The sequence below is a fragment of the Lingula anatina genome, chromosome 8 (genome assembly GCF_051362555.1).
Source record: "Lingula anatina isolate TDL-2025a chromosome 8, LinAna3.0, whole genome shotgun sequence".
Classification (NCBI taxonomy): Eukaryota; Metazoa; Brachiopoda; class Lingulata; order Lingulida; family Lingulidae; genus Lingula; species Lingula anatina.
The window spans coordinates 9,473,842-9,618,020 of record NC_141774.1 but is presented as its reverse complement, the minus strand read 5'-3'; the positions used below and the strand labels follow the sequence as shown (position 1 = coordinate 9,618,020).

The 144,179-nt window shown below is 38.2% G+C and overlaps 3 protein-coding genes across 10 annotated transcripts; 1 reads left to right on the top strand and 2 right to left on the bottom strand.

Annotated features, from left to right (window-relative positions):
- Positions 1–2,419: 2,419 nt before the first annotated feature.
- On the bottom strand, positions 2,420–27,910 carry LOC106162531 (pentraxin-4-like). The gene is made up of 4 exons (XM_086994302.1): positions 27,226–27,910; positions 4,094–4,166; positions 3,150–3,539; positions 2,420–2,907 (listed from the first exon to the last, which is right to left on the bottom strand). The coding sequence occupies exons 1-4, from the start codon at positions 27,268–27,270 to the stop codon at positions 2,678–2,680; spliced, it is 738 nt and encodes a 245-aa protein (XP_086850428.1). The 5' UTR covers positions 27,271–27,910; the 3' UTR covers positions 2,420–2,677.
- Positions 27,911–33,301: 5,391 nt separating this feature from the next.
- Positions 33,302–92,597, top strand: LOC106160576 (glycine receptor subunit alpha-3). Of its 5 annotated transcripts, none has more exons than XM_087019398.1 (11): positions 33,302–33,418; positions 43,182–43,283; positions 80,752–81,580; positions 86,991–87,055; positions 87,769–87,836; positions 88,428–88,657; positions 89,030–89,112; positions 89,613–89,744; positions 90,091–90,320; positions 90,543–90,713; positions 91,061–92,597. In XM_087019398.1, the coding sequence occupies exons 3-11, from the start codon at positions 81,429–81,431 to the stop codon at positions 91,226–91,228; spliced, it is 1,299 nt and encodes a 432-aa protein (XP_086875524.1). In that variant the 5' UTR covers positions 33,302–33,418; positions 43,182–43,283; positions 80,752–81,428; the 3' UTR covers positions 91,229–92,597. The 5 variants fall into 5 exon arrangements, with proteins under 5 accessions (XP_086875524.1, XP_013392680.1, XP_086875525.1 ...); XM_013537226.2 differs by lacking the exon at positions 33,302–33,418 and adding an exon at positions 42,306–42,438; XM_087019399.1 differs by lacking the exons at positions 33,302–33,418; positions 86,991–87,055 and adding exons at positions 42,306–42,438; positions 85,985–86,043.
- A 3,350-nt stretch (positions 92,598–95,947) lies between these two features.
- LOC106160672 (glycine receptor subunit alpha-2) lies at positions 95,948–141,818 on the bottom strand. Of its 4 annotated transcripts, none has more exons than XM_086994240.1 (10): positions 140,725–141,818; positions 130,187–130,330; positions 112,952–114,359; positions 103,786–103,835; positions 101,932–101,999; positions 99,815–100,050; positions 99,161–99,243; positions 98,522–98,650; positions 97,910–98,349; positions 95,948–97,509 (listed from the first exon to the last, which is right to left on the bottom strand). In XM_086994240.1, the coding sequence occupies exons 3-10, from the start codon at positions 113,041–113,043 to the stop codon at positions 97,303–97,305; spliced, it is 1,305 nt and encodes a 434-aa protein (XP_086850366.1). In that variant the 5' UTR covers positions 113,044–114,359; positions 130,187–130,330; positions 140,725–141,818; the 3' UTR covers positions 95,948–97,302. The 4 variants fall into 4 exon arrangements, with proteins under 4 accessions (XP_086850366.1, XP_086850367.1, XP_013392790.1 ...); XM_086994241.1 differs by lacking the exon at positions 140,725–141,818 and adding an exon at positions 136,095–136,270; XM_013537336.2 differs by lacking the exon at positions 140,725–141,818 and adding an exon at positions 134,700–134,824.
- Between the last annotated feature and the right edge of the window lie 2,361 nt (positions 141,819–144,179).

Here is a 144,179-nt window from a genome sequence, read left to right as displayed (position 1 = left end):
AAACATGTATACAACCGTTTTTTTGACCTTGAGAATTTTGTAATCAGGGATTTTAGAATAAATAGATTATTTGAGGTACTGTAGCCATCCCTGAATCCAGCCTGGTTAGCTATGGGAACATTCTTATCTGCACAGAAAGCTTTCAGTCTGTTCAAGAGAAGGGAATTGTAAAGTTTGCCGACACAACTTGAGATGGAAATACCACGATAATTGTCAACCACACTAGGATCACCTGACTTAAGAAGGGGTACTACATGTATGTAGCTGTGGTTCCAGATCTTAGGGTAGATTCCACTATGAAATACAGCATTGAAAAGTTTATGTAACACTGGGAGGATGATTGTTTTACCTGCTTTTAGCATTTCGTTGCTGATTTTATCTTCCCCAGGTGCTTTATTGTTTATAAGCAAATTAATTTGCTTCATAATATCATCAGGAGTGAATTCATAATCTAGACAGTTTTTGCTGGAGTTTTGTGATTCCAATACCACTAGTTTTTTCTCTATCTCAACTTTAAATCCGTCATTATATTGCTTATTTTCACCTGTCATGTTCAATTTCTCAAAATGGTGATAGAATGTGAGAGGATCTATGTGCTCGGCTGGGTTCGGTATTGTGTTCTTAACATTTAACTCTTGTACTGTCTTCCAAAAAGCCTTAGGATTTTCCGACTCCATAGATTGTAATCTCTCCAGAAGACTAGCCCTATGCTGAGAAGATGCCTTTTTACAAGCCCTTTTATACTTATTGAGTGCCGTAAAGTATTTCCCTGAAACCACTGGGTCATAAGGATGCTTAGAATGAGCCTTTGCTAGAGATTTTACGTGTTTTTTCATATCTGCTAGTGTTTTAGTATACCATGGCTTTGTTTTTTGTCTTGTTTTGTATTTAGTTATGCACCTCAGTGATTTTTCTGCAGCCAATTGCATTAGAGTATTAAACTTGCCTACTAGAGTCTCTGAGTGATTTGTTTGGAGGAGGTCTGATATATGTTTTTGACATTCAGTGCTTAGGAGTGCATCATAAAATTTTTCTTTTGAATCTTTGTCCCACATGTATTTTGAGGGTTTGGGTTTTAGTGAAACAAATATATATACTCGATAGCTTATGTAGTATAAAATGTATTTCCGTAATTTAGCAAATGCGACTGCTCAGCCATGTGAACAGTCCAAAAACTGGTGAAAACAAATTTCCATTCCCTCGGTAGCAGGGTGCTTGTGAAATTTTCATAATGCAGACTGTGGGTGATCCCTATCAGACGCGTTCAACCAAAACCGGTCGGTTTACGGCTTCACAGAACAAATTTGAAAATATAGTTGCTTTGTGCAATTAGTTAAACATATTGACGCAAAGCCATTTTCTAACTATTTAATCAAAGTTTACTTTCTTCATTTACTTAAATGCTATAAAAATCAACTTACGGGAGACCGGGCTAGTTTGATCCCCAGGGTAAGTAAGCCACTCGTCAATTAATGGGAAAAACTACGTGGTAACAAAACAAGTATCACATTATCTTGCAAAGTGATCATATCCAACGAGGCCAAGAAAGTTTCGGCAGTAAAAAAGTTTCTCTAGTGCGGCGTCTCCAAAGAAAATAATTAATTCTGCATTTAAAAGTAACTTTTTTAAATTGCTTAAAAATTCCATTACATAGGTTTGTGATCGAATGAGGTTTGCGTACAGGGCATCAAAATAAAGCTATTGATTCAGATTTCACAGAAATGTCTTATCGTACAATATAGTCCATTTAAGAACCAAAAACGGCTGGAAACCTTTGAGAGCGGGCACTTAGCTCGGGGCAGGTTGAAACCTCATATAGTCCACAACATTTTGCGTGCAGCAGAGCTACATGTATATATAGTTTATTGTTAAAAGTCAAGGTTTTGTGAAATAACTGGCTATTTAAGATTGAAATTCTAATTTACTTTTAAAACAAGTTTATTATTCGTTATCATTCATTAAAAATCTGTTTTATACCTTCTTAAGTTCATTTTAAAATTTAAAAAGTTTTGTTCATCGATATTTGGGCAGTTATATTGTATTCTAACTTAATAGTGAAGGTAACGTCAGCTCTGCATCATTTGAAGTACTTATTTAGCATATACTCTTAAACTGAATTTAATAAAATGAAAATGTGTAAAAAAAAACATGAAATGGGGATGACATGGAATACTAAATGCAATAGTTTCATTATATCAATTTGTAGAAATGATTTAACTTTCACCTGGTTTATTATTTTTTCAATTTTTTTCCTTGCGTAATAGTTAATACATACCGGGGTATATTGGTCCTTGTTATCTTGTATGCGCCAAAAAAAAAAATATATATGTATAAAATAAAAAAGAAAGAAAGAAAGAAAGAAAGAAAGAAAGAAAAAAGGCACCAATGCCAGAAAAGCATATTTATTGTTTGCCTCTACAATACGGTTTAGTACAGCTTGATGCATGTTCAGTTCACGTTTCAGCTTAAGTTGCATGAGAAAGAGAAGCACTTAGTCTTTGGGTTTTCTTGAAAGGTGTATAATCACGTGGCGGCCACATGATATTTGTCCACGTGATACGGAAATGGTTATAGCGTGATTTTTGAAGAGTTCGTCTATATCAAACTTTCCGTAAATTTAGGAGATTCACTTTATTCTGCAATTGTATCTGCCTCAAAAACAAAGTGTATTGAAATATTAACAAGGCGAAGCAGCATATGTCGCGACCATGAAGTTAGTCTTGGTGACAGTATTCCAGGATATAATACTTCCCTCGTTACCATTGGCGCATACGAACAGGCCGGGAATGTCCACAGGCTCCCTGTTCCAGACATTGATGCCGCCGACATATCCAACGAATGACGGATACTTAGGATACCCTTCAGTTACTGCCTCCAAATGGGTGTGTCCAACAACCCAATCACCACCTGAAATTATAAAATGGAAAAATAATTTTCATTTGACTTGTCATTTCACTTTGTTAACCAATGTTTCAATGTTTGCAATGGATTAGTGTTAAGGACGTTAAAGCATAGGCCTTATGATATGTAGTCATGCTCTTGAAAGAACTGAACCACTTACATGAAATCAAAACCAGTTATTGATACTGTATTACACTCATAGCGAAAATTAAGTCTTTATTTTTCAGATGCCATGTCTCTGGCCTTACCTCCAGCTATGTGCGAAACATTCACAGGAAAACTCAGCGTGAGGAAACCATCCCTATAGACATCTATCTTTCTCTTGACACCACTCCACATGACACACAAGAAATGCCAATTTCCGTCCGCTGGTAGAGGCGCCTCGCCACCGTAATACCCGCCCAACACGCTCATCCCATTTAAAATGACAGAGTACCCATGACCATGAGGACTGTAGGAAATCTCAATACTCCGGGGGTGGCGTTTAGAGCCGTAGGAGAGAATGGGGCCGCTTGTGGTACGGATGGTTTTGATCCAGGCACAGGCCGTGAAAGTGTCCAAATCGGGGGTTTTTGTCTCCAATAGTGACCAAGACAACCTGTTAGCTGGTTCTGGGAAGTGTAGAAACCTACGGCCAGCTGCAAGTATAACACATATAATAACTTAAGAAAAGACCCAAAGAAAAGTCACACATACTGGCAGCATTGGAATCAGTCAGCCCGGTATATATATATACGCATATACGCACAACACCATTTACGCGAGTGCGGAATTTTTGGAAAACAAACGCACGCACACCTATTCACTCGAAAGTTCCATGTCACATGCAAGAGGATTATAAACTACCTGTTGAATATTGCCCATACCGTCATGATCATTGCCATTGATATAATACAGACGCCGCTAACTTGGTAAAGTAAGAAATAAACGAAATATTTCAGTCAGCTGTCTGACCAATGCTTGGTACTGATTCATGTCAGATAAATCAATAGTAGTTCAATCAAATACAATAAGTATTGATCTGAAGCATTATCTATGCATTAACCTGACATTAAACAGTAACATTTCGTTTAACTGGACTACCACTGCTTTATTTTTGGGTATAATTAGAATTAATTTTATTTTTTGTCTAAAATAATTCTAAAGATTAAAAAAAAAACAGTGTTTCCCAGCCCATCCCACTCTTCCCTACCTGTTTCTCTGTAGAAACAAAACGTCAAAACCAACGCTACAAGTAGAGTTTGTCCAAACATGGTGGTGGCTCTCTGAAAGGAAAAGAACAGTTGGCATCTCCTTATATGATGTTGGATATTAGATTCTCGATAACATGAGGGATAACCTTTATGTAAATTGAGTTATATCATACATACCATCTTTGTCGTGGTCGTGGTCGTTTAAGTAAAATTCAGTATGACATGCAAAAAAAAAAAAAAAAAAAAAAAACTTAGAGATATTTTTAAACCTGCGCATCCAAACTGGTCTGTAGGTTAGTAGAATTGTTTCAATGATGTGGGGTCGTAGACTGCGAGGTGAGCGCAGGGGACAATTAACCTCACCCCCACCCCATACGACTTTTTTTTTTGAAAAATCATATTCAAATTTTCAAATGTGTTGTTTTCATCCTTTTCTATTGTCTCCTTTCATCAGGGACCACACTATTCCGTTTTTCAACGGCTTTTCCATAAGTAATTTTCTCCGCCCTATTAACTGTAATGTCCATCTGTATCATTGGTGATGTATTTCTTATGCGTCTATGGCTGTGTTAGATATACGTTGATTTTTAGCGTTAAGATGACCTTAGGTATTTCAGTTCTAGGGTCTCATTTCATCTACACTGTAAAAAGTGTTTAGCTTTTAAACACATATAACACGCGTTTAAAACCTTAACGCGTTTAGGAACGCCGATAGCTTTTCTAGAAGAAAAGGAGAAAATGCTAGACATGTTAAGCATTGTTACACGTTAAGCTATGTGTTTAACTTCGCTATGTTTCTATAATAATTAAGTTTATCGCAAAGCTAAACACATTGGCTAAACACTTCCTCTGCTCAGTGCGTGGAGCTGCTAAACGCGTGGAGCAGCTCCTCTGATGCTGAGTGGACTTCCATGCAATAACTTGTTACTATTCTTAAAGTCATAATAACACTTCGTTTTGGCCAAAAATTGGATTTTCCTGGAGTAAACGGCAATTTTCCCGTACTTACCAATGGTCAACGACCCCATTCTTGCATTCAAAGTTAGTCCAGGCACTTGGATGTTTTTACAGTGTACGTTGTAATTGTGTACCTGTGTTTTGTACCAAAAATAAAAAAAATTTCAGGTTATTTTAATGTTTTCTCATGCAAGAATGTTGTCTAACAATGTTGTTATCTGACGTTGATCCAACGTTCAAATCTAACGTTTATCCAACGTCTTATCAACGTTATGGTTCAACGTTGTTTCAACGTTAAAACAACATAATTTGCCCACTGGGATGTTCGGACATTTTACTTAACAAAATTTGATAAAACTCCTTGTAATACCATAAGAAAGAGAGAGAGAGAGAGAGCAACTAAATTTGGTTGAAAAAAGAACAGTTCTAAATGTCAGATGAACTAGAATGAACCCGTGACCATGCAACCCTGATAGATCTAGACTGCGCACGTTAAACACCCTGAGCTTCAGAGATAACTTGAAACAAACCGAACGGCAAGGGCATGCCATAGTGTAGACATTGGTTTTAAGTTATCTCCGAAGCTCAGGGTGACGTTGTATGATATCTTAATCAAAGTGGACGAAATGCACGTCCTCGATTTGTGACTGTATGATGGAACATGTGAATGTACAAACTGCCCCAAACTGTACATTTTGTAGAACTTGTAGGCAATCGACCTGTGAAAGATGATGGTATTAGGAAAAGCATTTCATGAAATATGCAGGTATAACAGTTCCCTCGAAGCAGAATGTGGCGAGTTTGTCAGATCAAAATTAAAACAAAAAATAAGTCACTAAATAGCAGCGGCATATTGAATCATGCTACTGGCTCTTTTGATCACGTGAAACTTTATATTTCAATTATATCACCTAAGCTTTGATTAAAAAATTATAGATTTGACTAATTGTTCTCTTTTTTATTTACAAACTTGACATTTAATATGGAATATTTTAGTTTCGAAGGTATGCCTAGGTAAATAGCGCTCTTTTTTTCAAAGAAATCCGATATCATATAAGATATGTGAATGGAGAAGTGTGTAGAAAGGTGTGTCGCTACTAATTAACTGACTACCATGTTTATTGGACTGCTGAATTGTGTAATATGCAATGATTTAATTGGGTAGTGCTCCTTTGGACTGGTCAAAACATGAGTGTGCCAAAGCATGGTTCTATCAAAAAAGTATCCATATGTCGGCAACTACTGCATAAAATAATTGGAAATTTTGCATGCTTGTGGTCGGTTTTGCAGTGCGTAAAATTGTTGTTGCAATGACGGTTGTTCAAACTCTGAGATGTCAATTGAGCGTGGTTCTAACGATGAGCAGAATGGGCAGTGTTCAAAACAACATGTGTCCACTGATGTTAATGCAGCATCCATTACTACTATTACTTCCCGGGTGTGAGACTAATTTGTGAATGGCCAGTCGATAGAAACATGGGACGCTGCAGTTGCAATTGACTGTGTTTCTTAAAATTATGATTTTAAAATATTTACATTTAAAAATGAACCTGTGGGTGATTGGTTTAGTTTTGCAGTGACGAGTAATCTTTTAACGTTCAATACGATGCATGTATAAAAAAATTGAGGGTCTGTGCAACACAGAGACCGCTCTCTGTCATATGTGCACAGCTAAGAATCACAGTATGACATTATTTACCAGTACAGTGGGGAACTGTTTATATATCACAGGAGACTATTTCGTATGACCCGTTTCATAATTAGGAAACAGGATTTTCTGTGAAGGAGAGTTTAGGTCATAAGTAAGTTTCAGATAAATACGTTTTAAATTCTCGGATTTATTTGTTTCAATACATCCAGCATATATTAAAGTGATTGTGGAAGGCAAGAACGTCCAATAAAAGGTATAGGGTTGTAAATGATCGTTTTTTTTTTTTAAATGGGGAGTCCAACTGGAAACATACTCGGGTTGGATTTTCATTTTCTTGACGGTTTTGGATAAGGTATATCTCGGCCAATTTAGGAAAATTGTAAAGTTTCAAGAAAATTTATTTTTCTTTTAACTTAAAATTACATATAAGTAAAGCATAAATAACGCTTCACAGATTTCTTATACGACTAAAATAAAGTCGATATGTCGTTTGGCCAAAAATAGTTTTACTTTCTTCAAAATTTTGTTTATAAATTGAACTATATTTTCCGTCTCTTCAGTTCGTAAAATTCCCATATATTGGACGGCATTTGGTTGGGTTTTGTGGCAAAAAATGACTCTGATTGCATCTTTAACAGTTTGTCAGCAGTGCTTTAATGGACCTTCACACTTAATGCGATATGTGAGAGTTGCACCGAACGCGATAGCTGAGCCTGGAACTTACTGCATCCTCTTTGTAATCCCATTACAAACTTTACAGGTAACTATAGCTCTTCATTTCTGCACATTTAAAAAAAAGTAATTTTATTGCAATAGTTGCACCGAATGCGATAGTTGAACCTCGCACTTATTGCATCCTTGTAATTTCGTTATAATCTTTACAGGTAACTGTAGCTCTTCATTTTCGCATATTTTAAAAAGTAAATTTATTGCAATAACGTCCCAAAAGCAGATGAATAAAGATAAGGAGAGAAATATGAATGTTTAACAATAAATTGGTGCTTTCAAGATGAAGTATTAATGACATTCTGGAACTTGTGTGGTAAAATTCAACGACATAACGAGTTTATGGATCGAAATTCTGTGCACGGTTGTGTACAGTGACTCGATCACTAGGAAAAAGGGTTAAAATTTGCAGGAAAATTAAAATTTGCCATATCAAGATCAAAAGCTTAGGGTCTGCTTCAAATTATGTAGGTACCTTAAAGCAGATCTCTCAACTCCCCTCTTAAGTTGTACACATTGCCATTTCTCCCACAGAGTACAAAGAGTGGACAATACTAGCATCGTGATAGATTTGTCCAACAGCTGGGCGAGGAAAGATTTGCTTGTTGAACACTGCTTTTATGACAAAATAACTATTATATTGATGCATTTGTTAATTAATTACTTTCGAACCAACCGAACTCTGTGTGCACGTAGTGTTTATGTACTGTTGGGGCGGTATCTTATGCAATATTACACTTAATGCCATTATAGCCAAAGTCTGCGTTTTGTTTTTTTCGTCCAAGTGTGAATAAAGGTGTTTTCAGAGCAACTTTCTATTAACAGGTATAGTAATTATGGAAGCACTTAGATGACACGTACGCCACACAATGTTATGATCCTGTTCCTTTTGTTAAACACCTAAAAACCGTACTTAGACAAGGGATCCATACAGCGGGCACATTATTTTATGCAATAGTTCACATAATTCTCAACATAATCATAGACGCAGCGAAACGATTGGTTGGAATTTTGAGTTTGTTCATTTATCGTATATCGTCCAGGTGTGAGTGAAAGAGTTTCGAGAGACACGTTATTTAATGAAGTACATTATAGTGGTTACTTAGTACACATTTTATTTCAGACTTACGCTGTCGGTTATACCGTACTAGTACATCAGATCCACTAATCTGTGTGATCAGTTACACATAACAGAGACAACTGTAGATAGACCTGCGTTTCTATTGACATCTTTTCCTGAACCCACCAGCACTGCTGTCTGTTGCGGTGTACAGAATAAACTTAATCTTGAGGCTGTATAAGGCAGCATTTGACGATGGCTGAAACCGACTACCTGTACGAGTTTGAATATTATGATTACAGTGGTACGTCAGATGGTAATGGGAGTTGGTTCTATTATTCCGAGCTTTCTCCCGAGCAGAGGTGTTGGCTTAACTTCAAGACATGTTGGTGTACTGTAATACACGTCTTGACGGTTATCGGCCTGATAAGTAACTTTCTCACATTCTTCGTGGTTCTTCGACGTCCGAGTCTAAGGCGGAAGTCAACTTTTGTCTACATTTTGTTTCTTGCCGGTGCGGATCAGTTACGACTCACGCATATAGCTTGCGAATGCATCTTATGGGATACTATTAATAAAATAACGGAACTCTCGTGCAGCGCTGCTTCGGCAGGTAATTTTTTTAGTGACACGTTTCTACTTCTATCAGTTTTTTACGTATTGGCGGTGACTGTAGAGAGACTTATTATAGTTTATAAACCACTGCAAGCAGCTCCTCTGTGCACCCGACGAAAAGCTTTGTTGACATGTATTGCTCTCATTCCGTTGGCTTTATGCTTGAGTTCTCCCAACATTGCAGAGTGTTTTTTATCAGCAGAGGCAGCGCTTAATATTAATGTTGCTTTAAATTATATCGTGGTGTTTGGAACAATATTTGTATCTGTAGCAATAGCTGCTATGACGTTTGCTATTGTATATAAACTTAGACAGATCCATTCTGTGAGACAGCAGTTGTCTGGTCGTCAGCAGCAGCACTCGGGTAGCGGTGGATCGACGAACAATAAGACAAACACTCTGCTATTAACGACATTGACCGCGTTCATCGTGCTCACTTGGCCACTTTCCGGGTTTGATCTCTACTGGACGATATCAATGGCTGCGTACACTGGTATAGGTTATAGCATCCCCGCGGGACATTTGCTTGTTCGGGATGGGCTGTTTCTTCTAAGTTTGTTGAATCACAACATCAACTTTTTTCTCTTCGTTGCATCGGCACAGATCTTTAGGAACGAACTGATAAATGTGTTTAAAAACTGCTATTGTTGTTGTACTGGCGGGTGTTCAAAGTCTAAGATGACAGTTGAGCGTGGTTCTAACGATGGACAGGATGGGCAGTGTTCAAACCAACATGTGTCCACTGATATTAATACAACGTCCATTACTACTATACATGTAACTACCCGGGTGTGAGACTAATTTGTGAATGGCCAGTCGATAGAAACATTGGACGCTGCAGTTGCAATTGACTGTGTTTCTTAAAATTATGATTTTAAAATATTCACATTTGAAAATGAACCTGTGGGTGGTTTGTTTAATTTTGCGCATACGAGTAATCTTAAACGTTTAACACAATACATTTATAAAAACGTTCTAAATTCTCGGATTTATTTGTTTCCATACATTCAGCATGTAGAAAAGTGATTTTGGAAGGCAAGAAAGTCCCATTGAAGGTATAGGCTTGTATATGATTTTTTTTTTTTTTTTTGCATACCGCTGACTCCAACTGGAAACAAACTCGGATTGGACTTTCATTTTCTTTACGATTGTGGATAAGGTATATCTCGGCCAGTATACGAAAATTGTAAAGTTTCAAGAAAAATTATTTTTCTTCTTGCTTCAAAATTGCATATAAGTTGAGCATATAAACCGCTTTGCAGATGTCTTATGCGACTAAAATAAAGTCGAAATGTCATTTTGCGAAAAATAGCTTTACCTTCTTTCGAATACACGTGAATTGGAGTGTGCAATGCAAAGGAGAACCAACCCCATAAAAACGTGGACCAACTCCCCCAACTTGTTTAAGAAGAATGGGACAATATCCCACAAAACAGAATTGTTACCCGTGTTGAAGGCTTGTCGCGCCGTCTTCAGGAGATAATTGCAGTACGCGGTAGACGCAAACGCTGTTATGCACGTGATCTTTAACGAACACACTCTAATGCTAATTGTGTGTGAATTTGGTGACATTTGATGGCGTCTTTTCAATTTTATAGACATTTATTTACATGTGTAGAAGTCACAGTGAAACAATCGATTTGAGGGGGTACCTCATAAATTTTACTAAATGGTTAAAAATGTTGTATAGGAAAAGGTTTGAAGCAAAATGTATATAACATGATTTTTTGTCACGTGTTTGTATATTTATGATCGTTCATACTAAATCACTTTGAAAGTGGGCTATTTTATACTTATAAAAATTTAGTAACAAAAGATATGCATTGGCATGGAAGTACAGGAAGTAGGAAAAGAAGAATTATGTCTCGCTTTCGACCAATCGTGGGGCTCATGAGTTAAATAATACTGAAAGATAATTAAGGTCACAAGTAAGTTTCGTTTTGAATTATTGGATTCTCTCATTTGCATACAATTGGCATATATTAAAAGCGATTGTGGAAAACAAGAACGGAATAAAAAGTATTACCTCGTTTATGTCAATTTTCCTTTACAAACCATTAAGTCAATTCGTAGAAAGAAACTCGGATTCAGTTTTCGTTTTTTAACGGATTTGGACAGGGTATATCTAAACAAATAGAGGAAAATTGATAGAGTTTCAAGGAAAATTATTTTTATTTTTGCTTTAAAATTGCACATATATCGAGCGTAGATTTCCAGTGCAACATTAAAACCACTAAAAAGTCGATATGACGAGTCGTTCACTAAATTGCTCGTTCTGCCTAAAAAAGCTTCTTCGAATCCTTGTTTGTAAACTGAACTTTCTTACATCTCTCCAGTTTGAAAAAGACCTGTAAATCAATCAGGGGTACTTTGAAATGATGTCTTTAGCAATTTTCTGAAGTATATTTTTGAGTTATAAATATATGGTGGTATTTCTTCGGGATTTGTACCAAAAATGGACTTTGAATGCATCTTTAACAGATCACCATGGTCACCAGTGCGATAGTTGACATTCACACACACTTATTGCATCCTCCTAATTCCATTACAATCTTCACAGGTATATTATAACTGTAGCTGTTCATTTCTGCACATTTTAAAAAGAAAATTAATTTGCAATAACGTCCCAAAAACAGATAAATGAAGACAATGAGAGATAATATGAGTGTTTAAGAATAATAAATTTGAGCTTTCAAAATTATGTATCAAACCAATTTTGTTCTTGCGTGGTAAAACTCAACTACAATCCTACCCTATAATATCCGAGGATATAAAACAGTACATAAATTAAAGTATGGAAGGGGTTTCGAAAATAGTATACCAAATTAAAGTACAGGTAATGCTATAGCCAATGACAATACTAGTGGCTATTACGTTGTACGTATTGTAATTTCTCCCACACAGTATATGGAGTGGACAATACTAACATCACGATAGATTTGTCTAACAGCTGGGCGAGGAGAGATATGCTTGTTGAACATGCCTTTGGGACAAAAGAATTATTATATTGACGCATTTGTTAGTTACCATTAAACCAGTCGAACTCTGCGTGCACATAATAAGTATATACAGGTACCGCTTCAATGTCAGCATAATTCAAACCTCAGCACTTTGTTTATCGCCCACGTGTGAATAAAATTATAAACAGCGTTTTTTTTTTATCTTGTAACAAGTAGAGTAATTATGGAAGTAGTTCGTTTCAATTCGATTTATTAAATCTTTGAGCCCTACGGCTCATCAGAATATAATACAGTAACAATATAAAGTTATATCTACTCAACTACCATTACTACAACAACTACTACTGAAACAAATAATAATACTAATAATAATAATAATAATAATTCATCGGACTGACATTAATCTTAGTTCCGATGCACATTTAAGGTATTTTCCTAAGTTGTTTAATTATTAGACATTGATAGTAATTTAATTAATTTAAAGACACTTGGCTTTGTATAATTAAATTTCTTAATATATTTCTGCCTAATCGTACTGTAGTGAGGGCATTAAAGTATAAAGTGAAATTCATCCTCTACATTGTGTAAATTGCATAAATTACAGATTCTTAATTTCTTATTTGTGTCTGTGTGCCGGCCAGTCTCTACTGCTAGATTATGTGACGAAAGCCTATATTTTGCGATAAATTCCTTATTTTCCTGTGAAATTGGCTTATTCAAATAAAATTGCATTGTGAAATTATCAACAAGTTGTTGATACAGAAGCCCTTTACTCGCTGTGAATATTTCTCCTGTCAGTACTTGTCTAAAATGATCTTTCAATCTTTGTTCTATCAAGGACAGTATTACCCTGAGTGTCAGAGCAACGTGAAAGTTAGTTTGTTTAATATTTAATATACCTTGGAGTCACTTTCACTAGCTCTGACGAACAGCGACAACCTGAGGGCGTTCTTCTTCAAAATTTTGCCTGAGGCGCTTCCATATTTGGAAGTCACAAGTCACAGCTGTGTCCGCCTGGAGCCATATTTGGAAGTCATAAGTCTCGTACGTCACAGGTTTGGCCGCCTGGAGCTGCCTTTCCCGCCTTGCGCTGACATAATCTCGTGCAGACGAGACAAGAATCAACCAGTGTCTGACGCGGATTTAGAAGTTTGAATTGAAAATATCTTGCAGACGAAGGTCAGTGCCACAATACAAGCAACATTCTGCTTTAAAAATTGATTTTGGTGTAGCCATTGCGCAGCCCTTATAGTGGTATCGGGTGTAGCTGTCAAACTTGGCACACGGCAAGCACGTGTATTGTGTCTATTATCTCAGGACTAAATGTTCTTTGATAAGCAAAAAATACAAAAACATTGGATATACCTTTTTCTTTTAGAAACATATTATTTATTTCTCACTTTACATATCTTAAATACAGCAAATAAAATTAAATAGAGCAGAATTAAATCTGTTTTACGTTTCATTTTGGTCTGATGACATTCAACTGCAGATTCACTGCGGAGCCGTTCTATTTGATTGACGGGAGCCTAACATGGTCGCTGTGCACTAGAGACTGGTATTGCGACATGAAATCTAGATCGAGCTGGCAATACCGGAATCTAGAACCGAGGGTAGGACAGTATACAAACATCCGCCATGTTTTCATAAAAAGTAAATGACAGACCCATTAATTCAAGGTCATTCCGTACACAATTTATCCACTCAAAATTATTGTCAAGGATATCTTTATGGCACGTTTGTATAAAACAGTTTTTTGAAGAGTGGATTTTCAGCCAATATTTAAAAATTCTTAGTTTTCTACCTAAAATAAGTGGATATCTCCCGGTTTCATAATACACTATTACTAGTGTTTCTTTTAACACCCAGAATTCTTTTTAAAAAATCCGTATTTACCATTCTTATATCCTTTCAATTTGCCTTATTGAATATCCATATTTCTGATGCATAATTTAAAATACTACCAACGTACGTATCAAATACTGCACACCTGGTGGACACATTAAAGTTATGGTTTTTTAACATGCTGCTAATAGCAAATAATGTTTTTTTTACCATGTTCTGCTAATGTTTATGTTTTTGAGTTTGACAAAACTTACCATTAAAATAAAAAAGTAAACCGAGGTAACTAAACTGATTCACCCTTTCCAAGACAACACCGTTATATTTCCATGTCTATAGCCCTTAACTTACCCCCATTTCTAAAGACCATTGTTTTTGTTTTTGCTGTATTTACCGTTAACTTTCACTTTTGTGAGTATAATTGCAGGATATCTAAAAGTATTTGTAGTACTTGAGGAGTTTCCGATAAAAGTACCGTGTCATCAGCATACATAAGTAAGAAAAGATTTACAGTATGTCCCGTATTTCTATACTATCACAATTCTCCGATAAGCAAAAAGTTTCAAAATCATTTTCATACAAAGAGTAAAGTAGCGGGGACATTACCTCTCCTTGTAATAGACCTGTGTGTATTTGGAAATATTCAGATAGCTGACCTTTATACTTAACACAAGCCTTTTTACAATGCGGAGCAATTTACCTTGAACACCGAGTTTATTTAATTGCTTCCATAAACTTGGCCTATCGATGGAATCGAAAGCGGATTTATAATCCACAAACGCACGTACATGTAGTTAGAAAACACGTATACCACAAACAAATACTTAAAAGCGAGGGATATCTATATGAAGAGTAGGGCTGCATATACATACATCTTATGCAATTATTCACTTAATTGTCAACAGAGAAGCAGTTCAAGCGATGGGTTGGAATTTTGCTTTTGTTATCGTTTATCTTCCAGGTGTGAGTGAAAGTGCTTCGAGCGACACTAATTACGGAAGTGCATTATAGAAGTACTTAGTACACACCTTAATTCCGACTAACGCTATCCTTTGCACTATCCATCAGTCCCACTATACAACATTGGTCAAAAAGGTTGTCCCACCCCCATTTCCATGTACTTTTATTTACAAATGATCACATCACAGCTGTGAAGTGTTAGAAATAGTGCCTTTAATTACAGATACCGTGCCTAATATGATTAATGGTTAAAAAATACAAAATAGTGGTGAAAATATACACATTTTATACCATTTAGTAAAATTTATAAGAGGTACCCCTCAAATCCACCGTTTCACTGTGACGTCTACAGATGTAAGGAAATGTCAATTAAATTGAAAATACGCCATCAATTGTCACCAAATTCACACACAATTAGCATTAGGGTGTGTTCATTAAAGGTCACGTGCCTAACAGCGTGTGCGTCTACCGCATACTGCAATTATCTCCTGTAGACGGCGCGAAAAGCCTTCAACACAGGTAACAATTCTGTTTTGTGGGATATTGTCCCATTCTTCTTAAACACGTTGGGGGAGTTGGTCTACGTTTTTATGGGGTTGGGTCTCCTTTGCATTGCACACTCCAATTCACGTCACAGTTGGTTAGTAAGTTTAATATCAGGGCTCAAAGATGGTGGTTTCATCCTTAGACCATTGTGTTTCTTCAACAAACTCTTGCCAGGCGAGAGCCATGAGCAAGTGTGTAGTCATGATGAAGCCTGGAGTTAACCCCAAAGTCAGTTCTTGAAGATGGAGTGAGATATCAGCTTAGAATGCTACGTTCAGTGATCCCACAGGCACCTGAACCTGGCCATCCATCACTGGAAGGAAGTCGGGTTTGATGTAGAATCAAATTATTTCTTGTACCCCATCGATGGTCCAATGAGGGTCCATAGACATGTTAAAAATGTTTCTTGGAAGGGTGTGTGTAGGATAATATCGCCTTAGGTGTTAGATCAGTCCGCATTTAGAGTGCATGCTAAGCCCATGGTATTAATACATTGTTTCTTTTGGAACAAAACGTAACAGGGGCATTTTACTGTAACATTCTCAACAAAAATCTCACTCCATTTGCAAGAGGTGACTTCAGGGATGCTACTGGCTTCATTGTGACAACGCACTTGCTCACAGCTCTCGTCTGGCAAGCGATCTGTTGCAGAAACACAGGGCTCTGAGGAAGGGACTTTGAGCCCTGATAATAATCGTACTGAGCACCTGTGGCATTAATTAGAATGTGCATTGCAGAGGAGAACCAATTCCCAAATAATCTGGACCAATTCCGCCACGCTCTTTAGGAACAATGGGACAATATCCCACATAACAGAATTGTTACCCGTGTTGAAGGCTTGTCGCGCCGTCTACAGGAGAAAACTACAGTACGCGGCAGACGCACACGCTGTTAGGCACGTGACCTTTAACGAGCACAACCTAATGCTAATTGTGTGTGAATTTGGTGACATTTGATGGCGTCTTTTCAATTTATATAATAGACATTTCTTTACATCTGTAGAAGTCACTGTGAAACGGTGGATTTGAGGGGGTACCTCATATAAATTTTACTAAATGGTATAAAATGTGTAGGGGAGAGCGGGGTGGGTTGGAACGCGGGTAAGTTGGAACATTGGCTTTATTTCTTAAATCACAAGACCGATCATGTGCTCCTTCAGCATAAAAATGTCACGTGGCATGGTCATTCATCCGGTAAACTTGTGGAAGTTTCGAAAATGCAGTAAAAGTTTTATGCGAAAAAAACTTATTTTCGCTACTCGAAGTAAGTTTTCATATTTTTGACATTCATCGTGCTGTAAACTAAAGTATAAGGATTATATCACTGAAATTGTGCATAGCGTTTAGGGCCACCTTGATGTTCAAAAGGCTTTTGTTTTTTTTAATCACTTCCCACGTGTTAAAGAAATACAGTGTCATAAGTAGGCCATGACGTCATGGGGGCTGGTCGGAACATTTGACATGGGGCCAGTTGGAACACTGTCAGGGGTGTTCCAACCCACCCCGCACGGTGTTTTTCATTTTTTAAACCTCTCTAAATGTTTTAATTTCAACTTTAAAGAGAGTAGTAACGTAGTAACCCAGTACAACTCCAACTGGAGACGGAATCTAGCTGATAGAACATCTCCAAGATGCCGGAATGTACATGCGTGTAGAAGATACAAGGGGGAGGGGGGGGGGGGGTCATTGCTTGTTAAATGCAGTTCCTAGCTGTTTGGTCGAAAGGGGTCTGCATGCCCACAGTTGCTTTTTGCGATAAATTGCTTTTAGATGTGGAAGGAAATGTTGATTATTACTCTGCTTTTCGCGGCAAAATGAAAATATTCTAGCTGAGAGCCTATGTTATGGATAAACTATACAACACCAATTCTGCCGATGTGGTTTTAAATGTTTTATGTAATGGATTGGGGGTTGCTGTTAATGTTTAGTGAACGACGGTACAAAATCCGCCAGAAAGGACAAACATTCACCTCGTAACTTAGACAAAGATTCAGTTGAAATCTCAGTTGCCCTCACCGGAAGAGGTGCTACAGCACACTAAAGCTCACTTAAGAAAAACCCCAAACAGCTCAAGTCCAGCAATAATTAGACCCTTTCCAAAGGCTCACCGTCGCATTCCAAAGATTAAAAGAAGAAAACAATGCAGTGCAGTACTAACTGACACACCTGAAAATGAGCTACTCGAAAAAGAAAAGGCCAAGCCCAACAAAATTAAAAAGGACAAGCGCAACAAAAATAAAAAACAGTTTAAGATTTCTAGTCAATAGAGAAAATCAAGAAAAGGGAAATTAAAGATGACCAGCGATTCTGAGTCAGAAGAAGAGTGGCCATGTCTGGTTTGTGGGGAGCCGTTCATTAACAGCCGACCAAAAGAGCAATGGGTTAAATGCATTGTTTGTCTAAAGTGGTCACATGAAGACTGTACAAAGGTTGACCAAGTGTAGGGCCTACATATGTCAGAACTGCGATTTTGATTCTGAGTTGTTGAGTTGAAAGAGATACAGTTTTCATTTGTAGGTCTAACATACTGTTGTTAATAGGTTGAGTTATATGAGTTCAATTTCTTTTCTCTTAAACTACACCACTTTTGTTATCATTATGAAATGAAGTGTAACTGGATATGGTTTATACATCGAAAAGACTATTTGAAAGCAAATTGTAAACGTAAAAAATGCTTACAAACTATGGAGATACGAATACAAAGTAACACGTACTTGTTGGGAAATTAATATAGATAAACCTACTCTTAAAATGAATTATACTTTGAATTTATATGCAAGCGTTCCAACTCGCCCTCTTGTTCCAACTCACCCCACTGCCTGTTCCAACTGACCCCGCGGGTGGGGTGAGATGGAACGTTTTAGGAGCCAACTTTGAGCATTTATTACTCTAAAATAAAAAGACCTACTTGATGTTTTATTTCATAGATAAGTGCGGCATATAATTTTCCCCTATCAGATTTTTTATTTTTGTCCCCAAAGCTTTGACTGCTGAGATATCGCAAAAAAGGTGAAAACTGTTCCAACCAACCCCGCTCTCCCCTATATTTTCTTCACTATTTTGTATTTTTAAACCATTTATCATGTTAGACACGGTATCTGTAATAAAAAGCACTATTTTTAACAATTTACAGCTGTAAAGTGATCATTTGTAAATAAAAGTACATGGAAATGGGGATGGGACAACCTTTTTGACCAATGTTGTATACTGGTGATTCCTCACACATTAGAGATAACACTGCTTTTCTTTCGTCATCATTTTTGAACCCGCCAGCCCTGTTAAATGTCGCAGTGTGAATTGTCAACTGAATCTTGAAGCCAAATTAAGGTAGAGTTTGACGATGGCTGAAACCGACTACCAGTACGGTTTTGAATATTATGATTACAGTGGTTCCTCAGATGATAATGGAAGTTGGATTTATTACAGTGGTTCCCAAGAAGATAATGGAAGTTGTTTTAATTGTAGCAGTGGGTCCTCAGATGGTAACGGAAGTTTGTTTTATTTTTCCGAGCTTTCCCCCGAGCAGAGGTGCTGGATTAACTTCCAGGCGTGTTGGTGTACTGCGATACATGTCTTGGCGGCCATCGGTCTGATAAGTAACTTCCTCACATTCTTGGTGGTTCTTCGACGTCCGAACCTAAGGCGGAAGTCAACTTTCGTCTACATATTGTTCCTTGCCGGTGCGGATCAGTTGCGGCTTACGAATATATCGTGCACATGCATCATGTCGGATACTATTTTAAAAACAACAGAATTCTCGTGTGGCGCCGCTTCGGTTGTTACTTTTTTGAATGACACTTTTCTACTTCTATCGGTTTTTTATGTGCTGGCGTTGACTGTAGAGAGACTTATTATAGTTTATAAACCACTGCAAGCAGCGTCTCTGTGTACGAGACGAAAAGCTTTGTTGACTTGTCTTGCTCTCATTCTGTTGGCTTTAGGCTGGAGTTCTCCCAACATTGCAGGGTGTTTTTTATCAGCAGATGCAGCGCTTGACATTGATGTTGCTTTGAATTATATCATGGTATTTGGAACAATATTGGTTTCTGTAGCCATAGCTGCTATGACGTTTGCTATTGTATATAAACTTAGACAGGTCCATTTTGTAAGACAACAGTTGACTGGCCGTCTGCAGCAGCACTTGGGTAGCGGTGGATCGACGAACAATAAAACAAACACTCTGCTACTAACGACATTGAGCGCGTTCATCTTGCTGACTTGGCCACTTTCCGGGTTTGATTTCTACTGGACGATATCAATGGCTGCGTACACTGGTATAGGTTATAGCATCCCCGCGGGACATTTGCTTGTTCGGGATGTGCTGTTTCTTCTAAGTTTGTTGAATCACAACATCAACTTTTTTCTCTTCGTTGCATCGGCACAGATCTTCAGAAACGAACTGATAAATGTGTTTAAACACTACCATTGTTGTTGTACTGGCGGATGTTCAAAGTCTAAGATGTCAGTTGAACGTAGTTCTAACGATGGGCAGTGTTCAAACCAACATGTGTCCACTGATATTAATGCAGCGTCCGTTACTACTATAACTACCCAGGTTTGAGATTAATTTGTGAACGGCCAGTCGATAGCAACATGGGACGCTGCAGTTGTACGTGACTGTGTTTCTTAAAATTCTAATTAAAAAATATTCACTTTTGAAAACGAACCTGTGGGTCATAGGTTTAATTTTGCACATACGAGTATTTTTAAACATTTAATACGACGCATCCGTGTTAAAAAAAACCGAGGGTCTGTGTCCTTATTCTTACCTTTGTGAATCTAACAGAGAGACCGCTGAAAATCAGTTTAATGTAAGTAGGTCACAATTTACCAGTTTAGTGAGAAACTGACCCGCACGAAACGAAGTAGCTACTCCAGCGCAGTAGACTACTGCAATCATACTGCATACATGCTTCAAATCTGCTTCGATGTGGGAGCTAATTAGCATATTTGAAACATGCTTCTATCATGCTGCTAATCTACTGCATTAATGCTCCTCCTCTGTACAACCCTATGTAATTTTTGAAGTAGAATTGCAGTAGGCTATACTGCATTTCTGCTGTAAATATGCTCCACACCACTACTGCGTAAATGCTTCTTTGCTACTTCGATACTACTGCATTTTCGTGCGGGTCCAGGCTCTGTACCACTGGGGACACTTTGGCATGCCCCCCTCCGCAATTAGGAAACACGAATTTCGGCGATTATTTTTATTAGCTATTTTACTATCACTATATGATTCTATATGTATGTGCACTGGAAAAATAGGCCACCACAGTGGATGTACATAAAAGTATACTCTCCATGGGTTTGAACATCCCCAAAATTCTTTTTTTTTGCCATCCACAGCTTCTTATAAAACCTTACATACACTTTAAACATGATTTAACCCCTTAGATATTTGTTCCGGGGCGTACCTGATAATGATATTTTCATTGGATCTTATAGGAAAACGGTCGCTCTTATATTGACTTGCCAGTAATGATGACCTAAAATCAACCTTTAAAAAATATTATCAAAAGTCGAATCCAAGTGCTGACAAAGGTAGATAAATGATGCATGAGTAGGGGACATTCTTTATTTTCCCCGGAAAAGCCATTTTAGCGAGTAAATCTCATGCAGTGGACCTTTAAAGACAGTCAATGTGCGTTAGACCATTGTATAGGAACAGGCTTGCTGCAAAATGTATATGAAATAATTTTTGTCACGTGTTTGTATATCTATGATCATTCAAACTAATTCACTTTGAAACTGGGCTGTTTTTATCTAATGAATAAAAATTTAGTAACAAAAAATACGCATTGGTATTTCGATGTTCAACTGAATTACAGACAGTAGGAAGAAAAGAGCGAATTATCTCTCGCTATCGACCAATTGGGGTTCATGAGATAAAATAATACTGAAAGAGAATTTAGGTAACAAGTAAGTTTCAAATAAATTCGTTTTGAATTATTGGATTCTTTCATTTGCATACATTCGGCATATATTAAAGTGAGTGTGGAAAACAAGAACGTTCCATAAAAGGTATTAGCTCGTTTACGGTCAATTTTACTTTGCAAACCACTTAGTCAATTCGTAGAAAAAAAACTCGGATTCAATTTTCGTTTTTAGACGGTTTGGATGGGGTATATCTTGACAGGATTCTAGGACAATTCCCCCCTGGACAATTCCCCTCCGGACAATTCCCCCCCAGGACAATTCCCCCCCGGACGATTCCCCCCCAAGAAATATATATTTATATACAAATATAGAGAAGAAAGTGTAAAGTTTAAAACATTTCATCCATTTTTTAAATATTTTTAGTGTAATAATACAACTTCATCATGAAAAAAATTTTATAACAAATTCCTTTTTCATTGAGTACAAGTACAGGAAGATTTATTAAATATCTAATCAAAGTATAACTACCTATCCCTCAGGTAAAGGTGGGGTAAACAGATGAACAGGTAAACAGATATTTTATGAATATTTTAGTGTGGTGGGTGGTGGGTAGCAGTCAAGCAATTAAAAGTGACAAATAGTCAAAGGGATACCTGGATAGGTGAGAAAATCTGTTTACCCCACCTCTCCCTAGAGATGCACCTTGATTCAAAGACTCACTCAATCAAGGGGGGGGGGCAATTAGAAGTAATAGTTAATTCATCAAAGGGTTACCTGGATGAGTGAGATCATCTGTTTACCCCTCCTTATCTGGAGATATACTTTGATCAGGTTTTTAATAAAATGTGTACTTCTATCTCCAAAATCGTATGTACTTGAAAATAATTTGTTTTATAAAATTGATATCATCTGTCCTCGAGTTGCTACATCACACTAAGAAATATTCATAAAATGGATGGAAAAATTTGAACTAAGTACTCTTTACTTTATATTTGTATATAAATATATATTCTTCGGGGGGGGGGGATCGTCCGGGGGGAGGGATTGTCCTGGGGGGGGAATTGTCCGGGGGGGAATTGTCCAGGGGGAATAGTCCGGAGGGGAATTGCCCGGGGGGGGGGGGGGATTGTTCTGATACCTTGACAGATATAGGAAAATTGATGAAGTTTCAAGAAAAATTATTTTTATTTTTGCTTTAAAATTGCATATATGTCGAGCTTAGATTTCCAGTGCAACATTAAAACCACTTTCAGAAATTTCTTATACGACTTAAATAAAGCCGATATGTGGAGTCATAAACTAAATTGCTCGTTCTGCCAAAAAATAGCTTTACCTTCTTCGAATCCTTGTTTGTTAACTGAAATTTCTTACATCCCTCCAGTTTGAAAAAGACCTATACATAAATAAGGGGTACGATGTCTTTAGCAATTTTCTGAAGTATATTGTTTGAAAGTATATGGTGGCATTTGCATTTCCTGGATTTGTGGCAAAAATTGACTTTGAACGCATCTTTAACAGATCGTCATGATCACCAGTGCGATAGTTGACTTTCACACACTAATTGTGATAGTTGTATCCTCCTAATTCCATTAGAATTTTCACAGGTTACCGTAGCTCTTCATTTCTGCACATTTTAAAAAGAAAATCAATTTGCAGTAACGTCCCAGAAATAATAGAGTGCTTAAGAATAAATTTGCACTTTTAAAATTAAGTATCAAACGAATTTTGCTCTTGCGTGGTAAAATTCAACTACACTCCTACCCTATAATATCAGAGGTATATATAAATATTACATAAATTAAAGTATGGAAGGGGTTTCGAAAATAGTATACTAAATTAAAGTACAGGTAATGCTTTAGGCAATGAATACTTTGTACGTATTGTCATTTGAATTATGTACTTTGTACGTATTGTCATTTCTCCCACCCAGTATATGGAGTGGACAATACTAGCATCACGATAGATTTGACCAACAGCTGGGCGAAGACAGATATGCTTGTTGAACACAGCTTTGGGACAAAAGAATTATTATATTGACGCATTTGTTAGTTGCCATTAAACCAGTCGAACTCTGCGTGCACATAACATATATATGCACCGCTTCATTGTCAGCATAATTCAAACCTCATCATTTTGTTTATCGTCCAGGTGTGAATAAAATTGTTGACAGCGTTTTTTTTTTATCTTGTAACAAATACAGTAATTATGGAAGTAGTTAGAAGACACGTACCGAAAGACAAATACTTTAAACCGAGGGATCTTTATATGAACAGTAAGGCTGCATACATGAACACTATCTTATGCAATTTTCCACTTAATTGTCAGCAGAGAATCAGTAAAAGCGACAGGTTGGAATTCTGCTTTTGTTAATTTTATCGTATATCGTCCAGGTGTGAGTGAAGTGCTTCGAGAGCCACTAATTACGGTAGTGCATTATAGTAGTACTTAGTACACACCTTAATTTCGACTAACGCTATCCTATATATACTGTCCATCAGTCCAACTAGAAACTGGTGATTCCTCACACATTACAGATAAAATTGCTTTTCTTTCGTCATCATTTCTGAACCAGCCAGCACTGTAAAATGTTGCAGTTTTGAGAATCAAATGAGTCTTGAAGCTAAGACAGCGTTTGACGATGGCTGAAACCGACCACCCGTACGGTTTGTATATTTAATTACAGTGTCCCCCCAGAAGATAATGGAAGTTGGTTTAATTACAGCAGTGGTTTCTCAGATGATAATGGAAGTTTGTTTTATTACAGTGTCCCCCCAGAAGATAATGGAAGTTGGTTTAATCACAGCAGTGGGTTCTCAGATGATAATGGAAGTTTGTCAAAATTTTCCGAGCTTTCCCCCGAGCAGAGGTGCTGGCTAAACTTCCAGGCGTGTTGGTGTACTGCAATACACGTCTTCGCGGCCATCGGTCTGATTAGTAACCTCCTCACATTCTTCGTAATTCTTCGACGTCCGAACCTAAGGCAGAAGTCAACTTTCGTCTACATTTTGTTCCTTGCAGGTGCGGATCAGTTGCGGCTTGCGAATATATCGTTGGAATGCATCATGTCGGATACTATTTTAAAAACAACAGGATTCTCGTGTGGCGCTGCTTCGACAGGTCATTTTTTGAATGACACGTCTTTACTTCTATCAGTTTTTTACGTATTGGCGGTGACTGTAGAGAGACTTGTTATAGTTTATAAACCACTGCAAGCAGCGTCTCTGTGTACGAGACGAAAAGCTTTGTTGACTTGTTTTGCTCTCATTCTGTTGGCTTTAGGCTTGAGTTCTCCCAACATTGCAGAGTGTTTTTTATCAACAGAGGCAGCGCTTGACATTGATGTTGCTTTAAATTATATCATGTTATTTGGAAAAATATTGGTTTCTGTAGCCATTGTTGCTATGACGTTTGCTATTGTATGTAAACTTAGACACATCCATTCTGTAAGACAACAGTTGACTGGCCGTCTGCAGCAGCACTCGGGTAGCGGTGGATCGACGAACAATAAAACAAACACTCTGCTATTAACGACATTGACTGCGTTCATCGTGCTCACTTGGCCGCTTAACGGGTTTGATCTCTACTGGAGGGTAACAATGGCTTCGTACACTGGCATAGGTTATAGCATCCCCGCGGAACATTCGCTTGTTCGAGAAGTCCTTTTTCTTTTTAGCTTGGTGAATCACAATATCAATTTTTTTCTCTTCGTTGCGTCGGCGCAGATCTTCAGAAACGAAATGATGAATGTGTTAAAAAACTGCTATTGTTGTTGTACTGGCGGATGTTCTAAGTCTAAGATGCCAGTTGTGCGTGGCTCTAACGATGGGCAGGATGGGCAGTGTTCAAACCAACATGCGTCCACTGATATTAATGCAGCGTCCATTGCAACTATACATGTAACTACCCGGGTGTGATGCTAATTTGTGAATGGCCATGCAGCCATGGGACGCTGCAGTTGCAATTGACTGTGTTTCTTAAAATTATTATGTTAAAATATTCACATTTGAAAATGAACCTGTGGGTGGTTGGTTTAATTTTGCGCATACGAGTTATCTTAAACTTTTAACACAATACATTTATAAAAACGTTTTAAATTTTCGGATTCTCGGATTTATTTGTTTCCATACCTGTACATTCAGCATGTAGAAAAGTGATTTTGGAAGGCAAGAACGTCCAATTGAAGGTATAGGCTTGTATATGATAGTTTTCTTTTGCAAACCGCTGACTCCAACTGGAAACAAACTCGGATTGGATTTTCATTTACATAACGGGTTTGGATAAGGTATATCTTGGCCAGTATACGAAAATTGTAAAGTTTCAAGAAAAAATATTTTTCTTCTTGCTTTAAAATTGCATATAAGTTGAGCATATAAACCGCTTCGCAGATTTCTTATACGACTAAAATGAAGTCGATATGTCGTTTTGCTAAAAAATAGCTTTACTTTCTTCGACATTCTGTTTATAAACTGAACTATATTTTCCGTCCCTTCACTTCGTAAAAGTCCCATATATTGAACGGCATTTAGTTGAGTTTTGTGGCAAAAAATTGACTCTGATTGGATCTTTAGCAGTTTGTCAGCAGGGCTTTAACCTTCGACCTTCACACTAAATGCGATACTCGCGATTGCGATAGTTAAGCCTCGCACTCATTGCACCTTCCTTCTACTTCCACTACAAACTTCACAGGTAGCTGTAGCTCTTCATTTCTGCACATTTTAAAAAGTAAATTTACTGCAATAACGTCCCAAAAACAGATGAATAAAGATAAGGATAGAAATAAGAATGGTTAAGAATAAATTGGTGCTTTCAAGATTAAGTATGGGATTCTGGAACTTACGTGGAAAAATTCAACGACATAACCACGAATTTATGGATCGAAATTCTGTGCACGATTCTGTAGAGTAACTTGATGACTAGAAAAAAGATTTAACATTTGTAGGAATATTAAAATTTGCTATATCAAGGTCAATCGATTACGGTATGCCTCAAATTATGACGGTTCCCTTAAGCAGAGAACTCAAATCCCCTATTAAGTTGTACACATTGTCATTTCTCACACAGAGTACAAAGAGCGGACAATACTGGTATCACAAAGATTTGTCCGACAGCTGGGCGTGGAGAGATATGCTTGTTGAACAATGCTTTGGAACAAAATAGTATATTGATGTATTTGTTAATTACTTTCGAACCAGCCGAATGCTGTGTGCAAGTCGTATATATGTACTGTGGGGCGGTATCTTATGCAAGATTCTACTTAATGCCATTATAGCCAAAGCCTCGGCGTTTTGTTTATCATCCAGGTGTGAATAAAGAAACATTCTATTAACAGGTATAGTAATTATGGAAGCACTAAGATGACACCAACGCCGGACTATGTAATGATTCTGATGCTTTTGTTAAACACTTAAAACCAAGCTTAGACAAGGATGCATACAGTGGGCACATCATCTTATGCAATATTCCACTTAATCGTCAACATAATCATAGATGCAGCGAAAACGATTGGTTGGAATTTTGCTTTTGTTCATTTGTCGTATATCGTTCATGTGTGAATAAAAGAGTTTGGAGCGACACTATTTAATGAAGTACATTATGGTAGTTATATACTTAGTACACATCTTTTTTTTTCAGATTAACGCTGTCGGTTATACCGAACAACAGACCCACTGATATACTGGTGATCAGCTACATATTACAGAGACAACTGTAGATAGACCTGCGTTTCTTTTGTCATCTTTTCCCCGAACCCACCAGCACTGCTGTCTGTTGTGGTGTAAAGAATAAACTTAATCTTGAAGCTAAGGCAGCATTTGACGATGGCTGATACCGACTACCCATACGAGTTTGAATATTATGATTACAGTGGTTCATCAGATGATAATGGGAGTTGGTTTTATTATTCCGAGCTTTCTCCCGAGCAGAGGTGCTGGCTTACCTTCCAGACGTGTTGGTGTACCGTAGTACACGTCTTGGCGGCCATCGGTCTGATTAGTAACTTCCTCACATTCTTCGTGGTTCTTCGACGTCCAATCCTAAGGCAGAAGTCAACTTTCGTCTACATTTTGTTCCTTGCCGGTGCAGATCAGTTACGGCTTACACATTCATCGTGCGAATGCATCTTGTGGGATACCCTTTTTAAAACGACGGAGTTCTCGTGTGGCGCTGCTACTGCAAGTCATATTTTTAGTGATACGTTTCGACTTCTGTCAGATTTTTACGTATTGGCGGTGACTGTAGAGAGACTTATTATAGTTTATAAACCACTGCAAGCAGCTTCGCTGTGCACCCGACGAAAAGCTTTATTGACTTGTCTTGCTCTCATTCTTTTGGCTTTAGGCTTGAGTTCTCCCAACATTGCAATATGTTTTTTATCAGCAGAGGCAGCGCTTGAAATTAATGTTGCTTTGAATTATATAATGGCATTTGGAAACATATTGGTTTCTGTAGCCATTACTGCTATGACGTTTGCTATTGTGTATAAACTTAGACAGATTCATTCTTTAAGGCAACAGTTGACTGGTCGTCTGCAGCAGCACTCGGATAGACGTGGATCGACGAAAAATAAAACAAACACTCTGCTACTAACGACATTGATCGCGTTCATCGTGCTTACCTGGCCACTTTCCGGATTTGAGCTATATAGGATGATATCAATGGCTTCGTACACTGGGATAGGTTATTACATGTCCGTAGAACATGTCTTTGTTCGGGAATTGCTGTTTCTTCTAAGTTTGGTGAATCACAACATAAATTTTTTTCTCTTCGTTGCATCGGCACAGATCTTCAGGAACGAACTGATAAATGTGTTTAAAAACTGCTATTGTTGTTGTACTGGCAGTAGTTCAAAGTCTAAGATGACAGTTGAGCGTGGTTCTAACGATGGGCAGGATGGGCAGTGTTCAAACCAACATGTGTCCACTGATATTAATGCAGCGTCCATCACTACCATAACTTCCCAGATGTGTGGCAAATTTGAAGTTGGTCAGTCGTTAGTAACTTGAGACGCTAGTTGCATGTGACTGTGCAGTTTCTTAAAATTCGAAAATGAATTTTTAAAATGCACACTTTTAACCTGTGTTGTTGGTTTAATTTTTGTACATACGAGAACGTGTGTCGCATGAGATTGTATGCATATGATTATTCATACTAATTCACTTGAAACTGGGCTGTTTTAACCTATTGAATAAAAAAATTAGGATCGGCATTTTGATGCTCAACGGAAGTACAGGGGGTAGTAAGGGAGGAGCAAGTTCTCTCTCGCTTTCGACCAATCTCGAGGTTAAGAGGGGAAGCAACACTCCCAGAGAATTTTGGTCACAAGTAAGTTTCAAAGAAAAACATTTTGAATTCTTGGCTTTATTTGTTTGCTTACATTCGGCATATATTAAAGTGATTGTGGAAAGCAAGAGCGTTCCATAAAAGGTATTAGCCAGTTTTTGGTCAATTTTTTTCAATTTGTGGAAAGAAACTAGGCCTATCGCGTTTTTTTCTCACCTCACTTCACTTTCATTTTTTTTGAGCTGTTTCAAAATAAACTGTTTAAGTGCTATTTTATTCTCTGTCATTCTCTGGGTTTTGTTGGCGGAGTGACTACCGTTTCCCGCGTCTCCATTGTGGTGCCTGCTAGTATCATCCGGGCCTCAGACGTACTACCATTCATAAGTTACTTGCGAGACTTTACGAGAAAATACACTTTTTACAGCTAAGTACCTGCAGATGGAAGCTGATAAATTTGGTTAACCAAATGAAATATATAGCTCGTTCATAGATTTACATTTTTTCAACGGTTTTAAAGAAAGTTTACTTTAGCCAATATGGGAATATTGTTGTAGTTTCCAGGATGATTAATTTTTTTCTTCTTTAAAATTGCACATAAGGGAAGTGTGGATTTCCAATAACGCATATTAACCATATTTACAAGTTTCTTATACGACTGAAATAAAGTCCAAATCATGAACCAAATTAATGCCTCGTTTTTCAAAAAAAAAAAAATAAATAAATAATAATAATAATAAATAAATAAATAATAATAAAATAAAAAAAGAAAAAAAGAAAAAAAAAAAAAGCTGTACCGTCTTCGATTTTTTTTCGTAAATTGACCTATTTTTCCGTCCCTCCAGTTCGTTTAAGTCCCATATTTAAATGACGCAGTACTGCCCGCGAATTGCATAATCATCCATTACACTACCGTATTGCTGCGCTCACAACTACATATTTATTCAAATGAGACTGCTCAAGTGATTTTATCGACCGAAACAGGAGGTAATATAATTTCAAATATATTTTTGAGCATTTCTCTAAACAGTACTTTTGGAAACTATATGGTGGCATTTGGTACGATTTGTGGCAAAAGATTGACTTTGAATGCATCTTTAACAGTTCGTCATCAGTGCGATTGCTGACCTCCACACACTAAATGTGATAGCTGAGAGTTGCACCGAATGCGATAGTTGAGCCTCGCACTTATTGCATCCTCTTTCTAATTTTGTTACAATCTTTACAGGTAACTGTAGTTGTTCATTTCTGCACATTGAAAAAAGTAAATTTATTTGCAATAACGTACGTCCCAGAAACAGATGAATAGAGATAAAGAGAGAAATAAGAATGTTGAAAAATAAATTGGTGCTTCCAAGATTACGTATCAATTGAATTTTGTTCTTACATGCTATTCTTATTCTACTGGATAATTAAAACATTTACTCAAACGAATTATTTACTTTTTCTCGTAAATTATGTATACAAAAGTGATATTTTATTGTGCGTATAATAAGGGGTAGAATGAATCAAAACAAGAAACAATTGGATAAAGCCACTATTGACTCGCAAATATTCCTGTTCGAAAGCGGCGCGAAAGAAGGTTATAACCGTTACACAACGCGAAAAGCGCCTATTAAGGAAACGTGAGATAAATGTAAACGTGACGTAACACTCAAGGCTGTTTGAATAGCATCTTCGTCAACTACTTTCTAAGTATCAAATTGGTTTCTTTATCCAACCTTCGTGAACCCCAGTGAACCTGGCAATGGAAGATAAAGGAGGAGAGATTGCAGTGTGAATTATTAAACACTTATGGATTGGTGGGCCAATATTTAGACTTTTCTGAGTCAGTGAATACTGATGTCTTCTTAATTTGTTGTCGCTCTGGTGTTGTTGGGGCAGAGTAATAAGTAAGAGAGCCGTTTATTGTTTCTTTGTTTTATTTGGTTTAATTAATTAATTTATTTATGTTCAGAAAATATGTTGCAGTCTTTAAAATTTTATGGCAATTTATGTGTTATTGACCGCCTAATATAAAGAGTGAAGGGAAGTACCGGTGTGTAAAAGCTTATTCTCTCTCTCTATCCCTCTCTCTCTCTCTTTCTCTCTCTCTATCCCTCTCTCTCTCTTTCTCTCTCTCTCTCTCTCTTTCTCTCTCTCTATCCCTCTCTCTCTCTCTCTCTCCCTCTCTCTCTCTCTCTCTCTCTCTATCCCTCTCTCTCTCTCTCTCTCTCTCTCTCTCTCTATCCCTCTCTCTCTTTCTCTCTCTCTCTCTCTCTATCCCTCTCTCTCTTTCTCTCTCTCTCTCTCTCTCTTTCTCTCTCTCTCTCCCTCTCTCTCTCTCTCTCTCTCTCTCTCTCTTTCTCTCTCTCTCTCTCTCTTTCTCTCTCTCTCTCTCCTCTCTCTCTCTTTCTCTCTCTCTCTCTCTCTCTCTCTCTCTCTCTCTCTCTCTCTCTCTCTCTCTCTCTCTCTGTGTGTGTGTGTGTGTATGTGTTTGCATTTGATTGTGTGTATTAATCGCACACAGTAGAATATACAGACTAAACTCGACAAAAATGTTTCGCCTTTCCTTGTCTAAACAATGACTGAGTCATCTTATATGCCAAGGTAGATTAAATTTCATATTTGCAACTTTTAACGATACATCTCTCATACTGGCCCAGAGCATGTTCACATTCTAATTGCACCATTCCAATTCTAAAGAAAACACAACCAACACACACACACACACACACACGAAAAAATTACAATAAAATATTTTAAAATCTTAATATAGAAGTTTAGACCTATGAATCACTCACGTACAGTACGTACATGTACACACACGCACACTCACACACACACACGCACACACTCTCGGTATAAATACGATGTATATAATTCTAGCAGCACATCAAGGATACAAAACTTGCCTTATGGCAAAACGACGTCTCTTGATTGAAATAAAACTTAACGTTAATTATAAATTTTCAAAACGTTCCTCAGTTATCTACGATCGTAGTTAAATAAATCCTGTACAAAAAAATACAAAACAAAAGCAAAATAAAAGAAATAAAGCCAGCATTATATTATATTATATGGATTTAATACGCTTGAAGCACGTGTACACATATGATTTAGATGAAGTCCCAGCGATAGGACATGGATATATGGATACATTTGGGAACTAGAACATGAAGCACAAACCTAAGTGCCACTTCAAATCACTTGTTGGGATACTTTTCTCGAAAGGAACCCACCATTTTGTTTACACACCTTACTTAAATGCGCCAAGATTCAGGCATCGATGTTTCTCACAACTGTAATATTTAACTTGGCATTGTCTCCTGTCGTGGTACGCATTTCTGTTTTTTACCATTCTGTTTGGTAATTTGATTAAAAGTGTCCCGTTTGTTGAGAAGGTTTAGTGTCAGTGAGAGACCCATTAAGGGTCGGCCGCTTTCAGAGTGTTTTTCTTACGCGGAAATTGACAAATATTTGTCCGCTTTAAGTACAATAGAAATTCGATTGAAAGGACCACAGCACGGTCAAAGGAAGGCATTCGAATGAAGGGCGCTTTTCCAGACAGTCGGACAACTTTTCAAGACACCCCCGTTTTAACGACTGATACCTCTAAGTCACGTAAGTTAATTATCTAATTACTTAACAACGTATCTTAAGTTAATGGCTGAAAGCATCGTCTTAAATGACGCGTGTCGACAAATTGATTTCATGGGAGGAAGGGACCTGAATACGTCAAAAGGTCGGAGCCCTGCCCTGTCAACCATATGATTCAAGGTGTCCCTAGTGGGCAGTAGGGACTTAATTATTCAAAATTAGACGCCTGGCAAAGCACAGGACACGTTTGTATTCCTCATATTAAATAAGAAGCTACAACTTTTCATTTGTTAGACGCCTGGCAACTTACTTCTCTCTTTTTTATTTATGATTATTATTTTTTTAAAGCGCTGATCACTGATGGGTTTGGGATAAGTTAGTATGAGGAGGAGGGGTGGGAATTCCCATTCCTTCCTCCTTCTTTCCCCGAGGAGAACATTAAGGAAAGTGCAATTTTGGAGAATTTGCAAGTAAGAATACAAGTAAGGCACATTTCTGCGGACCCTACATTTTTATGTCGACAGAGATTGTCAGTGGCGTTTGCCGGTCTGTGATCATGAGGAGTCTAATTCTTCAGTGCGTCTCAGAATAATTTTAGACTTTCTTGCCACCCTTAAAAGTCTGAGCGTCTCTCAAAACGACTGATAGAACGTCGTCTGATAAATAGCAACGTTCTGCGTTTGTTTGAATATTCTAAATTTAGATTTATTGAGTTTATTGACACTTAGGAAACGGTCTACGCTGCTTGAACACATATTTGACGAGGTATAGTCCACAAATAGCTTCTTCCCCATTAAGACTGGTTAGATAGATATGTTTAGATAAAAAATTGCTGAACCAAAAAAGCACTTCTTGATATTAAAAATAAAGTTCTAATGAGGTTGAAAAAAAAGGAGTCAAAGCGCTCACTATGACGTGAAATGAAAGAGAAAATGTCCTTAGGAGGAGTGACCAATGTAACAAGAGTAAACGTACTGGTCTGAAAAACCAGACCAGCATTTAAACACAAATTTAATATCATTAAAAACGATTAACCTCCATATTAGCCAGGCAAGTGTCCATAACTCCCCAGATTACTGTGTTGATAATAATCACACATCCCCGCTCTATTCACGCATCAACAAATCAATTACCGTGCCTATCGATCTCACAAAGATTCTGATACATACTTAACTACTCTCTCCCCCGAAGGGCGATTATTCCACGGGGCGACAAGTGACTCGAGGGGACAAGCTTCTATAGGCGAGGAGTTTAGAGAGACTTTGTGATTAACGGTAAGCGATATGGTGCAGAAATGAGAAGTTTAGTCTCTCCGTCCGGTAGAGCGAATCTGTAAAATCAAATGGGACAAAATGTCTGATATCCGGGATTGACATTTTATCTTCTATTACTTAGAGTGTGTGTGTGTGCGTGTGTGTGTGTGTGTGTGTGTGTGTGTGTGTGTGTGTGTGTGTGAGAGAGAGAGAGAGAGAGAGAGAGAGAGAGAGAGAGAGAGAGAGAGAGAGAGAGGGAGGAAGTGAGAAATAGAAAAAAAGTGGTATGTGTGCCTTACAGACAGACGAAAAAATTAATCGAAACAAAAATAGAGCAAACGACAAAGCAAAGAGTAGTCATGGCGTGTCCAATACCTGTCCATTAAATAGTTTCTTTCAAACAATGGACCAAAAACTATGAATAACACAAATGGCAATCTGAAGTGGGACTTTTCATTTTTTAAAGCGATTATTTTCATCTTTTTCATATTGCTGTGAGCAAGCCCAGCTGTGAGGAGCTATCGTATTACCCCTCTTTTCCATCCACTGTTTAATCGGAACTGGTTCGTGTAATTTGCATAGCTCCTGCAATTAAAAGGAACGTTTTATATACAACTTGGCTTTGTGTTAATTGCCAGAAGGGCGTGTTAGCTGTTTCTGCAAAATATGGGCGTTTGATTGAAATCGATAAGCTTGCGTTATTGGGTGGTTGTTTAAAACATTGGGGATAGTGGCGTGTGTGTGTGTGTGTGTGCGCGTATGAGCGTGTGTGTGCGTATGTGCGTGCTTGTGAGCGTGTGTGTGTGTGTGTGTGCATGTGAGCATGTGTGTGTGTGTGTGTGTGTGTGCGCGTGTGCGTGAGAGAGAGAGAGAGAGGTTTGGGTGGGAGAGAAATAGGCAAGCTCAAAATTGAGGGAGATAGAAAGACAGAGTGAGAGAGAGAACTTGATACACAAAAAGAGAGAACGCTCGGAGAGAGAGGAGGCAGAGAAGGAGTTAAGAGACAGAGGCAGCAACGTGAAAGATCCATATGTTGATGTGCAAGCTTAGCAGCGAGAGATCACGAAAGGAAAAACAGAAAAAAAACATTAATTTTTCATCTCTTATTTTTATTTTTTCATCTCATATTTTGCAGCTGCGTTTCATTGGATGCCCTTACATTATTAAGCTCTGAAAGACAAAAATGGAACACGAACTCATTTGAGGTGATCTTAAGTCCAAAACAGTTTTTTCTAATAAGACAGGTTGTGTTAAAAAAGAACAGAAGAATTTTAAAAAATTCAATTCCTACAGATGTCAACAAGTACTCTTTTAGTAGTTCAATTCCTAAACAGCATTCCTCCAAGAAGGAGCGGTTAGTATAAAACGTGTAAAAAAATCGAAAAATCTATAAGAAAAACTCAGCCCAGTAACTTTGTAACTTTGTTTTCTTTCAGTCGAAAGAATCCGGTTAATATCATAGGCAATGTTTTTCTACACAACTCATTATAAGTAGATATGTGTGCACTCGAAAACATGGTAGTAGCTCGATAAAAAATCCATCGTTTTTATTCACTTCTATTTAGGCGTGTCTTTCAGTAGAGTTCGCGTCAGTTTTTTTCTTATTTGAGAAATGTAACTGAGTTTTTAATCAATCGCGCGTGCTTAGCCGTTCGATATTTGACCCTCCCCCATTCTTCTTGCGTATAAACTCTCCGGCTCATCTTAAAGTAAATACTCCTCAAGAATCCGTCAAAAACCCTACGACAAAACAGTTTTGAGGTGAACTGTTTTTCTACTTCGATGCATCGCAAACAATCAATATCAATTTCCAACTTTTAGTGACAGCATTTATCGCATTGTGTTATCGTTATTAGAAATACCGTAAATGTGCAACGACGATTAACTTTTTATACTGTCGCCGTCGTGAGAAAACCCCCATGGGCTCAGAGTCGGCCTTGGGGCATTTTGAGCAAAAATCAACAACCTTAGGCAACATTTAACTCAACAATACCAGCTTGGCGTTCACCTGTTATTTAAAAACAGCTTGTATCGCAAAAATGTTTACATCAAAAACATCATATTCTCTTTTGCGATAATTAATAATTAGTGAGAATTCGACCTTGAGTAAAGGGACCAAAGGTTAGAGGAACAGGGAATTGTCTGGAGGTGAGTTTGAAATTATAAATTAATGTTTATGGAAGCTATAATTTCCGAATCGTTAGAGCCGCGAGGGAAAAAAAAGGAAAGAAAAAAAAGAAAAACATTCAGCACCGCCACGTTGTGAGTAACATAGAGAAAATGTCTTTGGCAGTAAATTAATATTTTATTGTCTATATTTTTTTACATTTTAAAAAGAATTGTCTTTTTATTGTCCCCCCTCTTCTTTTTGCTGATTGGTTTCTCATTTATTTACATGGCCGATTTATGTACATTTTGTACGCGTCATATATAATCAACACAAAATTTATGAATACAAAGTATGACAGAAATTACCATTAAGTACATGCAGTAATTAAAATGTCGTTTTTCTGCCTTTTCGTCAATTGGTTTTTTAAGGGCAAGTCTAGTCCATAATTCTCTCCATTCACCTGAGTATTACTTTTGACTTTGAAAATAATATTTGGCTATGTTTCTTAAATCTACCCACATCTGCTTATACACATTCAAAATTCAAATAGACATGAACTAATCGTCGGTAATAGCTAGGTATTGGACCGAAGTTCACCCAGACATTGAAGTCCCTGTCACACGGTTTAAGCCCCTGGCTGTCGTTTAATTTTAGGACCGATTTTTCTCCCGCAACCAACTCCCACAAGTCGCAAGTCGACCCAAGGGCTTAAGACTGGGTTCCCATCCCTAGATCGATCTAATAGGATCGGTCTATCTCCCCGAGGTCCCTCGATAAATTGTTTTCAGCCCAAGCGGCTTAGAAGCCTGGGACGCCCACAAAAGCTGCTAAACGCTAGTTAATTGCTCCCTATCAGCCTCAGAAGGCGTGACAGACATCTAAGCCACATCTAAGATAATTGCAATTAAGGGAGAATCCCCTCGGAGATAGTTGGATCCAAAGTTAGTACGATAATGTGTGGGAATGGTTTTTAATTAATCGCAAATCAAACCTCAAGCGCCTTGTAACTCGAGATAGATCACCATATAAAGCCATGTCCATTTACCGACTCGGGCGTAATGGGGCAGAACAAATCTACGGCTATATCAACACACTTCTTGCCGCCTCGCCAAGCACGAAATTCTCCGCGACTGGGTGTTAATTGAGCGTACGTGATCACTTTCAAGGGTCCCTGCGGCTGTTGGTGTTATTAATACGCAATTACGGATACAAAAGTCAAATGGTTTGATTTTAGTAGCGTACTATGTTATTATTGTCCTGCGGATACGTGCCTAGAAGCCGGTCTCTCTCTCTCTCTCTCTCTCTCTATCAATTGCTGCCAATTGTTAAATTTACCAGTGTAACCGTGCTATTCGTTTCTTTCATTATATTGAATAACAGATGTGAAAGAAAAAAGAAAGGAGAAAAAAAATGCGGAAAAAAAAATCGCTTGAGCAACGAGTTTGCTTTTAAAGCACTATAAACTGTAGTAGGTACTTTAGAGACGGGATTATTTGCACACTCATTATTTGATGTTTTCTGTCTTGTTGTCCAACTGTTTGCGTCACCCCTATTTGATAAGCTACGTAAAGAAACCAGGATATTCTATGGCGGATTGTTTGATATTTTATAAATGGCCACTCCAAGGCTTCTGTGCAAAAAGACAAGAAGGGGAAATAAACGCCAAATGTTTACCCCAAGTTGTTGTTACCCACAAGTAGAAAAGCACTTAAAAGTTTTGGCGGAATTTGAGAACTTGCCCCCCCTCTTCAGAATCCACTTGATGGCGTAATTTCTGTGTTCCGCGAGAAAAGACACGGCATATTACCGGCTTACCCCAAGTTTTTGTTACCCACAAGTAATCTACTTCAAATGGCATGAGAGGCAATAGGTATGTTATCGACGAAACGTATTTTGTATAGAAAACTAGTATATAACGGGCCAAAAGTATTCGACATATCTGCAGCCGACTTACAATAAATGTTTGCTCCTCCTTTGGGTGCTTACATAAGCTACACACCAAGGAGACGCGAGAGTCAAACACCGCCTTAAGAAATACGCGTGATAATCGATAGCCGCCGCTTGTTGTGTAACTTATTAAAACCGTGTTTGGGAAGCAATTTGTCATTAATGTGTGAACTGTAAAGTGTGCCTATGTAAACAGAGCATTTTTCCCTAGGAGGGTTTGCGACAGCGCCTCGGGGGTCGCAGTTTGGATTGCACTATTGTCGGAAAAACTAACTTGTTGCCTTCGCCTGGAGTCGGCTTACTATGCTGCCGCACCGAATGTGGCATACACACAAGGGTTGTTTTTTAAAGTTGTAAATACGTCTGACTGTCGCACATGCCCCCCCACACACACACTAATTAAATTTGATAGCATGCCCAAAGTGTTGGTCAGTGAAAAGTACCCGTAATATCACACCTTTAACGCCCAGGGGATACCTACAGTATATAGAAGTCACTAGTTTATTAATTGTTAGCAAAACTCCTTTATTCGAAGTAAGGTTTCTCTGTTAATAACTCATTAAGGCTTTATATTGGGCACGTTCATTGCTGACGTCATTGGAAAAGCAGATTTGGAAAGGTCACAAGGGGTCAAGTCGCTGTCAAAACACATGCCCCAAGGGGCCTATCCTTTATCGTCGCTTTATCATGAATTTTTTTGTTGGATTTTCACCAAGGCAAGACCCGACCACCCAAAGACGTACATGTATTTAATTAACGAACAGACAAACCTCTGAATATTAGGACACTAACAAAAGAGGCACCCAAGCCTCTACCTTGAAAAAATGTCACGAAGTAAAGAATTCGTCATTTTGTCCATGTCTCTATCAGGACCACAAATTGGTATTTCACTAGATATCCACAGATGTGTGTCTGGCTAATTCATGACATTTTTTTCTTCTGTAAGAATTTTGGCATGGGATCAATTTCATCCCTCAGTTGGCCTCTAGTATTGAGCACCATTTCTCTAATTTTCTATATCAAACATTGAAACTAAGTTCAGTCAAAAGAATAAGGGTTAAGTCAGTTTTCACTTATTTAACAGTCAGGACATGTTTGCCTGAAAGAGCTCATTCCCACTGAAACTATCGGTCTACGTAGATCGATCCAACTCCTCAGGGTCTCTCGCTGAATGCAATCAGTTTAACAGATGAACACGCATCCTACTAGCGTCGAGTTGAATACAGAAAAGCGGTTCACTATACGAGTATGTTGGAATCAAAAGGAAATGTGCCAATCTGTTAAATTGATCGCATTCAGCGAGAGTCCCCTCGGCGTTGGACCGATCTATGTAGACCGATAATTTCAATGGGAATGAGCCCTAGATGTGCCAGTGTGGACACGCTTCATTCATCCAGTATGTGTAAATAGTCGTAAGGCATGTTTGTGTATTCTGCAGGAGAATGTTTGTCGTCACGGAAGGCGTGAGTTTGCTGTGTCAACAGAAGCATTTTTGTGATTGCACTCTCTGATTGCTTTATGTGTCACGTGTCGGCTTCTCTGTCACAATGGTAGCAGGGCATATACGACTGCAAAAAAAAATAAAATAAAATAAATAAAATAAATAAAATTAAATAAAGTAAAATAAAATAAATAAATAAATAAATAAATAACCCATTAAACAAACGTTAGCTTGATGGCCATGTAAGGGGTTTAGAGTGCCAATATGAAATTTACCAAGTTTAAAAATGTTGAATTCTTTTTAGCTGGAATGTATTAGGAATTATAGCAAGAAGCGCGTGTAGATACTGCAGTTTGAGTGGATAGAACGAAGTTGGACATTGGGCAGTATTTAAAGGCATCGAGATAATATAAGTTTTGATTGGATATGCATTTACAGGGCCAAAATCACTTCTTTTCTTTTAATTGTGACGTAATATCAGTGATCAATGTTCACCTTCTTAACAGCCAAATACTTTCCTAAGAATTCACGCAAATAGTCACAAAAACAGCGGCTGTCACGGTTCACGCCATGCCATTGTATTCTCCAAAATCTCTGCTATTCTTCCATTGTCTTAATTACGTAATCAAAATCCGTTTATTTGCAATGACATAATGTCTGAATCGGTAAGTAGCATATGTAACCTAATATGTGCATCTTGGTATTTTTCCGAAATAAATGTCGGATATCTAAATACTTAAATCTGTAAGGAATTGAGGCTGAGGACGGTGGTGGTTGAAAATGTTCATCAATATCTCTTGGTAAATGCTTCTTTACTCAGCATGTAATACCACATGTTAACTGTCTAGGCTACTTCTAATACTTAAATATGTGTACCTAACAAAAAGCACCTATAGGTTAACATACATAAGTAGATTCGTATACGTTTTCAGGTAACGCGATATGCTGCTTTCTTTTATGAATGAAGAGCCGAAAGTCTACTTCTGATTCGCTAAGGACATCGATAATCTCATCCGCGTGTGAAAATTAGCACGCGCTGTTTATTGACTAACCATTGTCGCCGTTTGTTTTGTTTTTCTTAATTAAAGTTAATGCGCACTAGTGGACATTTAAAGCGGGTCATCTACTTGAGTATAGTCGACAGCGTTTCTGATGACAACATTTGGTTTTAAGAGGGTAGCGCTAGGCCACTTTTATTCGAAGACAAATCTACTGTACACAAACAAAAGGAATTAATTATTTGGTACACTTGAATTATTTATCTATTTTATTAGCCTGCAACAGAATGAGTAAATTTATACAAAATACGAATAACGAGAAGGATGACAGGCTCTTTCGTTCAAAGAATCGGTTTTAGCTAAAATTTCGTAGCAACAAGAAAGACACTTATTCACCCCACCTGTACTACTTTAGGAAAAATATGAACTTTTCTTATTCATCTTAATAGAAAAGTAGTTCTCTTGAAGAAAACAATCATAGGCCTACTTTATCTATATATAAAAGGAAAAAAAAAACACCCATAAGCTTATTTTATGTACAGGAAAATCGTTTGGTAAATATTCTCATTAGAATAGGGGTACATGCTAAATATGTGTCCGTATTCCGTTTCCAATGCTTGACTGACCTTTCTGTAATCTTACAAAAAGGAATTCTCTGTTTGGTGGTCCTAGATAAAACGAATTTGACCGGAAATAGATTAGTTGACATTGACATGTCTCGCAGGACCTCCATCACGCTTTATATTTTGACGTCACACCTTTTGGGTCACGATTTATTGCTTACGTCACACTTTATAGTTTAAACATCATCTGTAAACTGATGACATCACTAGGTCTGTATTGTTCCATCTTAGATCCACTGTGAACTTGCCTAAAAGTCAAACCGATCGCAACCCATTGTACATTCCAAATCATACCTTTTTATGAAAAAAACAAAAAACGCTACTGTCTGTTTTTGTTGATGTATCATCAAGCGCGTAATCTGGATTTAATGAGGGAATTTAGTTTGTTATTTGTCACGCACGGCAGCATTTCTGCTATATGGAGCTAGGAATTGTTCTTTTAAACCAGCTGCCAAGCCCCCACCAGTTTCAAATGATTTCTACGTCAGCATTTCAATGTCAAATTCAGACCTTTTTTGCAAGTTACTCATGCGACAGACAATTATCTAATTAAAATACGCGAGGGAGTGTCTGTTGCTTTTTCGACATCTGTGCGTTCTCTATTGTTAGAATACAACTGACGTCCTTTTTTAACTAAACTGTTAAGGTTTTGTTTTGAACACGACTGTAGAAAAAGTGTTTATTGAAGCACGTCTCTTTTTCTTGAAGTCAGCTGCAAGTTTTTCCATCGGATGTAAAGAACATCGCAGCATCAAAATAATGGGCACAAGAAAGATGAATTAGAAGTTTGCGTGAGCGCTTCGTTTTATCTATATTTACATACGAATAGTTCTTCGAAAAAACATAAATTACTGAAGTAATGCAGATAGATTCCTATCATTACATTCAGATAACCGTAGTTACAAGCTAGTGTAGTGAAGACACGATATCCAGAATTTCAATCAATTAAAAAAAAGAATGTGCGTTGTAGGTAAAATACTGGAGATGAGAATCGTTGTGATTAGTTATTGGTGTTTATTATCTACCCTCTTCAGGTATTGACACAAAACAAAACAACCGCCGAAAAACATGCCAATTCCTCCAAGTCTTTGAAATGAGAACAAACATCGAAAGAATTGCGCAGTTACGTTTTTTATTCAAAGTAACCTGTCCTTCACACGCCGTCGAGTATTGAGTTTGAAAAAAAGAAATGACATCGAATAAAACCTGTCAGCTTCCCACAGATGCAATTAGTAAACGAAGGGGATGTTTCATAATCCAGACAAAAAAATCTTATGTTAATTGTATCAAAACTATTGAGAACATCACGCAATTAACCCGAAGTCGCTCGCAGACTTTTGCGCCATTTCTGAAATCGACTTTAATATTGATAGGGACTACAATGCCACGCAATTATTATATTTGCTCAGACAGGTGTCGCGAAATGATTCACACAAACTTATTCGACTTTTTGGAAGGATTTGCGATTTGAGGGCATTAATCATTTCACGACGGCTTCTTTCATAATAATTGCGATATAAATGAAAGCGTCGATAATGGTATCAAAATGCATTTATTAATGCTCTGGTCAAACAGTTCGGTTATATGAGACGACTTAAATTATAGTAATTCATTTCGGTAAATATTATCACATCAAACCTTTTTAGATGGCGGCTGTTTGATCATGCATTTTAACAAGAAATGATTCGAAATATTTCCACCGCCAGATGGCATCACAGTTCAAAAATGGTATCAATGAAGAAGTATAAAAAGACTGCCGTAAATTAAAGCCTCTATTTAAAAGCCACTGACGACATCGCTGCTTGAATCTGAACTCATCAGAGGAAACACTGTGGACTGAGAACTTTAAAGGGTTCTTCCAATTACTGTCTGTTATTGTGCTGCGAGTTGTTTGTTCCGTTGATGCGGTTTACTGCTTTAAGGTAGGCGTGTCTCTGTTTAAACAATGTGGTAGTTTTACGACAGTTTAATTTTTAGTTTTCGAAATGAAAAAGTTTTATATTGAAAGACGAGTACGTTATCACCTGCCAATTCACACTAACGATGAAAATTATAACAAAATTGAGCAGAAATTAGTATGGAAAAAAGCCAGTTGTTCTATGAGGACACATCTACAGCAATACGCTGCTACCTACAGTTGCCGCACGAAAAGTTGGGCGTCATGTTTTACTTTGGCATAAAGTCAAATTAAATTACACAGATAAATAACAACGTGGTAATTTCATTTTTTTCTCTCTTTTTTTAATTTTCTATACCAGGCGATCGTATATTTGATAGGTTAGGCTGTACGAGATTAAAAACGAAAATGAAGCAATAGAACTTCTTCTATCAAAAGAGACCATTCTTACGCTATCTTCTCACCAATAAATCACGTTTTATTAAAACCAATGCAGTAATCACGTTTGATTTTTTTTCATAACCCAAGCCGTAAATTATTTTGTCTGATATTCCTAAACACGCCAGTTGCATAACAGAGACAGTCATAGCTACATTGTATTGTTCTCGTTACACGTAAGAGGGATTAATGTTAAAGGACTTTTTCTAAATACTCTCAAAGTTGAAAAAGTTTTACGAAAAACAAAGATGCTGTTGAAATCCGACTTTTATAGCTTATACAGTATACTATTCCCAATCTAATAGAGGGATATATGAATATGCATTTCAGGTAAGAGAACTTGGTTATACGTCGTCATACCCAATTAGACGCTGCTGGCAGACGAACTTAAGGACGCTCTTGACTGGAAATCGGGAAACAGAGTAACTGGAGGTAAGAGCACTGCGGTTGACACTCTACTCTTCTGTTTCTGTACACATTTTTCTTCTCTTTCATGCAGACAGAATTTCAATACGTTATCGCTTGGTGTAACATTACTTTCTACAAGAGCTAAACCAAGGCATGGCGTCAATATTGTGCATGGGGTCTCGCTGGTCATGGTATAGATGTGTCTACAGCTACTGAATAGATAACATCAGTTTTATGTTAAAATATCTAGAGAGAGTTTTATGTTTATGTCCCTAGCCTGGTAAGGGGTGGTATAATGTTGAGAGAGCATCACGGAGAGTACTTTTACACCTCCCGTGCCATTTTTAATCTGTCTTCGTGGCAACGCGTGTGTTTCCAGTTGCGCAATTTTAATCTGTCTTTGTGGCAACGCGTGTTTCCAGTTGCGGTGGCATAAAAATGATTTAATTTAATCAGACAGCAAATGACATAAAGGGTGGGTAACAGGGGCGGGTGAGGGTGAGGGGCCTTTCCCGCTCTGCAGATTTAGCAATTGTCCCACAGCAAGCAGAGAAAGGTGACACACTAATACTCACAGTCAGATGAAAAGGTAACATGCAAAATTCCCAAGATCGCCCTATGGCAAAAAAAAAAAAAAAAAAAAAAAAAAAAAAAATTCAGCTAGGGAGATGGTGAGAAAAGCCCCCTCTTCTCTTTTTGATGCTCACTATCCGCAAGCGTTATATAACTTTTTTTTCATTGGAGTGCCATCAGTCGTCGGAACCATCCCCCATCTGTCTGTCCAAGGAGATCGTCTGCCTATGACGTAGGACCTTTTTTCTTTTTGATGCTCAGAATCCGCTAGCATTATAAAACTGCTGTTTTTTCTCCATTGGAATTCCATCAGTCGTCGGAACCGGTCCTCATCTGTCTTCATCACCATTACCAAGAGAATACTTCAGACCAATTTTCTCCCTATAGTGGAAACAAATGGAAACGGCGACCTTCATTTGCTTCATGTAATTAAGCAGAACAACCAATCAGTGTTGTAATAATGAAAACTACGGCCCTTGCGACCCAAGCGTAATGCCCAGGAGAAAATCTCCGGTGGCAGCTCTAGTGTTTGAAGATGAAGAGTCTCATATTTCTATCTCGTGGGTTGTCTAGCCGCCTTGCGACGCAGGCGGAAGTTGAGGCATTTTACAAAAATTTGAGCGTCTGGCTATGAGTTGACGTTGCCTGTCGCGTACATCCGCATCCAAGGCTTTGAGCATTCAACGTTGTAAAATAAATTTTAAAACCAGTGCAGTAAATAGGGGCGTTTTTTGCAGTGCTTCCGCACGCCCGGAAAAATCCTTTCCCCCCTTTTAGTGAAGTTTCAAATCAGTTTTTGTCCATTTTTCTTTGACGGCAGAAACCGATTTTGTGTAACTGACCACATCGCCTCATTTTAATAGGTTACTACTATATTATAATACAATCAGGTACTCCAAAGTATAGACAAACGTTTTTCATCTGACAACTAAGACCGATTTTTGACAGCAGTTTCTCTGTGGGGCCTGCTTCATTTTACATAATCTACCCACTGCTGCAAAATCAAATTAGCGACAGACATCTAAAAAGTCATCGAATATACCCACGTATAAATTGAAAAAATAGAGGGTCCAGTCTTAGCGTTATTACATAACTAATTTGTGTTGCGTCATAATCATCTATTGATTTCACGGCTAAAGATCAGTACAATTGTCACACTTTTTATGACATAAGATCTGATGTGTTGCTCCTTCTATAATTACTTGGAGCTTTTAAGTCGCAAAAACGATCAATAATCAGGATGATTGAATAATGAATGAGTTACATGATCTATGGGTATGTGTTTTATATACCGACACAGAGACGGAAGTATCTGTGTTTATATTTGTATTTGTAATGTTTAATTCATTTACTTCAATATATGTTTAATATACAAGGCGCCTTAAACATTTAAGGCATAAATTTCACATTTTTTACTACAGAAATATGGAGATATTTCTAGGCATGTTTGTCTAAGAAAGGACGCAGAGTTTGGTCGAACACTCAAGAACATAGCACTTAAATATAAAATAATATATACAAAGATGTTAACATGAAACGTGAAACCCTCTTCTTTGTGATATTTAATGACTTCATAAGGTTTTATCAGATGCAGACGATCATTTTGATCAATATCAGTGCTGGTGGCGTTTCAAAAACCGACCCCCTTACTCTGAACTCGCCCGCCGTGTCGTGTGATGACGTCATTTGATGGCGTGACGGTTCCGATTTCGGTCATTATCTTAACGACTGCAAGCGCTTAAGCCTTAACTACTGTATTTAGGAAATTTAAGTCATCATAAGACCGTAAATGTTTCTGAGATACCAAATCGAGAACATGCCAATTTAATTAATTTTCTTAGAAATCATAGTCCCAAGTGGGCATTGTAGCCATCGTCATAGTTGTAAGCCAACATATGTACAAGAAACTACGCGAAATTAACACCAAGAAAAAAACACAAGACCGTTAGCGTTACACGGAAATTATTTCTTGGAAACACCGATTTGATTGATTTTCTTGAAATTGCAGCATATTACTGTGAATTGCACTATTAGTAATTGGTAATGACATAAATACACGGGTTTAGCGTGACGGGACGCAGATGACCTTTGCTACGTTGACACATGAATAATAGAATAATGACCAATAATGTCGAGATCCTAAGTAATTACAGCTAGTGATGATAATGACATTTGTTTGTATTAATACGATTGTTAATCATCAGGATTAAGTGTCTATAATTAACAGTGCGCATTGACCTTCTAGTTCGTGCTTGACTTGTGCTTAATAAATGGCTGCGTTTTGATGGCATCAAGATAAAGAAAGTGTGAACATTCAATTAAAAAATCATTCTTCATTCTAATCAACGTAACGTGTTTTGAAATTTAAAGTGAATATGCGTCTACGTAAATGATTATGGTTTGAGATAGTAGATTGTTTATAATGTAAGTTTATTTATAAATGTTCTTGACCATGCACCATTACAGTGGTAGCAATAAAGCTTCTTTTTTTCTTCTTCTTCTTTTTGCAAATGGCATCACAACCATTGTCAAGCAGCATTCACACCCCAAAAAGAGTTTCTCTGATGACCCAATTTTTCTTCCTTCTGAGAAACCAACACCGATGTCAAAGCATATGGAAGTCACCTCTTCTCAATAGGTCTTAGCTTATGCTTTATTAATACCGTACATCAGAATTTCAGGTTCATTGCCCAACTACTTTATTACTTTGGATTGACGTAATTTCATTCTTACATTTGATCGTTTTTTTAACCTCTGGTTAGATTTACGTCAGAGCAACTTTTCAATCTGCATGCAGTTACACGCTCTGAATCAAAGCTGAGGTACTTTTTTTAAGACACATTTCATTGAGACTGTTTTTTAAAGACGCACTTCATTGAAGCCTTCATCGGTATGTCCCGCGCTAGTCATTTTACGTCCACATCATAAAATTACAGGCTCTCCAATAATATACCATAACAATTAGTCATAACATGCACCATGCCATAACAATATCAGGCAGATAGAAAGACGCATTGATCATGAACTGTTTAGCATGGCATTTTTACATGGTAGAGGCAGCATCTTGAGGAATACCACTAACGTTTATAAAATATAGCTTGTTAAATTACCCAGTATAAAAACCAGACGTCCTTTACATGGAGACACAAGATGATTTTTTCTTATAATCCTGTATCTCTCACAGCCTATACTGACAAACAAGAAATGGCAAAGATGCATCGGAGACTACTGCGTTGAGGATGATAAAACACTTTGTGAAAACATTGCGTGAAATTAGATTAGCGCTTGGCAAATCCCTCGTGAAGTTGCCTGTCCGAAGTCATTTGCGTTTATAAGACGGGTAATCTTGACATGTAGACTTAGTGAATATTGGTCAGGGCAGATGGTCACCCATGGTGGACAATGGTCATCAAGTGGCCTCTTTCACAAGAAAAAAAAACTTTCGTGCAAAAAATTATCCAAAATTTAATGATTTTCGACCCAAGATAAAAGAATGCTCGCATTGATTGAAAAGTACGTTGCAGTTGTTGTATTATGTACAAGAAAGACGTTGTCATCGTTTCCGATCGATACCTAACTTATTGAAGTTGGCTTAGAAAAATTAATCTTGTACTGAATTGGGCAAACATTTTGGTTTCAAAGTCAAGGCCAAATTTCGGACTTAATTTACTTTTGTAAACCAGTACAGGCTCAAAGGTCTCCAGTACTTCCATTAAAAAGCCATTCTTATATACCAATTGATTATTTTTTTAATCAATCACTTGCGCTAAAGAATTATTAGGTATTGATTATCTCATACGTGTGCGTTGGTGTATGTATTACTACCATCTCTCAAGTTTTTTGTCTTGGTGTCACATTTGATCTTAAAGCCGCTGTTACAGACCTGCACATTTTGCAATTTGTACATATTCAAAGAGGCAAGATGTCCCATGCGCAACTAGGATCGTCTTGGCGTGAAAAAGAAAGTTTTAATCATTGTGCCTTGTAGTTTTACAGATCAAAGGAAATCAGCTTAAGTAGTTAATTAACTTAGGATTGTTAATGACCTCAATGGGACGTAATTATGGCGTCACGACGATATGAGAAAAAGATACTTTTACAAGATACGACATGATAGAATCAAAATGATCGCTATTTCAGTATATGTTAAATGTGATATGCTCTCAATTTGGGATAATGGAACAAATAACCTTTTCTTTGGCAATTGTCTTAGTCTAATGACAATAACAAGAAAGTGATATTATTTTTTCGTGATTCTGATATTCACATTTACCTACCTGTACATATTCAAAGAGGCAAGATGTCCCATGCGCAACTAGGATCGTCTTGGCGTGAAAAATAGTTTTAATCATTGTGCCTTGTAGTTTCAGAACAAAGGGAATCAATTTAAGTAGTTAATTAACTTAGCAATGTTAATGACCTCAATGGGATGTGATTATGGCGTCACAACGCTATGAGAAAAAGATACTTTTACAAGATACGAAATGATAGCATCAAACAGATCGCTATTTCAGTATATGTGAAATGTGATATGCTTGCCATTTGGGATAATGGAACAATTAACCTTTTTCTTGGGGAAGTGCCTTAGTCTAATGACAATAACGTGATACTGATATCATTTTTTCGTTAACCTGATATTCACATTTATCTACCTGTGTACGGTACACGCGCAAAACCTGTTCAGACTGGAAGCATTTTCGACCGAAAAGCGGCCCAACTGGCATCATGGCTGATTTCCACACACTACCTGTGTTCGGAACCGGTTTCGACGTGCGTGGGGTCACACCTGCCCCCGGCAGACCTCGTATCGGTTTTTTATGTGTATAACGCAAAAGTTTAATTGATGCGCCTTGTGTCGGACGTCATGCACTCCCTTTTGTGAATATGGGGGCTTTGGTACCTTGTCTCTGGGGAAGTTTCCCACCCGATTGGGGCACGAGTACAAACGAAGATCACGACATATAACCTATGAAACCGCTTTGCCTGTCTTTTAATATACACCTATTTGGTTAATGTTTTTGCCCCACTGCTGGGAATGAATTTGGTATACACTGTACGCTTAATTAGAGATATTGATATTATGGTAAACCTGATGACCTTATCTGAACTTCGCGTCTGAATTTTGTGTCGAGTCGCAGTTGGGGATTTGCTGAACTATTCCTGCGTTACCTCGTGCACACTGAGGTCATCGAAACAAGTTAAAGTTCAGCGCAAATGTTCATCCCTATAGGTCAATTAAAATGTCCGGTTTTTAATCTGTCAATACGGGAATAGTCCAGTTAATATGAGTTGCTGGAACGAACATCGATAAAATGCGTGGGTTGGTTTTGACACTTCGGCCCGATGCGCGTTATTTGGTGTTTTCTTTAATTAGGTTATAAGCTGCTGCCGTGCTGTTGATTTCCGGTTTCTTACACATATCAGGAGAATACAGATGGAAGAGAGAGTTCTGGATGAAAAGGCATCATAGTTCTAAGCCTTATTTCGACACAAAATTACTCTAGCCCGTTCGAAAATTGACCTCAACTTAAAGACCATAATTTTAACCAACTTTGACTCGAAGTAAATCAGAGGTACCAGATGTCCAAGGGAATGAAAAAGCACACCTGACTTAAAACAAGAGGGACATGACTAACGTTACAGACTAACGCCTGTTTTATTTAATAGATCATTATGAATTAATTTTGTACTGAATTATATCGATTTTAATCTAAACTTGAAGACTAGTTTTCGGGATATGATTCGTTTGTGGCACGAGGCCCACTTCCTTCCAGTTTGAAGTAATCGTTCTGATTGAGATGGCGCCATAAGTAAGATAAAATAAGGCATTAAGTACTAAAAAAAATTAACAATCTGACAGTTGCCATTATAATACCACATTTCTTTGGAAAGTGCTGCAGATTCTTGTGATGGTACCGTGCCTCAAATAATGAAAGTCATTAAGCGGATATTATAATGTGATACAGTTAACATCTGGACTCTCGTAGACTTCTACAACTACATGTATTAAGCGTTCTAATATTCAAGCATCTTGTATTTGTTGCGCTTGCGTGTTATTGTAGTTAGTATACCTTTTAAGGATGTACGGTACCTTCACCTAACCGAAAAACACAATGTCAGCGGTATTTCCGAACCCGAGTATTTTGTTACAGTGATAACGGCATGTCGACTGATGAAACAACAGCGATGTAACGGGAATGTGTTCGACAATGCCTGTCTCTCAAAACCAGCATAAAACACCACCAACAACAACAATAATAATAATAATAATAATAATAATAATAATAATAATAATAATAAACAAATAAAAATATCAAAATAACTAAACTATAAGTTACCTTCTAAGTTACCTTTGTGTTATTGCGTTATGTAAAAATCGGAGACACGGGGCAAATAATGAACTGGAAGATATGCTAATCGTAACAGAGATGAATTATTCCGTTCAATAAAAACCACCTTCGCAGCATGCACCCCTGCCGAAGAACAAAAAAAGTAACAGGTCGTTAAGAATTGCCGGATAGCGTTCGTCCCACTACCTGACAGCGTCCATTTCTAAAAAGAACAGATTCCAGAAACGATTCATTATAAAAAAAGACAGAAGACCGGTTGCCATAATCAATATTCGGTGGCCTTTTATTCCGTTGGCTTATTTAATGCGCGGATCATACTATCGGTGGATATGCACACGATATAATTACTTCATTTTAACTCCAATGATGACGGCGGGGTCGCCATTCTTGGTATAGATAGTGATTACTGAAGTATGCTACACCGTCACGCTGAAGGTTAAACGAGATTTTTTATTGGTAATTATGCATTCCGGTTGATAATACTTGAATAGCATCGAGGCAAAGTTACAAAAAAACTGTTTAAAGAAAGAGAGAAACGGTGATGACGATGATGAGGATGATGGATTCGAAAATTTATGCATTATGTCTCTTCTCACCTGGAGCGTGGGTTATCTAGAAACACCTTCTAATTGGACCTTATCGAGGAAGCTAAACATCGGATATTTTGGATATTTTGCTGAAGGTTACAGAAAGGGATAGGGTCTGTATATTTTACGTATTCTTAACGCTGGTTCTCTTCATAAGCTTACTTCTTTTATAACGTTTTTTTTTTTTTGCCTTATACTTTATTCCCATGGTTTATAAATGGTTCTTGCATTGCTGTTCACCAGTTACACAATGTAGAAAAAGAGATCTGTATTTTATTCCAAGATGCATGTTTTTAGTTATTGGCAATCTTTATAAGCCTACTTTTCGTATAATTTCATTCCTTCTATTCACTTTCCTATAGTTCAACTGCTTGTTATTCAACAGTTATAGTAATAGCGGCAGTGGAGATGTATACTTATATATTCTTAATCGTTGTTGTCAGAATCAAAATTATGTAATTGCATTCCTGCCAATTACAGAAATACAAGGAGCTGCCTTTCTGTAAGCTCTCATTCCCAAGTAAATTACAGTCATAATATCTCCTCGAAAATGAATTAGACTTAGGATCTTGAGATCTTAAAGTCTTGTCGGTTTGATAAAGAAAATGTAGATTTGGCTGATACGGACTATAATAGGCTATTTAGTGAAGAGTTTTGATAGTTCTATAAAAGTAATGAGAACCATACCGGTTTCCAGGAATGTTCATTTCTATTCAGATACACTGGTCTTATGTTGTTATGGCATTCATCATTTTGCCTGTACATAAGACAAATATATTCCCAACAGATTATACCGTAAATTAACTAGGGAATGGAACAAATCATCAAATTAGGAACCAACATTAAGGGACCATTCCCATATTCTTTCGTACTAGCAGGATCGATCTATCTCCGATGGCTTTCTTGCTAAATTGCATTTAGTTTAAGCATGCATGAACGTTAATTAACCCCCAGCAGCTTTAGTGGGCATGACAGACATTTAAACAGCTTAAACTGAATGTAATTTAGAGAGAAACCCCTTGGAGTTAGATTGCTAGTACGATAGGTTTATGGGAACACATTCACAATCGCATTCACAACACCATTTTATTTGTGAATATTCACGGATGAAGTTACATGGAGGTATGTAAGTTATTTCTTTCGCTATCTTAAACGTATCATAAGCTGTATCCAACCAGCCAATGAAGGCTATAATCAAATTCTCAACAGCGAGAAATCTAAACCCGGTTAATAATTTTTTCCCGGCACTTACTCGGTGTTGATTTCCCCTTTGTGCAGCCGGAGGAAAAAAAAAGAATTCTTGGAAATAGAATCACGCTGTTGATTAGGATACGATTTTAGACCGGACGGATTTTGTCGTTAATGAGGGACCGGGGACGCCGTGGCATTTTTCTGACCCCCTTATCTCGGCCCGTGATCTCGATGGCAAATTATATTAGCAAATTGCAAATTGGACAGAAGATCTCCTGTTGAGAACTGTAATTTTTCATAGTGCTAGACAATCACAGTGGGTTTCTTAGAGTGAACAATGCAGTTGGATACTTAAGGTCCCATTCCCATGGACACCATCGGTCTATACTGGGTCGATCCAACTCTGTGGGGACTCACGCTAAGTGCAATTAGCTTAGCTGAATGACAGTTCTCCTCTTGTTTCTAACCGATTCGTATAATCGCCAGCTATTTTGTTTTCTACTTAACACCAGGAGGTGGCGGGCCATTCAGTTAAGCTGATTGCAGTCAGCGAGAATCTACGCAGAGCTGGATCGATCCACGTAGACCGATGTTTTCTATGGGAATGGGGCCTATGATATTGGTTAGTTTGCGATGGTAAATTTTATTAGTGTAGCGAGACTTGATCAAGTCCTGTAAGTGCTTTGTATGGCCATTTTAATCAACTCAAAGGAACAAGGCTTTTATCTTATCGCCTTGAGATATATCTAAAAACGGACTGGTCGTTGTCCATTTGTCTGATGGTGATAAGGGCACATTTCAAAACGCAGAATGTGGACCATTTTCGTTTGCTTATAAATGTTTAAAGCTAGTGTCAAAATATTTATATATTACCTTCTGCAAATATCGTAATGTCTGTTTGCACTGAGAATCATTTTGCAAGTTCATTTGCTTTCCTAAATCAAGTGAAAAAAGATGTGGTGTTGTCTTAAATTCAAGTTATAATAATTGCTTTGACATGGTAAAAAAGTTTTTGAAATGCAGTTCCAGTATGGGACAGTTTGAATCATCCAAGCCTCTCAGCACACCGTTTTATATTTTATGACTATAAGACTTCTATATTGTAATATAATCATTTCATTGAAGGTACCGTACGTGTTGATAGGGCAGATATAATCTCTACAATTCCGTCGCTTTTTAAAATCATCGCAGCTAACTGAGAGCCTATTTTGAACAGGAGGCTATATGCCCATCAGGCGTAACAATAAGCCTTCTTTTGTCTCCTTTTCAAGAGGTTTCTTAGTGCCCTAATCGTACCGGACAAATTCACAGTAATGAAAACTAATAAGATATCGACAACTTGAAAACCGCCATTTATCAATGCCTTTTAGAAGCGTTAAGATCTATGAGGAGTCTATGTTCACACACCCCGGGGCAAGCGCGTCAATACTTCTAGGTTTGGAATTCAGAGGGGGATTGGAAAGAACACCGACAGACTCCCTAAAGTACGGTCTAATACCCGGTATTGGCATCTTTATTTGCCTAAAGTACATCATTCTTTCTTTCTTTTTTTCTAAAGGCAACTAAGTGGAGGTTATTTATTGCAGGGCTTTGAAGAACCATTCCCTACGGTGTCCGTTTCTGTCTGGCTCCAGGATTTGTCTGTACATTTTTAGAGGGCGTTGATTGCATTATATCGTGCATAAGCAGGTGGCTACAGTATCAACCAATATGGTATTCCATTTATATTATCCATTAATGTATCTTGTTAGAATCTGAAAATGACCAATGTGGCATCTTGTATTTTTGTTGTAAAATCCACACTTTTGTCTAATGGAAACAACATAAAATGCATGTATTAGTATGTCCATGTATTTAAGTGTTGGGGTGATGCCTTCTTACAATGAAACGGCAGATTGCTACGAATTCATTGAATATAGTTTTATTAGCTATAAATGTCAATCGGAATTCCTTAAATGTAATAGCTAATCTGTTGTTCAAATAGAAAAGGGCGTGATGACTGTGCGAGACATAGCACTTTTGTTCGTGTTTGCATACAAATACGCGCCTGTGTTTGCCTTAGCTCGGTCTTTACTTCTCTACGCAATCATAGATTTTTCCCTCTACTGTTCGATGAATTCGCCTTTTAATCACGGAAATTATTCACAGAATCTAATTATTGTCACTTTACATGTTGTGTTAACTAAGTTTTTATACAAACATTGTCGCACAAAACGTACGAGATAGAATATTGACCAAGACAGCATCGGCAAAAGTAATTTAGAAAGCGTGCGTGCTTGACTGATGTAGATGACGTAGTAACAAACTGAGTAGTTTTGATTGCAATTAAGCTGGCCTTCCTCAGTAGCGTGATATGTAATATGCAGACCACATGCTTTGCACCTACTAGCTTGATTTTATTCTAAAGTTTGCTATCAGAGTGTAAAACGGCGCGAAGCACCTCCACCCCCCCCCCCCCCCGAAGCAGTTCCATTGTATTCCACTCCGAGTACATTTAGAATACTTTGATTTTTTTGCTGTTATCTTATTTCTCATCTCAAGGTGGTAGCCAGCGCGTGCAATGAATTAACGAGTTGCTGACTGACTTGTTAACCTTTATCCTTCGCACTTTTATACTTACCTTTACTTATACTTTACGTACTTTACTGTACCTTTACGATCTTTAATGAGAAATTTGGAAGATGAAAGAGCTCAGTTGATTGTTACATGAGAAGGTGGCAATTTTCCACATACCGATTTAATTACCAAGAAGCATAACGTGGGCTCTGGGTATGTTTAAAAAATAACTTTTTTTCTGCATGATTAAAGCCACGAGCAAATATTGTTTCGCTCAATCTACATAATCTTTTTTCATGGTGTGTGTTTTGTTTTTGGATTAAAGCGTAACTGAGCACTCTGGTATTTGATGATATGCATTAGCATTCGTTTGTGATGAGTATGCTTTTGACATGAAAAATTGATTAAGTGTACTTTGAAAGATGCCATAGACAAACATTTTCACCGTTTCTACACTTAGACTTCAAGTGTATGAATAATTATGGAGACAGGGAATATTATTTTCAAACGGAGAAGTCCCTTACATGTTTTTTTAAAGATGAATTTCAACTGTTTCCAGTAATTGCCACAAAACAGCAAATTAGCCTTCACACTTTAAATTCCATATAAGAATATTTCCTACGGTCAATTTTCCAAAACCGACTGAAATAAGATTAACGGTTGTATAGATCTCTTTTACATGTATCTGTGCAGATGCATGGTATATACAGACTGGTAAGAAAAGAACATTTTAGATAGAAATTCCATGAATTGATAAATTATTCCTTTCATAAAATGGACTAACAAATTAAAATAACCAAAAAAAAAAAAAAAAAGAAAAAAAGAAAAAAACACATGGCTGTTAAGTGTTAAACAGACTCTCAGGAATGTTAATCTAAAATCCAAGTATGTATATCCTCCGCGTTTCTACGCTGATAATCGTCAGGTAGTTGAAAATTTTGGACCCTGGTTTTTCCAACCGTTTATAGTTGAGATTAAATATCGTTATACTGAATATGATTATGCTAAATAAAAACCGTACTGGCAGTAGATTCAGTTAATTAAAGTTTTGTTTAGATATCCGTCATCAGGTAGCTGACAGCCTTCAATTCCGTGAGTGATTTGTAGAGTACTGCACTGAACATCAAAGATATTAGGCGTGCTTTTGAATTATTCATCAAAAATCTGTCAAATGTGGAAAATAATCTCCCTACAAGTTGGTACTTCGCGTCACTCAATCAACACGCGAATAGTCGTGTCTACTCTACCCCCCTCCCCTTCAAAGTCAATACGGAATGACTTGTGGAAAGTTTACACTGGTCAAACCTGTGTGGCAGGAATGGCAGTCCGGGATCCCATATAAAAAAGTACAGGTTAGGGTTAGTTGGAGTATTGGGATTAGTGTATGGGTCTAATGTCACCAGTACAAAGTAATGGGAAGCGGACTACGGTTCCTAGCGGACTTCCATTCCTGTTACACCGGTTCGCCGCTATTCGACAAAACGTCGTTAGTGTTTGAGGTAAGGTTGTTAGGGAAAATGCAGAGGTACAGATTCAAGCACAAAGAACAAAACTGGCATACATGTACAGGTATCGCCTTTATTGCTCTATTTCGTTGCGCCCCCGGAGCGAAGCGTTGCACTATTTTTTTCATGTGTAACCAGGTCTAACGGCACATTGGGATAACAGGTGCTTCACAGACCCTGCACACCTGTGGACGGGTGTCAGAAATGATGTATTTCGCCTTCCATTATTTCCAGACCAGATATTTATCAAGTTAAGGCCAGAAAAAAAAACGAGAAGCTGGTTAAAGAGCGGGACCGACCCGTCGTTTTGAGTAAAATGTTGAAGACTTTTTTCAAACGGAACTTGCATTGCGGTATTGGTTTCATAAGAGAGGATATCTTTAAAATGGCCCCATTATGAAGAATATGCTTGTGTGGTCCAAAATGGAACACGTAGTGGATTTGATAAATAAATAAATAAATAAATAAATAAATAAATATAAAAATTATAATAAAGGGTGCTCAACCCGACAATTAAGCTACTGTAGATAAACTTAAGGCATCATATGACAAAAGACAAGGGCAAAGTTTAATTTTGCCTACCATACCTTGCTAACATCGACTTCTTTAACCAAATTATCAATTTTGTTTGGCCTAACTTATCCATTATGTACATGCATTTTTGTTTTTCTTATTCTGCATATCGTTTTAGACATCAAAGGAAAGCTGTGTACTCAATAATGCAGCTGTGATGTCTTAAGTATCGTTCTAGAAAGATGTTTTAACTTCAGATTAGAGTTCAATGCTATCCATGTGCTATGGGAGTACTTCTGTATCATTGCAAACATGCTGCCCAGCTTGGTTCTGTACATCAAGAGAGAGAGAGAGAGAGAGAGAGAGAGAGAGAGAAGGTGGGAGTGTGTGGTGGTGGGGTGGAGCGAAGGTCTACAATCTGCTAAATAAGCCAATTTCTATTTCTATATACTAAATCAATTAATATAGCTCTCTTGTGACGCCATCTGAGAGAGAGAGAGAGAGAGAGAGAGAGAGAGAGAGAGGGGGGGGGTGGAGCAACGGTCTGCAATCTGCTAAATAAGCCAATTTCTATTTCTATATATTAAATCATAGTTAATATAGTCCTCTTGTGACGTCATCTGAGAGAGAGAGAGAGAGAGAGAGAGAGAGAGAGAGAGAGGGTGGAGCGACGGTTTATAATCTGATAAATAAGCTAATTTCTATTTTTATACTTAATCAATTTATATTGTAGTCTTGTGACGTCATCTGTCTCTAAGCCTTGAGCGGTTTTAATTGTCGTCTTTACAGTTTGAATTCCGCTGAGATAGGTTTACTTAGAGCACTTTAAACAGATTTTCAACAAATATGTACTTTTTAGAATTGCTTTCAATTTTAGTTAGAACAAGAAAAATGCACTCAGGCAGCGAAGACCTCCGCCAAGACAAATAATTAGGTAATTATTAATCATTCATTAATAAATGGATCATCACCAAAATATAGTCACAGTTGGACTAGCACGTTTCTGACCTATCCTAACACTTTGTTTTATCAAAAACCATTCGTAACGTTTTAAATTAGGCCCTTGAGAAACGGACAGACATAAAAACGGAAACGTAAGTGCTACTTTTCCGGCGGAGATAATGGAACGCTGGGTCAGTTTGTGTTTCAATTAATTTGGAATGTTTTCCAACACTGCTTATTTTTAATATGCTATGGATGCACAGCAATATCGATCAGAATTCTGTATCGTTTTTTATTATCGGTTAATGTTCCTAAGTTTGATGAGAGAGAGAGATAGAGAGAGAGAGAGAGAGTTAGTTAGTTAGTTAGTTAGTTAGTTAGTTGGGGCAAAAACGCTGGAACGAGTGAGGAATTGGCCCTCACGAGAAGCATTCCTTCAAAATTTTCCCAGCATAAAAAAACAACCCTAAAAGATGTAGCAATAATGTATCGGCTGTCGTTCGCAATCAATTTAGCCTTGAGAAGCAGGAACAGGGGGTTAAAATAGTATCGGCATTCTCGGTAGGAAGGTCAATGGGTAATCTAGCCGACGCAAATCAAATTAAGCCGTTGAGTGTGTAATTGAGACTTAGTGCTCTCCAGCGGCTGGAAGAGGAAATTTAAGTCACAATTTCTCGGTTTTCAAGCAGAGAATTAGTGATATAGACATGTCCGTGTGCAATGTAGCCTATGGAAAGATAGACAGAATTGTTGCTTGACAATGGCCCTTTATGCGGATATCACGTAGCTTGATTTATTATAAATCTCTATTGAACACTTTCGATTTTATGGTCTCTAACTCTGTCTCTTCAGCCGTCTCTCTCTCTTTCTCTCTCTCTCTGCATGATTAACCAAGATCCTCTTAAACACGTTGAAGATGAAGCCTCACTTCCAAAACTGACACACATTTCAATCATTTATGTTATATAAACAACGCAAGCATTGACAGCGAAGAACCAACATGCTGCAAGGGGGAGGGAACGCTTTGAATGTCTGGTGTGTCAAGGCTTCCTTAAGGAATGAATCCGAATGAATGTTGATCGATATAAAAAGCCACGCTATAATTTATTTCATGTACGTAGTAGTCGTTTAAGGTGTACAAAATATTGACTTTTGCGTGCGAAAAAAGTAGCAACCCCAATTACATAAATTTTAGATGATTTCAGCGTTTGGGACCTACTTAACTACTTGCATTGGTGTCTTGAACGAATGTGAGTTGATCTGGTTTCATGAAAACTAACGTCTTTTTAAACGTGCAATTTTATGGTTTATTCATCTTTTAAAGATGTTACCAATGAGTGAATGAAGAAGGGAATTATGAATAGAAGTGACTGGGGCAAATGATGTATTTGAAAAAGGAAAGAGCAACCGAGATATTTTAAGTAGATTTAATTCTATTTTTGACTGGAAGCTTTTAGAACTAACCAATCAGAGCAATCGCTGGTAGCGAAATGGATACTGCGGTCACAAGCACTGAGACAAATGCATCGTCTCCGCTAAAATGGGAACAATGCTAGTTTCGATCAAAGCCAAGGTCGTACTGGTATTGATGAAAACAATAGTATGGAACGCATGCGTAAATAAATTGATGTATCACGTTAAGTAACGTAATCACTAAATGGTGATAATAAGTGATGATGGATTTTTTGCTCATTTATTTCGCCGTGCAACCTAACTGATGGCATACGTGTTTTTTTAATATGTTGGGTAATTGTTTGGCACCTACAGCTACTGCGCAACTAATTTTCTCCCCCTTCCAAAACCAATGGTTTTGGAGTTTAATACTATTTTATACCTCCTACCTCAAATAATCGTCGCCCTCTGTCTCTCCTCTCGCAAGTTCTCCCTGCGAGCGTGTTATATTTGTGAGCGAACCGTTTGCATGTTAAGATCTCTCATTCTCTCTTTCTCTCTCTCTCCTCAACAACATGTCTTTAACATGGTACTAATTTCACGCCCCTTTAGATTGCTGCCATAACCTCATTCACTGGTTCTGGTTCGAGTTTCTGGCTCTCGCTTTCCCAGCCATACCCACTCGACTATACATGAAGTACCATACCTGACCGTACAAATACCGGTATTACACAGCGATTACGGCCGCTTGCCGCCATGTGGTTACGCAAGTGTACAAACTGGAGCGCCACGGTCGGACGCGTTCAGCGCCGGCTTGACAAAACAAGTTTCAAGACGTGAAATATCAGGAAATATACGGCATGAATGCAATGTGACGCCAGGGAATGTGTGCATTTGCCCCAACCTTCCATCTGCATGCCTTAATTGCTGTCGGTTTTTACGGGAATAGGATTGCGTTGGTTGTTCTTAACACCCTGGTTCTTTGAGCTGTAAGTTTACTGACCGCATTAACTGAACTGGCGTTGCACACGCCCCTTTACGAGACGTTCATCCCATTTCAAAACAGGAAGTTGGTAAACTCCTCACTTTCGCTCGATCCGCAGCTTAACGCGGTCATTTGTATGGGTTGAGTAGAGAGCATAGCCAATTGAAGCTATTAACGACCGGACCTTTAGCCTCCCTCCAATGCAACGTTGATTTTTCACGGCCCGCGATCAAGAGAGAGCATATCGACGTTTCGACAGACTTGTTTAAGGCGGCCGGTAACGCTAACAATGGCCTCGCTTGTCACCGGCATTGATTACCAACCCGAGCCATTTTTAAAACCTCGAGAGTAATTAACACAGGGATGCTCAGCAATCAGCGCTGATCCGTGTCTCTGTATACATAGCGGGTCAACCAGAACCCATTTAGCAAGTTTTCCACCGAGCTGTCGCCATTGATCCATGTGTTGATCATCTGTCGTAAACTTGTGTAGCAACAACAACGGCCACTGACAGTTGGGTATCCCATAAGTGCCATACGAGAAGCAGTGTAATTGTGTAAGGTGATTATAGTGCCAGTGACACTTCTCAGATGTACTTTCATGAGATGACTGTGTTCAGAAACGGGGACACTGAAGGTGACGCGTATTAAATGTCACTGACACGACGCTACAGGTAGATTATGTGACACCGTTTAATCACAGGTGACCCCGACGTGTCAGAATCACTATTAGACTTAATGGCAACAACAACAACAACAACTGAACTATTTGAGGTAGGTTTATAATAACCACATTAGACGAAAGGACAACATAAACTGTCGATAAACCTCTGCACTTTTTTTTGGACGAACTTTCAAGTCGGACTGGATAGCTGTTGGCTGTTTGCAGCCAAACCAGAACCAGAACCAACCCAATGCAATGGGAAACAGTTTTTTCAGATCAGTTCATAAACACCTGTGCTGGGTTTGGTTCTCTGGAATCGGTTACGTGAGAAGACTTCATTCTTCTCCGTGCCTTGCACAACGACGACAATTTATTGAACTGGGATATTTATGCCTTCTCATTTAGGGCTACAGTAGAGGTAATTGAACAATAATCCAGATATGCTAGCTGCTTCAATCAAGGTAAATATGATGAACAACAACAACAACAGCCCGGCCAAGAGACAATAGCAAATGTCTGCAGCCAGTTAATAAGTGACATCGGCCTGTTTTGACAGTTATATCCTTTCATGCTGCTGCTTCTGACAATGCGAATCGTTTCAGGAACCACGATCGTGTCGCGCATTAGTGTTACGAATTAGTTTGGCGTCCCGTGACGGTTTTGAGGATGTTCCGAAACTGATAAGGACTCGCGTGGCAAATGTCATCAGCTTTGAAGCCGGCGTTCCTGCAAAGCAACGTGTTGATAATTTTAATGGAAAGGGCTAATATATATAGCTGGTTCTCAAAAGCCTGCGGCTGAGCAAGCCGCAACGTTAATTCACAGCACACAATAGGATTTTTAGATTCTGAGGAGATCTTGAAGGGTAACATAAAATGTGCCGATGCCACACCGTACACCGAAGGGTCAAAATGTAAAGGAACAGTTAAGAGATAGTTGAGTAGGCTTGAGTAGGGTTTAAACCCCAAGATAATCTCCCAAGGAGACGAGACCGAGGAGTTCAACAAATAGATTCTTACACATACACTAACCATGTCGAGACGGACACAAAGGTACTGGTCGACTTCCTGAATTCATTTTCTATCATTATCGACTTTCTGTGCCCCGTGGGACTCTGGAATATTATGTTTGGTAGGCGAACGTCCAGATTTTGAAAGCCGAGGGAGAAATAACTAATCGGAGATGCTTTTGCAGCTAATACAATGGCAACAATTCTGCGGACCGGAGAGACTGGACCCCCAGGTAAGGCTAGCGAACCCTGAGTCTCGTTAGTTGGCGGTTTTCAAAGATCCGGAGCTAAAAACCAACGTGAGTTAAACATCCGTTCTGCTGAGTGATAGGCTAATTTATGCATAATATGCATATTTGCTTAGGAAATTTTACATTCGCAATACCAGTTATGTCTTTATGTCCGCATAACATCGGCAGATATTTAATGGGCTTTCAGTTTTGGTTTCTTGAAACGCGCAAGAGTTTTTTGAGTTAAGTAAATTGGTCCAAGAAGCCGTGTTGATTCGTTTTGTGTGTTTTGCACATGGGCTTTTACTTATATTCTTACCGCACACCACTAGGTCGTTTCAAATGCACAGAAATATGGTTTATCGCCCGTGTAATCCAATATTTATAGGTCTTAGGGGACCCCATATTTTTCCAGGTTTTACATTATTTCTGTATATATATGTCGTTGTGTTGCTGAGTTTACATTCCGGTCTCAAAACGGGTATATCAGGCTTTATTCTGTGTTATGTTATTTTAGCAAAAATAGATCACAATACATAACATGAAAAATCAATCATTTTTTGTTTAGCTTGGTAGCTTGGCTGCATTGAATTTGATTCGAACGACACCAAAATAGTGGAATGGAAATAACCCTGATTAAAGTTCTTTATTTTGTCCTTTATTTTGAAAAAAAAAGCTGTATTGGTACTAATACATAACTCGTACAGCTGACGGAATTTTTACAGCAGTATCGAAGTGGTAGTCGTCCTATAGTTTCTGCGGGATGTCAGCCATATTGCTTACGGTGCGTTTTGAAGCTACTCGTATACCGAATCAGGTCATGTTATACTGGTGCATTGATTATCGGTGATTATTGATTTGGAAATGTGCTTTCACGCCATTGCCTGATTGACAGAACTCTGTCACGACATTTTATCGACTTTGTGTCCCGGTTCAGTTGGATAAAAATTTTCATATCCCATGATCCATGTACGAATATGTACCAAGGATGATTTAAAGGATTGTGTCCCTGATAATGTCTCAGGTCCCCACTCACTTGTTGCATCCATATACCGTATCTAATTTCTTTTCGGAAAGCCTATATTTGCAGGCTGTTCCTGTTATTACGCTCACGTTCATTTTCATCTCGTGTGATTGGTAACGCAAATACGTCAAACTGTACCGCTCCAGTTAAGTGTATCGTTCGTCTGGAAAAGGACCTTGATTCACCCTTTTTTAAATCAACTTGTCCAGTCAGTCCCCCAAACTCCCCAAAACGGAAGAAATCAGATGAAAAGATTACAGGAGGCGGATGATAAAGTTCAGATGATTTTGTAAACAATGAACCTATACCTTCTTGATGGTATGGTTCTGCCTGTACTGTTGTGCTTCTCTGGGTGTTCATATAAGTATAGCAAGCACTGGTATAGCAATATATAAGTATAGCAAGCACTGGTATAGCAATATATAAGTATAGCAAGCACTGGTATATGCAGGAATGGTGTCCTACCATAAAAGTATGTGTGTGAGGTGGGGTGGGGGTGGGAGGGGGGCAAAGGTGCACGTGGACTGATACATGTACTAGTACATACATTTGCCATGTCGTGACCTTCACCTTTACTCACACCTCATTAACACAACCTGGCAGAGAAACCAACCCCTGAAAACCAAATGTGCACTGTAGGTTTTACAGAGTAAGAAAGCATAACAGAAAGAGCTTGCAGTCTATTAATTTCGTCGGTCCATTTAATGATGTACAGCCATAGCTACACAGTGTGTGGAGACTGCGATTTAATGCGCAATGCATAACTTTCACGGCATTGGTTTTGAGTGTTCTTAGATGGTTTCAGCCAATTTCACATATAAGATATATATCTACATAGCTTATGTGCACGGACAATACTGGACAGCGGTCAGTTGTAGGATGACCGTCGGCTGTGATCCCCCTATAGAGATGACAAAAAGGAAGATTTTAAACTCCTTGTATTGAAGCGGAACGGATATGCTGAAGCAATTAAGGTAGTTATGTTTTCGTGCAGCGATTTCTAAATTAAGTTACCGAATTTTATTAACACGCAGTAGGAGGTGAGATACCCCCTGTAATATATTGTTACACACATTTAATAAGAACAATATACGATAATATACGATGAATGGTGCCCAGTCGGATATCTGATGGTAGTCAGCAATGGACACTGCCATATATGCAGTCCTTGAGTGAAATGCATGTTCCATGCAGTCATACTAAATGTGGCGACTTCTAGGCCGATGACATACTATTTTTATTTCTTTTTTTTGCAATTAGTTACATTAAGATACTTTTGTGCTAAACAATCATATCCCTATAGTCCTATTTTAACAACCAAATGGAATGGCGACGTTATTCAGATGCATTTCAATTAAAGACCGGTGTTTGAACATTGCAAGCGCTGTAAATGAAATGGCTTATTTTATAGCTTGAAAATATGAGGATTCTAAGTTAATTAATACATTTTTCTTCATTGAGCTTACGTTGATTTGGCGTTTGATACACATGCTCAAGTAGAATGAAAAAGGCCTCTATTGAATTTAGCCACCTCCCTCAAACCGACGCATCAGCCAATACTACCGTCAATAGTGTTATTCTTTCTCTAGCATGATATTGTGTTTTTAATGAAAGGTAATATTTAATGTGAAATCAAGGCACACACACGATAAACGAAAGCAGGGAGAGAAGATCGATTTTACACGGTAAAAACGCTTTCTTTTATCTTATCCAACACAGGTTTGGCATAAGTGTATGCAAAAATAACACATTGGCGGGACAGCGAGACTAATCGAAAATTCAATTTTAATCGAAGTCTAAGTTTACACTGTAGGCAAGTTGAAGTCTATATGCAGGGCCTGGATCGGTTTGAGGTCCAGGAGCGGCGCAGAGTCACTTTGAAATGTCTTAACTGGAAGGGGAACATTTGAGACATGTAGGAACCGGTATTCACATGTATTGCATCACTTGGTCCACACATTTTAACTTGTAACAATCACCTTTTGTGCCCAAACATGGCCATAAACATGTTTTTCTATCGATCTGGATAGGACTGAAATCTGCAGTACACGTTGTACATTGTACATTGTACGTTTTGGGGCTGTTCTGAGTGCATGGTTTGGGCGCATGCATTAAAAGAAACTTGACACAATGTCCTTTATCATTGAGAATTGAAGGACCAACTCTGTTAATTGAAGCAGAAATCTTATTTAAAGCACAACTGATATAACTTTAAGAAATTATAGCGACTTAAAAGTGGAACAAATAGCATTATTTTTCTTCCCCCTATCAAAAGCGAGAACCCCCCCCAAACCCCCCTGAAGTGCAGGAAAACCAGTTCTAGACCAACACAGAGGGTCATGAAGGATCGACAAGGAAGTGTGAACGAGCCCGTGAGGGTCCTGAAGAGGTGAAACAGATAATGGTGCACAGGTACTGGGGTAAAGCAATAAATTGAAGAGAGTCCTAAGAATAATATCCCCCTTGGGGCAAAGCAGATGGAAGGCATTACGGAATAATTTGGGTACCAATATGCTTCCAACCTCGGCTGCCCTTTGGAGCAGATCTTGTAATATGGTTATCTTTATTTACAATATCGGGCTCCAAGCGGTTTGTTAATTGCCATTATGTCAGCTCTATAAGTGATCGCTGGGCTTGTTTATTGATTTGTTTATTTATTTACAACACGGGAGTCGCACCTGTTCGAGTAAACACAGGTAGTGGCTATAACGCCATGGGTTAGTATTTCGTCCATATAGCCTATATTTTAGCATAAAGATGTCAGACAATAATTGTTCTATATTAAGGTAAATTGACGTTACAGCGTCTAAATAATTGATACTATAGATCAACGCATTTTTCAGTAGGCAGTATAATCAAATGAGGGACGGCCGCGGTATAGCTGTTAGCTACAGGTCTAGGTCAGGCGGTCTCACAGCGTTAGTTGGCTTCGGAAAATGTACTGTTTTTGTTCCAAATAATAGAAATCAAAAGTCGAACAATCCGTACTGTTATGCAGTCAATTATACACTTAGGTGCGTTAGGTAAGAATATACAGGGCAGAAATCAAACACGTATAGTTTTTTTAGCAGCTAGGTCAGTTCTACCATTGTTTTTGTGGTTGGGTCAGAAAATGGAACGGCAGCAGGCTTTTATTATCACTCTTTGTCGTCTACCTTATAGGTCTGCTTTAGAAATCTGGAAAAGATAAGAGAACTTGAAGGGATTATATTTACTTTTGCAACACAGCTTTGGCGGCGAAGAAACCTAGCATGACAATTTTCTAGTGAAACGCATCCGGTTCCATGCAAATATATATTGCAAGCCTAGCAGATGCCTTCTACATTAGAGGATGAATGGGGAGATCATCAAAGTACGTGATCGGGATAAGTTCTTTGTATGGAACCATCCGTAACTTACACATCTTTTTTTGCATTGTTCCGTTCTGCTTCTCTGGTCTAGTTCCTGAAATTGCCAATTGTAGGAATTAGATCGATGCATAAAATGTGTCAAGATACATACATGTTTATGGGCGTATTCCCATAGATTTTAGATCGATCTATCCCCGTAGGGAGTCTCACTAGATTACTGTCAGATAATCCGGCTTAAATGTCCGTCCCGCCTACTACAAGCTGTTAGGGGGTAATTAACTTTCGTGTCCGCTCGACTGACAGCTATTTAGCGTGAACCCCCAGGGAGTTAGGTCGATCTAGTTTGGATCGATCTAATCTCTGGGAATGGGGTCTATGTCTCAATGATATTTGGGCCATCCCAGGAGAGGAAGGATTATTCGTTTTGTTTTTTGTCGTCTACTGTCCGGATATACTGTAGACTGGATTTATGGATATTTATGGGTATTTTATGCATGAAACAAAGCTATGTTGGTTTGGTGCGTAAGAGTTACCGGGTTGCTAGAAACCAACAGCGTGTATGCACAGGTGTGTGCGTAGGCTGCAAGGTGAATGTTCTCGTAACGTATCGATCGCCCCACTGCTTCAAGGTCTACGGTGCGTTAGTGTTAAATTCAATTAAAGCAGATTATATCATGTTTATTAAGCATCGCATTTCGTCGCGTTCCAGTAGATTAACGTTGGACATTAATATCTAATCGATTCAATAAAGTCTAAACGTATGAGGGGTTAGCAGTGCTGCGTGCCTTTTTTTTCAAATCTGATGCAGCAGTAAGGCGTTATTGGATTTTTACGCCGACCAAATACATTATTTCAATGTTACATATATCATTGTCTTGACCTTAACGACATGTCGCTCTATAATGTCTTCGAATTTACTCATGGTTGTACGTATTTGTCCCAATTGATTAAGCTCTTGGTGACAAAAGTCGGTTTTATTAGAATCGAAGAAGTGGAGTATGCGCGTAGAATGACGTCTTGTAAATGAGCCCCCCTGAGGGTTAATTCAAAAGCCAGAAAATGAGAGTGGTGAAAAAATTATTTTGTCAGAGTAATTTGCAGTTTTATCATCATGAAGCTGTCTGTGTAGTATTTAAGGAAATTTGCATTTCTAATAGTTTTTGTAAGTTTAAATGCTAGAAAGGAGTGCATATATTTTGAAAGATCCACAAGCATTTAGTGATGTGAAGTACTGTAGTTTGTCATCAAATAATAATAATAATAATAATAATATTTCCAGTGATTTAGGTTACCGGTCCATATAGCATTTACATAAATGAGTGTGCTGAATATTATGGAAATTTTCATAACTAATGAAGCAGTAGGTAGAAATATATACACGTACATGTACATGTGTGTGAACAATTCTTTGTCTCAACGTATTATTTTCAACGTACAGAGTACAACACACTAGTATAAAAGAACAATGATAAACACGTTATGAATAATAGAACAAAACCCCAGAAATAAGGCGAATCAGTCAATAGAATCTTAATGAAACAGCGTCAATGCATGGGATCCACCCTCCCCCTCAGTAAAGCGCGAGAAGAGTCATAGCAACAAGTCAAAGGTTCAAAATCACACAAAATAGGGGAGAAAAAATGCTTATGTAACAGAAGATAGAGAAAATGGAAAGCAAATGAGGTGATTTTTGCATGATTAAAACACATTAAATGTGCCTTGATAGGACTCTTAATACGCTGTCCCTAGTGGGATGGATATAAACCTTTCTTGAATTCCTTGAAATCGATACTTACAGATAACATTAGCCTTTGTTTTTTATACAATGGTGGTCGGTTTTATTTAAATAAGCACATCAATCATTCGATTTAAGTGACAGTAGTGCGGGTTATGGAATCCCGTGATTTAATTTTCCGAGAAACGCTCCGCACGTTCTTGAAGTGACACCATTTATTATTATTATTTTTTTGTAATAAATGGATAAATTTATCTAATAAGAGAGAATATAAGGAAAAGCTACAAGCAGTACCTGTATATCCTGTATACTGTTCAAAGAGATCGCAATCGGCTATTCACGTGTGATTTCTGTTTTTAAAGTATAACGTGTCCTTGAAATCTTACGGAGCGGCCTGCGTAAAAATACCGCGAATACGCATCAGTCTAGGAGAACGCTGTTAAGCCGTGTAGCCATGCACGCAGAACGTACAAGTACCTGTAGAGCAGCTGCTAGCGATTGCCTGGACGAATTGCATTTCTCTTAAAGATACCTGTCGTTATATACAGGTTTGTATTTCATGTCGTAAAATGTCTAAAATTCCTTGTTGAAGATTGTCTTAAACCCTCTGAGACTTGATGACAACCTCCGCTACAAGTATATTTGCACCTTACGCAAAGTAGAAACGCAGAAAGAGCATGCAATGATTTATTTTGCTTAAGCCAAATGTAAAAAAAGTTACCTTGAAATGTGTTCATAATCAGGTGTTTTTATGTCTTACATTGCAAAATGACGGTAGGTGTGAAGCAGATGATTTTTCAATGCAGCCAGTAAAATCCGCTGATGGTGCCATCTTGTGCCAATGCTCCATGTACGTTCACTTTAAGTACTACATGTACGATATACGGCCATTCCAAAATCTGTTAGTTTGGCGAATGCTGCAGCTCCACTCTCACTCATGTATCTATATTAGACGATTGGACCTAATGGAAGGCGAAGTAAAGGATTTTAGGGGATAAAGCCAATGCAACAGATGGTCAAAGGTATCTACGAGGTAAGACGCAGATCTTAGCTGACCATTCATAGACAAACGAATGTATCGTTCTCATTCAGTTGTTTCGGGTTGTCGTGTCGAGTTGCATGGCGTACTGTAATCAAACGGCACCTTATACCCCATTCCCATAGACACCATCAGTGTACGTAGATCAATCCAACTCTGCAGGGACTCTCGCTGAGTGCAATCAGCTTAACTGATTCACACGCATTCTCTTGTTTCCAACGTACCCGTATATATAATCCACAGTTTTTCTGCATTCTACTCAACACCAGGAGGAGGCGTGTTAATCTGTTTGGCTGCATTCAGCGAGAGTCCCCTCGAAGTTGGATCGATCCACGTAGACCGAACGTGTCTCTTGGATTGGGGCATTTGCATGATCTATACAGCATCATTTTATCTTTTGCAAAATCTGTTGACTTTTAACAACGAAAGTGCCGTTTGCGCTCAAAATGGCCCACAGCACGAGAAAGGATAAGACGTAGACGAATAAGTGTGAGCTTGTAATTTAATTGATTTGCTTTCATCCGATTAGACAAAACTATGATACTATGAGCGATTTAATGCGATACCGAGTATCACGTTCGTTTCTCATCAAAAAAGCAGCTCTTGGCACGTACTTTTAAGTATTCAAATATTCTATACACTGGGGCAACAAGGATAGAAATCCTTCACGCCTGGTGCCATTTTAGGGCGAGATGTAATTGATGGCCGCTGCGGGTTCTTTCTCGCTGTTGATAAACGAGATGTCATTATTTCCTTCCCCTGTAAAAATATCAACCGAGAAAGAAAGGTCGTGCACAGTGGAAAAATGGAATAGAGGTAAACTGACTTTTAGGACAAATTTGTGCACGGTGAAAGATAGTAGTGTATGTATGGTGGGGCGTGCGTTGGACGTAGCTGGAAAGCAAACATGCGCCTGTGTCGGTCTCGGCGGGGTTTGTGATACAATTTGTTCATGTCCGTCAGTGTGGCTGGAATGGCATATGGAAAAAAATGGGGAAATAGCGACATGTTGAATATACCCCAAGACGTCTCCTTTTTATGTTATTCTTTGAATTCTCTCTCTTTTTTATCACTTCCCCGGTCAGTGCGCACTTATTAGATAAAACTACGTATAACCTTCAACATACGGAAAATAACGCACTACTAAATCTCTACTTATTGGAGAAAACTAGAGGCAGGTTGGTGATTTCTAGTGTTTATTATGAAAAGCCAAATAAAATGTTTTCACATAAACATGTGTATAGAGCAAAACGAATATCACCAATAAGTAAATAAAGAAAAATAGAAAAAATAAAAAATAAAAACATAGAGGAATGTGGTGTTGATAAACAAGCAAAATGTGTTCTTCCCTGGGAATGTGTCATCTCTCTCTCTCTCTCTCTCTCTCTCTCTCTCTCTCTCTCCATATAGTAACGCTGAGGCTAAAATCGTGTATATATTTAGTACGTTGTGTGTGTTGATGTTCTATGCAATCACCCTCTATGATTTTTATGTACCCTGTAATTAGATAAAGCTTATAAATAACCACTGTTTAATTGCGTGTCTTAATGACTTAATCGTATTTCTCCTAAAGCATACACGGTTTTTGATTCAACATGGGGTTTGTTGTGATTTACAGTCAGACTGATTAAAACAATGTTAATCCGGTTAAGTATCGATTTTTCATTATTACATACAAAAAACGTTGTTATAGTTGTGCAATTTAATAACACTGCACTGGGGTCAACACGCGATTTACAGCTAATGGAATTCTTATCACATTAAGTGGAGCCGGTTTGGTAGTTGCGTTCTTAAAATTTAAGGCAGACAAAGTGACAGGAGTATCTAGAGATTCCGTTAAAACAGTGAAACCGTTGTTTTTTCTTGCATCTCTTGAGATTGGGGTTTGTTTAGATATAGAGGGGGGGGGCGAGGGGGGAAATCTCATGATAGAAAAATTTCCGCTTTACTTGTGTCGTAATGTTTGAATATCCAGGTTAATTTTCAAGGGGGGGGGGGGGGGGTCTTCGCTGGCTACCCAGCGTTAGAATGCTTATTTGGTTTGTATCTAGTTAAAACATGTTAACATAGAGACGGAAGTTTAGCATATGGATATGTTTTGTTCGTTCACATGTACAGAATGTGCATTTTGGGCTCTTGCATTTCACATCTACCAGAGGTAAGCTCTTTTTAAGTGATATTGCATGCAGAAATACGTTATCAGTTTTACGTGAGTAGCTCATCGAGACGATAAATGTGACATTTGTATCGGTGTGGAGACCTCATTATTTGCATGATAGGTGTCCAATGTTTAATGTCACCCATGAAATAATTAACGTGGAGTTGGTTTATTACATACTGCCATATAGAATGTCCTCCAATGTATTTTTCGAAATTCTTTTGAAGTCACTATAATCAAGCGTTTTTATGTTAGTGAGGGATATTTCCGCCAAAGTTGGGCACCGCAAGTAGAAACTTGTACATACCCCCTAGGGTAAAACTGATACTTTACACCAAAATCCAAAATCCACCAAATGTTTGCCTTTATATATTCTTTTTTTTAATTCTTATGCTACATTTTATTTTTGGTATATACCTGCAATATCAAGGGATTTCTTCTTAATGGGCACATGACTGGTTTGTGTTTTTAAAGTAGTCTGTTATCAGTTTTATCTTTTAATGATTGCTATAGATAAGAATGAAAAAAAAAACATTGTCTGGACTTGCAATTTTATCATTTCCCTTATGGTTGCAATTTGTACCATTAGGCATATTTGATTTATATTCATCATCAAAAAATGACGAAGAACTCATTTAAAATCACTTATGACAGTCAATAATTCATATACCCATTCATATGGCAACAGACCCAATTTTGAAATTACATTATTGTTACTGTGTACTTTTATTGTAAGTCGAATATTATACGTGTGAATTTCACGAAAGTCCATTTTGGGCATCATTTTATTTGGTGGTAATTGATGCTAGCTATCACGCGTCCCCTAGATACCCGTTGTAGAGTATTCACGCCACGGTTTAAGCGGTGCAATTTGCAGTTCTTTTGGTGCACTGTGGGCTTAAACAGGCCCAGACTGCTTAAAATCGTTTTAAGGTAAGTCCAACTCCCGGAAGTGGTCATTCTAAGTTCGCATTCACACGCATCTTCCCTGCAGTTTGAATTTAACTTAAATTGCTAGGTCCTTGCGGAGATGGCCCGTGTGGTAGTCAGGAGACCATAAAGGTTAGGTCGGCCATATTGGATCTGCGGACTAGTTAGTCTGAGGCTCTTCTTTTGTAAATGCGACCTAAAACGTCGGAGTGGTGGGGGTGAATCTTGCCCTGGTGCTTTGCGCGCTAACCGCCAATTTTATGACCGGGGGTTTACGCGTGTACAGCAGTCGTTCTTCCCTGCAGTCGTTCTACTTGAAGTGATCTTAAAACGTTTTTAGCGAACCCGTTCTTGTGTAGGCCGTCCGTCTGACCACGAAGCGTCCACAGGTGAGTGGGCAGGTGAGGAGCCATTTTGCCAGATGAAAGATCGATGGTTTCCACATACTCGGACACCGAACTTTCGCACCTCTCCTGATGATCAAAATCGATGCATATGGTTATGCCAGGTCGCTATTTGAGATATGTGCCTTTTAACCGTGGCGTGGAGCACGTATACTGTCGCTTCTAATTTTATATTGTTCGAGATGAAGTCTGCGGATAACGCTTTTTTACAGAGACCTTTCGCTGAACCCTAGATGTATATTTTACCCTAAGACTATAAATCTGATACATGGATACGATGGGTGCCAATGTTTGAATAAAGGAATATTGGCTAAATGGGTTAACTGCCTCAAACACTGTTTAAAGATAACAATTACCAGAAGTCACAGAAGAGCAACACTACAGAATGAATAATGTGGTTAAACTAGTGTGGTATGCTTGTATTCTGGTTACTGTAGTCGAGTCTTTCGGTGTATCTGCGCGTGTGCACGTGTTGTTACGCGACTTATCGAAATGCAGCTGCGTGAATGAGTCAAACGTGCGCTTGTGCGTGCTTTGGAGCATGTAAGAGTTTGTGCATGCCTGCAGTGGTGTGTACCTGTTCGTGTGTGGGTGCTACCTCGCGCATGCACGTTTGTTAAAAAATAATCGTGTATTGAATGTGATGAAGAAACGCACCGTTGCAAAAAAAAAAAAAATAATAAATAATAAATAATAAAATAATAATAATAATAATAATAAATAAAATAAATAAATAAAAAATGGCACGACGCTGATATAACATCTGGTCATGTCGTCCTTATAGGACTGTTCAGTCTGTATCTTACTTAGATTTCGTCTGGTAGATACTGGCAAACATTACGGGGTATGAATTACGCCTAATGTGTTCTGGCTTAGAAATAACCACACAGGCCTGATTTATCGACGACCATGTAATACGTGTTCAACGTTCCACTGCTCATGGTTAGCAGATATATATTCATTGAGAATAAAGTACCTACGGAATACGACGGGACGTAGAATTAGGCAGACGCTGCACAGGAAGATGAGCTCGAAAAATAATAATTTTCATTTCTTGCATCCTTAATACCAGAGTTGACCATCGAGAATGGTATTACAGTAGCTCATGATTCGTCATGACAAATATAAGCGAATAATCTTGTTAAATGTGTGAGTTTTGTGACATATTTTTTAAGGCAATAGAGTCTGAAATAAAAAAAAAGTTTCGTTGTGTTCGCATCTGTGGAAAGTCTGTTTGTGGGATATTTTGCAATACTTTATGGCCGTTTTCTTTCACAAACCTTAACATTTTATAAAATCTTGAGTAAAAAAAAGATTAAAAAATAGACATATTGGTTAGCTTGATTAAATAATAAGAGATATATTGATTTGCTTAGAAAGAGGGTTTGGTAATAATGGCTTTCATAATAGAATGACTCAATTAAAAAAAAAAAACTTACCAAGGGAGTCGTGAATGAAATAGACCCCCTTTAGAGAGTGGAAGCGCTTTCAACACAGCACTTCATTAAATGCAGTTAAGTGAGGAAAACATACCGTCTCGAGGGAAGTACCCGGATGCATATGCCCCTGTTCTACTATTACGTGATGATTTTATCAGATTTTAATGTTTCTGGCCGGTTAATAATTTGTAGGGCTTTTGTGGCGCTTTGTCAAAGTTAAGTGATAAAAAGCGTAATGCTTTTATTTTGATGAAATTATAAGCAAATGCATGTTTTATTTACACCCGGACACAATTACAGTCTGGGCACATAAACATCGCTACAAAAATGGAGGTCCGTGGTTGTCGTTGAAAATATTGCCACTGACAGTTTTAAAGTGTACATTGATCTTTTTCAACACACAGTAGGATTGATGATGTAGCAACCATGTAATATTTGTTGATTTTGAATACTTAAGGTTAAGAAATATATGACGTTTGTTTAGTTTTTGGCGCTGGTGTTACACAGACATGACTCACGATGGTGAATTTGGCTTATTTCTTCTTAAGTGTCGCTAAACGAGGAAGATAAATTGAGCAATTGTTGGCCAAATTGGTTGAATTTCAGTTTAGAATATTATTTTTTCTTTCTTTCTTATGTTCTTATGCATGGTTTATTCGCTCTTTCGATAGGCTTGATCAGCCAAACTTCGATACAATTCAAAATAACACAAAGATACGGATCATCGATAGATACATATAGAGCGACACAACTTCGGTAATTGTTTTTTATAAATTGTATACTATTCTTGTTCATTATCTTTAGATGCTTTTTAATAAATGGTATATTTGGGTTTCTTGAATACGATGAATACAAGCCTAACTAGGCCATTGATTTCTGTTTATGCGTCTGTTGCATGGTGTGTCTGCCAAATTCTGGTACCTTCCCTAATGTCATTATGATGAATGTTAAAATGGTCAGTGTTTGTTGCCATCAGATAAACTGAGTATTTAGAGATTTAAAAGCTATTGACTTGCCCGTGTCAATTCTATTTATATATAGAAGTAGTAAGGTATATTAGCCAAATCGTGGTGCCACAGATTGTGGCACGAAAACATCATAGTTGACATAATAAACAATCGACTTTTCTATTCCTGTTCCGGTGGAATCAGATAATTGATGGTTGTTGATATGACGTATTAGTGTCTGGTTTGCGTGCCCTGTGGCTGGATTATTAGCCAAATTATGGTATTATCAGTGCAGATATATTAACAGTTGGTTTCTTTTTCTGTCTGATAGATAGTATTCTTGGTTACCATACAGCTGTTGGCCAAGTTTTGGCATATATTTTTTTGTTAATTGAAGCGCACTCCATTATTTTAAATGAGAACAGGTTGCAAAGTGTTCGTTTTTTTACTCTACATTGCCATAGCGGATAAACATTGGAATCACTTTGTAATTATCGTGGCCGATATAGATTTATTATGACGAGTAAGAAAAATCTGGGCCCGAACCACTGCCGCCTTTAGTGATGGGATTTTGGTAAATATACACCCATGTTCTTATAAAATAGACAGCACATTTCTTTGTTCTTGATACATGAATCCGTTGCGATGAAGATAAACCGTTGGAGCAATGAGTATTTCTGATAATCCTTCTCATATCCAGTGTGCCGGATGGCTGAAATTTGTGGCGATGTTTGAAATAAAAATCGGTATTGGATTTTTTTTTTTTTTTGCTGTTTTACTTTATGGAAGTAATTACAGAGTTTACATGTTAATTCTTATATTATGTACGAAATGTTCATTGCTTTTACCTTTGAATAAACCAGCTGCGCACGCTTTTTCTATTCTTATTGCAAACCCACGTACGTCGCCAAATAAATACATACTAAATACATGCAGGATTGTATCCGTGCACTTGAAAGCGGAAAATCAAATAAGTTTATTTGCCAAACAGTTAGGTAACACATCCACGCACTTTAAATGCAATTCGAATGTCTGAGAGTAGAGCTGTACTTGGGAGCACCTTTTTCCCATACCGCCGCTGATGACCTGAGTAATTGATTCTCGTTTTTTTCCACTTCGGGGGGTATTTCCATCGTGTACAAGCACTGAAACCATCCGAAAGATATTATTGCAATGATTTAAGGCCCGGGATTTAATGGAGAATATAAGCAAGGGTGAGGCCGAACGAAAATAACAATGTAGACACAGATGGTAACGGAGATTAGTTACGTTTTTGTTATGTTTATTTTGTGTTTAGAACAAGGCTTACAAGCCCCCTCTGGGGATACAAGCCGGTGGGGTCTTTTCTAGTGTCAACAGACATTGATCAGCCAAATAGTTGCAGTGGCTGAATTGGGAATCGCATGCTGGAGTTTATGTATATCGTTGGTTTATTTTTATACTCTTATCTCTTTTTGGTAGGAATATGAACTCCATCTCATTGCGTCCGTTAAAATGCCCCTCCCCCCATATTTATAAATAACACTTTTCCCGTTTTTAAAAAATACATCATGTTAGCGCAGATATTATGGGCAACTAAAGAAAAAAGCGGGCTTACTACTTTAAAAATTGACTTACAGTCGTTCAGGTAATATCATCAAACCTTTCAAACATGATTCCTATTCTGTCTTCTACTTCAGTGATTGATGAATAGATATTCGAATAGATAAGGAGAGAGAATGAGAGAGAGAATGAGAGAGAGAATGAAAGAGAGTTTAGTTTATTAGTAGATACTGTCAACGTCTGTAAATGTCTTTACCCATCAGATATGTCCCTCCCAGTTTTTTTTTTTTTTTAAATTTTTTTTATCTTATTTATTATTTTTTTTTTTACAAATGCAGCTTTAAAAGAAACTGCGTTAATTTTGATAGATGATGATGAGAATAACGAGGTCTTGCATCGATGGATGCTACATTTTCAAACCGTCCTCGTTCCATTATAAAAATAATGAGAGAATCCGCTACCGTGTGGAGTAAATTGTGTCGAGAAATTACACATGAAATGGCTAGAAGATTGCGCTGCAAATTGATTCTTTTTTCAGGGAGGCTGTTATAATTGGTTTTTTTTTTTGATGTTGAACAGCTGAGGGCTTGTTGTCCCTATAACTTGGAGTGAGATCAGGAAATGTGACCGATTTGATTCAAGTCCCAGTCACAGCTCATTTAACTTTGCCTGGATAGCAAACAGACGACACAGTTGTTTGATGTTTGATGTAAAAATTCTTTGTAGTTTGGATGTTTGGTGACGAAAATCGATTTTCTAATGACGTCAGTTAGTCGCCTGATGACGTCGGTTTATTTGTCGGAGGGCGCCATTTAGTTGTGACTGTTTCGGTTGTGCACATACATTTGTATCTGTTTTTCTAGGACAAACATAACTTTGACACTGTATAAAAACACCAGTCTTCTTATTCAGGTACTTGTGAACCCTCAGAGAATTCGAAATTGAGAAGAAAATCAGTCTTCATCATTCCGAAGACAACTAGTACATGTAGCAACCGTATAAAAGGTTTGGAAATGAACGTCTCTAGGTCTGAGAAGCTCACTGTAGAAAATGGGAATAATAATAAGATATACGACACGATACTATTATTATTATTATCATTATAGTTATCGATCCCTGTGCTAATCAATCGAGTAATGAGGTCTCAATGCTTCTTGAAAATCACAAACTTCATAAAGGATTTCGTGACAGGGAAAGCAAACCAGAATCTTAATACTATCGGAAATTGAAGCAATTAATCGATTCCAGGGCAGCTTTCTCTGCGGTGCTGTCACGTTTCCATGACAACCGGTATCACAGAGAGAAATTTTACTGAAAAGAAAATTACGATACAGATAATGCGTACAATATATCCATTAGAAAAGTTATTTTCTGCTAATTTGCTGTCAATTTTGCAGCTGGGTCTACTAAATTCGATCGGGCTGCAAAGCAAGGCGATTTAGTTTCAACAAATCTTGCTAAGCGAAACGTTAAAAAAACCTAGATTATTATTTGCGAAATGTGATTTATTTCCAAGGGAATTATTGTTTCCTGCTTTCATCTTTATTCATTTATGTCATTTATTGGAGGCAAGAAACACGCGTCTGGTTTATAAAAAAAGACATATTCAATATCGAAGAAAACTAATCAAATGCAATATCGTAGAACAATAATCATCCGGTTTTGGTAGACTACTGTATCTTAATCCTGCCAGAAAGCAAGAGTCATGCGTCTGGTTTGTAAAAAGAAAAAAGACATTCCAATATCATAGAACAATAACCATCCTGTTTTAGTAGACTACTATATCTTTATCCTGCACTCAAGTATACCAGAGTTAGAATAAGTAACATACACAAAGTTAAGTGCCGGCATTAATGCACATGAATTTAAGTGAAAAAAAAAAGAACTAATGGTCCGTTTCGCACTTCTGTGTGACAGCGCATCTCTAGTGACTATCGAAACATCCCCTGTAATACCAATACACCCGACCTTTTAGTAGAGTTTCATAAATTCTTCATATCACTTACATCATCATCATCAGGGCCGTAGCCACCTTAATGAAATTTGTTGTTATTTGAGTGAGAAAAAAGTGTTCTTTTGACGCCGAGACCTTCCGTTCGTGTTGTATGATTTAGTTAGGAAATCTACTGGAAGAGCTGGAAGTGGTTGGAAATGGCATCATGTTTAAAACGGTAGCAAACGCACTCAGAGGCACGTAGCACCGAGTTTTACAAACTTTTATGCACTTCATATGTTTTTTTTTTTGGTTTCCTCTCCAAAAAGTTCTTTCTATACATCACAGTAAAGTATTCAACTTTCAACAAACTACAAAAATGAGTTGAATTCGCACTCACCTGACCCCTGACCCGTAGTAGGCTATTTCATTTGATTTTTGTTAATTATGTTTGTTTGCACGGCCCACCTGCCACCTAAGCTATGTATGCAATCTCTGTCATTTTAGCTGAAATCGCGGGTGCCGGCCAGGTGTTTTCTATATCCTAAATACTATGCATAGGATACTTCGACCCCAAGGTACCCCATAACGAGTATCAGTATACTATATTAATTGACCGATGCCATTTGTACCGAAGGTCGCCGCTTTGCCACAGGGGGTATCATTAGTACATGTGTATCAAACGTAACCAAATAAGAGATCGAATTTGGCCAATGAAATCAGCCCGCACATGGAGTTTATTTCTATTAACGAAGTTACGTCAGAAGTCTCGAAGAAGGAAGGGGTGCACCTTAATTGTTAATGTGTGTGTGCGTGTGTGTGTATTTGCGTGCGTGCGTGTGTGTGTGTGAGTGTGAGAGAGAGAGAGAGTGTGTGAGAGAGAGCTCAGTAAACAGAATATAATTATAACGTTACCATAACGTTACCAAAATACGTAGTTTTGTTATAAAACGTTGCATGTTTGCTGGGAGAAAGAGAGAAATGGCATATTTGAAGTTCATCGCGCCATGAAAAACTTGACTTTGGAATCATATACCAAAGTGTAAGGGAAGATATAACGAGTGCGCGAAGGGTGCAGATGGATAGATGGAGCCACAAAAAAGCTAAGCTTGTGAATAAAAGTTGTGATTCACTCAATCAATAATAAAAAACAGCTTTGCCATTTATAACTCAGTGCCTTTTTTAAACAGCGCGAAATGTTTATTTTCATTTTATGGCCCCGTACGTTGTATTGATATAAGTATAATAACCATATGTCCATACTGTACTAGAAATATGACAGAAAAAAGAATGGCAAAGTCACGTACATGTAACGAAAACCACTGTCGGTTCTGAAAGAGGCTCAGTCACAGTGGGTGTTCTAAATACGTGACGTTTGGGCTGTATATATCTGTTGAAATGGAGGCTTCTCACACCTGTGGCCGCACAGGTATGAAAAACGCTGCGCTCGAGCCGAGCACGGCATAAGGTGGTTCCACTTGTGATGGGTAAGGGTTCAGGCAAATGATACTCGTGGTTAAGGAACGCTGCTTAGTACATTGCTCCGGGATGTCTGCTCTTGGAGCATCGTACATGTAGCTGTGGTTTATTAACTAAGAACGTGGTATAAATCGGAGCAATTTTGGTTTGTGCAGATGGGGAGCGTTTTTATGAAATTTTATGGAATTTTAGCACATTGGATCTTGCTTTTGGATACATTTTCTGTCTTACAGACATTATATGTCTGTTTCTCTACATGCGTTGTTGAGAAATTAGATGAGTAGGTGTTAAATTTACCTGCTTGTGACCACAAAACGTGTTCATTACTTTTTTTTTTTTGTTTCCGCAGTGTTTTGAAAGATCTATGTGTTACCAGTACGGCCAGTGTAAGGAAAACACATTTTACGTTATCACATTGTCAATACTGTAACTTATTTAGAGTTAGCAATTAAGCGGAATATTTTGTATAGCCAGTGCAGTGTCCAGGGGGTGAATAAGAAGTTCCATACTCTCTTATCCATTTTAAGGTCACCACACGTGCAAATTTAATTCGAATCGGAAATGTAAATTTAGGATGCTTTGCCGTTGTTTGTTGCAGGTCACTGAGTTTCGAATGCATTTGGGAACCATTTTGGTTATTGTTGTTTATTATTGTACTTGCTGGTGTTTTGATCAGATGTTTGACTCAGAAAAAAAAGATTAGATTTTTCCTTTTCTAGTGTTAAAATGTATCGGTCAGGTTAATTCCACTATACTTATTTTTATATCATGATTATAACGAACTAAGGTACAATTGGGCGACTGGAATCCAGTACTTCTCCAGTGCTTATTGTATCACATATATCAAAGCCGTCGATTATAATTTGTCAAGTAGTAATACATATTTTCGTATAAAACTTCTATAATTTAAGTGCATTCTTCTATTGGAAACTTGATTCTGTTTTATAGCCATTCCTCATCATAACGTCATTATAAAATGTTTAAAAAAATTAACAAAATTTTATTTTTCTTTTCAGGAATTTGTGGGGCGTAATCATAGCCACGTCTACTCCCATTTCCACATTATATAAGACAGGCGTACAGCATACGTATAATCCTTAAAGACGACAGTAAGAGGAACATCTACTATCGGAAATAGTGCAGTCAAAGCTATCGAAGAGTTCTCTCAGAAGAGAAACAGCGTTCAAGAAACGAACTTAAAGTAGAGGGAAGCGACAAAATACGTGTCCTGTTAAGGCTAAATATATTTTGACTCAGGAACCGTTGTTTGGAGCAAGGGAATCCGATCCATTGATTTCTCAAGTTCCTCTGGGTGGTCGTGCAATTGCTGCTAAAAGTCTGATGTTCAGAGGGGAGTTTTTGCAAGGATATCCGTCATTCCCGTCTCCTTCTGGTGTGTGCTGAACAATTGATCAAGGCATAAGGGTAATCAAGTTAAATTTCAAAACGAGGGCGTCCCCGGGGAAGAATTTCTGAAGTCAATTAATTGAATTTGATGCCGACGTGACTGGCGATTCCAACGACACCTCGTGCGTTTGGTTGCGCCCGTTCTGTCTTATAAAGTGTGCGCGTTCTTCCTATCAAAAATCACTCGTTGTGGCGAGAGAGAGCAGCGGAAATCAGTGCCTTTCTGAGATCCGGATTACAGAACTTATTCTCAAGGTGCCGATTTTATTGGCAGCATCACTGAAACATGGAAATGAAGAGGTTGCTTCACTTTGTTCATATAGCAGCGCTGCTGTTACTGACGATGTCGCCGTTGGAGGCTGCTGGTGGAAAGAAAGAAAAGAGAAAAAGGCGACGGGAGAACAACGTGCACCACGACCCGCCTGCTGTGAATTCCACGTAAGTAAAAATTGGTTTTAAAACTGATTTTGTATCAGAATGGAATGCGTGTACTAGCTTCTAATTACGCCTGCAATCTTTGGACTGATTTTAGTGTCAATATCATAAAGAAGTTCAAGTTATCACTAGTAACTACAGTGGCCACTTGAACCATTTTCACATCTCCCAACTTAGTAATCTTTTGCATCAGACTTAGTGAAGTTTATCTTTTAATTTGTCCATCTTATTGTTTTATCAAGATCGCCTACACCGTGCTTGTCTAACTGTCCATAGATACCGTGCATTCCTCTGGACATTATATTCAGCTTTACCATCACGCGCATTCACGCTTACGCACAAAGATCCGCACACGCACACGTTCATTTTTTCATTCGTTATTGGGGAAATACCATCATCCCATCCATTATTCCGTCTTTACCTACTCCGTGGTTAGATTTGTGTGTTTTAACCAGAAGGCACCCGTTCTTAAGTTTTATTACATGTAACTCCAGTCAAGCTTTAAATCTGTATTTTTCAAACTCTTTCCGCCCTCGTAAAACAACTGCTATAAAGCTTGATACGATGCGAGGGGGAAATGGGCATAACAGCACGAGACACTTTAACCAAATTATGTCACGACCTTCTAGCATTTCAAAATACTCGGGATATGTCGACTCGTTCTAAAACACACAGTCTAACCTTAAATCTCTCGGTTTACAATAACATTCTATCTGTATCTCCATCTGGTTTTGTTTCATCCATTAGGCTTCAGGCACTTTGGTTTAGCTCCCTCAGGCATCGCTCTCTTTCTCGACCATGAAATAAGTTTCTACCTAACTTCATAAGTCCCCACGTTATTTAGTTACTCATAGTATTTCTTTTCTCCGGAGACGCTCTCCGAGGAATAACATTGAGTTTTTAGTTGACGGAAATACGCTTTAACAAACGCACGATATTTAAAAGACATTTATTCGCGTTTGTATATTAAGGAACCTTCACCATGATGAATCGTGGTTCCTTGTTGTTTCCACAAAGGAAACTCGACCTCGGTTATTTCTCCACCGTATCATCCCCATCGCACAGTTAGAGTTCAAACCTACGCAGTTGAAAATCAGAGATATGTATTGTGACAAATGGTTTACGTAACATAATCTTCTTAACGATGACGATGCTACACAAAGCACTGCCAATTTCTCCAGTTGCTTTCCAATAGAGCTGGCTTTAGACGGAGCCTTAAGTGCACGAACTCTTAATCACCCTCCGTATTTGATTAACGATCTAGCGCAGACGGAAAACGTGTGCGTGTTAACAACGATGAGGGATGTCTGCATCCACCTCCTCCCCCCCCCCCGCCATCTCCTTCTCCACCTCTGAAAAAACTATAACGAGCTAAATTATTTTTCTTATCAAAATTAGTGCTTTTGTCTGGTTTTACAGTTTATGTATGTCCCTGCTCTCTCCCCCCGCCCCCAGCAAAATTCTACATCCCCTGGTAATCCACTGTCCCTTCAATAATGAAGAGCAAAAACATCAGGGCCAGTGTGAACAAAATACATAACAAGAGTTATCTGATACGGGCTCGCACGCATGCATACACAAACACACGCACAATCACGCGAACGCACACGCACACCCATTCACACAAACACATGCGTCCATATCTGTGTTTCATTTCAGCTGTCACTGCATTAGTAATCACATGTAATATTGTGTTACCGCCATGTAAACAGTATTTTGTTTATTATTTAATGAAATCATGCTGGCCTCTATTATTACAAGGGTTTATTATCGGTAATCGATGGTGGTATTAGATGTTTATTAGAGTGGTTATTTCACAATAGTTTGATTGGCAAATACTGGACATTCTGACGGGAATAAAGAGGGTTTGTTTGCACCCCCCCTCCCCACTGTCTGAAGAATTTTTTAAAAAATGCGTATGTTTGGAGAATTTTAAGTCCTTTTACTGGCCTCATTTTAATCTGTATTTCCTCACTTCAGGCAGGCAATTGGTCCCGATTCCAACGTCTGTTTCAGAAAATTTGAGAAATAAAAAAGGAGCGGGGCGGTAGGACTTCTAAATTAAGTTTCAATAATCAACCAAAGGCTCTAGAGCCGGCGGTGTTTTTCGAAATCTCGGATCAAAATTGTATAAATCCACTCAAAAATGTCACGTGTGTAGATATATTTATACAAGGTGAAAGAAAAAAAGAAATAGAACAGGTATTAATTATTCAAATATAGGTCAGGCTGCCCCGAACCGTATCGGTCTTTGGTGGAGATGATGTTTAAACGCAATCAAGAAAAAAGTAACATGCTCCAAGTCTTATATTATTTATAGTGGACGACGGGCATGACGTACAATGTCATTATAGTCTTTTCCCCCGAGATTTGGTAGCCTTGTATAGTTAAATTTTCTAGGTTTGGCTATCGTGTTATCTTGTTTTATCGTCCTAAGGCCATGTTCACAACCAGTTGATCTGCGGACTACCTAGTCCGCGGATCAAATATGGCGCGACCCACTTGAAAGCATGTCGAGATTACATTGCTCTGCCCCTGCTGGGACGGCACGCATGGGAGGAACGAATCCGTTGTCAAGTGCGCAATTTATCAAGAGAAGCGGACAAGATTATCGGCGGGTTAAATAATTTTGAACGGCCAAGGTGATTTGTCCATTTTTAAAAGCTGAAAAGTACGTTTGGAAAATTTTCACCATTTTCTTCGGTTAACGAAATGTGGATATAAACATGTGTGAAGTTGAGCGGAACCCTTTGAATGTACGGAAAACCAGTGACTCATTTAACAAAATGTGTATTAAAGTATCTTCACTAACACGTGTGTTTTACGTTTGCCACAATGTGTGACCCATTTCTTGATAACCCTTTGCCCTGATGTCTTGTTATACTACAATGTTTCAAGTTCCAATTGATTAAGAACTCCTTTAAGCACGTTGCACGTTCTGTGCACTTGCTCTCGATCAAACAACAGGTTTTTGTATTTATTCAATTTTGATACAGCTCCTTTTCTTGAGACAAAATATTTGCATTTTATGGCGATGTAAGTTGACTCACAGACGTTAATCAATAGCCGGATGTTTGTCAAGAGTAATTAACATTGGCTTGATAAATGCATCCCTCTTTAACGACATTGGCGTCTCCCTCCACGGCAACATTGACATTTTGTTGGACGCTTCTCTTGATCAACGATGACGTTTCTTGAACCGTGACTGGAGTGTATGTAATTTAGTTAATGGAAATTGACAAGTCGTCTCTTTTACCAAATTTTGGACATGCAACAGTACGTCCAGCACATTTATGTTTTATAACTTGTCCCTGCTTAAGTAGATCGATTGATTAAATAAAAGAACACCCGTCTAATCTGTTTCGCCAATTAAGCCAGCACGCCGTCCTCTCCAAAGTAAAAATCCTGAATTTTTAAAAAGCACTTAGCCTAAAAAATCGCTCTAAATATTGGATGCCTTTTAAACACGCAGCCTCTAAAAAAGAACAGCTGTTAAGAAACAGCAGTCATTTGTCTTTGTTAAACCATCTTGTGTAATTTTCATGTACTCAGTAAACTAGATTTCGTGCGTCTCCTTCGCTGCGGTCACTAGTAAGTGGATTTTGGATTTCGTACAGGGGCTTCTTTCCCGATAGTGATTGAGTTAGGACAATCGCTGTCAGTATACTTCAATATATAATCTTATTTTTCAACGTAAGAGTATACTGTATGCACGCAATGGCCAGATGAATCGAACTGCTAGGAGTGTAAGATTCTTTGATGTAGGGGAGAGTCAAACGAAATAATATGAAAAAATAAGATGTTCTTCTGTGTGTGTTTAAATAAATATAGTCAGTAACTTTTCACATATCATTTGGCAATCAGTTGTCATACATATTGGTTGACATTTTATGTGGAGAAAAATATAAATTTATATTGAAAGAGGAAGATAAAGCGAATATTGTTCGTTCTTTCGTAAATTTTACAAAGTTCTCTACCCAAGCAATCATTTTCCATCGATATATAATCAGCGGTCACACTATTGGATCTAATATGGCTGATGTTACACTTCTTATTTCAGATGACACCAACGTTGCTCTCCAGTACAAAATTGTATCTAATGATTTTGTATTGAATAATGTTTTAAAATATATATCATATTTCCATGTTTCTTCCTCTTTAGCCCTTGGTTCTTAGGGAGGCCGTTACGGCATTACGATAACATTAGGACAAAATTGTAATCCTATATGGTTTTGCATTGAATAATGATACACATTATGTTTACAAATTTCTTCCCCTTTAGCTGCTCTTGGTTCTTAAGGAAGCTGTTACGGAAATACGATAAAATTACGTCAAAATCGTAATCCTATATATGATTTTGCATTAAATAATGATATATATTATTTTTACATATTTCTTCCCCTTTAGCTCTTGGTTCTTAGGGAAGCTGTTACGGAATTACGATAAGCTGAGACCCCCCATGCAAGGTAACGACAAAATAAACAAACTGGCAGAATTGATGTTGGGGCCGGGGTAGCGCTGGCGCAGACGATATCGCAAATTGAAACATTAGCAATTTTTATCATCGAAAGAAATGATTGGAATGATTCCAAAACCTAACGCAGAATATTTAAAGTGAGCGAAACTTGATATACTGTATATTTGAGCTTAAATTAATTCTCTCAACAATTCCCCAAGCGCGTTACTTTAATACTTTTGAATTAATGGAATTGGTTGTCGTTCTACTCTTGTATAATAAGCAGTGTGATACTATGGAAATGATTCAATTTGCGATGTCCTTCCAAGGCCCACTTGGCTATGGCACTAACTTACCATCTTCTTTTCAGGGTTTTGATGGCTGTCCGCCTGCCGCCCACCGTTATTACTCTCAAACTTTCCTTCAAACTGTTTGCACGTCATATTCCACTCAAGCCATTTCACCAAGTACTTTAGACCAAAAGTCGGTCTGAACTTTTAGAACATACTTTTAGACTATTTTAACCCAACATACTAAATTGGAAACCAGTAGTAGACAAATGAGATAAAACAATGCATCTACTGGTATTGTACACTAACAGAAAAGTTCTTATTGTTTGAAACGGCTATTTGCCGCCATATTTAAAGAACTAGTGTACATTTTAAAAATAGTCAAAGTTGATCAAAATATTTGTCCAGCAGCTATTTTGGTCCAACAGTTAAAAACGAACCTCGGTCTAAAGTTCTCTTTAGAAACTGGCCCCTGACATTTGTATTGTGACTAATAAACATCGGTGTCACCTCTGATTGTTTCTGAACACATCTGATACGTATCGTCACCTTTGTTTATGAACCTGTAATCTTATTGTGCTCTTTTGGTGACTCCATCTCGTCGTTGATCACATCTTAATTATTGTTTAATATCGGTGTTGTTTTGTACCCTTTTCTTTTTCTGTAGATCTGGATTTCTGGAATCCCTTCTAAAGCGTTCCAACTACGATCGGGGGCAACCTCCAATGTTAGGTAGAGTATCTTTGTGTTATAACGAGGAGGGAGGAACGTGCTTCTTAATATTTGAAAAGGTGAAAAACGGATTTGAAGTTGGAGATGAAAGTTGCCAAAATGCTTTTTTTTCAAACTCAAAGGACCCCATACGTTACGGGTCTGTACCATCTAACCAAGAACAGTTCAGATCCAACGTTTGATCCTTTTCAGATATTGATTATATATATATCAGGCAAGTTATTGATCAGAGTTCTCACAGAGTAATGGTTTGCGTTGCTCATGAGACACAAAAGGCGTTAGTTATGAATTTGGGCTGACCGATTGTTACATTTCAATCTAATAAAATACAGAAAGTGGTTTGCATCCGGAGAAGGACCAGGAAAGCTAATTTGACAACGTTTTGTTATTCGGTAGTGCCAAAATACTATGAATATGATTAGGACTCGATCTTTTTTTGTTTTGGAGAATGTCAATTTGTTCCGAAAACACAGCCTTTGCTTCAAAAAATACTGGCATAACTCCATTTTTCAGTGAAAACAATTTTTAAAAATTTCTTTCACTTGAAAACCAAAGCTTTGAAATATAAAAAAAATGCACACGGATGGCACACAGTACAACAAACTACCCTTCATTATCTTTCATTCATTCTATTTTTCAAGATTAATTAATCAATTAATTTATTAATTAATTAATTGTTAATTGTTTCAATTACTTTATATTCATCATTGCAGACAAATCAACTCGAGTTGAACTGGGTATCTATATCAACAGTTTCTACTCAATTAGTGAACAAACGATGGTGAGTAAATTGGGTGCATAATATGTCACCTTGTGGAGTACGCATTATTAAATAGTGGAAAATGGCATCAGATTGTTATGACACATCAAATGAGCTCCACATCATTCGCTCGATCAAATACTGTATGTAAAGAAGAAAATCGCCATCCTGATTAACAAATAGATCACCTTAAAGCTTTAATTAAAGATTCAGACAGAAATATTGTGCCGAAGAATATAGGCCTACATAAATACTAAAATAGTGAATTAAATATAATATTAAATCTTTCGCTGAAAAGGATATCACGGCGTTTCAAACTTATCAGAAGGCATGCTTTAGATGAACTGATTTGGAGTTGTTACCAGTATCGTGGTCATCATTTCAACTTAAGATCCACTATTACGTTTAATTTTCTCATCATCACCTCATAATATAATTGGGCAAATCCGAACATTTACTTTGATACACATACATGTTAATTAGTACGCATCTGTCGTCATATCATTTTATCAACATGATCAAAATCAAAGTTGCACTGGTAGTACTTCTTCTTCTGTTAATATAGATATATACTTCGTCACAAGCAAACGATTCTGTTTGTCTTTTATGTAGGACTTCTCCGTGAATATATATCTCCGTCAGAACTGGACGGACCCCAGGCTTGCATTCGACCCACAGGAAGGAGGCAGGGATATGATTAAGTTAGAGGATGGTTACTGGGACCGGTTATGGGTCCCGGATGTGTTCTTCCGCAACGAGAAAAAGGCCAATTATCATGACGTAACTATACCGAATAGGCTGATGAGATTATATTCCAATGGACAGATTTGGTATGTTACAAAGTAAGTATTTCATCCAAATGTTCCATTTATTAATGTACCTTGTCGGAATTGTTTGTTTTTGGGGACAGACGATAATCGAACCATCGACAAAATTTTGGTTTTTGGTAGAGTTGAATTGTGGCTGCTTGGACTTACTTGTACATCCATAACCCCAAACTGGTAGACGGTGTGCAAGGCCTCAGTATAAGGATTTGCCGGATTATACATTTATTTTCTTATGTGAAATCCATCGAACTGTTGAACGTAAAAGTAATTTAACATGTGTCGGGTTTTGTCCTGATTGAAATAATATCTTTCTGAATTTTCTGTAAAATAATCTTTTCGCTTGAAGTATCCTGTCTTCTTCTTCTTCTTCTTATTATTATTATACAGAATTTCAGCCACGCTTTCGTGCCCCATGGATCTGAAGAAGTATCCGTTGGATGTACAACATTGCCCAATGATGCTGGAGAGCTGTGAGTATCGTCTGCGCATTTGCATTTACATCTGATTACGTCATGTCAATTAAGTTCTTATTTGGGTAAATCACAGTATTGAGTTATGGATTCGGTGAATTTTGCCATGGTTTCAAGTCAGGAAGCAAGTAAAATGAACAAAGAACGAAACATTAATTTTAAAAATTAAATGAAAATTTTTGCTGACAAATTAATTATGTGATCATATTTTCCGCCTTGACAGTGATGGCTTGTAGTGTGAATGTCGCATAATATGACAGGGATTGGTGTGTCCGATATCTGCATTGTATTTACATATATTGTACTACCAGTGCAACTTTGATTTTGATCATGTTGATAAAATGTTATGACGATTGTTAAACACCCAGTTCATATATTTATTCCATTTACTTTAATTATTTTTCAAAAGAATATGGTATATTTATAATATGCATATAACTGTCATACGAATATAAAAGTACATTTTGAAGAGGTTTGATAGCTGTTCTGTTTATTATCAGTTGGCTACACAATGGACGTCCTGTATTTTGTCTGGATGAAGAATGCAGTGGACATGGATGACCACGTTAGCTTACCGCAGTATAAACTACAGGGACATCAGCTAGAAGACTGCTCCCAAAACTATACCGCAGGTGGGGCGCATTGGGTTTTATTTTAATATTAAATTTTTTATTTGTTTCAAGAAGTACACTTCAGGTTATTATGTTTTTAAAATTTGTACCTTGTGCATCGTGTGAAAACATGTTACATTTACCCCGTTATCCTGCATTCTAAAAAAACTCTTACTGTATTAATAAAAAGTAGCTGGATTGACTTTTATCATGTGCCACTTTTTTTTCTTTTCCAACAGGTGCCTTGATGTTGTCTTTGCAGTTAAGCATACTGTATTATTCACAGTATCCCATTTTGTTCATCATTATTTTCTGCTTTTTGTCTGTACATTTGACAGATTTGCCGCCTTGTTTTCTTTTCTAACAGGTGCCTTTCCTTGCCTCAAAGTTACATTCAACTTAAAGCGTGATATCGGCTACTACATGATTCAGGTCTATGTCCCCACTGCTCTCATTGTCATATTATCCTGGGTCGCATTCTGGATCAGTATAGACTCCAGTCCGGCACGTGTCAGTCTCGGCCTCCTTACGGTCCTCACTATGACGACACAGAGTGCATCTGCGCGTGCGTCATTGCCACGTGTGTCATATATCAAGGTGAGTGTTCATACTAGTTTAAATTTAACCTTGCACTGTATAAATTTTGCCCTTGGCTTCAAACCGAGCTTAGTGCTTAAAATGAAACGAAAAAAGAATTCAAATTATTTTGAAGCCCTGGCTTCTGGGAACATTGGATAGAAAACATGACGTCATAGACATCTTTTTAACAAATTGTGTTGATGACGTAACATTGTCTCAGTGACGTCATTATCTTTTCAGGCTCTTGACGTGTGGATGTCCGTGTGCCTGGTCTTTGTGTTCGCGTCACTCCTAGAGTACGCCGCTGTCAACGTCTTTTCCCGGAGAGAGATTCCAAAGCCAAGCAAAGCTTCCTCGTTGATGGAGAAATTCAAGGGTCCGTCAGATAAATCGCTAAGGAGTTTAACAGAGGTAGGGCCCTCTATGACACCAGCTTTTGGGGTGAAATTTGGAGGCTTGAATTAAATGCGAACCGGTGTACCTCGAGTGATGGTGGTGGTGGTGATGGTGGTGATGAACCAGCTTCCAATTTACATTAGTTATTAAATCAAGGGGAAAATAAAGCAAAATAAATTGAATGCATGAATGAATTAAGAAATAAACAAATCGAAACTTAATTAAAGAAGGTCACAAAGGTTGCATTTCCCTGAATTCAAGGAATGATTAAGCTATTGAAGACCTTTTAAGTGAATGCCATATGATTTCCTACAGCCCCTATCCAATGATGTATTTTAACGTTTGTGTTTTTGTCGTTTCAGGTGGAAAACGGTGTCAATGGGCGAAAACAACCGCCGCAATATATCCGAGATCCATTCGGACGCGAAAAAGCGAGGATGGTGGATAAACTATCAAGAAAGTTATTTCCAACGACTTTTATCCTGTTTTGCCTTATCTACTGGCCAGTGTATATTTTCATAGACATGTAAAGTGCTACGTTACGGACATGAGAGATCAACAGCATAACGTAAACGAGTATAACAGAAAAACGTGTTTCAGCTTACATAATCTTGACGTGTTGCATGTCCGACCACATGTCCCACCACATGCGCACATGCACAAGTGATGCATGTAGGCGCACGCATGCGCAACAGATAAATGTGCCACGTGAAGCAAAATGACGTCACCATACACGTGTACATGTATGCTCAACATTGACTGGCCATGTTACCCAGGACGTGCATGGGAATACTACCGCTCTGACTGTGAATTTCACTGTAAATAACATTGAAGACCACCGTTTTTTAGAAACATTTTAACCATTTGTATGTATTGAAGACGCGCTATTTGTATAAAGACACTGAAGCGTTCGGTAGTTTACATTAAAGTTTGCAGTGCCCTTGAATTAATATTCGATATTATCTTGACATCGAAATGAAAGTATTGATTCACCCAGTTGTTTTAATGTAAGGTAAAGATGGGCTATAATTATTTTTTTCTGAAATATCAACTATATGTAGATACAGTATCAGGTTTAGTTTAAGTTCCATCTTTATCGCATACTATTCTAACCTTGACTGTTTATAAGTAAAACAATGTATCAAAACTTGACATTTTTGTGAAAGTATTCAGTGGTCGTTCATAGACACGACATAAGGTAAAAATGCGTGAAATGTGTTCTTTACAACTTCGTGATAGACAACATGATGAACATGTACTTACCTGTACTATGGCTCGTTTCACAAAAGCAACGACCTGGGTACATTTTCAGATATATGAATTTTTTTTTCTATCCTGAGATTTGCGAAAGAAACATAATCTTGCAGTGAAACTAATTTGCCTCTATGGAATTACTGTTTATTCCAAAAACAATATCCTGTATTGCCAATGTGCTGTAGTGCAAGTTTGTTTTATTCCCGATGTGTTAAACGTAATCGAACGCAGCTTTCTGGTGTAGTTTTAACGGATGTTTTTGTATGCCACGAAAACTTGAGTGCTTCTCACAAGGTTCCAGTGCGATTCATTATGAATAGTTGCTCTAAAGTAGCACCAATAAGTATGAGGGGATACTTGATCTGATCAAATGGTTATTGAAAGTTCCTTACTAAACTGCAATGGTAAGATACAACATGGAGGACAATACAGTTTCTTTTTGGGTTTTTAAGATTCACGTGAACGCTTGTATATTTTGTTGTACAATTTGCACCCACGGTCCTTCAAAAGAACCGACTTTCGTTTACTCTGTCTGACATACATTGTAGAATGTGCATATGTGATTTTTCGCCTTTCCATGTTCATCAAATCATTTTTCTTTATATTCCATTGCCCATCACGAAATAAAGAGTTTTTTATAACACCTATATATCTCCTTTAATTGCTGACTTCAACAAGACTATAAACTATTATTTATGACCGGTTTCCCATGCCTACTTGTACATCGAACTAACAGCATCGGTCCATCTCTAAGGGGTTCCTTGCTAAATTGCTTTCGGCTTAACCGGCTTAGATATCTGGCACGCCTGCTTAAGCTGCTAAATGATAATTGACTACCCCCTAGCAGCCCCAGTGGGCGTGCCAGACATCTAAGCCGGTTAAGCCGAAAGCAATTTAGAGAGAAACCCCTTGGAGATGGATTGTTCCTGTTAGATCAATCTAGGCATGGGAACCTAGTCTATGTTTAAAAAAACCTAATGGAAGGGACATCTTGTCGGTACTAAAAATATATGTTAAAACTAGTAAAGCACAAGTGTCCAACAATTTACCGGAAGAAAAAGGGAAATGTTTTGGAGTGGCCCATTTAAAACCACGTCTTTGGACTTGACGATGTTTTACATGTACCAGTAGAGATGCTTGCGATAGGCGTGAGTTGCTATTATGAGATGTTCGCAGTCAGTTCAATATTGTGTTAGAGACGTACACGCTGAGAATCAAACTGCAACTTTTGCCAGTTTGCAATTGCTTTATTTGATTTCCAGTGTGCAATTGTATTATACTGTAATCATTATACCCTCTAAATCCTAACCCAAACAATTATCAGTAACTAATGATGCTGCAATGAAGCAAATGACATAAAGAACTTCATAGACCATTTATTCTCCGTACATATATGCACGCGCGCTTTGCATACGCGTCTCTTACTGTACACTGAGGGTTAAAAAAGATAAATGGCTGTCAACGTCTGATTCAAATGTACTTTGATGTGGTGAAAAATTGAGATAGTACGTTAAAGCAAAAAAAATGAGCTCTAATGGGGGATGAGCGATAAAGCAATGAGCTAAATAATTCCAAGATTACTTGTGGATGGATTAAAGATTGATTTGCAAGCGAAAAGAGAGTGACTGTTAAGATCTGAACTGTTTTTAACCACCTCTTCCGTGTGAATAGTGAATAAAGCCTCCCTGGGCATTTCTTCACACTTTACAAAATGCCAGGGTACTTTTACTCAAATAGGACTTGCGCGTGTAATCATCATTCGCCCCTAGATTGTCTCAGCGCATGCTGCTACGCTAATGCAGACATCTACATGTATTTCCCTCGGTTTCTTCAGTTTTCTGTACTACCTTCTTTATGTTAAGCGTGTTAACCTGTCTCTTTCGTTATTTGATATCTCGTGAATATATGCCCCAAGGGATTCTGACGACCTTTTTTCCAACCCCACTCTGGGTTTTGGTGACGTCATTATAATGCACATGCCTAGTTTGTTGACAGACATTTGTAGATATTGTCAACGTCAATCTGCGTTATTTGTTGATAAATTAGGAATTTGGAAATATTATTCCTAATTCATATCGACTCACCGAGGTGACTGTACTTAAGCGATTTGATAAGTTCTCTAAGTTCAAAGCGTCCAACTTGCCAGTCTTTTTAAAGTGCATAATTACATTGCAAATATATAACATATGACAGTGTAAGCTAATCTGATTTAGGTTTTAAACCCAAACAATAGGATGTACACATTTCTGATCAAATAAGGTAGCCTTTACTGTCGTCACGTTTTTATCATTCTTTCACAAATGAAGTTTTCGTGATACTTTATGGGCTAAAGGAACGGAAATTGAGTAATAGCTTGGCAAAATGGTACAAATGATGTCAAAGCAAATATTATTTCAATGAGGCACGGGGATAAATATTATTATAAAATTAATTTTACTTCTGTCACGTCCAAGATACATTACGTGTTTTAGTAATTGCACTAAACTATACATAAATATAAGTTGCGATTCCCAGAAAACGCCTTGCATTCCCTGAAGAAATACGTTAATATTTCTCGTCTCGTTGATGTCACATGCTTTGGCAGTTGGTGTGAATGTCGATAATATTTTGACAGATTTTGAATAATTGTCCCGTCGCTAATGGCTCGTCTTCCATCGCGTGGGGGACTACTATTGCTATCGGATATGACAGGGTCTTCAACGAGTAAGGGCCCCTTTACACTGGACGGCGTCCTTTCTGCGTCCAGCAGTACGGCCCCATTTGAGAGTTAAAAAATTATAATACTTTACGTGCCGACAACTGGCCGATCATTGAGCATTCATTCTGATACAGAATCAATGCTCGTGTCTCCTTATTTAGACCACATTGATGCCAAATATCATGGTCGCAGAAAGGACGCAGAAAGGACGCCGTCCAGTGTAAAGGGGGTATAAGATGCGTCTTGAACGCCGGATGGTACCGGTCAGTATGTTGTATGTACTACGCTGAGCAAGGGTTAATGGCGTACTTTTACAAACTGGATCTAGTTTTGCAACAGTTTTCATGGGAAAGGCCGTTCACCACGCACGGGCCGATTATTGTTGTCAATTATTATGCATGATATTAAAGTCGATTGTCCAGTCTAATTAAGCGAACGGCGATGCGCAAACTTTTGCCATATTAACATTTTTTTACGACAGGGGGAGTGGGGAAGACAGGCCGATTATGTTTGACTATAACTTATATAATGTTACATATCTTTAAGTTTATTTTTAAAATAGTCTGAAATAGTGAACTACCACTACTTGATAGATACTGTAGTACGGTATTGTCTTTAAAGGTTTGAATGTTCCGGGTAACCGCGTACTTTAGGCCACTTTTTGGATGCCAAATAATAATAAAAATCAATAACAATGCTCGTCAGATATTTACGACTTACAATTTACAATTAGAGGCTTGATCAAAATGTCTCGAAAGTTGAAATTGTTAGAGCTACCAGACCGTGGCCTAATCAACCACGGGCAATTTAGTGAGACATTAGGCAGAAACAGCAGAAACAGCAGCAGGGTTTTCAATCAAAGCTCATTTTCTTTTCTCGATTACTGTTGCATCGCAACATCTGCGACTTTATTGCCGTATTGGATTACAGCCAGCCACCCAAGGAAGCTACCCGCCGTTTATTTATTCACGAGTAATTGCACTTTCAGCGTCTTAGGGCTTCATGTAATTTCAATTGAAATTCTCGGCTTACGAAGATCGAGTCAACCCCACGGGTACTCTCGCTTATTGCAATCAGTTGAACACATTAATACGACTTCTCCTTGATTTGGGAAGAAGACAGGAAAGTTGGTGGTTACGTTGGAGGCAGAGGGGACTCTTTAAATTGTTCACTGATTGCATGCAGCAAGGATCCTTAAGGAGTTGGATCGATCTACGTAGACCGATAATTTCAATGGGAATGAGCCCTTTGTTGATCATGATTGGCTTATTTACCAGGGAAAAGAACTTGTTTGAAGTGTAGCTGAGACAGATTTATTTACCATAAAGATTCTGAGTCTGAAGGATGAAAAGACGAAACGTCTTGGCAATTAAGACATTAGTTGAAACACGAGTAGAGTCAGAGAAACCATTTTTGCTTGTGTTTTGAAAACAGTTTAATCGAATTAAATATATTTGTGCCAACTTTGTATAAAAAAAACTAGTTTACATATGTTCTTACGTACCCTTTCTTAATTACCACTCCACAAAAGGCGTGCGAGATCTGAACTGATCACTCAAAAATACCCCACTTACTTATTCAGTTACAAAACATATTATGCGAAATATACCCCACTTTCGAGTAGCTCCAAAGCTTAACGGCGCCGCAGTTGTTATCGGTTCTGACACAAGGATAACTTGTAAACATATCGTTTAAAGCTTTTGTCGGGTTTTGTTCTACATGCACCCTGAGCTTCAGAGCTAACTTGACACTAACCTTTTCACTGTAGCTTATCTCCATCGTGTCAAGTAACCTCTGACCAGATTCGATAGCCCCCGCCGCCCGCCAATCAAATTTAAAGCCCGCACTCAATGACTCATTGAACGATCTAGCCAATGAACGCGAACGAGTCAAAGCGCGCTTTGTTCAAATCCGGACCAATCAAAGATAAGGCTGAATATCAGGGACTTGCCGTAACCTGTGGGCAGCACGCAAAATACATCATCCCTCAGTAGCTAATGATGCAGGGCATCATACTGCTCTGGTTTCAATTCCGATATACTCCATGCTTTCTTTGTGTACGGTTATGCACTCGGAACTACTCGGATGTCTCCGCACTCGACAATAACTATGTTGTTAGTATGGAGCTTGCGGAATCAGCCGAGGATTGCCGATTGACGATCAACCAATCAGCGTTTTCACCAAACTTTGGTGAAAAATTTTGAAACATGGATTCGATTGGCTTATATAAAATAGGTCAAACTATTTTCGTCAGAGGTTACTTGACACGATGGAGATAGGCTACAGTGAAAAGGTTAATGTCAAGTTAGCTCTGAAGCTCAGGGTGTCTACATGTGACATTTTAAGCATACGCCTGAGTTTACACTCTGCCCAGCCAGCGATGATATTTCGGCCTTGAAAAAAGGCCGTTTACTTTCATAATTCCTTCCAATTATACTCAGTGCATTTTCTAACTTGTTTTACGTCCTTTTCCATGCATCTGTTAACCTCGGTATGGCGAAGCGGACAAATGATCAAGCAAGCCTTCATCTAAGCCGATACTTTTTGATGAGATTGGAGAACGTGATGAGCGAATGACGTAATGGAAATGGTGCCTATTTGACCTCGGTTTCGATATCATATCACAGCGCCCTCTTCTACGCGGGCCACGTGTCAGTCGTCCGGCAACATAAAGTACGTTACCCAGTAAACGACATTGAAAAGGATGAATGAAACTGGGAATATTTTTCGTGATATTTTGTCTATATGTCTAGCTTTCTGTTTGTGTTCAATAAGAAAACGTTTTTCGTCCTCCCTAAGACTTGCATAGTCTGATTTTCCATTCATATGGAGTGAGATACCTGACGGAGTTGTCACGACCTGAAATGATTGCAATTTATGGTCAGTATATATATGAAATCTATTATTAAAATCAACTTCTGATTCAATTACAATTGGACGGAAATGCATATAAACTGAATCATTTCGAAATAACGCTGTTTGTTGATTTTGTACAGAATTATTATACCCATGGACACATGCACGTGACACGCGCTCAAACACTCACGCACGCTCGCTCGTACCCTGTTCACTATGGACATATACACAACCACTGCAATGAGCATATTTCTAAAAAAATATAATATCATATGCAGTGGCAATTGCTTTATTTTGTGCAAATATGAACAGAAACCAGAAATATGCAATGATAAAAATATACCAACGAGTAAGGTTGTTAATTTTCACATTTGGTGCCATACGTACAAACTAAAATATATACCTTTTTTAAAGGAATTTCTTCTTCGGCACCATCGCTCCCGTGTCGGTGATGATGGTGATGATGATGCTTTCGGCCATTTTGCACAGGCATCATACTATTTGTTCTCCTCCAAATATTGAATTCTTTCCTCGAATAAACGTTCACTAATGCAAATTCCAGTAGCGACGCAAATACAAAAAGCAAGCACATACACATCCAAACGTCTATGGCCTTGATGTACGAGACTCTTGGAAGGTGAGAGTTCGCGCCGGCGCTTTGCGTTGTCATGGTGAGGACCGTAAGGAGTCCGAGAGGCACGCGCGCCGGAACTGCGTCAATGTCAATCCAAAACGAGACCCAAGACAGGATGACGATGAGAATGCTGGGAATGTAGACCTGGATCATGTAGAAACCGATGTCTCTTTTCAAGAGGAAGTCAATTTGAAGACAAGGAAATGCACCTAAAGTAAAAAAAAAATCACTGTAGTCACATATGATAACTGGAATTTAGAAGGAGTGTGGACATCATTCTAGATTTAGGTTTACTACTGTATAATAAACGTGTTCCCCAACAAGAACTAACAATCATTAGACAAAGATAGGTGCACCTAAGTAAAGTAGAACCACATTTACCTGCGGTGTAGTTCTGTGAACAGTCTCTTTGCGTCCAGCCTATGAGCTGATACTGCGGCATCTCAAAAGGTTCTTTTTCTACCGAGTTTGGCAGCCATTTGTACACAACTCTTTCCAGCGTATGGCCAACTGAAAATAAGCAATTGAAAGTTTAAGTTTTTTATGTATTTTGCTAGTTTTTTGCAAAGAACACTCTTTTAGTAATCGTCTTTCTTAATAGTTAGTCAATTAATTGAATCATTTTTTTTACTTTGCCAGACGTTTGTACACAACTCTCTCACCAAGATAAGGTCAACTGAAAACAGGCGAAGATTTGAAAAATTCGCTTTGTAAATTTCGCTCTTGTTGGTGTAGCCGAATAAAAGGTTTATCAATAACTTGAATCATTTGATGAATTTTAGAAAACGTTTGTAATAATATAGAGCCAAATGTGTGTAGAAGTCCAGGATCTTGGCAGAGCAAGATTTCATTTTTAAAACAAAATTCATTAAGAGACATACATATATTAACTGCGATATAAATGAAAATAAAGCATGCATGTACATCTATATAGCATTTTAAAGAGAAATATACAATTAATTTTTTATATCTGGACATATGGATATCAGAATGTACTGTATAGCTACACGGGCGACTTACAGCTTTCAAATATAAATGGACATTTCTGCGTATCCAGAGGGTACTTCTTCAATTTCATAGGACACGAAAGCTTTGCAGTTATTCTGAAAAAAAAAGAAATAATAAAGAAAGGAGAAAATATAATTTCAGGGATAGCGGAATCATTTTCGAAACCGTTGAACATCACACTTTTATGGAAAACGATTTCTGTATTATTATGAAAAATTACATTGAGCACTTTTACAATCATTCATAATTATTCGCTGTTTGTTTCACATCCATGCTATTTCATATTTAAATGCCGTCCTAAAATAGGTTTATAATCCTTTATAATCAACTATCTATTAAGTAATCGCTAATAAAACTATATGTAACATTTAATCTCCACATTGAAATAATTCAATAGTGAACGTTTGTCATCTTAATGTAAATGAAATATCAAGAGATATAGAACTAGAGAGTACTGCAAGAGAAAGGGCCTCCGTCATGGCACAACTGAATAAATTATGTCACCCGAAAACAGCTAGGCCCTACATATCCTGATCAATATCAATATCAATATTTGTGAAGAACTACACAGACAAACAAACTCTGATGTCAACATGACCTCTTACGTTGGTGGAGGTACAAATGTCAATACAACCTCTTTCGTTGGTGGAGGTAAGAATGACTTACTTTGAAACATACCACAGCCTCCCGTCAGAATATAGCCTCAGCAGCCTCTGTGGCACCGTCACGCTGTGAAAATCCGCCCTCTTCTCGTTCCGGAAGAAGACATCCGGGACCCAAATCTTGTTCCACATTCCGTCTTCCAGTTTGATCATGTCGGGGCTGAGGGGATCGCCCGAGTAGTCAAATTTCAGCCTCCTGTCATGCCATTGCTGCCGTAGGTAGATATTTACCTGGTAGTCCTATATTATAAATATTAAGGAAATCTGTTGAGTGTAATATTCATATAGCTGTACTGTTTATATAAGGGCAATACCAACACAGGCTTAAATGTTATAGGCCTATCAACATCTCGGAAATCCGTTTTGTATAAAAGGTAGGCCTACGTTCATATAAAGGATTATGCGTTCGTTAAAATATAATTATAGTCAGTTATTTGCACTGATATATTTTTTAAAAATTGGTACTACAATATTTTGTATTAATTTTTTAAATTATATTAGGCCTATGGTTTTATTTATAATGTTGCCACCAAATGCATGTGGTGTATAAGTTGCAATGGACTTCTCTCTTTCCCCTCTCTTATTATTGAATTATATTAAGTGCAAAAGGCCTATTCATATAAAAGTAATTTTCATATTCAGGTAGGTCTACTGTAACATTAAAGTAATACGCATGCTATATTCTTAAAGTCATGTATGCATTTTACGTAGGCCTATATATAGGGGATAATATAGGGACTTACTTGTTATATGTTAAATTACTGAGTAGCGGTATACAATGTAGGCCTATATACAAAAACCCAGCCCTTTGGCCTTATAAGACACTTTATGTGGTAGTTGCAGGTGTCCTTGTCATTTACTATATATCGCCATTATACATTCTGCCAAATGCCTGAACTATTCCCGCTATGCTTTCCAAAGAAATGGTTCCATTAATCTAAAGACACAAACTGGTATTGAGATAACATGTACCACAATTAAGGCAATGCACATGTACATATCAGGTATTTGAGTACAATGCCAAGGTTTCTGCGAGACCGAAATTATATTTTTGGCCAGGACGCGGTGGGGGTGGCGTAGGCAGATGTTTTACTTCGAATTTCTAAAATCAAGTTAAGAAGTTTTCTCAGATAACGGTGCTTGACAACTGATAGTGAAATGGATGTGGCGGCACGTAAATCATTTGTAACATTTATGAAAGTGAAGAAATTCTACTTTTGAGAGTACTTTTAACAGCTACTGAAAATAGATTACTGTCTGATCCTTATCTCTTGATTTTGCAAATACAAATCGTTTTAGATGAATACGGAATATTATCCTTTGCTCTGTTAGTTAATTCATTTCTTTCTTTTATTCGTTTTGCTATTAGTTAAGTAGGGACTTAATCAACCTATTAATTAAATGCAAAAAAATAAGGACATATTTGAAAAAAAGTAGCAACTTGCAATAAGCCAACATGTAGGGTTATAGTAAGACTAAACCAAGTTGACGCAAAGTTGTCACAAGCATGTCGACTGACACCAATTAAGACAAGCCAAATTTATTTGGGCGCAGATTGTTCTAGATTTATCGACTTGCCGAAAGGGGTCTTGATGCAATTTGGCCAATTTGGACGTTGTCCAATCTAGGCTGTGTTCAAATTGAAGGGTTCTGGCACGGCTCCTTTTGGCTTTGTGCCTTAGAGTCTACTCAACAAACCCTTTATCTTTGGTACATGTAGAAAAGCATAACTTCTGTAAGAGCATATATTCTTTCGCAGGTTTAAGTGAAGTGACTAGATGACTTATTTGATACGGTACGCTCTGGCACTGCTCTTCTTAGCAGCTTGCCTTTGAGTCTACTTAACAAACCGAGATAGACAAGTACCCTTTTAGTTTTGGTACATGTATAAAAGCATAAATTTGGTAAAAGCATACATATCCTTTCACATGTTTAAGCGAAGTGACCATATGGCTTATTTGTTATTACAAATTTATATTCATTTTTCCTAACTTAAGTTGTTTATCGTGTTATTAAATTTGGGGTGGGCGTTCAGATTTTGTTATTCCATTCCTATTTTTTGATAACGGTGATTAAATAAAAATGGACAAAATGTAAGAAAAAAAGAATATCATTACTTACCATTGCCTGTTCATTGATGTTGTCAAAACTATTGATGTACACCCCCAGTTCTACGACAGTGGCACCAGCTAAAATGCAAAATGAAGTGGAACAGGTTTTTTTTTATGGAATATCACCATAACTTATGAAAAAAGAGTCTTTTTAGCCTTACAAAATAAGTGCTATAAAATGCATGACTAAACATACGGGCTATAAACGCAACGTGTTTATTTATTCACAATATGTGTGTGTGTGTGTGTGTGTGTGTGTGTGTGTGTGTGTGTAGATGTATTTCACTGTGTTATCATATTTCAAACCGTTTCATTATGTTCTAGCAACAGCGTCCCATGTTTCAAGAACACATTCCCATTTCAGTACGTCTTGCAAACATTTTCTTTTTTTTTTCATGCTAAATTTATACTGGTTGAGCTACGTACAGTAAACATGTCACAGACGACGCATGATATTAGCATTATCGATTACACGTCATAAATGACATGTTTGTGACGTCATCGCGATGAGGCATGACATGTTGCTTTCAAAAAACCTGATGAAAAACACTGCAAACCAATGTCGTCTGTGTTGCTACTTATATCTCAGTTTAATCAAAATACAACGTCATTCCTTGTGTTGCGTAGCTCATGACCTTTATTTACAAGAAACGGCCAGCTTGTCCAAGGAGTTGACTGCATGTGCATTGTACATGTACATTCACTTCGACTCGTTAAAAATTCAGGGATAACGAACCGAATGGACGTTTTGATTAAGCTTGAATTTTTGATGGACACAAATCGAATTAAAATCATTATTTTAGACCCGTTTCCTCGGTCACGCACGGTCTATTCAATTAATAACGCGATTGATAAAATCAATAGCGCATGCGCAGTTCTGTAATTTGATCCCCGTTGACCTCGACCACCATACTAACAAGAGAAACCGTGCACTTTCGAATTAGAATAATGAATTTGCCCGTCCTTCCACTGTTTTAGCAAGGCATTCAGTTTAACCACATCCCTCAACAAATGGGTTTGGTGTACTTTTCACGCATACTAATGTTTTGCTGAACTTCTGAACTTTGGTTTTTGCAGGTTATAGATTTCCTTTGACCAGCAGTCGGACCTTGGCGAGATTTATCAGTTTCCAATTGACCAAACGTGCTTTGGTCTGTATTGATATAAACGGCTTTAATGAGCTGGAAACTGACAATTGTTCCGGACGGCTCTTTAACAGGGCGGACTGGGATAGAAAATGTGGACGAGATGCCATTGTTTGATAATTAAGTTTTTCTTTTCATTGTGCACGATCACAGTAACTTAAAACTGTCTTTAATTTCTGCATGGATTAATACTGTAGGTCTTAGACCTTTAGTCCACCTATCGCTCTTGAGTGTATTCCCCATTTAAATGCTAGTCCGAAGCACAATGAACTGTCCCGATTGCCAAATATAAAGATAATGGCATCATAAGCCTTTTTAAATATAACCACAACCTTTTTAGCCAGAAACATTGAAAAATGTAATAGTTCACTGTCCCGATGTCAAACTTACTAGTCAGCTTTCTAAAACTGGCATTATTACAATCTTTCTTAAAGAAAAATAAAAAATACTATGCTTCCCCACCCCATTAGAATCTTGGAACCACTACTGTAATTTCAACACAACCATATGTAATAAAATTAAAGAAGGCAGGGAACTTTATATGGAAGGTTTTTCTGAAAATAAGTAAACTGGGTAGGCAAAACTAAGAAGAATTAAGCAAATTATAATTAAATTACACATAGATAATCCCGATTAAAGTCATGCTGTATAATTAATGAGTTGTCCAATATTCTACAATAAGCAGTTGTAACGAAAGAAGATAAACACTATTCCCTTACCAGGCGTCACTCTCTCGTAGCCTTCTAATAATCGCTTCACAACCATAGAACTGAAATACGAGAAACGTAAACACATACACCATATTGATTCAACATTATTAGATAAATATTTTAGCTTTAATGAGCTACTAGAGTATACTAAATGCGTACGTTAAGTGTAATTGTTTGCCAGAACAAGATAAATGTAGTGAAGTTCAATTTTTTTCACAAAGAAGATTTAACAATCTTGGGAATAAAGACAGGTCAATAAACTGGTGTGTAAAAGTGCAATGTCGATATACGTGGAACGAATGGCGTGCGTGTGGTATGTTTGGATGCTACAGTGTTTTTGTAGTTCGGAGATATTATGATTCTCTCTCTCTCTCTCTATCTCTCTCTCTCTCTCTCTCTCTCTCTCTCTCTGAACGCTCTCTCTTTTCCCCATCTCTCTCTCTCTCATTCTCTTTGAACGCTCTCTCTGTTCCCCATCTCCCTCTCTCTCTCTCTTTGAACGCTCTCTCTGTTCCCCACCTCTCTCTCTCTCTCTCTCTCTCTCTCTCTCTCTCTCTCTCTCTCTCAGAGACCCACTGACATGGTCACCTCGGCTTCTTGTGAAACAACACAAAGCAATTTTCATTCAATTTCTTCCACGCCGAAATTGCTTTCGAGGCGTCTCTGCGGACCGAAAATCAAATTATTTGTAAAGAATGTTCGTGCCTTCTTGAATAAACTTGAACACTGTCAGAAAAAGATTGAGACATCCGCGGATGGCACAATATCACGTCTGACATAACGTGTTTTGTTTTGCACAATATGGCGTTGCAAAATCTAAGAAATTACGCTACTTTAACTCCCCAAGTAATCAACATATTATTTTTTCCTGGAAGTGCCTTGTTTCTTTGGGACTTGCCACATTTGCAACATTCCAAGTTACTCTTATCGGTTTAAATGTCGTAGTTGAAGCTTATTGTATTAAGGTTGGAGTATGCACGGCACGCAGCCTAGGGGATCATTGCTGCAGTCAGTCATCATACATCCTGTATCCTCGAGTTATATTGTAATTCCCTTTTTTAATCCTCAAATAAATAAATAAATAAATAAATAAATAAATAAAAACATCACTGAGATGGAGACACATACGAACCCACCTCGAGAACAGTAAACACGACCCCATGTTTTTTGCCACCACATATCGCAGTGGATTCCAGAGGTCAAAGGTCACAGCACTCATTTCCCAGTTGTCTCTTTCCTGTAATTTGTTATTCGTTGTATGGGGTTGGTCGGCTGGAAATAGTTGCATTAACTTGGCAATCACGCTTGCGGGACTTGGTGGTAATAAGCATGCAAACAGCCGTTCTCGCGGGATCGTATATTTAGACTGTGCAGAGCATGTCTGAGGTTTGGTAAATCGGTGCGGTTCCAACCTTGAAGGGCCAACGACGAACTGTTTGACATTACGCACCAAACAACATAATGGAGCCTATCTTGGTATGCTTGAGCAGTTACTTAAGATTGAACGAAATCAATTGAAGTTTGACTGTATTTTTACTGACACATCAAGTTGAGAGAATTAACACGGGATTGTACGCATGCATCCCGGAAGTCAGTTGTAGAATTTTCCTTGAAGTTCACTCACGCGTTTCAGCGGCAGCGGGGAAATGTTAAAATTTCACAGTTGACGGAGTTTGTTCAACTTAAAGACCAAAGTGTATATTATCTAGAGTTACAAGGACTCAGTTAATTTGAGCATTGTAAGGCTCTGGACATTTGGACGGTCCTAATTGTTTCAAAATTTATCTAAATACAAATAAGTGTATTTTGTGCACCATCCAAGGTAAATCAATTAATTTATGATATTTAAAATAACAACAATACAAATAATATAATGCTTATTTTTCTTGAGCGAAAGAGGTGAATTACAGCATATCAAATATCAGTCGCACTGAAACCAATAAGGAAAAATAAATAAGAAGGTGACAATTGCAGAAAAAAAACAAATTTGACTGGCAACAAGCAGAGGGCCCTGTAAATTGGTCTGGTTATCCACAGTGGACCAGGAAATATGTCTGGACGACTGCCCAAGTGCCCGATTTCTGGAAACATATGGGAATATATCTAGTTGGAAAATAATGAATACCTAGAATGAGCAAACACGGCGTACTAGTGTGTGTAAGCTGGCGGTCCGTAGAGCTCATACAAAGCTCATTAGCCAAACCCCAATACGCACTGGTATATCGTAAGGTTTCAAATTAAAACCATTTTCAACAGACTAGTACAATGTAGCTGGTAGCTTTGAAGATAAAAAAGGTTGCATAGGAGTCTGAATAACCTATATACATGCAATACCGTAACCTTTCCATAAAGTCCAACAAAAAGGGGGAAAGCGCATCTTACGGGTCTCTAGAGATATCCGAGCCCATGGTCGGGTATACGTTATATGTTTTTCCTGTCCTGGCATTCCTTGATAGTGCAAAGAAAAAACTGGCGTCAATTTTTCATTGTAGCGTGTACATCTCCCAATTTTTCAGGACTTTTGTATAAATGAAAAATTAAGATTGCTTCTTGAAGATTCGTATGTATGTGGGGTTAGATTGTTCTGTGACGTCAATCAGTCTATACCCGATTCAAATTAGACCTGTTGTGAAGGCTATGGGCAGGTGCCCGGTTACATATTTAAAATACCCAAAGTTTTGCATGTCCGAAAAGCCCTGTTGTACGTTGTAATTTATTTCCAGTAACTCTGTAAAAAAAGCATAGGGAGGGGGTACTTATCTGCCGTTAAACGATTCCAAATTAATTTGTATCCTAAGCCAGACTAGTGGGATTACGACCGTCTGCGAGACCACTTAAAAGACGGTCAAATTCTTTTCTTTTCTTTTTTATAACAGACACGAGTACGTGCTTGATAATAAAAGCTCCTCGTTTTGAGTGAAGGTCGTGAGACCAAAAACTCTAAATCTATAATGAATTGATGTATTTTGAAAGGAACATCTTGAAGTGCTCTGTCTTGAAACAGATTCAGTTACTTTACGCTGACAAAGACAACAAGTGCGATAAAAGCGAAGAAATATCGCACTTTATTATTCACACAAATTGACACTTTTCTATCCCTTAAATGTGATATACAGAACTGAAGTAGACACCTGTCAGATTTTTTCTCGCTCAAGCACCTAACAATGCACGTATAGATGCCGGGAGCTCTTCGCCACCGTCTCTTAAAACGATCAAATTCGTTACGCTGCATGACGAAATTGAAACCCGTCTTTCAAACCATGACCGACTAATTTACTCACTTAACTTCAATGAGTTATTATCTGTGTGTAAATTACTCTAAGTGACGGCTCAGGTATCAGGGCAATGCGTAACTTACGCACTTAATTGGATTTCAGGAGTGACAAGAGGGGTTCGTGTTACGATATTTGAAACCTTATTGATATTATCATTTGAAATCGGCATATCTATAATTGATGAGGAGTTATGTTTCTGTCATTTTTTAGCAACAGAGCGAGATGTTGGCTGATGATGATGAATGGTTTATATACGCTGACGATCTGGCGTCCTGAATTCTGCGTGCTTATTTTATGAGTAGTCATATTAAATAATTACATAATACTTATTAAACTTATTTATAATTACATTTCTATTGTACATTTTCATCTACCCGTGTACATGTACACGCTACAATGAATAAAGCATATATATAATTACATGTTCCCAACGAATCGACCTATTCGAGTCAACCAAGATTACCTGGTCTTTGTAGAGATTGATTTTAAAATCAATTTGCGCGAAGCTAGGGTTGTTATGACCCACTGTGGGCCTGATTCCTCCAGTATAAAGAAACAGAAAAATCCGTGTAGCAGAGAATCCGCCCTCCATTTTGTTCGTACAGGTTTGGGTCAGAATGACGTGATACGGTTAAAATATAGGACAGTGTTCACCTGTGCAAATTGGAACCGGGCCATGCCTCACAGGGAAATATGTCGCACATGACAATGACACAGGGACTAGTCTCTTTAAAAAGGAAAAATAACGATTAAAAGCGTTCACAGGGGCTTATTAAGATGGAGCCTATAACGGGGCAATTTCATTTGCAAAATCCAAAGAGATCAGGAAAACCCACGTTATTGCTATTTCTTTGCTGCCTACGTTGAATCAAGATCTACCTTATATCAAATACAGGGGGTAACTCATGTCATAAACTCATATATATATACGTGAATAACAAATGGGAGTTTCTCTAAAATAAAATTCGGACGCACCAGTTCCTGAGTGCCCCCCGCCCCTCATACACCTTTACTGTGTGAATTTGACCTAATATACAGGCATCTGCAAGGTAAGTCAAGCTGACATGACGGGGTCGATACAACATTTCCGCCGGAAGAGAAGAAATAAAACGATCTTATGTCAGGCTCTTTATGCCCAAAACTTGCTGATTATTTGATTAATGAAAATATGTCGGGCAGGTATTTTTCTCTAAAAGTTAGAATGCTTGGACATTGTTTAGGATTTCTGAGAGAGAGAGAGAGAGAGAGAGAGAAAGAAAGAGAGAGAATCACATCTTTGAACTACGAATATACACCATCTAAACAACAAAGAGAGAGAGAGAGAGCTGTGGATAGCGAAAAAATGTTCACATTCTGAAATGGCTGTGTAGACAACTATAAAAGATGTTAATTCCCCTCAACAATCTATTTTTCAATTTCACAACAAAGGGGTATAATCAGATTTCATTAAATAATTTACCAAATGGGTGATCGAAATGGATGCTATAATAACCTTTTTTAGAATTTTTATTTCTAGATCCAATTATATCATGATTTTAACATAAAAGCTATCTTTTTATTACACAACAAAGGGGTATAATCAGACTTCATTAAATAATTTACCAAATGGGTGGTCGAAATGGATGCTTTAATAACCGTTTTTAGAATTTTGATTTCTACATCCAATTATATCATGTTTTTAACATAAAAGCTGGCACCAAAGCTTTTAAGATACACGTAGAAAATATGACCACGTATTGAACAGATTCTAAGTGTTAAAACATTCGTAAATAGCACCAAAACAATTGACTCAAATAAAATAAAAGCAAGCGAAAGGAGCCGTTCTCTTAAATTGTACGAGAATCGATCTGCGTTTGGAGAGGCGCCATTTTGAATTACAGAGACATTGCACTACCCAAATATTTAACATTGGGCCGTTGTAAAGGGTTTGTTATGAGTTGGTCGAAAGACAAAAGCCTGGGTAAACAGTCTGGCTCTCCCGCGTTAAAACAACGTAGATTGTTTTACCATTCAGTGACATATAATAATGCTGTCACATTGCTTAGTAATGGGCCTTGTCATTTTATAGATGTAAAGGAGACATTTAACCACTCAGGCTGTCGTTTATAAATAGCTTTAGCCTGGGAGTCCATTAAATCAGTTAGTCTGAATGCAAAGCATCTACGGTTTCAACGACTCTATTTATATACTATGTGATACAATGTGCATACAAATGTTGGTCTATTTTCAAAAAACAAACGCAGTTGTTGTAAATAAGATAATTTGCATTCTACTTCAATCGTTTTAACAACATGGGTCTCGATTAAAATACAGTGTACATAAGTAGAAAAAACTTTGCCGCTGTTTTGCCTGGTGTAAAAAGGCCTATTTCTGTACTAGTACAGAGTAAAACCATCTACTATAAAATAAACAACAAAAAATACAATACGTAATCACACATGAAAAATTTCCACTTTTAAGTTGACGCAATGCCAAAACTCGCATCAGTAGCCATAACTGGCATCGCTGCTTGAGCCAGGTCCAAGTCATCTCTCAACTGTTACAGCCTTTTAAAAATGTTTTCCAAACGTTTTAATCACACATATAACTTTAAGGCTGTATTCCCAGAGCTTTTAGATCGATCTATCCCCGCGGGGAGTCTCACTAGATTACTGTCAGATAATCCGGCTTAAATGTCCGTCCCGCCTACCACAAGCTGTAAGGGGGTAATTAACTTTCGTGTCCGCTCGGCTGACAGCTATTTAGCGTGAACCCCAGGGAGTTAGGTCGATCTAAAGTAGATCGATCTAATCTCTGGAAATGGGGTCTAAGATAGAATACATTTCTGTGAGAGTGTATAATGTCGACTGGGGGTGGAGGTGGGGGTTGTGTAATGGTCACTGCGCGGGGGCTGAGCCGTTTACTGTTGGGGGGGGGGGTTGTGTAATGGTCACTGCGCGGGGGCTGAGCCGTTTACTGTTGGGGGGTGGGTTGTTATGCACTGAACCACTTTTTGAATATGATCAAACGAACCCTGAATCAGGGACGTAGCGCGTGCTGCAAGAGTTTTGCTACAAGATTCTTATGTTCGTATCTTTGAGCACCTACATGTACGCTACCAGCAACGTCCGGTGTCAGCGCCCTGTGGAAGGAATACATTTAGTTTTATTTAATAATTTATGACTGTCCGTTGATCCTATTTGCTGAACATTGCCCTGCTCTGTTGAAAGGCCGTCTGGGTTACAAAACGATGATCGAAGGATCTATATTTGCCGAGTAAATATATCAAATTGCTTATTTGTAAGTAATGACAAAGTTGAAGGACTGTCTAGATTACAAAACGGTGACCAACGGGTATGTATTTGACGAGTAAACAAATAACAACTAGTTTATTTGGAAGTAACGAGTCTTTGGCATTATTTACAGTTGTGCATTATTAAAGAATCATTACTTCGTCTGAAAGTACACAATTTGAATTATTCAAATTATGACCTCCTATGACGTCAAGGTATAGTAGTTCTCAGTGCTGATATGGCTAGAGAGTTGCCGTAGGGATTAAACATTCCATTTCGTCTATTTAATTTGGCAGTGTTAACTCTATTATATAGGCGTATCCAGGGAAAGGGTAACAGGAGATACGTCCCTTATCAGTTTTTCTACTCTCTCTATCTCTCTCTCTTTCTCCTCCCACTTTCCTTCTCTCTCTCACTCACCCTCTCACTCTTTCCCTCACTCTCGCTCTCCCTCCCCCCTCCCTCTCTCTAACCTTTTTCTAACACGAAAACTTAATGAGCAGAGTTGATAAAAGACCCCCCTCCCCCCCCCCTCCCCCCGGTCACCAATCTCTCTTTCTCTCAAATAATCGTTGATGCGCCAGTGCATTCAGGTGAGAGAGAGAGGTGCTCGGCACTAATATTGAAAAAAAATCAAATTTAATGATATCGATTATTCGGAATGAGGGGTTCTGGTTATAAAATGACACTTGTTGTTACCGCTCTTGACCGTGCAGGGTACAAAACGCTGATTAATTCCCACCAAACCTCACCGTCTAATTACAGTAGAAGAGCACGAGCGTGCCAATACGTAGTTTCACCTACGCTCTGGCTACTCTGGCCTACAATTATCTTTGCATAACTGAATATTAAGCAATCACGACAGGCAAGGAAGGAGAAGGCGTCAAATAAGAACGTTTTTTTTTCAGTAAATCACTCCCGTGGCAGTTGTAGAATCAACAATACGAAAGTTGGAGAAGCCGACTGGCATCACCCCGTTCTCCCTGTCTGTTTTTATCAGGGAGGGGTGGGTGGGGATGGGGTTTGGGTTTAGGGATGGGGTTAACGCGTGAAACTGTTTAAATGTGAACCGTAATCACAAGACGCTTTATTTTCTACACTGGCTCACTACCGGAACCAATTTGGCTTCCTCTTAGTTGGTGCGCAACATAGATAAGCAACGACGCGTCAACGAATTGCAATCAGATACTTAAAAAAATTGACCACGTACTTTGAACCGAGAAGATTTAGTACAATTGCCGATTCTAGGTTTTACAGCTTCTGGGTGATACTTTACCCTTAAAGTGCCTACAGGCAAGAGCCTTATTAATCATATCGAATGTAAAACGTCGTATTTAATAAACATGGAATAACGCCTTCCACCAGCAAAGGGAAAATGATTAGAACCAAACCATGCGCTCTCATAATTGTCAGTGATTTAGATTATCGGAATTGATAGTAACATTTGGGAAAGGAGTAGTGCAATGAAAAACACGCTAATATCTCTCGATTACTCCTGGATTTGCATCTTCATGTGTCTTAATAACGCGTTTGGCTCATATCGTGGCTAACTGGTCTGGCAACGGGAATTGCCCCAAGAATACATTGTTAGTTGTACACGCCTCAGTATATCTAGGCAATTCTACAGTTTTGAAAACAAAAAAACAAAGGGATTGTATGCATTGCATTAAATAACTACAAATGTTTTGTATTGGAAAGCAATAATTTCAAGGAAATGTTCATAAAAACATTCTGTAACATTGGATATATGCCATCTTAAATCTAATTAATGACTTAAATAAATGAGAAGCGTCTTTTGCCTATTTGTTTTTGAAACATATTTGGTGAAGATCAATTCAAAGGTCACACAGCAGGTCAAACTGGCTTAAATTCCGACACCTCTAAAATATTGAAGAATTTCTCCAACGCTTTGGATCGGTTATATCTATATATTAGAAGGATTGATTAATCAGCCCTTAGCGTGCATAATGGGCTGAGATACAAGTACCAAGGGATAAAATGATCATTGTATGATTCATAGGTCCGATATAACACCAATTGTATTAAACACAATTATCCAAACTTATCTTGATATATGTTATAAGTAAAATATCGTGAAATAACGTCCTTGTTGACTCATTTGATACACCCAGAATAAGATTAATATTCCAAATGGGACGCGGATAGTATAAACACAATTAACTTAACATGGTAAAAAACTGTATATGCTCTATAAGCACAACAATTATAGCATGAAGATGTGTCTGTTTTACTCTGAGCTTAGTTTAATATCCATCTAATTGGTAATGATCATAACGCTCACTGATATATCCGTTAGCAACCAATGTCTTTGGTTGTTATATACCATCCTTTCTTGAAATTCAATTAGCTATAATTACTATTAGTTCAGTATCTTTGTTGGATTGTGGTCCATTTTTCTGCTGTGATTTAACAATGATAATAGTAAATTTTATCTTAGTGTCTTTGGCTCGTAATTTAATTTTTGGAGAATCTTCTTTCAAGAAGCATTATAATACTTCAAACAGACAACCATGCAAACTCACACGCACACATACAATTGACACATGTTGTATCTTATGTGTTAGTGTAATACTGAAAAAAAAAAGAAAAAGAAAAGAAAATGCTTACCTTGTGATAGAAGTATTGTATTGCCCGACTGCCATGTTGGCGGCAAAGAAAAGGTACAGCGCCATTTGTAACGCTAGGTCCCTGAATTCCATTTTCTGTACAAACGTTTTTTTTACGGCTCTAAGGAATACATCTAGGCCTTGTCAACTGTAAACCCGGCCCTTTTTGTTGAGAACCACAAATCGAACAAGTGTCGTCTGCTTTATGATTTCAAAATTGTCTTGGTGGTCAGACGTTGGCTAACAATGATGCGTTGCTGACTGATGTGGGCGTCCGGGTTAAATATATGGACGCCTGAATTTGGCATCGGTGCAACTCCTTCGGACTTCGAGATGCTGTCTCTGTCGTCTGCTCGACAAAAGACTTTGTCAAAGTTCCAGTGCGCTGACAAAATTGAATATTCGCTGCCCGGTGTCTTGTTGAGCGTTAATTTGGCTGGCAGATACGAAATGTCGTTCAATTCTAAAGAAGCAGCGCTGTCGTCTGCACCGTACGAAAAATGTTAAATATCCGAAGGGAGTTTTCCCATATGAATGTCGTTAAACTTCCTGGAGATGGTGAAGTTCGCAGTATGTTTCCCAGAAATGGAATTGTCTTTCAAACAGCTAGAATTCTGTGCCGTCCGCTAGATTTCCAAATATCATCTGCTAGAATTCCAGAGTCGTCTGAACCACCCAACACGCAATACAGCACTGCGCCGGGATTTCCGTTTTGATTGATTATTTATACACTTTGATTTCGCACACAAGCACTTGTTGTTTCTATTTTGCTTTACGTGATATATCCACTGATTATTTCCCTACTAAACCTATGGCTTACACATCAATCCGCATCTTCTAATGGCGATTATGAAATCTCGAAGCTTGAAGTCACGCAAGTTACTGGTTCCAACTCGTCAATAAAAGTACATCCTAACAAAAGCTTTCTCACTTTTGGCTAACGCATTATCTGTATATCTGTCCGTGTGGAAAGACAGGCCAAAAGCCCCAGTCTGGAAGTCATCACGCAAAAGTGTACTCCATCGCTTCCAAAAAACTCGATTTTAGCATTACAAAAAAGCTATCGACTTCACCGTGACGTCTATCCACATTACTGACACAAGAGTGTTTCCGCACGGTGTCCCAGATGCAGTTTTCCCCCTCCTTAAAGCTGCTTGCCACTCTGCGTCTTAATTGAAAGTAATTTTTTCTCGTTAAACCAGATCACGAATCTGTGGATGTTACGGGACGATCAAATTCAAGACAGGCAAGGCGAGGATCGTGATCATCCGTCACAAGTGGTGATGAAACCTCAAACAGCGTCTCTGCTGCTTCGTTATTCTGCTATCGCGCTCGCAAATCGAGCCAGTCCACGTTAATAATGGAGCAACGCTAAATACATTACTCCTCCATGCTTGCCTCGGAATCCCCTGTGATAAAAGAAAAAAAAGGAAAAGTGATGTTAGACCATGGTTTTGCAGCGCATCATCCCCGTATTGCGGCTACAGATGGTGGTGTATTCAATAAGAGTTGTTTTGCGAAGCTTCGACACATGGGGCAAATATCGTCTTATGGTTCAATAAAAACGTTATTGTTCCGCGGTATCAGGTACACAAACACAGGTGCGCACCGGCGGAAATATACAAAACAATTGATTTGTGATACGACACACGAGACCTGCGCTGGCAAAAGGTGGGGGTTTTGGACACCGTGGACTTCAACACGAGGAAGTATAACGGCGGTGTTGAACCCCATGTGTACTTAACTAATTTATTTTCCGTTACGGTGTGGCCACATGAACGACAAATAGCAATGCACAATAAAAAGCACACAAACGTTCACTGAGCTTATGACAATATGCTGCTGATAACTAATTTTCCTTGAACATACTGCGAATACGCTTTGTACACAAATGTGTGTATGATACCGGTTTTAACCCCTTGTAAGTTGTTATGAATAAATAATAAATTGCTTCTGAGCCTCTTCATGTGTGAAACCACGACAAGGCTCAAAGCCTATATACTTCAATAACTTTCACCTATTGACATTATCTGCGGGCCATTTTAATAATGCATACAGAGGAAAAACAACATGAATGGACACTTCGATCGGCCGTTTTCGGTATCGGACGATTACATGGGTCAATTACATGACAACAACACCCGAACAATGACATGTGCACAGCGGCGAAAACGTCATGGCCCCAAGTCACATTTTACGTGACTTTCGCACAAAAATGCCCACTGGTCATCGTTCCGTAACTCTATTAGCGGGTCTGTTTTAAAAAGCCATATGCATAACACCATTACGCCGATTTAAGATAGAGAACCAAGTGTTGAAAAATTGGAAAAATATTAGGCACAGCACTTGCTCTATCGACGTTTTAAACCCGTAGGTTATCTGTTAGTGATACTAAGGGGGCGACCTTGACCTTGGCGAGGCAAAAAGCACGCGACTTATCGCGGCATATCCGTATTGATCTGCCACCCGCAAAATGCAAGGATGTTTTTATTAAAATGATCTGGGGGCCCCCTGATGGATACTTTCTCATTTGTTTTATGATCGCAATCATTTCAAATCATGGCCGCACATTGTCGTTTATTTCGGACTCACGGGACACTTGGTGGTGTTATGAATAAAAGAGAACATCAAGAAGTCAGTTAGAATAATATCTGGTGGATATGGGGGAAGAGGGGGGTCTATAAAGCAGCTATTTAATCCTGTAAGATTCGATTTTAGGTTCACAGATCGAGAAGAAGTGAGCAACAAGAGTCGTGGATTTCCAAACAGCTTTATTCCCACTACCTAACTTCCTCTCTCTACCCACCACCTGTTCTATTTATATGTACCTTAATATCTCATTATAATAATACCTTATAATAAATCTTACTAGGCGCGGGCGCCGCGACATCCTATAGTCTAGGCGATTCTCTGTAATTCGAGCTTTAATATAAGTGAATGATATAATTTCAAGTGAAATGTTTGTGAATGAGCTATATCTGTTATTCGTTTAGTCTCCCTCCCCCTCTCTCTCTTGACGTGTGTGTCCATGTGTGTGAGCGTGCGTGTGTGCACGTGCCTTGATGTTTTTGCATGTTCTTCATAATTAAATTTCGGGTTTATATGTCTTACATTCCACTGACTTTAAAACTGAAAATTCAGCTTTTTATTTGTTTTCCATTCTTCTGGCAACCTGTGAGACCGTTCTCTGCCTCATCATGTAGATTTTCCAGACCGTGACAGAACTTTCTTAAGCCAGAACTATGCCACAATTAGTCTTTATTAAGTAACGTGTCGGAATTTTATTGAAATAAGCGCAGCCAATGTTGAAAATCCAATTAATATAAAGCATCGTATAATGAACCGACTGCACGTTCATTACATTCTTCTTATTCCGTGCTGATGAAAGAGGAAATCTGTCCAAAAGTTTAAGCAATGTTCATAACAATTTGACAATGGATGACAAGTATTGGGGAACATAAATTATGCATTGCGTTTCCTTGTTTGTCGATTTTAATTAATTCCCATCTGTAGGTTTGCGCCATACCCCAACACACCGCTTTCCGGCACTCTTTGTCAAGGTTCTTTAAGAAACACAGACTCGTGCGATTTTTATCACTTTCTTGAATTTATCAAGGCGTTGATGTCAGTAATGCAGGCGAAATGAGAATTATGTTCTTGGTTGCCATCTCTGTAACACGTAATTACACTCTGGCGTATACGTATGCTTGATATGTAAGAGAGGCCAAAGGGATTCGGTTAACTCCCCCCCCCCACCTCCCCTTACTTCCTATACTACAATCTCAGGAGTTGATATTTGAATAAATGTTTCCTTATTTACGTGAGGGTCTACGGGGGGATGCTCAATCTACCATCTGTCTCGTTCTCTCTCCACTTATTAAAACAATACGTTTTACCTGTATATAATTCAAGGTTTAAACACATATATCAAAAGTGACACAAGAATATCAAAGGTGTTTCATCATGCACCCTGGTTCTGGAACTTTTGTGAGATTTCACAGTAGGTTTAATTAGGGATTATTGTACACCTGTCCTTTCACAAGGTAAAAAGAATAAGACCACAGTAGTTTTAAATCAAAACAATAAGCGATGTAGGCATAATAGATAAATATATAAATATTAATAATGTGATAAAAAACAAGTTATTCAATATCGTATCAAATATCTCCCTGTTTAAAGTAACTGACGTGCAAACATATAATGTCGCTAATTCACTGTTAAGAGAAAACATTGCGTGTGGTTCCGGTGTAAAAATAAAGGTAACAATACCCTATTTAGTGCAACAAATTCGATTAACAGAATGACGTGGTACTGCATAAAACATCACACAGAATACCAGTAGAAATCGTTAAATGGTCTAGATGATACCGTTGCTTTTTGTCCTCAGCAAAATGAAATCAATGATATAGATGCATTTCTTATTTGATAAAAGAGAGCAATGTAAACGCTAGGGGATAACAATAGCGCTTCCATGAATTACCCGCGTTTTTCACAAACGATTTTTTTTGTTTTCTGGTATACCAGTTTTCATTCGTTTTTTTTTTCATCAGAATATGAAAATGTAAACCTAAAAAGCCAAACGTTAGTCACGCAAAATTAGTTTCCTAACGAAGCCACGCACCTTTGACTTTGTGTGTTAGTCATCGTTACTAATTGTTTTAGTCCCAATGACTTATAATGCGTTTTGCCATTTGGCCTTTTTGAGTCTGTCTCGGCTCTCTGTAACGCAAAAAAGTAGTTGACAACGACGCAGCGGTGGCCTTACATATTATGAGTTATACAAATCCCTATCTAAATACTGTATTTATACGTTTTTAAAACATCTTAATATCGAAGAAGGAAAATGTTCAGGTATGTGAATTGATATGCATGGAAATAGAATGAATGAATGAATAAATGAATAAATGAATGAATGAATAACGTGGCAGTTTTGTTAAAAGTCGATTGGCATGTCTGTGCAGAATATGAAAGAGGCGGGGCCGGTCAGGACGACGCCCTGTTTCAGTCAAAAGTTAACTAGTTTTAGATGGCTTTGGTGCCAGGCGCTATAAAGCACGGCTATAAATTACTGAATACTTAAAATCATTCTGGACAGCGGACACCTTTGCGTGTTGTGCACCGTACTGGTGTATCCAAATTGAAAAAAAAAATGCGACATTCACGGGCGCGTTTACACACAGGTCATGTCGACCTTCCTCAGGGTGGCAATTTTTTTTTTTTATGAACGCCTGATCAAAGATCCGTACCTTTGCTCTATTCACTGATGTTATGGTGGCGGGTGGATCCTTTGGGTAGAGAGAAATTAAACTTGCTGCCTTTCGTGAACGTTTAGCTTTATCACTTTGTGAAAAGAGAACGACTCTACCCAGGACCCACTTTAATGTAAACGCGCCTCGTAATTTTTTTCAGCGTCATACATGTAATAACCCATTCAAATGTGGTTGTACAAGGCGTGCGTATTGTAGCAGAAATCGGCCTACACGACTCCTAGATTACTTTGTCGTGGCGGTTGGTACCGGACTCTCTCTGCCTTAAATTTTTAATGACATGTTCTATCTTGACGACACTGGAAACTAATCTGTTGTAGAAAGGCACATTAAGTGTAGATGTTAATGCTTTTTGACATTTCTTTTCGTGTCGTCACTCGTCTTTGATTCCAGTTATATCAGTTATGTTCAAGTTCGTTATTACCAAGATAATTAATTTGTAAATACCTCTCTACCCTCTACTAGGGTCGCAGATTAAACATGTGAACTTTTCTCCAACGCGACAATTGAGAAATGTAAATATCTAATGAAAAAACAAGCTTTGACCCTGATGGAGGGTACTCCCCCCCCCACCCCCACCCCCAAAAGTAGAGGATTTAACTGCAAACATTTGCGCCAATAAACTGTTATTCATGTAGTCACTCAACTTAGAGATTTTAGAAAGCTAATGCAGGGGTACAAAAGGAAGAACACTGTATGTTTTTAAGTTTCTAGTTTTCTGCGCTTAAAAAGTGGACCAGGTTTCTCTTAATTTGTTCGATAATTAGTACAACAGAGAGCGCAGGCACTTGTACAAATACACTGACGCACTGGTACATGTCAGCATGAACCACTTCGCAAGACAAATCGATAGTAATCACAGATCGAAATATTGCTATTTCATGAGATAATTGTGGGTCGCTATGACGCAATTGATCGGAACGCTACTCTAGGTCGCGTTCGCACAAAGTCTTAACAGGCCGAGTTGGTTTATTTGATGAAGGAGTTACGCATCCGTATTTTGGTGTGCTTGGAAAAAAATATTTTAACGTTAAAAAAGTAAAAATTAGTTGTTTGCGGGATGCGACATGGTTAAACTCCATCTCGAACTAAGATGTCACTGAGATCGACGGAAAATCGGTCTGTGTTCTACTCGTGTGAACGCTAACTTGTTATTAACACAAGAAATGATTTTGCAAACTAAAGAGAGCGATACGGACATTGATCACTTCCAGGATGCGCAATGACAAATACATGATTAATTGGAAAACGCAAACAATTATCGCGTCTTTATCAATACTTTATTTGATGCCCCTTTTGAATTATCTCGTGCTCTGCCACCAGGGACGTCAATTAACCCCATAGAGCCCGTCACCGCATATGTGCGGTTCAATTATCGCTTACCCCAAACGCCCAGAACCGCATATGTGCGTATCTTGGAAAGATCGTCTTCTGTACTCTTTTGTATCGTGAGTCATAAAATGATATATAGTTTAACATCCGGGTATGTTTCTTGTCTCTCATTGCCACCATTTTTAAAGGTGATAGAAATATATATGAGCGAGAAAACGGCGATTTTCAAGACTTAGGTGGAGAAAGTAAAATCAAGATGGCGGCTCCTCGCTACGGTAGGGACCTGCGAAGGGATACTGTTATTGAAATGATTGAAAACCCGGACTTTGATGAGAAGTTTTCGTGTGACAGTGACATAGACAGTGACGATGATATTCATTTATTTATGATGTAAAGGACGATAGAAATATATATGAGCGAGAAATCGGCTATTTCCTAGACTTAGCTGAAGAAAGTAAAATCAAAATGGCGACTTCTCACTACGGAAGAGGCCTGCGAATGGATACTGTTATTGAAATGATTGAAAACTAAGACACTGATCAGGTGTTTTCGAGTGACAATGATATAGACAGAGAGGAAGATATTCCTTTATTCATGATAAAAGTTTTAAAGATGTTTTTGTCATAGATGGTGTTAAAAATTGACTTCTATTCAGCTCTGGCCACGATGTTTAGGTGAGCTGAAAAGCTGGCTCAAGTAGGTATACCTGGTAGCAAAACGAGCATAACTTGGAAATTAATGGAGATAACTTGCTGAAATTTCCTGAATTGAAAGTTACTATAATTGACATCATCTCTGTGAATTTTCAGGCAAATTTATGGAGAAATAAAAAATTGATGTGCATAAGATAAATCAACTTTGTTTTATTTCACCCATTATCAAATGAAAATGTAGTTTTTAACCGGCCATAATTCTTTGTACAGCGCGTTGAATTTAAATGTAATTCTATTTTTATTTAGCTTGAAATGTTGGCTTTTTAAAAATGTGTACTTTGTATGGGTAATAAAGGCAAACAAATAAATTATGTCCAATTTACTGAAGTGACCCGGCTTTTCAAGTCTAGCTCACAGAATTAATTGGGCACAGCAGAACTTTATGGGCCAGCATTAACTGGGTCCTATGGGGTTAAAAAACAGAGAGACTGAGCGATTATCTACATGGTGATCATGGTCACTACTATTTTGGGATCTGCGGTTAGTAGATATGGACCTTCACGAAAGGAAGACAAAAAGAAGGCACATAACGTCCCAAGAAAGGACAAACCACACTTCCGGTAGTTTTAAATATGAATTTAATTCCGTTGTGTTCATCATTGCACTCCCCATGGAGGTGAATTCTTCCTCATGCCGGTCAGAACTGTGTGCGACTGCTGGAAATATAGATCAAACCGATAACGAAACGTGTTCATTATTTTGCCCCCATGAAGTAGTTCTTTAAGGAGATACAAAGTAAATACAATAATATCAAATCGCTTTTTTTTTCTTTTTTACACAATTAACTTAAACACCCACTGGCGAAACCTAAGGAGGTATGATATCGGTGGGTGATGACTGAAAAACCAATTAAAGATATCAGTATATAATTGGTCGGTTTCTTGTGCAAGAAGATATAGAAAACAATGCTTGAAAGACCAGAAAATTACATTTCTGTTCCTCCATTTTGTACACAAGCCGTCTGAAGTACGCCGCTGAGTGCTCCCCGACGTCCGCTAGGATAATTGATAGATGTCTCACGGAGAAAGCAGTTCTTAATCGATAGATTGTCATGAGCATTAACCATCTTAGTCATATACGACATTGGTATTTGGCAAACTGATGATAGCAATAAATAACGAGCCTGATTCTTATTTTTTCAAAGACCAGTTCCTTTTTCAAGCTGCGTCATACCCAGTGCTCGTCCTACGTGTGTATATGTGCGTGCGTGTGTGTTTGTATGTTTTTGTGTGTGTGAGCGTTCATGCGTGTGTTTGTATGTGTGTTTTTATGTTTGAATCTGAAGAAAGTGTTTTAGTGTTTGCATGATTGCGCATATGTCTATGCGCGCACGCATACATAAATGTACATTTGTGCACGCTCGAACGCACGTGTACATCAAAGACGTTATATACATATGCCAGTCTGTATGCACACGAGCGTATGTGTACGCGATAGTATTTGACAGTGTGCGTGCCTTTTTTGTTTCTGCAATTACCACGTTTTTGGAGAAAATATCCGACGATCGATCCCAATAACCTTAGCAGGGCCATTTTACACTGATACGTTGGAGACGAGGGTGGAGTGGGAGAGAGAGAGCGGGCGGCCATTATCGCTTCAACTGATCAAAACAATGTTCACCTATTAAAAAGCATGGCAAGTATGATATTCATATACAATCAATTATCTGATGTTCAACAACAGGATTCATATAGCTTATTCGATTCCCTAAATGTTTCAATTCCATTTCAATCAATAAATATATTCGGGAATCACTAACACTACGATGTATATGAAATACCAATGAATTTACAAAAAAAAAAAAAAAAATCATATATGGTTCCCCAAAGACCCAAAACGACATCATAATGGCAGATCTCTACCCCGGAGGCTGGCCAGTGAAATGTCAACGAACTCAATTCTCATTTATCGCACTTCGATTATGCACAATTATCCAACGCCAGAGATAGCTACAAGGAGAGCATTCGAACCAGACGACGTATTCCTCATCCGGGCACTTTACTCCGGAGACATCAGAAAAATTGGAACGCGTCTCTCCATCTATCAACTGATTAATTTAAGCGAACGCTTGTGGCTTTCCGACGCGCATGAAAAATTAGATCCACGAATTATTTAAATGATGCATGAAAACTCTGCAAATGTATATAGAAAAAAAAATTGGTAAGAATTTTCTTGGTCTTATTTGCTATGTTCCGATGTTTGCCGACCACCATTATGTTCAAGACCAAACATGACAATACCTAAATATACCGAGAGGCAGATTGCGTATCTTTAATCCTTGCGTGGTATAAAGTGCGATCCTTTAAAAAGATGATTCTACATTCAGTATCACGACCTGAAAAGAAAGTGGAAACCATTTTGCGTAAGCAAGGTCAGGTTAAAATAGAGAAGAGGTCGAACCACATCAAACAGAAACCCACAATGGGGTACTTTGGCGCGAGTTTTTTTGGGCCTTCTTGACCCTAAATGCGCTTATGTCGTGTTCTTTAATCGAGCGCACGAGTCCTCATAACCCCCAGAATAACACCCTTGTCTATATGGTCATTAGGTCAACAATATCCGATTTCTCCCAAAAGATTTCAGAACCCAGGCAGCCCACATGGACACAAACAGAGCCGATGACCTTTGTTAAGACATTGGAGACCTTTGCGTATGCATAACTCTTGTTTGGATTTAATTTTCGTTTTTAATCACGATCTTTTAGAACCATGGGACAAAACCGCGTTCGTCGTTTTTCCCTAATGGCATTGTGACCACGCTGCACTTAATTAAGACATTCAACATGGACTTTTGATTTCCACACGATACTTTCCCTTACGGAAATTGCCTATAGGAAATTGCCGCCAAATCCTATAGTCTCGTAAGTATTGTTTCCTATAGGTCGTCCGATTGGCGTCCAATAGAATCCCTGTGGATTCCCTTAAGGTCCTGTAGAAATTAAACCTAGAGACTCACACGGAGTTCTATAGAAAACTTTCGTAAGGGTTATACCAGCAGGTTGACGTTTTTTTTTTCACTGACGAAAGGTTCACGAAGAAGTATCCATCGCAAATTCCGGTAATTTTTTGACCGTCTTCTAGGATATTATCACTAAGCGAAAAAACACTCGGAACTCCCGATTTCTCACTTGAGATTTAAAATACTGACGTACACAGCCTCGATTTGGAGAGACGCTGCAACTTCCGGGCAGATATTCTCACAACTACATAAAGTTATAACTAACACTGTTAGATAGGAAAGAAAAGAAAAGATTTGGAATACTTAAATATATCCATATATAGAAAGATGAATTTTCTGCTAGAGGCAAAAAAATGAAAATGTCCCTGAATTTATTTTGGCCTTTGATCCTGACCGAATCACTTTTTCTATCACCTTACTACTGAGAATACATGTACATGTAGTACTAGTAGATCCGCCGAGATCACTGCATATACACGAAACAACAAAAACAATCAAGTCCCACAACTTGTGAATTATATATGAAGTTCATTTTCTCAGACTCATGGGAAACATCATGGCAACTTGTTGTCTGGTTAAGTCTCCAGATATTAACTTCAGATAGAGATGAGAATACAGTTTGTAAGAAACCATGGAAGCCATATACTTGTACATGTACCGGTACACTGTATGTTGAATACAACGGAAGAAAAAAAACTAAAATAAAACAGGAAAACGAAAGAAAGAAAGAAAGAAAGAAAGAAAGAAAGAAAGAAAAAACAACAGTGGGAGTAAGGGTGAACCCATAAACAGAAAAAAAACTTACAATTAACTTAAATGAAATGATTTCTGTTCCCTTGACCCCCCCCCCTCCCACCAACATTCTCAAAACTCTAGAACCACCAGCTCCTCGGTACTTTGAACTTAAAGTGTACTGTAATTCTCCATGTCGTGCGCCTTATAATTCTGCCTTTGGAAGCATTGAACCGCGTCCTCCTTATAATCTCAATCCAGCTCCCTTGGGGCACATTTATCCGAGATTATTTGATTTAAAACATATGTAGTGCGTGCTGTGCTGTTGTTTTTCGTTTGGCATTTCGTTGTTTTCTTTTATTTCACGAAAGATATGCTGAGAAATAAAGAAAAAAACAGTCCTCCACCAACTTTCTGGCACCACTTTTCTGTACCCACACAGTTGCGAGCAAGTGCACATGTTCGAATGCATAATTTCATCTTCCAATCTTATAAATCCAAGCATTGCAAAAGACACTTAATGGGCTTTTAATTGTCTTCTTTATCTTCTCTCTGTCTGTCACTTTCATATCTAGATTGTCGAAATTTCTTTCAGAAAAAAAAAATGTGCCACGATAAATGAGGGATAAGGTTTGGAATTATGTCCTATAGGACTCTTATCTTGGGAATTTGCCCTGTAGGATTCCTATCTTGGGAATATGTCCTGTAGGATTCCTATCTTGGGAATATGTCTTGTAGGACTCCTATCTTGGGAATATGTTTTATAGAATTCTTATCTTGAGAATATGCTCTGTAGGACCCCAATGGAAACTGTTGTAAGGGACCACAACGATTTTAGTCAATTAAATGTACATAGGATACCTTTTATCAGACATTTCCAAATACAACATCAACGTAAACAATACTATTTCCATATTAAAAACAGATATCTTGGACAGTATTGACTTCTGAATTCAAGAACACCCTTATACCTCCAGATGAAACCGGAACCAAATTCTAAAAAATGTAATTAAGACGTAAAGTGATTGGCCGAGCAGAACGAGGTGAAAGGGGGACATGACAACGCGTCCTTGTCAAGTCCACTTAACTTTTTGTGAAGGTCGGTGCTTGTTAATTAACTTGAAGTAGAACGGTTTGAGACTCGATCCCTGCTCAGAGAATTGATCGGAATTCGGGCCAAATATCTTTCATAAAAGGCATGCAATAAGTATCATATATTTAATTAGCAATATGATTTAATTAATATGAGATAAAAACTAAGTAAATATGATGTAAGATAATTAAATAAATGAAATGAAATGTTGTGAGTAAAATAAAATAATTGAGTGAAATAAAATATCCTGAAAATTCCATTAATTTTCTCCTTGAACGCCAAGATATACCCTTTCTTAGACCGTTAAGAAGGGAACGGCCTATCCCCAATTTGGAGTTCTAAATTTTAAGACCGCGTATTGATTTTTCACAAGATATCTCTCAGTCTATTTAATTCTATACATTTTCACCCCATTTCCATAGATTAGATCGACCTACTTTAGATCGACCTAACTCCCTGGGGGTTCACGCTAAATAGCTGTCAGCCGGGCGGACACGAAAGTTAATTACCCCCTTACAGCTTGTAGTAGGCGGGACGGACATTTAAGTCGGATTATCTGAAAGCATCTAGTGAGACTCCCCGCGGGGATAGATCGATCTAAAATCTATGGGAAGAGAGCCTTACTCTGCTGTCCAGCAAGATTTGATGAATGGAAATGACCTGACCCCTCATCTGGCCTATAGCACAGAATACATAAGTTTGTTTTTAAGGATTTGGATAGCTGCTGCCATAGGAAAGCAAATCATCTTGGGCAGTTACCATTAAGACAGATATAGATATAGATGTTGATTTTATTCATGTGTGTATATATTCCTCAGGCCCGTAGCCAGGGAGGGTGAAGGGGTTCAAAAGAATCCCCTTTAATTTTTTCTGGGTAAAGGTAAAATTTTAACTAGCTTTACGGAGGTTTCATGGTAAAAGGTCCCCTTTTTCAGAAAAAGAACTCCCCCTCTGAAATTGCTGGCTACGGGCCTGTACATATAACCGATACATGTATTTGTAGATAACTACATGTATACTGTATACAGTGCATATACCGATGTTGACATTATCTCAGAAGAACATTGGCGTTTTTTCTTGGCCTCGTCATCTCTCGTTATCTTCAATTAAAGTTAATTTGCTGTTAATCACTTTTGGGCACCACGGGTAATAGAATATTAATTCCAATTGACAGAAATCCAAGGCGAACGGGATCAGCTAATGATGGTACAATGTATATATAATCATACATCAAGTTGCCTGGGGATGTCTCTAAAAATATGCATGCATAATAGGGTCATGTGATGTACATTAAATTATGAGTATAAACATATTACATTATCTGTTCTGGGAACAATCCTGACAGAGAGGTGAACGGACGAACAGTCAGACACACACAGAGAGAGAGAGAGAGAGAGAGAGAGAGAGAGAGAGAGAGAGAGAGAGATTGGCAGACAGAGAGAGGGAAGAAAAACAGACGCAGTTGCAGCTAGCAGACGCTTTGATAAATCACCGTCTAAACCAATACTCATACATGTATCTCGTCCTCAGCAGTTAACCCTAGGTGAAAGATAATTAAACGTCCTCCTACGGCGTCCCCCGGGGGCACGTTTGTGTGTTATTGAGAAACGGTTCATAAAATATCCCTGAAAGTGAATTTATTTCAATAAACACCAATCCCTCTGCAAGTGACCTCAGTGGTACGTTTCTTAACTGTATAGTTCTATGTAAAGCTCGTCTGTTCTAGTTCTAACTGGAGATAATTGATCGATTATAGGTGATTGATAAGGTGTGGAAAATTGTGTCTACTAGTAATCGGCTTCAGATAAAAAAATAGCCAGGACAGTCGGTTGAACAATTACGCGTACATGTGATAGCACTTCGATGCGCTTTGAAGACAAGGATGATCTCTAACTCATTGCATATACGATGACATTTGCACTAGTTATGGCGCAGTCATTTTCCTCGTGTTATTTTAAAGCAATTTTTGAGCCCAATACAGTACACGTAAGCCCTCAAGCTATTAACTTCATAGTCTATTCAATTCGCCCCGTTAAAAACGCACGCAAACCTTTCCGTCAGAACGGTTCACTGGCTTCGTGCTCAAAACGCTGTGACTAACCTAAGCAGAGAACCAACCCAAGCGTGCCTGACCTTACGAAAACGGGCTGGTTCCTAAACTTAATCTGGGGGCATAGCATACCGCCATAACTCAACTGTAATCAATCATACCAATACGAGTAAGTGTTATTCTTATGACAGGGAGAATCAATTACACTCCCAGTGGAGGCCTAAGATAATATTTAGAATATTTATTCAGCCCAGGGGCATGTGTCTTAACTACGGGTCGCTGATTACAGTATTAATCCGTTCTCACCCATTAACACCTGTTCACAGACCCATAAGCACGATAATCGTGGTCTCACTCTACCAGAAAAACCCTCGTTGCCAATAAGAACGGGCAATTAATATATATAATACATAGTAGTAAGAGAGCCTTTAAATGTAAAAACATTCCAGTGCTCAATAAATTATTATTAGTATTATTATTATCATTATTAATAAATTTGAAGAGAATTATAGATATTTTTGGTTGAGGTAAGGTACTATACATTACCCAAGTTCAAATAAGAATGCGCTGAGCAGAAATCTGAATCTAATTATGCTTAATAGGAACACATTCAGAACAGGGGACTAACAGATCTGTTAATCAAATATGGCCGACCCGCTTGAAAGCGGGGAATCTATTCAGTGTCTAATCGAAAAATAAGCGGCAAGTTTTAAGTGTGTCGCCATATTTGATCCGCTGGTCTGTTAGTCTGCTGCTCTAAATGCGTTCTAGGATTAGCCCCATCAAAATTACTCAAAGACTGCTTATTTTTCTGGGACAAATTTCGATTAAGTATTCTGAAACTTGACGTAGAAATTGCATTTTAAATGAGCCCTTAATGCCACAGGGAACCTATTTAATAATAATATTGCCAGTACAGTACAATCCAATTGTCACAATTCCTCCCCCCCCCCCTCACAGACAAAGACAGACACTACACTCTTACCAAAGTGATGAAATTTTTGAGAATTAGAGATGAAATTATTATTTTCCATTTCACGGTGACAAATGTCACAAAACATTTCATACAAACAAGACTGCAGCAATGACAAACAGGTCACATTTTCATAGGCACTATCGGTCTACGTAAATCGATCCAACTATGAAGGTACTCTCGCTGAGTGCAATCAGCTTAACAGAATGACACACCTACTCCTGAGTAGAGTAGAATTCAGAAAAGTCTGTGGTTAAACGACTATGTTGGAAACAAGAGGAGGCGTGTCATTCACTTTCATATAACTGTTTGTAACAATAACTTAGGGCGCATTCCCATAGATTTTAGATCGATCTGTCCCCGTGGGGAGTCTCACTAGATTACTGTCAGATAATCCGACTTAAATGTCCGTCCCGCCCACTACAAGCTGTAAGGGGGTAATTAACGTTCTTGACCGCTCGGCTGACAGCTATTTAGCGTGAACCCCCAGGGAGTTAGGTCGATCTAGTTGGATCGATCTAATCTCTGGGAATGGGGTCTTAGACGCTGCCCAATCGTGTTGTAAAAGTGACAATTTGCAGTCATACGGACTTTATCTTATTTACCTTTGAGCAAAAACAGAGCTTCGTTGTGCTTGTGAACATTTGGCTACATACATTAATTTTGTCCGAAAGAAACTACGACAAGTCATCGCAGTGGAATCAAAAATGGCAATTTCCTTTCAAAATCATATCACATAAACTGTAACTAATATAGGCATAAAAAGTGATACTCCATAACACGGCAGATTAAGTCTGTGAACATGGGTCAATGTACCGTACTGAAGATACCGTTGACTTGATATTTAAGGAAATAAACACTGCATTTAGTGTGTAGACGTTCCCTTAACATTTTTTAATACAAGAATACGTAACGATTATACTGCACTTCACCAGACAAGAGAAAATTGCCAGGTCATTGAAATAAAATACTTCGCTCGGACCACAACAGAATTTGGGGGGGGGGGGAGTTCTTGTAGTGCAGGTCCTTCTGACCACCAGTTTCTTCAAATTTTTGTCTGGAGTTTGCTCTTAAAGTGTCACGGTCACCATTAAGTTGGAGTAAGTCAATTTAACAAACGCGTTCTAAAAAGTGTATCTTAATGACGTTATGTAGGTCAGCAGGGTTTTGGCTGACCTCTCCAATTGCTTATCGGTTTTTTCCATGTCCTAGACCATATTTTTTTCCTATATAGATTATTGCGCCAGTGTTCATTATAAACTAAGTTTGGGTTGATGGTTTCGTATTCCATCATTATACATGTAGACACATTACATAGTTCAAGTCTATAACAACGTGCAATTTGGGCGGAAAGCAAATAATCTTGATTCACCAGTCAAGGGTATGTTATTGAGTAATTAAAGTGATTCAAAACTTATTTTTATTAGAGTTGGGCTCATAAGTCCACAGCGTGTTTAAAAACTTGGATCTAGCAATCAGCCAAGATATATTAAATCATTTTTTTTTTTTTTTTTTTGCTATTTGCAATTAGAAAACCACTGTCGGATTATAAGATAAAAGACACGGCAAACAACCAGGATATAACAAAGCCATTATCCAGTCTGTTACATACCACACGCATTGTGTATTCGCGCTTTAATAATATATACAAAAACTTATAAGAATAAAACTCAAAACTGATTCTGAGAAACATCGTAAAACCACGCCGCTAGCAGATAGGGATACTAGCCCTGGCCATGGTATGTATGCTACTGATAACCGTTGAACGTTGTTCGAAGTTGACGGAGTTTTTGTTCCTAGACAGGTTTATTTCCTCCCCAAGACCGCGTTTATTTCCCGAGGCACGCACGGACGCCAAAATGTCCCTCGTGTTCGCGTATTTTCCGTAAATAAAACATTACCCAATTCCAGGTTCTTAGAATTTGTGAAACTAAGTCTTTTTTTCAATCAGATATATTGCTCTTTTACAGACGATTTTCATCGCTTCTCATTAAAGTTTAGTTACACCAATACTTTCATTTAACCTTAGGCAGGAAGTAGATTAACTTGCTCTTTCCCGTCGCGGTGTATTTTTGGATGATTATCAAAACAAATGGAAAATCCATTACGTCCACTTACCTCGATTATTTTCTAAATATCCGATCGGGAAGACCTTCTGTGGCTAGCTTCAGTGGTTTTCAACTGTTCCGATGATCGTCTGCTTTTTCAATTACTGGACTATCTTGCATGCATTTGGTGTCCTTACGACCCCAGTGGCGACTCCTACAATCGATTATGGAAATGATAGTTTTAGTCGGTCGATTTATAAATTTCATTACCGCAAGTAATAATGTCCGAATGAAAATTGCTACAAAGTTGCCTGGACTATCTGTTCAGGGAGAATCCATAGGACGGGGGTTTGATGCTTTAACCGTGAGCCAGAGACATGAAAAAGTTGTCAGCCCAGCAGGAAGACACCTCCGCCAAACTGACTTTATGTTAATAGGCAAATAAACAAGGTGAATAAATCCAGGAAATCTTTGGCTCTCTCTCTCTCAATATCCAGACGGTAATTTATCAATTCTTCTTTATAGGTTTAATAAAATTATTACGTCAGAGGCAACGTCCCGGTACTTGTTTAACCCCTCGTGTGAAAATACGGCGCATTCAGAACTAGTTGATCCGCAGAACTAATATGGCCGACCTACTTCAAAATTGCAGCATTATCCCCTTATAGACACTGGATATATTCCCCTAATGGAATACATGGCATACTTTCAAGTGGTTTGGCCATATTTGATCCAGGGATCTTTTAGTCAGCGGACTGACACGCGGATCTGTTAGTCCACGGATCAACTTTGGTTGTGAATGCGGCCATATTTTGAAAGGCACTGACCAGTAACAAATTCAAACAGTTTAGGGTCACCACATGGCTGATATTGATAAGCGCATCTTGTTGTTTCCTCCTCAATATCCAGACGGTAATTTATCTATTCTATTGATTTGATATCAGTAAATCTTCATTCTCATGACAGTATCATGTAGAGAATGTATTATAAACATCGGGCGGTTCTTTTGTAAATACACCTACTGTCCTTGTATGAATTGATGTATGCTTTCATATGTGATTACAGAAAAAAACAATTTCAATTTTCAATCAGGAGAAAAAAGAAGATCGGGTTCAACGAAGACTGTGCCATTAAAAAAAAGTTTTTTTTAATGAAATAACTGGGTCCCCTGGGTCCGCCGTGACAGTTGGATGTATACATCTTTTAGATATAAGTGCGTCATACCCATCAACAGCATGAATAAGAAATGTCTGTTTGACATTCTCGTTTTAGCAGCTGGAAACAAATCAAGACAAGAAAACTCTGCTCATTCAGGCAGCGCCACCAGATTGGTTTAAAAGTAAAGACTGTATCGTTTTACTGTGTATACAAATGTACCATGAAACACTGGTATCAGATATCCCTTAGGATCTTATAAAAACACCAAAACAACAACAACAACAATAATAATAATAATAATAATGAGAAGAATTCTATTAAGAATCGGAAGTTGAAGAAGATGAAGAAATTGTATCAACACATTCTTGTACTTAAAGAGAAGGGACAGAAAAGGCGTATAATTTGCGCAAAGGAAAAAAATGCTGTATAGCACCGGCCAATGGTGCTAATAATAGTCCTGTTAAATAATCTTCATACCTCATTCCTGGTTCACGCTTTTATAAGCATTTTATTCAGTTCAATTACTTGTCACAGTAGCCGGAATACCAACTGAAGGGTATGAGTGAAAACATGCGGATGCATAAGCGTAAAATGACCAAATGAAACAGAGAGTGGGCGCACATGTGGCGGCCATTTATGTCCAGTTAATCGGTCATTTTGTGTCAACGGACCCTAATGTTTGAAGTAAATAAATACCAGAGATTAGCACAGAATTGGTGGATGTTTATGCCCGACGATTTATTTCAGAACTTTTTTGTATCAGGGCGTCCAAGATTAGCAATACAAACAAATCGTATGGCGCTTTAGTGTTTAGTGTTTAATTCAATATGTCACGGAGTACGGAATTTAATGACCGAAAATATTGACCTATAAACACGATATTTTCTTCTTTGGTATAGCAGCTTCGGTCCCTTCGCCCTTAGTATATAACTGTGCAGTGACGTCATTATGCTATAGCAGATACCAGTAGGGTGTGTCTCGTCTCTATCAGAGAGCAGTGGATGATGACGTCGTTGCTGTGCAGAGAGATGTGCCCAGTATTACCTAGTACGTACCCTCTTCCAGGGTCAGAGATAGATTTTTCACTAGATATTTACAAATATGTTTTTAGATAAATAGACGGTCATTTTGTTCTCTGTGATAGAGAAGAGTACACTATTATCCGCGGGCCTTGTAGAGGGTACTTTGTAGGCAGGAGATAACTAATATCGGTAAATACGTAGTGAAAATAATCTGTTTGGCCCTGGAGAGGGTCCGGCATGTAGCCTGGGTGTCATATGAATGGAGCATCGTTTTATGGTCAGATTACCTAAAAAGAGGTGTCAGAAGTTTGAGCAGGGACGCAGCTTTCGTGGTGGTGCCATAGGCGCTATTTCCCTTCGATAAGTTCCCGATAACATGAAATTAAACCTTCTATTGGTCTCGGTACGGTCCCTGTTAAATGGGGGGGGGGGGGGGGGGGGGGCTTTGCCGACAGTAACCCCCTACCCCCATCCTACACACACACAGACACAGCGACAGGTAGTATAACGTCAGGAGGCTGTAAAGCACTTTCAGTTTTGTTTTTGACTTCCCTGCATACCCGTCAAAGTGAACTGTATCGTTCAAGTCAGTAGGGGATGCACAAGAACTAATATCAATTAAACATTACATCCGTGTGACACGAAATCAATCTTTTGCAACAGCAAACTACCAGTATGTTCTTTAAGGTTGGGTCAATAAAGGATTGTGCAGGAAGCGCTTTGGCTTTTTGGGATAGTATTGGTGTTACTAATACCCTTTTGGGACTAATGTCACCTGTACAAAGTAATGGGGAACGGACTAGTGGATTACCATTCCTCACAAACCGGCAAGACGACTTTGACAAAAATTTGCTGAATTCGCAAATAACCGAGCCAGTAGCATAATACATTTCCAAACCACTTTTAGTTACGGAAAATTGCATCACAAAGTTGTAAGTCCATTTCAACCTCGTTACGGATTCTATAGCTCATTTGTTATTGACGCATTTCTAATTATAATTCAGTTAGGTTCGAGCAAAATGGATGCACTCAATGAATATACTCTGATAATATTGAATTAAGCTCTCGATTTCCCTAAGTGCTTCAATGGTTTCTTAATGAAGACGAAAATTACAAACGCAGAACGCTGAAAGATCTTAAAGTTTTATGTGTTTACTTTTAGATAAAAAAATCGGCCTTCATCCGAACCATTATAGGAGGCCTACTTCATGGAGTTGTGACACGTACGAAATATCGGTTATGAATCTCGCATGGGCATTGAGCATTCTCGTCCATTTGGTACTCCTTAAACTATGACCCCGTTCCAAAATCTAGGTCGATCTAGCAGGATCGACCCCTATCCGAGGGTTTCTCGCTAAATTACTTTCAGCTTAAGCGGCTCTGATGTCTGTCATGGCTACTGAAGCTGTTAGGGGGTTCTTAACTATCGTTTAACACTTCAGTAGGCGTGCCAGACATCTAAGCCGCTTAAGCTGAGAGAAATTTAGCAAGAATTCCCTCGGAGATGGGTCGATTCTGTTAGATCGATCTAGGCATGGGAATGGGATCTATCTATCTATCTATCTATCCTCTACCTCTAAGGGTGCATTCGGAAACAGAATATCCACAAAGATAGAGTGATTTGACCATGCAGTATACTAAGAAGCCTAGAAAATAAACCGAAATTATCCCACAGACGTGTAGCATCAAATTACTTGATATCGACCAAAGGTATCAAAATAATCGCCTTTCTCCCAATATTGTCTATTATCTTCTTACCCAGTTTGTTACTCTGCGATTAAGTTAATTCTTACTCGATTTTCTCGGAATCTTGTTTGATACTGAGTCATCTTTAATACCAATGTCATATATATCGGTTCTTCGCATGATATGGGGAATATATCGATGATGTGAATTAATCAAGGCAGTCCACTGAGCACCAACTAACAATTGCCGTGCTCGTGTAAGGTCTCCGTAACTCTACCTCTTATATTTTCCCTTCTCTCTCTCTCTCTCTCTCTCTCTCTCTCTCTCTCTCTCTCTCTCTCTCTCTCTCTCTCTCTCTCTCTATATATATATATATATATATATATATATATATATATATATATATATATATATATTACTTTTTTCACAATATAAGATTTCCATACAGGCCTGTGCCGTTTAAAACGCCGTTAATATCTTCCAATCGTTTATCCCCAAATCTCAGAGCATTAAATAAAAGGTGCATCAATCAGTGCTACAAAAGTATCGAAAATAAAAGAGAGATACCACAGCAGTCAGAAGAATAACTGAAGATTATACTCGTGCGCTCTGCCAACGTAGGCCTATGCTTTAAGAATGCTTACAGCAGTCCCGTCTTCATTATTCTAAATCACTTTTGGGACATATCCCGTATCGATCTCTAAATATATCAATTACCTTTTGGAAAAAAAAACCGTCAGCTTTTTTTCTGCCCAAAGGTCTCCCGCGCAGTGACTGGACGTTCTTCCGCTTTCCCCCTATCACCTCACGTATTAATATATAAAAGATTTTAACAGTGTTCTTTGCTGTGGCCACTTTAAGTAGTCAGCCCCAAACATGTCTAGCCATCGAGTGTGACGTAATACTCTCGCCACCAGGGGGCATTGAAGCGTGTTATTACGTAGAAAGAGCACATATCAGTGGCCGTGTCACATTTCACGCCGTTTCGGATGAGTGGAGGCATTGTGAACACATTGGAACAACTTTAACTTCTTCTATAAATTAATGGTGCTCTGTGGAAGGTTGCGTATTTGGGAAATGTTAGGATAATAACGAAGTTTAGCGTGAAACAGTCCGTCTCGGTGCGTAAGAAAAATTAAGCGCGCAGTGGTATAGAATGCGTTCTCAAGTCAAACGGAAAAGGTACTAGTACTCGTACATATATGCAGTGGTGATTATATGCAGTTGACTGTGTTTTTGTTTTTCATTTGGGCCCGTGCAATGATGCGGAATGTATGTATGTATATTTCTGGCGATCTAATCATAATTTTGTGACAGTGAACAAGACTAATTAAACACATAGAAAAATATGTCTCAAAAAATAACGCAGTCGGATATTATCGATATTAGCTCTATAATATAATAGAAACGCCCATATACTGCATATCCCCTACAAAAACCTACAACAAGCCCACCCAACAGGTGCGTAGAAATATTTTCATACTACATTGTGCCTGCAGTATAAATCCAAACCCGCTTATTTGCTTTTCCCGCTTTCTAAATTGCTAGATCAATATATTTCCGACGTGGACTTAATATCGTCCAGTTTTGTTGTTTATCAACATAACCTCGGTGTTGTTGTTTATTTAAGGTAAATACGAGGTTTCGACCCCTGTTGTTTATGTTTGTTTAGCAATAAAGGTACGTCATGGCTCCGGTATACTGAGAATGTGTAGGATTGACGGTTACTTAATAAATCATTTCCCATTATTCTGTTTGATCCATGATGTTAGAATTTTTAAAATGGACGTATAATGTTTGAATGCAGTGAAATTATAATGATACCTATGTATGCCTACGAGAGAGAGAGAGAGAGAGAGAGAGAGAGAGAGAGAGAACAACAGTTAATAACTAATAAATACGATACAAAAACGCTAAACGCGTAACATTAAAAATCCCCTCAACTTGGATCATGCACGGCTTGCTCATCCTTGTGTTTGTTTTCTCCTACATGTACTTCTAATTACAAGATGCCTTGAACTCCACTATTAAGAGATGCGAGATAGGATAAACAGAAGAAACAGAAGCTCATACACAGAAAATAACCTAACTATGTACGTTTATAATACCTACCAGTCAAACATCAGACAAAAGAAACATCTCTCCCAAAATGATGCCTAAATCAAGAGTCGTTGTGTTGACGTAACTCTTCCCCTTCTGCGATATTAACGTTCAAGGCAGCGATCGGATTTATATAAAACCACAAGAAGAAATATGCGCCTCGTTCGACATGCATACCTCGCCATAACTGCATGTATTACCTAGTTTTCTACTATGATTGATTAAATGTAGATACATTTCGCAAATTAATTAATCGGCTACAGTACGGCAGCGTTCAGTCATAAAGCATAAACAATATAGCACCGGCACGCGGAAACAGCGATGCTTACCGTTATATGGAAGCCCTGGGTTAAGCCTTAATTTAATATGCCATAATTACATTATATCACACAGGAGAAATCAGATCTCAGTGGCGTGATTCAGAAGTGCTTTTTATTAATATGCCATTTTTCCTATTCTTTTTACTTGTAGTGTATGTCATCACCAATTGGTACTTTTTTCTTCCATCACATTCTTTCCTTCTTTCTGTCTTTCTTTCTTCCCCTTTTCCTGCTTTCTTTTTTTCGTTCTTCCCTTTTCCTGCTTTCTTTTTTTTTTCGTTACATTTTTCTTTCCACTTTTCCAATTTTTTTCTTTTATGCACGTAACTAAATTACATGTTTTCCTTTTTCGTTGCAGATCTATTTCTCTAAATCTTTTGTCCGGACTTTGTTTGAAATTTCCCTCAACTAATTGGTCCTTTAATACAACGTCATGTAATGAAATTCTAACAAAGGAGACGGTTTTCAGAACTGAACAGGAACCCCTTTTATGGCCTTGTTAAAGAAAAGACATATTGACAATGTCCGTCCGGGTGAACGCCGGCCCCAGGGGGCCTGAAAAGGTCGTCTTTTTTCTGCCACTGTACTTAGCCCTTAACACCAAGATTTCTGTCAGTTTGTAAACAGCAATTAAACAAATTAGCTCCAATAGCTACGACTTTGAATAGGGTCTTTTTTTTTGGGGGGGGGGGGGGAGGGGAGGAAGTAGGTCAAAATGACGTTTCCGACGAACATCTGTATACATGTTCGTTTGATCAGGGAATTATATCGGTATATTTCCTTGGTTTGATGTATCCACGTAGGGTAGTTATTGTGTATATATTTGGATTGTCTAAATCTACAGAGTACAAAATTTGGAATGTAAATTTAGAAATATTACTTACAAATTGTTACACTGTGTCATATAACGATACATATTCAGCCAGAAGTCAAAAAGCGCCCTTTCCTTTCTTTAAGGATATCTTACATAAAGGATATCTTTTATAAAAATTGCTTAAACTGCAGAAACATCATCCCTGGTATCACTTTTCTCCGTACAACTTAAGTAGATCTACTGTTTATCATCTGGCCTACATGTACAAAAGCGTTTCTTACTGAGAAGAAAGAGAGAGAGAGAATGCATTTGAACTTACGGTCTTAGCAATCAGTGACACATAATGATTCTAAATTGAAGCACTGGCGGGTTTCGGGTAGCAAGAATTGAATATTCTTAGAACGCAAGTCGTATTTCCACTGAAATTTGATCGACCATCCTCATGACGGTGCGTCACAGCAGGTCATCGCAGTACAATAACCTCACCAACGTACTTAGCAAATTTGATGTCAAAACTTCGCTTAAAACTAATCGTTTTTTTTTATATATTGTTACCTACAGGTAAAATGATATTTCATGTTGAAACTTAATCTACATACCCTACGCCCCGCGGCGTGAATTTTGTTTTTGCATGTTGGAAAAGGTCGGCACGAAAACGTGAATCATTCCCTAGAAATAGTTTGGAATTTTAGGTGCTAATGGTATTATTCTCATCTGGTAAGGATACAGTCTTAAATGATAACTTGACCTAACATATGCCCGTTATTAGAAACCTCAGATAAACAGGTGTTTTCAATCCGGCTATTTTTTCAGCTGTGTCTGAAGCTTTTATTTTAGTCTGTTTTCTTTTTTTTATGTTTCGTTATTCACGGAATAGAAAGGTATTACCGCTCACAAAACGCAGCGTTTTAACTCGAATCAGTTTGGTTCTTTTGAGTTTGTTAGCCCCATAGCGCCTGACAGCATCTGACCTAGAAAGTGCCCTTGGTCCTGAGCCCTCTACACGGACGCACTCAATTTTACAGGCGGCCTCATTTAAGCAATGATAATGTATTCACTTGTCTAGAAAACACCTAAGAACTGTACATTTTTAGAAAGCCAACAATGTAAGCTTTAAAGTCATATCAGTTTTATTCATATTTGTTAACTTAGGTAGAAATAGCAGGAGTTTAAATATGAGACTTGCTTTTCTCGAAGAGAAGTAAAAAACAAAACTTTAATTTCAGCATACACATTCTTTTTCACTTTGCCAAACAATTTGTTGAAATTTTCTCAGAAAGATTCGAAATATATTTTAAATAATGTCAGAAAATTTCAGAAAGATATCTTATTTAGTTTTTGAGTTATAATAAATTTCCTGGGATGCGTGCTGTACCTAAAAACCTTCATCACGTCAGCTAGTTGCACAAAATACTGGCGGGCTAGCTGACTGGAAGACTTCCACCTAATTACGTTTATAATTTCAAATAGATTGTAAATTAAGTGCCTTTTTCAATAATTCTTCTATAGTTTTTTAATCAACTGAACCAGGATACTCATAAAATTTTGTTTTGCACTCAAATCATACATGTATACAAGAATACAAACAATATCATGAGCAAATATTACACTTTCGTGAATAAAAATTGCATCATAAAAATACAAACAAACGTGGAATTTGTTCTAATACACAAGCAGGAAAAGACATGTTGATACAGCGCACTAGTAAACATATTACATCTGTATTTATACTCAAGCAGGAAAAGCCATATGTAGATGCAGCACACAAATAAACATATGTCATTTGTACTTAGACATAAGCAGGAAAAGACATGTTGATGCAGTACAACGTAACATATGACATTTGTATTTATGCACAAGCAGGAAAAGACATGTTGATACAGCACACAAGGCAACATTTAGCCTCACTTGCCACGGAACGTTTACAGTCATTTTATCAGCAATATAGCCCTTCCAATTACTATTATCGTCTGCTTGGTTACTGCCGTTAGTATCATCAGCGTTTTTCATAAATCAAGCCCCACGTCCGAATCTGCTCTCTGACAACTCATACTAGCCAAAGGTACATAATCTTTGAAGTTATCGGAGTATCAAAATCTATCAAGGACACTTCCCCGAAGTCTGAATTTTCTAACAAGACTAGAACATTTCTCAAACCATAATTTCTGCGGACTTCTCGTTGCCATTTTGACTTCTTAGTGCCTCGACAATGGTTGAAATAAATCGCTTTTTCATTATCTAATTCTTGCTACACGTCTTTCAAAAGCCGGTAGTAAACAAAAAACTAACATTGAGTTATTCTCGTGATAGAAGCATGAATTGTTACAGACGACAGAGGACAGTACAAGCATGTAAAACACAGAAACCGCGTATATGCGGTTCCCGGCACTGAGGACTTTTTAAAATGAACCGCATATGTGCGGTTCCCGGCGCTATGGGGTTAACACTGCCACGTGGCTGGGGCGCTGTTTGTCACCTTTTCAACGATAATATAACCTTTGCGTCACGAAAAAAAGACGCACTTAATCGACTTTATAACCCTCTCGTTTGACATAACTAACATAGCTAGCCTCTGCATTGCGCTGGTTGGTGGTGATCTCTATTCAAGGATATGGCAGGCGAAAAAATGCACACAGTCAGAAAAAAGAATTCACAATCTAGAGTTGTAAACTGGACTTCACAGTACCGGATTACGTTTAAGAGACGCATGTTTTAAAAACAAGTTGATACCAATGAATAATATGTTGACAGACCAAACATATAATTTATAATCACTCTGCTGGTACAAAGTAATTATAATTGTTTATTTTCTGGACGCCAATTATATCATAAAGCGTTTCTCATTTTAATGTGTGTTATAAAGTGTATAGACCTTAAGACACTAGTAGAGGTGGAATAATACCAAATATAGTTACTTCTTCAGGTTTGCAAAATTTTTACAATCAAGATAATTCTACTTATTTTGAAAAAGACTCGTCGTGTTCCACATGGCGGTCAATGGATAACGGGAGCTTATACGGCTTTGGGTGCAAATTTCCCTGGCGACGTCAACCGTTTTTTCCTATCACTTTCACACCCTGTCAAGTTCCTAATATTTTCTACATCTCCTTTTCCAGATGAGACGAAAGACCAGTTGCACTTTTTCCCTGAATTTTAACATCGGGTTAACTGTCTAATGAGAAAGTCTAATGGTCTTGTCGCTGTGGGCATTTGTGACGTATATTTCAAAGAACTAACGATATTAATTCAGCCTGTGACGATTCCACGAAATACTTTAGTCCCCCTTAACACCATGTTTCAAAGAGTGCGCATACTGTTACATGTAACTGTTATATTGGAGTTTTATCTTAACTTGCCGTTTTTCGTACCGTAAGTGCACATTATTGCTCCACAAGAATTTGGAAAAACTTCAAAAACAGTGCTGGTCCCAATAGCAGGCGTAAATTGTTAAATTGGTTAAAGCGTCTAAAATAATAACAGGTAAAAAAAGAAAAAACAATGACCTTACCTTTTTACGTTTCGAGTTCTAACAATCCATCTAGGTGAATTCGGAATATACACAGATGTCAAATATTAGGATACAGCTGTATATGGCACTTTGTAACTAGACCGTATGTTTGCGGCGGCTTTGCTGACAGATATACTATTACCATTAAAGAAAACTTTGCTTCACTGACTCCTGGCCTTCAGTGAGATCTGTTTTTCTCTTATTTTTTTAACAACGGACCGCTATCTTGAGATTGCTAATAATTCAATTGGGGCACCTTTAAAAGCTTGTTTACCATTTCGTTAAGAAAGGAGCCGCAGTGGTCGCTAAGATAACGCGTCGAATGGTTATCGCTTTCCTCTGGTTAATTTCCCACTTTAAGATGTCCTACATGGTTGCGTGGAGGGCCGAGAGAAAATGAAACTTAATTAAACGCAGCGGCCACAGAGAAGACGTGACAGGAACGTACGAATTTCCCCCTACATGCTGGGTTTTAATATTGTTAAAGCTCCCTTAATCAACCGCTGAATAAAGACAACGCTGAATGGAACGTGACGCGTGATTTTAATCTTACTGTAAGGCAAAACTGTTAGTCCTTTCAGGAAGCGCAGCACTATGGTCTATGACGTCATCGACTCCTGTAAAAAAACTGCGTATCGTCCTGTGGTGCTTTTGTGGATTTTTTCTTTTCCCGTCGAGTTTGTTACATGGCTTCCCGACTTAATTATCCGGCGTTTATCCTTGTTAACAATCGTCGTCCCCTGCAACTTGACCCAAGAATGGAGAAATTCTTCCGATCTTTTTGAGGGCGTTGTTTCTCCAACAAGTGTTCAGCAGTCAATTCATATGTCTTCCAGACAGCAAATCGTAGAAGAAGCGCAAAAGTGGAGTAATCAGGCGATGAAGCAGAACCGCGACGCGGTTCTCTCTTTCCTTCTCACGTATCCGTCAGCCTGAGATAGAATAATATATGAAAGGCCTTTTCCTGCATGTTCTGCAAACAGTTACCGGCTTATTCCTAAGGTTATGTACGCCGTATTCAATCAAATTCCACCGTCCTTTATGTTTGACTACCTGTAAGCCCATTCCCAGTATCTATTCCCCACAGCAGCCTCGTTTTGATTATCAATACTTATTCAATGTAAGTGGGAAAATTCGATTACCAAAACGAGGCTTTCAGGCGGCCTCAGGTGGGAATCGATTCGGTACCTAAAACGGGAGCTTGTACAAAGCTATCAATATATCTGCGTGAAATAAAATTCAATATTTTCATAGAAAACAATAAAAATGAAAACAAATAAAAACTGAATTAGGTTGAGAGAATAAATTTGTACTGGGTCGCCGATCATTTGGGTGCATTGTTTGAAAGGGGAGCACTGAAATAGCCTTAAAAATAGAGTTACAGCGCGCTGCTACAACGCGACGCAATTGATCGTCTATTTTACAAGCGTCAACAGCCGCTGTCAGCTCTTCATCAGCATTTGTTGTGTTATGTATTATTTGGGAATCAATTTCATAAACACAGACGTCGAACTGTAATACAGCTTTTTGTGCACTTTCATATTTGTCTAATGGCGACAGTAAGATGTAGCTATAGCTTGTACTATAGAAAAGACATGTTTCCATCCTTTTGCAAAAAAAATAATTGAGACAGATTTAATAGAATTAATTCAATGCATCGATTTCAGTAGACTTGGAGGCGTTATTAAGTTTCTGATATAAATAACAAGCTTGCATTGACATCCCAGGTTAAAAGAGCCGGCTTTTTATCATATTGTAATATGTGTAATGCTGACAGGAATGAAATAGATACCATTTTTTTATTCTCATAGAGAAAAATATATCCATTGTGTATGGAAATTACGTGCGTTGTAGAATGGGCCACACTTGCCTTCTATAAACTTTAAAAAAACTAGTCCATGACATACGCGTTATGCTATTATGCATCCAGTTTAAGCACATACCTACACACCCGGTGAATAAAAAAAAAACGATTTTATGTCATTTATTTTAGTATAGCACGTGTTGTAGAGTTTAAAAACAGTAAAGGCTTAGTACATGTATCTCTGCCCATTTCTCAAGGTCGGCAATCCGATCAGTACTATTACATGCTGGATCTGGGGACCTTATACCTAATACAGCAGGGATTTTGTTGAGAAAAACTAGTCGATTACGGTTAGAGACAGACGACCGATTTTCAGGGTACAACAACCCGATTAAAGTCATATTCGAGCGTCCGGTGCCGTGCCAAATGTATCGTATACCAGCTCTGTACTATATTAGTGGTATAATGAATGCGTGCATTTCACCGTCTTCTCTCTCAGAATCCCTGCCGTGTATTATAATTGCACGGAAGGCACTTCAACATCTGCATTTTATATCTATGTTGTAATGCATTAGGCTGATGTGCTTGTAGCGTTACGTCACGATTCAGACGCCGCACGCCATAGCTGGGAATATGGCGTAAGAGTGGGGTGTTTTATCTCATGTTCGCGCGGTGGTGGGTCCAACGATTGATCCATATTTTCTCCCTTATTGGTGTTGGGTCTTTTTTTAAAGGTGAGGGTGGGGTTACGTGTAATTACGTGTTTAAGACATCACTGCGGCCACCATACGTGCTCACTCACACGCACAAGCACACGTGCACCGCATTAACATACACCTCACGCACACACACACACACACACACACGCACACACACGCACACACAGAGAGAGAGAGAAGACGTCTGGGCTTTTTAAACAAAGGGGAGGAAACCAGCACGATAAAATGTACAAGAAGTTATGTATCTGAAAACCATTTCACACGATTTCCCAATGGCCAGATTTGACTTTATCAAAGAACATCCCACCGGGGAAAAACACAGGGAAAATATCCTCTATATCAACTTCATTTCACCTGTTAGATACATTCGATTCTGCCTACAGTACTGTGACCTTGAAACCTGTAGACATGAACATTTCTGCATAGCATACACGGCGTGATGATATTATTATGGATTATAATAGGAAGAAATCGCCATTAGTTATATGAATGTACATAACTTGTACAATAACACTGTCTGCTACATTTGTGTATATTATTTTGTGGCGCGTTGTAGGGGGGGTGCAAGCTGAATATCAGACGGGGGGGGGGAAGGAAAGGAGATTTCTTTCATTTTTGTCCCATATATTCTTCCTATCTATTAACCTTTTCCGGGATCGAAGAGAGAAAGTTTTTCACTAGAATTCCCTAGGTATTTCTCTGGCTGCCCATTGGCTGTCCACATATATGTTCAGGGGCGGATCCAGGGTTATTTGAAGCGGGTGGGGGAGGGGGGTGGCGCGGATTCAAAGCCGCTCCCCCCCCCCTTCCCTTGGCGTGGGGTTCGAGGCCCGCTGAATGGCTCCGAAAATTTTTGGTATTTTAGAAGGCGAACGGTGCTGTTTCGTACGGTTCAGAACTATAATTCAGCTAGTCAAAATTCTAATTTTACG

What these genes read in the sequence shown, in the direction of transcription:
- LOC106160576 (XM_087019398.1), top strand. Translation starts at nt 81,429, where the DNA reads ATGGAAATGAAGAGGTTGCTTCACTTTGTTCATATAGCAGCGCTGCTG. An exon ending in CAATTAGTGAACAAACGATG is followed by an intron (nt 87,837 to 88,427) that starts GTGAGTAAATTG and finishes TCTTTTATGTAG; the next exon opens with GACTTCTCCGTGAATATATA. An exon ending in CAGATTTGGTATGTTACAAA is followed by an intron (nt 88,658 to 89,029) that starts GTAAGTATTTCA and finishes ATTATTATACAG; the next exon opens with AATTTCAGCCACGCTTTCGT.
- LOC106160672 (XM_086994240.1), bottom strand. Translation starts at nt 113,043, where the DNA reads ATGGAATTCAGGGACCTAGCGTTACAAATGGCGCTGTACCTTTTCTTT. An exon ending in CTACGAGAGAGTGACGCCTG is followed by an intron (nt 102,000 to 103,785) that starts GTAAGGGAATAG and finishes TTTGCATTTTAG; the next exon opens with CTGGTGCCACTGTCGTAGAA. An exon ending in TTCACAGAACTACACCGCAG is followed by an intron (nt 98,350 to 98,521) that starts GTAAATGTGGTT and finishes TTTTTACTTTAG; the next exon opens with GTGCATTTCCTTGTCTTCAA.
- LOC106162531 (XM_086994302.1), bottom strand. Translation starts at nt 27,270, where the DNA reads ATGGCCGCCAAGACGTGTACTACGGTACACCAACACGTCTGGAAG. An exon ending in TTGTTTCTACAGAGAAACAG is followed by an intron (nt 3,540 to 4,093) that starts GTAGGGAAGAGT and finishes TTATACTTGCAG; the next exon opens with CTGGCCGTAGGTTTCTACAC. An exon ending in TGTTTCGCACATAGCTGGAG is followed by an intron (nt 2,908 to 3,149) that starts GTAAGGCCAGAG and finishes TTATAATTTCAG; the next exon opens with GTGGTGATTGGGTTGTTGGA.